Consider the following 144179-nt stretch of genomic DNA (forward strand, 5'->3'; position numbering starts at 1 on the left):
TTCAAACATTCTGACATCACCATTAAACATAGAGCTTGAAGATGAAGTTCGACTTTGAGAACTGTTTTTGCCCATACGCCCACCACCCATCATTTCATATTCAATCTTGATTGAAGAAATTTTGAGGATTTTGGATTCAATCAAAACAAATTAGGGTTTGATGTTCTTAGAATTGGGGAAGAAATAGTTGTTAATTAATGGAAGAAATTTTGGGGATTTTGGACTGTAGACGAGGGATTGAAAAATTAGGGTTCCAATTTTATAGATTTGGGGAAGATTGTATAAAAACCAAGAAGACAACGATTTTCTGCATTTCCATCAAGTTCGTCTTTGAATTTTTTTCCACTTTCAGTCATATTAGTCTATGCTTGTGTGACATACGACATGGCAAGCCATTTGAGTGGTTAATGGTCCACATCAGCACCGTTAAACCCCAACTTGACGGAAAGTCTAAATTGATTGACATTTAAAAAATTCAAAGACTAATTAGCTATTTCGACAAATTAAAGGACAAAATTGATTGATCCTTGGAAATTCAGGGACGAAGTTGACTATTCACTCATAATATATCCCATCTATTGTGTTAATTTTTATCAAAGTTTCAAATGATGTATGTATTGTCAAAAAAATAATAATTATATAGCTTTATGTTTGTACACGTGAGATAAACTAAACACATCCAGTCATATAGTGTAAATAAAAAACATTTCAATTATTTTTGTAATGAATGTGATTAAGAGAATAACAAAGTAAACATTTATGGATTATATGACTAACTTGTTTGAAAAAGTTTAGGGTCCGTTTGAATCGCAAAATGTAAATATTATACAAAACAATGTAAGAAAAGCTTTTAAACTATTGATCAATTTTTTTGTCTTGCATGAGGTTTGATGAATAATGGACATCAAAAATAAAATAATGTGAAGTTTTATTTGTTTTTATGTATAGTAATTAAAATATTAGTGATTAGTAATAGATTGAGTTGATGTGGTTAACATTAAATCTCCAGTAAAACAAAACAAAGACCACTAATCTACCTCGGATAAAACAAAACAAACACCACTAATCCTCTGATGAACAGAAACACTTTAGGTCGGTAAAGTAAGTGACCATCACGCGCTCTGTTCCGCGACTTGTCTTTCAATAATAATATAACTTATTATTATTTCTTCTTCTTCTGTGTACTTTCTTTCTTTTCTTCATTCTCAATTTCCTTTCAAAAAGGAACAAACAACACACACACAACAAAATAAGGTAACAACATTGTACAATTCATTGTTTTTTTTTTTGTTTTTTGAGATTGATCATTGAATATATGAAAAACAATGATGATGTTGTTAAATTTGCAGGGAAATTGTGCGTGTTACTGAATTTGGATTGGATTGATGTGCAATGCATAGATCACGTAAAGCTCTTTTGGAAACAAGAGCTTCTCTTCTTCATAATCATCCTATTGATATTTCTTCTTCTTCTTCTGGGAAAAGTTTTAATTTTTATGAACTTTCTTTGGTTTTTGTTTTGTGGGGTTTACTTATTCTCTTCAGCTTATGGATCAGTTACACAGGTATCTTTTCTTCTTTTCTTGTTTTTGTTTTGAATTATTATGTATGAAACATAAACATTGATATGGACACACACAGACATGTCGACAATGATAATAATTTGAGAAAATGACATAATTCAATGTAATCATACGCGATAGTGCGACACCATGACATGCCTAATCTGATTAGTGTTTGTGTTTCATTGATTATTATATTCATGAGATAATCCTATTTGAGGTACGGTATGATACACTTTTTTTATAGATAGATGGTAGTGGTTGTTTTGTTTGGGGAGGAAGAGTTTCTTGGTTATGAGAGAGATGGAGATTATCTAACACTGATAACTTTAGGCATAAATAGATTATCTAACACTGATTGCGCCTCCCGTTTTAGATAGACTCAAATAGGATCTTGCTTTTGTAAAATGAAAACAATATTTCTTTTACTTTGGTGCAGATGCATATCTCATAGTCTTATATTGGTCAGTTTATTATATTTGTATGTAGATGGATCTGAAGAGCTTTCGGTTGGATTATCAAAATGGAATGAAGTGAACCATGGATTTTGTGAAATCTCTGATACTGCTGATAAATATTTTATTAAAGAAATCGATGCTTGCTTTCCGTCAGAGGCTTTAATATACTCTAAAGCTGGAGATGCCGAGGCTAATGGTTTAGTTAATGAGTCGCACAATGGTAGGGAAAGTGGTGCTTATGCGGTACCTGCTGATATAAATAAAGAAAATACTGATTCTGCTAATAGAGAGGATCATGTAGTTGAGAATTCTGAATATGCAGTCAAACATGAAAATGATGTAAAGAAATCTGATATCTTATCTCGGGCTGTGCCTCTTGGTCTTAATGAATTCAAGAGCAGGGCGATCAGTTCTAAAGTTAAGTCAGGCACTGGTCAATCTCGAAGTGTAATACATAGATTGGAGCCTGGCGGTGCAGAATACAATTATGCTTCGGCATCAAAGGGAGCCAAAGTTTTAGGTTCTAATAAAGAAGGAAAAGGTGCCTCTAATATATTAAGCAGGGATAAAGACAAGTATCTTCGAAATCCGTGTTCTGTGGTGGGGAAATTTGTCATCATGGAACTTTCAGAAGAAACCTTGGTAGATACTATAGAAATAGCTAATTTTGAGCACCACTCTTCCAATTTGAAAGACTTTGAAATCCATGGAAGTCTGAACTTTCCAACAAATGTTTGGGATTTGCTTGGGAATTTTACTGCCTCAAATGTGAGGCATGCTCAAAGGTTTGTTCTTAAAGAGCCAAAATGGGTGAGATACCTGAAGTTGAATCTTCAAAGCCACTATGGTTCTGAATTTTATTGCACACTAAGCGTTGTTGAAGTTTTTGGTGTGGATGCCGTTGAGAGGATGCTGGAGGATTTAATAAATACTCAAGACAATCTACTTGCATCTGGAGAAGGTAATGCTGATAAGACAATATTGCCCCATCCTGATCCTGCTGTGATTGAACATGTTCATAAAAAACCTCTTGAGGGGATCAATTCCGTCCCTGCTTCAGATATCTCTTCTTCCAAACATGAAACGGCAAACATTAAGGTTCCTGATCCAGTTGAAGAAATCCGTCAACAAGTTGGCAGGATGCCTGGGGATACTGTTCTCAAGATCCTAATGCAGAAAGTCCGTACTCTAGATGTAAATTTATTTGTTTTGGAGCGGTATATGGAAGACTTAAACTCTAGATATGTTAATATTTTTAAAGATTACAGCAAAGACACAGGAGAAAAAGATATAGTTCTACAGAAGATCAAAGAAGACATAAAGAATCTCATTGACCATCAGGATGTTATTGTATGTTAATTCTATCACGTATATTATTAGCAATATTTGTACTTGAATTGAATTCATTACCATACTACTACTTTCTAATAATTTTGGAAATAATTTTTGGCTCATGCAGGCAAAAGATGCTAGTGATCTCATTTCTTGGAAGTCTCAAGTTTCTTCGCAGTTGAATCATCTGATTCAAGATAATGCTGTTTTGAGGTGAGAAATTATGCTTTTCATAATTGCTCGTCATATGAACTCACGAGCTAATTCAGATTTAGAATCTTGTGTAAACAGTGAAGATCTTTAAAACAGTGTGTGTCTCCCTGTCTTAGTCTTTTTCTCAGTGTTCTATGGCCAAACCGGACATGTCAGTCTGGCAAAAAATTACTTAATTACTTACAACGGCTAAGAATCAGAATAAACCAGCCAGGTCTGGCACAACAAGTGAACTTTTATTCACATACTGTCATTATCATAAGAATTCAACTATACCTTAAAGTAATCAAGGATGTGTTCGAACTTGGTGTTGGAAATTCAACCTTAATTTTCTACCTACGTGCGGGATTTGGGTTGCCTTCATTACAGAAACTAAAATTTAAAAGGTTCATGTAAATAAATGCTAAATAATTTGTTGTAAAACTAAAAGACACTAATGACTCCACCTTAGGTTCTATTGCTTCTCTGCTCCCCCTGGTATTCCCTCCCTCGAAAAACGCCAGGTTGGACCAATTGATAGATCCTTTATGACTGAGAAAAAAATTCTGAGAGAAAAAGAAGGAAATAAAAATCAGAGAAAACCCAATTGGTTTTGATCTGCCAATGGAGTAATCTTCTAAACGATTCTTCTGAATACTACTCTAACATATATCGAATTACAACTGATACAACCACCTCAGCTAACTAGCTAACTAGCTTTACTCTCTAATCATCCAACTAACTGACTACCTAACGGCCCTTGATCCCTTTTCCTTCTAGAACACACTTCTAATTTCGGGACTTCTAGGTTCCTAATATGACAAGACTCGTAAAATTGCAGTACCTATGTAGATCTTGAAAAGCTTGTTCATGGGAATAAAAATGTATTCTTTAGGAGTCTTACATATGACGATAACACACTTAGGATAGTTGACATTATTTACTGTTTCTGGTCATTGCCCTCCATTTAGTGGTTGCCATGTTCTTATTTGAATATCTTTTAATCACCTGAACTTGTTAAGAAATAGAAAGATTATCTTTGAAATTTTAATTTTTTCTCTTCTTAATAATCCAGGTCCGAGGTTGAAAAGGTCCGGGAGAAGCAGGTCACTTTGGAAAACAAGGGTGTACTTGTGTTTTTATTATGTTGTATATTTTCATTGATTGCTGTGTTATGGCTATCTTTGAATTTCGCTAAGAACGTGTATAGAGCAATAAGTGTTGATAGAACAAATAACTCCAGGAAATTTTGTGCGGGCAGCAGCTCTTCCTGGTTTCTTCTATTATTGAGTTGTATCATTATTATTTTCATATTAATTTTATGATAGTCCATTTTTGAATCTTCCTTCAAAGTTGCAATAACTGAGTTAGCTTTCGTATCGCCGGTGTTTTTAATTTTTAAATATTCATGTGAATTTCCATTTTAAACTTGGTTACATATGTGAAGTTTTGCATGATGGAATCTGTGTTGATAGATAGATAAATATGGTAAGTTCATTCTGAATTATTCTTTGAGAATGGTGAAGTAAAGTCTTTGAATCTTGATAGATATATCTGATTGCTTATGATAAATCTGCTTGTTTAAGATAAATCAGTTTGTAATTGTAAGATGCAACCTAGTTAAAAATAACCCTTCGAGTTTTTTGCTATGCTTCATCAGTACATAGAATACTGATAGTTAATGAGGGATAAGGTGATTTGATGATTCTGGAGTTGAAGAGAGAAAGTGATATTAATTGAGCCTTGAAGAGATAGTGATATTAAAGTGGGATAAGGTGCATATCCAACTGCTAGGATATAACAGGGCTAAAGAAGAAAAATAAACACAATCACTGCTACACAAGAATATAACGTGAAAACGTGAAAACTTCAAAATCGAAGAAAAAAACCACGACCGTTGTCTATACCGACAACTAGAGAATTATTACTATGTGAAATTTTTTAGACTTCTCTCACCCAAATGCTCCAGTACAACCACACTCTCACAAAACAAATATTTAAACTGAGTCAGATATAAACTTAAAGTGCTACTGACTGGTGCATCTAAAAACAAAGAACCTAGGTTCAATATAGCCTTAGTTTTCCCCTTGCTTCACCAATAACTAATGTTTTTTAACCTCATTCTTTATTCAAGAAACTTGACAATCAAACCCAACACCAACAACTAAAATGACTGTTTACTCAAAAGAATACCGATAAGCATTTCAAGAGGCATGGAGTGACTGGTCCAAGATAGTTAAATTCCCCCAAAGTGAGTTGACTTTTTCACCCAAAGTCTCCAACGTAAGATTTTTTTTATATTATGCACATTACGAAATACACGATAGTATAAGCATATATGCTTCATAAATCAGATAAGCACTAAGTGCAAAAAAAAAAATACTCCCTCTGTTTTAAAATATCTGTTGCAATTTTACAATATGCACTATTCACATGGTTTACTTTAACCATATTTTTTTTAACTAATATATAAATAAAAATGTTAGCATGTAAGATGTTTGATTTGTCTCGATGAATATTTTTAAAATATCAAATTTTTATAATTTTTTATTATATATAATTAAATATATTAATGATCAAAGTTGTATATTGACATATGTACAATGGTTGACTACAACATGTATTTTAAAACGGAAGGAGTGATAGAAAAGACGTACACTAACAATGTAAGGATCTTGTATGAAATCTAATATAATTTTGTCTGTTGTAGATATAGTATAATTAAAGTGCGACTACTAAATTACATTAAAAAATGTTTTATTTGCTTAATAATGCCATGTGATAAATCTCCTATTTATAAACCAAGTTTTATAAAGGGTATGAATCATTTCATTATGCAGTGAATAATCCTAGACACAATAATTTATTAAAGGGGTATATTAATATGTGTCCAAATGACACATGTTAAAGATTCCACTAATAATAAATGTTTATTGAATTATTTTTCTTTCGACCATGCTTCGTTCTTTTGGTTTTTAGGCCTTCTACCATAGTCTTTCCTTCCAACGATTCTAGGTGATGATCCATTGATCTATCCATAGAAGAAAAATCACAAATTTTATAAATTTAGATATGGAAATGTTGTCATAAGATTTAGTCGTACGAATTCCTTAAAATGAATCAATAAGAATCTAAATTAAATATTAGTTAATACCAAATTATCTTGCCTAGTGTGAAGCTTGTTCTGTCCTGGATAGAGAGTTGATATTTTCACCCCAAGAGATTTTACTTGGATTTTCCTATGCTTTTCTATGCCCATTATAAATCACATGACAGGATAAGGTTATATGCTTAATAAATCAAACAAGCTTTAATTGCAAAAAATAAAATAAAATGCATAGAACTTAATTTGGTATATACCAATTTTCCCAAAGTGGCTCAAGTGTTTGAGTTGGAACACTTGAAGGAGTTTAAGAATGAGATAAAGGGTTAATTAAGCCCTTTCTACTAACATAAAATATTAAGTAGCAACTAGCATATGTGTATATTGTTAAATGAGAATTCATCTAAACAATATTTCATCACCAACTCAATTTCTGCAGGTATATGACTTGTTACATTATAAAAGTTTAGACCCACATGCATAGGTTGAATACGTTAGACTTTTTGAAATTTAAGAGATTAAAATCGTAGATATAAATGAACTATATATTGATATTCATATTTAGTATCCAACACGACTCGAATAAGATACTCCGTTATATTCAATCTCAAGCTATTAATTTCAGTTTAAAACAAAAAAATTACAAAATAATTCCTTAATAATTCCCAATACCTCATACTTTCATAAGCTAATAGTATCGAAATCCTTAAAAATAAAACAATGATGATGGTAACACTTAAAAAAAGCAAAATATATATTTAAAATAACAATCATCTTCTTTCAACAAGTAGCGATGGTTGATTGCTCTGGAACACATATCATGTTAGGTGCAACGACAACAGCAAGAACGTGATCCTGTCAAACACAATCACAACGAACACCGTCAACTATATGTTTTCTATGCAAGACAGGAGATATATTACACAAGGATATGGTAAGAACATGTCCTAAATTCTTTTTTCAACTCATTCTTGTGTTTCGTATACAAACCTATCATATAAAAAAGCAGTGTAGCAAAACACAAAATGCAACAAATTAGTATGTGAAAATCAAAATGTAATATAGAACCCACAATTGAAAATCAAAACGTGATTTTGAAATAATCCTTTATACCATATATTAATCAATATAATCAAGAGGTTCCATGCTATGTTAATCTTTAAAAAATGCAATAGTAGTACACTACAACAAGGTTTCAGACCAACTCATTCACACTACCTTCGTGATAGGGGGCATATCATATTCGTGTGTAATCACGAGATCATTTTTGTAACTAATCTTTTTGGATCGGTTTTGAATTACATATATCAATGGCTTGGAATAGCTACGACGATGCCTTTTGATGTACCAGGGCATTTTAATCAATTCAGTCTTTTATGTGGTGTCTTTAAGTCGAGGCAATCTATTCTCCGATTTGGTTTGCGAATTTGTGGGAAATTTGGAAGGAAAGGAACACCATAATTTTTAATTCTAAGGATAGCTCTATTATGCAGGTGGTGGATAGGATTAAGTTGTTAACATTCAAGTGGTTGAAGGTGAAGTATGCTACTCTTCCCTTTAACTATCATGGTTGGTGGCTTAGTCCGTTCACTTTAGTAGGCATAGGCTAATTGTTGTGTTGTTCCGGATTGTTTTGTGGTGATGGCTTTAGCCTTGTACGTAATCTTTTAATTTGTTTTGACTTTGAGGTTTTTATTCCTTGGCACGCCTTGTGCTAGGAAAACCTTCGTTGTGGTAATATAATTCATTTTAATCTTAAAAAAAAAAAAAATCATGAAGAGGATCAAATTGAGTAATTTCCCTTTAACCTAGCCAACAACAAAATGATTCTATACTTTATAAAATCAACTTAATTCACAATGAAAGTGGATAACATGGGTTAGATAATATCATCAAATTATCGGAATATTTTAAAAGAGCCTCATGAAAATATCTACGAAAAAAAACATTCTTCAATCTGCATGCATTGCAAGTTCTTCAAAATAGAAATACGGATACATGAAGTAACATAAATTATTCAATGTAGCAACTAAATCCCTATGCCATCAAACAAGATATTCACATAATCTAACATTTTAAACTGACAAGGATTGTAAATTAAGTAGGAAACATACTGATACATGTAGTAACATATATTATAATTAAAAAGTAATATGAGGAAGAGAAACTCACTTTCATCGAGTTGGAACCAAACTTTCAACGTAATCCTTGGCCCATAACCACCATATTTTATTAGTAATTCTAATTTGCTCGCCTCTATTGTCTCTGCAATTATAGATAAATGTTGTGTCGTTTTCATCATTTGCAAATATCAATGTTTCCGCATTCTTAGAAAGGTACAATGGCAATAACTCCATCGTTTCAAATTTCAATAAATATTCGCTTGAATGGAAATTCTCATAACTAATGTTAAGCAACTGAATCCAAGACTCTTGAACTCCAAAATCTGTCATTTTCCATAAAACAAGATGGCTTCCCTTGAAATCATGACAAAAGCAAAGACAATTGATCAAACCCACAAGCGTTGGCTGAACACGAGACACCTTGTCAAAACCCCGGGGAAGCAACAATTCAGTGTATGACTCAGTTGAGAGATCAAGTGAAACAATCCCATATTGCGCAACACTAATATTGCTAACATTACCAATTTCATAATCAGAATAGAAGTAATCGCGAAGGGTCAACCAGTTAATTGTACCATTCAAATACACACCATTGTTCTTTTCACGCTTAAACCAGTAAAGTGGAAGCACGGGGAAACATTGAATGTTTCTCCATGAATTATCCGCCATGTTGAATACTTTCACCACACTTGTTGCATTACCACGCTCTTTATCCAAATCCACACGAAACGCTACCACCTTATATGTTTTACTTGAAATATCATAGCCAAAAGAGAACTTAAAATTACTAGGGAAAGATAATATATTTCTTCTAGATTTAGTTCTTGTAGCTGGGTTCCATAGATAGAGCCAATAATACTCATGAGGCCAATCATTATATCCAAAGCATTGAACATCAATCAAGCACAACAATCCATTGCATGAACCAACAACCCACCATGTGTGGTAATTCTCGTCCAATCGGTAGTAAGGATTGCAGCGAAGGGTAGTATTCTCATATCGTCCAAGCCTTTGTGGTGATCTCAAGTTGGGTCTGGAAAAGTGAAGGTGGGTATACATGTTTTGGAGCAAAAGAGAAATGGGGAATGTTATGACACTGAATTGTTCAAAGGTTCTGGAGTGAAAGTCATGTTTCCACATTAGTGCAAGGTGTGGATTTCGTGATGATTTATTGAGATGCATTTGAACAAAGTCAGGATTGGAGATGCGGGTTTTGAAAAACTTGTTAACACACTTGAATTGCATAAGAGGTTTCACAGGGAGCCAGGTCATGATTTCTATGATAAGTTCGTCGGGGAGGATTTGTTGTGACACTAAATCAGGTTGATATTGTCGCTTCATAGCGTCTTCTTCAATTGAACTGTGCTTCGATGGAAGCCTCCGATTCCAAATGTACACATAAAAGTAAAAATGAAAATGAATTCCAAATGTACCCTGTGGGGTTATACTCTCACTTGATAACCAATTATTCTCCCAAGAAGAAAATACTTGAAGATTGATCTTAGGGGGAAGATTGGTTGCCTCTAGAGTAGAAGAATACACAATACATATCCTTGAAGATTATATTGACTATATGAAAATGCATCATTAATACATCATCTTCATAGTCAAAAAGAAAAAATTATACTCCCCCGATCTCATATGTAAAAAAAGATTCTTTTTTTAGATTTATTGAATAATTAATGTATCTACTTTACAATGAAGACCAGATACATTAATTATTCAATGAACTTACAAAAGGAATATTTTCTTATATACGAGACCGGAGGAAGCACAAAGAAGCATCATTAATACATCATTATCATAGTCAAAGAAAGAAAACCTACTCCATCCGTCCCATATTGTATGACGTTTTGGACATTTCACACATATTAAGAAATGTAATTAATATTGTGTGGGAAAAAGATATTATGAGTTATTTTACAAAATTGTCCTTAATAAATGATATGGGAAAGATAAATGAAAGAATTGAAAGAAGAAAAAGTAATAAATAGTTAAAGATATAATAGGAAAAGTAACATTAATGTTTCATTGATATTGTAAAGTGACATACAATTTGGGACAAATATTTTTTCTAAAGTGACATACAATTTGGGACGGAGGGAGTATAAAAAGAAGAATCATTAATACAACATTATCACAATGAACCAGATACATTAATTATTCAATGAACTTACAAAAGGAATATTTTCTTATATACGAGACCGAAGGAAGTACAAAGAAGCATCATTAATACATCATTATCATAGTCAAAGAAGAAAAAACTATAAAAAGAAGAATCATTAATACAACATTATCACAGTCAAAGAAATAAAAATTAATACATCATCACCGTCCTCCCAAAAGATACCCAGTCAAATAAAATTAATAAGAATACGTCAATAAAGTAAATTTTATTCTATAACTGTGTTAAATATTAATATTTGTTAAATAAAATATATAAAACTAGAGTAAATTACATCCCCTCCCCTCCACTCTTATGTTAAAACCTACACTTTACTCCCTCAATAATTTTTTTTTTATTTCTAATAATCTAACAAAAAAAAAAATCTAACACACTTCAAAATAAAATAGTATTGCAAGTCTATTTTAATATAATCAAAATTTGAATACATATTTTTAGAAATTTTTTATTCACAATTTCACTAACATATAGTTTTATACCTTATTATAAATATGAGACAACCGAAAATAAATATGTGAAAAATTACCAAAGACAATAAATTATGGTTATTTAAAAGTTAATTTATTGCTCTAAATTTTAAAATTAATAACAAAATATTTAAATTTAATTATCATTGACATTTAAATTATAAAGAAATGAATTGTTTTCTTAAACAATGGTTCAAAATTAGTATATATCATAAAAATATTTATTTATATTAAAATAGATTAAAGTGTAGTGTATATTTAATTATCAAGGGAGAGGGTTTTAATTCAAGCATCTTATAGGAGGGGGGAGTATAAATTTTACTTTTCAAGGAAGGGGAGTGTATAAGAGGGGAGAGGAGTGTAATTTACTCATAAGTTAAAAAAAAAAAATGAGAGAGAGAGCGACTTAGAGAGAGAAAGAGGAGGCTGGCCGGCACGTTTCCACAGCCAGTCTCGCCGGCGCTCCTTTTCGCCGGTGGAGAGGTTCTTTGGGAGGGGAAGGGAGCCAAGCAGGGTGCCACCAAAAGGGGGGGACGGGGAGGATTGGCTTGATGCGAGACCGATACGTCGGAAAGCGGTAAGATGGGAGGAACGAGGTCAGGATCGGTGGAGGGAGGACTGGCGGCGCAGGGATCAAATTGATTTTGAAGACCAGCAATTGAGGTTTAGGGATTCGCGGGAAGGACCTGGGGAATTTGAGAACCAGTTTGTTTCTCCTGGAGGTTATCGCTCGCGGTACACAGCTGTGCAGCTTGAGTTTTGCGATGCAGGAAAGGCGCGACGTGGTGGGGGAGCACATGGGAGTTCTGTCCGCAGCGAGCCGGAGTTGTGAGAGGTTCGTTGTGGTGAGCAGGTTGGGCGTGGTGGCGGAGTAGGTATGCAATTTGCCCGGCGTAGAGCTGTAAATGTGAAATGGATTCCGGATTCGTGTGAGTTGAAGCTGCAAAAATCTGTTGTCGCTGAGCAAGTGCAGGAGCAGGATACGGATCAAACGGAAGGTGTATCATTGAAGAGGTTTGTCACTTTTTATTTCACGAATTTTCCTCCACATTTGTCCAATTTCTATCTCCGTAAGGGTTTTGAGGTGTGTGGTATGTTAGAAGATGTGATTGTACCAAGTAAGCGTAATGTTAGTGGTGATAGCTATGGTTTTGTGCGGTTTGCGAATGTCTGTAACATGAGTAAGCTTTTGAAAGCGGTGAATGATGTTTATTTTGGTAATTTCCGCGTTCGTGCAAAGGTAGCAAGGTTTGATAGGTCCGATGCGAAAGTGATGGTGAGGGAGGGGGTGGATGCGAGAGAGAAGGCTGTGGCGGAAGGTAAGAAGGGTCAGTGCGATGGAGAATTATCGGGTGGCTGAGGGAGATTCCGCAGTAAGTGGGAGTTTGGGGAAGGGGAAACTCGTGGAGGTGGATGTCGGTGTTGGTAGGAATCTAACAGGAGAGGTGAGGGTGGGGGGGTGAAGGTACGGTTGGATAGGGGGCAGTTGGTGAATGTTAGGCGGGCTACGAAGCGGAGTGATAAGGAAGATGTATAGGTCCAATGGGGAAGATTTGCAGTGGGCACGTAATGGCTTTTTGGCTTCTGTGATTAACGGTGAGGCAATCCCGGTTGTTCAAACTCGAATCGAAGACGCTGGATTTAAGGATTTAGATGTGATACCTTTGGGGGCAGATAGAGTTTTTATTCGGAGTGCGTTGGATGTTGAGGTTTCAAATATTCTTGAAGGTGCTCGGGATTTTTTTGATCACATATTTAGTAACATTGTGTGGTGGGATAAGCAATTAGTTCCGTTTCAGAGAGGTGCTTGGCTGAGACTGTATGACATTCCGCTGCACACTTGGAATGAAAAATTCTTTAAACTGTGTGTTCTTGAGTGTGGAAGATTTTTACGGTCGGACTCTTGTTCTGTGGACAGGGATCGGTTTGATTACGCTCGGATTTTGATTGTGACGTCTTCTTTGGAGGTTGTTAGCTGTGTTGAGAAGATTGTTGTTGATGGTGTGGTTGTGGAGATTAGAATCATTGAGGAGTTTGGGTTTAATATTGGGGACAATGTTTGTCTTTATGATAATGAGGATGGTACACGATCGTCTAATTCCGATCATGACGATTTTGGACGGGATATGGATGGGGATGCCGAGCTTTTGGTTGAAAACTTGGTGAAGGATATTTCTGAAGCGAGCAAGGAGGCAACTCAGAACGTTGAGGATTTAGGGAAGACGCACGAGGAGGAGGTGGACGACAATGTCGAGCAGCCTCTAGATGTTATTGAGGGTGACGGTGATTCTAGTGTGGTGCCTCCTTTGCCAAGTGTGAATTTGCAGGAAGTTGATGCGGAGGTTCGTGCCTTTAAGGACGTTGAGGAGCATGTCCCCACAGATGGCGTAACAGCAGAAGCAAATGTTAGAGGGAGGAGAGTGCGAGCGTCATCGTGTCCACCTCGAGCAGCGCGCTCAGTTGAATCAGGACAGTGGAGTCTAAAGTGGCTCAATGAACATCATCATGGTGACGCTGGTGTTATTTCTTCGGCAAGAAAGAAGGTTAAGAAAGTGGTGCGGCCTATTGCACAATTGATGAGTCATTTATTGCTTACTTTTATATGCTTTTTAGTTTAGTTTTATTTAGATTTTATTTTATTTTATGTTAGTATTATTTCCTTTTTAGGATAGTTTACTTTAAATTGCATTTTATTTTATTTCAGGAATGAATATTGGATGGATTGAGTCTTGGAGCAAAAGAAAGGGACTTGGAGCCGATTGGATGCAAAAATATGAAGATTGAGAGACAAAAATATGTCTCCCCCATGCCAGAAGCTTGGCACGACCCGTGCTAACCTTGGCACGGCCGTGCCACCCTCCAGTGTCACTTTTGCTGCTTTTGCTTAGATTTTAAGCTACTCTATTTTTAGCCCGAATGTAATAGCTTAGATTTTAAGTCGAACAAATGCTATAAATAGAGTAGCCATCCATCACAAATATTCATCTTTACTTGGAATTCAATAAGTGACAATTGCTTTTCTAATTAAAGTTCCTTTCTTTTCCTTTATTTTCTTGTCATTTACTTTTATGCTTTCTCTCTTCTCCCCCATGTCTACGATGAACATGAGTGAGTAGACTTCTCCTTGTCTTGGGATTGTTGGATAAGTCTAAATGACATAATCCTAATCAAACCAAGCTATAAGCCTTAATCTTATGTAACCCTAATTTCTTATCTAAATTCACTGTTTTAACATGGATCAACCATTATCAAACTGTGGAAACGAAAGTGGAGGGTTTGATAATTGTTTATCCATTATTCCAAATGTCAATTCATAAAACGAAAGTGGAGCTTTGATATTCGAACAAGTGAATTTAGACAAGGATTGCAAAGTCAGCGAAATAGGCTTTGCAATCTTTGAGACATATAGTTTCGATCTTCAAGGGAACTAATAACAATCAAGTTAGAGAAATAGGCTTGGTTGTTAGAGGAACCAAAATCTAATAGTAATCAAGTCAGCAAAATAGGCTTGGTTGCTAGAGGAACATAAGAGAAACTGTCTTGAGAAATTAGGTCTAACATAACATTATAAGCTTATAGTTTTGGTTTGAGAAGGACTTGTTATTTAGATGAAACCAACGATCCCAAGGCTCTTTTTATTATATTAATTTTCAACCGTTTGAAAACCCCCAACTTACAATTCTCTTCTCTTCTAATCATCTCTAAAGGTTAATTGAATTAAACTACTCCCTGTCGGAACGATACTCTTTTAATACTACTTTGGTAAGACCATGCACTTGCGGTTTTATCTCATCAACAATCCAGTACCATTGTTAACAAGAGGAAGAAAGTGAATGGGTTTCTGCGGCACTCGGTGATTAGTTTGAAAAAGGTGGGGCAGCTGCCTAGCAAAGATCAATCCACCGTTTTACACATCTTAAAATCTAAATCGAGAAAATTACAAGGATCAGATCGTCTCAAAAAGGCGGTAAAGGTGGTTTCTTCGGGAGCTTCAGATGGTAGTTCTTCCTCGGGTTCAGATAACAATGATTGGGTTAATTGGGTGGCAGTGCATGGGAATGAGAAGGTTGTAGTTGATGATATTAAAGGAATCGGTGAGGCTATTGGTGTTCAGTTTAATGGGAACAACTGTAATATGTTTAAGGTTCTAGCAAGAAAAGGGAGAAGGAAAAGGGAGGGGCGGCGCGAGGGGAATGAGGGTGGGGATGTGGGTGTTGATGAGTTGTAGTTGGGGGTCAGGGGGTGTGAGGGAGGTGAGGGTGAGGGTGTGGTGATGAAGATAATTTCGTGGAATGTGCGGGGGCTAGGTGGGTTGGAGAAGCAGAAGGAGATCCGAGCTTTGATTCAAGATAAATGCCCTCACATTTTATGTATTCAGGAATCTAAGCTCCAAGTTTGTGATGGTGGTTTTGGTGCAGCTTTGTGGGGTAACCAGTCTGTTGATTTCTCTTTCCGTCTTTCTGTTGGTGCGTCTGGAGGTTTGATAACGGCTTGGGATACGTCGGAGGTGGAGGTGTGGTCTACGGTTTCTTTTGATCATTCTCTTCTTATTAATGGGCAATTTCTTAAATCCAATGAGGAATTTTATTTGTTTAATGTTTATGCTCCTTGTGATGGTAGAGAGAGGACTTTACTTTGGGATTCTTTAACTATCCGTTTACAAACGTTGAATGGGAAGAAGGTGTGTGTCTGTGGGGATTTTAATGCTATTCGAAGTTCGGAGGAAAGACGTTCCGTGGCTGCTGGTCAGGTTTCTTCGGACTTCAGTCACTTTAATGCTTTCATTGATAATAATGTGCTGGTGGACCTCCCGTTGGGGGGCGTAATTTTACGTGGTTCAAGGGAGATGGTAAGTCGATGAGTCGTCTTGATCGGTTCTTGTTATCAGAGGATTGGTGTCTGGTCTGGCTGAATTGTTTGCAGATTGCCCAGATGCGTGGTTTGTCCGATCATTGCCCTATTATTTTGTCTGTTGATGTAGATAACTGGGGTCCGCGGCCGTCCCGTTTGTTGAAGTGTTGGACTGATATTCCTGGTTACAGATAGTTTGTGAGTAACAAGTGGAAGTCTTTTCAGGTTTCTGGTTGGGGTGGCTATGTCTTAAAGAAAAAATTCAAATTAATTAAAATTGCTCTTAAGGAGTGGCATGCCTCTCATTCTCAAAATTTACCTGGGAAGATTTCGGCTCTGAAGGAACGTTTGGCAACCCTAGATGTTAAAGGAGAATCTATGGTGTTGACGGCTGAGGAATGCGCAGAGATTCGTGGGGTTTCGTCGGACATTCTTTCCTTGTCCCGCCTTAACACTAGTATTTGTTGGCAGCAGTCTCGGATTCAGTGGTTGCGTGAAGGAGATGTAATTCTAAGTTCTTTCATTCTGTTATGGCTAGCAGGCGTCGCCGCAATTCGTTATGTACTATTTTGGTGGATGAGGTCTAGGTGGAAGGTGTGTATCCTGTTCGTGAAGCAGTTTTTCAGCACTTTGAGAATCACTTTAGGTCATTTATTGTGGAGCGTCCTAGTTTGGCTAACTTACAGTTTCAATATTTGTCCGTCGAGGAGGGTGTGGGTCTCATTAAACCGTTTTCGATTGATGAAGTTAAGGCGGCTGTCTGGGATTGTGATAGCTTTAAGAGTCCGGGATCGGATGGTTATAACTTTGGTTTTATCAAGGAGTTTTGGCTGGATTTAAAGGATGAGATTTTTTGCTTTGTCTCTGAGTTTCATCGCAATGGGAAATTAGCCAAAGGTATTAACTCTACTTTCATTGCCCTCATTCCTAAGGTTGACAGCCCTCAGCGCCTGAATGATTTTCGCCCTATTTCTTTGGTGGGAAGTTTGTATAAAATTCTAGCCAAATTATTAGCTAATCGTTTGCGTGTAGTTATTGGATCCGTTGTTTCGGATGCTCAGTCAGCGTTTGTTAAAAACAGACAAATTCTGGATGGTATTCTTGTAGCGAATGAGGCTGTGGACGAAGCTAGGAAATTGAAGAAAGATCTTTTGTTGTTTAAGGTGGATTTCGAAAAGGCCTATGACTCTGTCGATTGGGGTTATTTGGATTCTGTTTTGGGTCGTATGTCTTTTCCGGTTTTGTGGAGAAAATGGATTAAAGAGTGTGTTAGTACAACAACAGCTTCGGTGCTTGTGAATGGGAGTCCGACAGACGAGTTCCCGATGCGAAGGGGATTGCGGCAAGGTGGCCCTCTATCACCGTTTCTCTTTTTGCTGGCTGCAGAGGGCCTTAATGTTCTGATGCAATCTTTGGTTCAGGCTCAATTTTTACTGGGTATAGTTTTGGGGTGGTTAATCCTGTAGTGGTATCCCATCTTCAATTTGCTGACGACACATTGCTGCTGGGAACTAAAAATTGGGAAAACGTCCGTGCTCTTAGGGCTGCACTTGTTATTTTTTAGGCCATGTCGGGATTGAAGGTGAATTTTCATAAGAGTAGCTTGGTTGGTGTGAATATCGCTCCTTCTTGGTTAAGTGAGGCAACGTCTGTTTTGAGTTGCAAAGTGGGCAAGGTGCCGTTTGTGTACTTGGGTATGCCTATCGGGGGAAATTCTCGGCGATTGAGTTTCTGGGAACCTTTTGTGAATCGCATTAAAGCAAGGTTGTCTGGTTGGAATAGTCATTTTTTATCTTTTAGCGGTCGCCTGGTTCTTTTAAAGTCTGTTCTGACCTCTCTGTCTGTCTATGCGCTTTCCTTCTTCAAAGCTCCATCAGGTATAATCTCTTCCTTTAATTCTTTATTTACTATTTTTTTTTTTTTTGGGGGGGGGGGGGGGGGGGGGGATCATAGGAAAATATCTTGGATAGGTTGGCATAATGTGTGCCTTCACAGGGAGTTTGGAGGTTTGGGGGTGAGACAGTTGAAAGAATTTAATTTGGCTTTGTTAGGAAAGTGGTGTTGGAGGATGCTAGTAGATAGGAGTGGCTTTTGGTATCGAGTCTTAGTCGCCCGTTATGGCGAAGTAGGTGGGAGGTTGGAGGTTGGGGGCCAGAGTTGTTCTTCTTGGTGGAGGGAGGTAGGGCGGATTAGAGATGGGGGAGATGATTTTGGTGGAGACTGGTTCGGGGAGTGTGTCTAAGAAGTTGGGGGATGGTTCAGACACTTTGTTTTGGTACGATAAGTGGTTAGGTTCGGTTTCTTTTTGTGAGCAGTTTCCTAGGTTGTTTGATCTTTCTGAGAACAAACCCATTACGGTGGCAGGTTTGTTCTCTCTTGGTGTTGAGCAGGGTGGGGAGGCTTGGAAGTGGAGGAGGAGGAATTAGAGGAGTGTAGGGCTTTATTGACTGATGTTTCTCTGCAAGATTTTGTTTTAGACAGGTGGGTGTGGTTGCCAGATCCTATTCAGGGTTACACTGTTCGCGGTTCTTATCACTTGTTGACTTCAAAGGACGTTCCTCTTAGGGATCCTGCAGCTTCTTTGATCTGGCATAAACAGGTGACGTTGAAGGTATCTTTATTTGCTTGGCGGTTGCTTCGTGATAGATTGCCTACAATAGTTAATTTGGTCCATAGACGGGTAATTGACACTGAAGCGGCTATGTGTGTTACGGATTGTGGCATGAGTGAAACGACGTAGCATTTGTTTTTATCGTGTGATGTTTTTTCTTCTTTATGGCCTCTGGTGCGCCATTGGCTGGGTATTGTAGGTGTTGATACCAATGTTCTTCTCGGTAATTTTCTTCAATTTGTGTATTTGTCAGGTGGTGGTAAAGCGGCTCGTGACTTTCTTCAGCTTATTTGGCTTTTGTGTGTTTGGGTTTTATGGAACGAACGCAATAACAGGCTTTTCAAAAATGTTGTAACTTCTATTCCCAGGTTGTTAGATAAAGTTAAATATTTGTCTTTAGCCTGGTTGAAAGCAAAAAAAGTTGTTTTTAGGTTTGGTACAGATAGTTGGTGCTCAAGTCCCTTCCAATACTTGGGCATTGCTTAATGGTTTGTTTTGGTTGTTTGTATGACTCTGTTCTTGTAAGTAATTCTTCTGGCACACCTTATGCTAGGGGAGTTGCTTTTGGTGTTTAATATATATTCCATTTTTGATTGTTCAAAAAAAAATTTACTTATAAAACTATAAGTAGGTGCCAAAAAAAAAAAAAAAAAAACTATATGTGTATTTTATTGCCTATGACTTCCTTAGGAGGCAAACCCCTCATTTAAGATATTCAACACTGTTGTATTTTCAATACTGAAAAATGAACTCATGATGTCTAGTTAAGATGAAAGCAATTCCTTACAATATGTAGTGCTTTTGGGTGACACAACATGGTATGATAAGTTAATTCTCAAACTTATTCTAACTTCTCTCTCAATTTAAATTTACTATCTTATCAAACTTATCATTTTCAGTGTTGATTTTTCTTTTTTATAAAATTTAATTTAAAATATAAAATAAATGAAATCTAATAAAATATAGATCTATACTAATATATAAAGGGAATACACCAATTGTTTAGCCTGCATTTTTATTGGTCATTTTCAACCTCCACTTCTATTAAACAATTGGTTGATTTTTTTTATTTTTGTGGTAGCCGGGGTTTGAACCTCAGACCTTACATATATTATGTATTGTCCATACCAACTGAGCTAAACTCACATAAAACGGAAACCGGTTCTCTTAAAAAAAGGAAGAAAAAAAACATAAAAAGATAATAGATTGAATCTATTCCATAAGAGTAACAATATATAAATGGGATAAGGGATTTTGGACTGAATTTTTCATTATGCAGTTATACCTTTAAACAAATTTGGCTATAACAATACTACATTGTTGGTTGGTATTATTAAAAAAGATAATAATTTATATTAAATTTATTATATTGTTGGTAAAAGATAAACATAATTTATTAAAATTTGAAAGTAATTTTTTTTTGGACAAAATTAAATGACAAAAATCTATACCTAGATTTTTTTTTTTTGATAAGCCAAGAGCAAAGTGACATCCAATAGAATAGAGTCCAACTAAGTTGGTACCCTACTCTAATCTGTTGTCAATTGCTCATATATATTATTAAAAAAAGTAAAAATTACATAAAAAAAAAACTGGGGGGACATAAAACCTAACCCATTCAACAACCCTAACGGAAAAAACAAAAATAATTAGATAAATCACCCTTATCTGGTTGGAAGCTTCCTTGCACTTCAAGTTTTCATCTTTTGTGTTTATGATGTGTTTCTCACGGGTAAAGATCCTCTCCATTTATAAAAATAAATGGAAATTTGTACAACTATTTTGGGATAACTCAATCCCTCTTATTCTCGTTGTGTTCTTATTCTCTCTTCCTCTTTCTTTATTGTTTTTGTCAAATAAGAAGAAAGAAGACGAATGTTTAATTAAAAAGAAAAACTGTCACAAAATTTTGAATATAATTTAAATCAACCGTGATTACAATTTACAATCTCTCAGGGGTTTGCAGTTTTAGGTGTCTGATCTTATTTCTTTATTTTCGTGGGGTTGTGTTTTTTGTAATAGCAATGGAAAGTTAGGGTTATCACTGTGACAAATGTTATGAACAAGGGGACCATATACATGTGAGAAACACAATTAGAAACCCTAATGGAACGCGAGGCCTCGTTACGTATTGGACTAACACTGTGATATATATTTGGATTTGTACTCGAAGAGGGTACAAATTGAAGGAATGCATCCGCCATCATCTTTCCAAGATCAACCTGGGCAGTGCTCGAAAGGTGAAGCCCGTCAGGCTGAAGAGGCAAACCCTTAGCGTCGACAGTTTTCAAATTCAAGAGGTCAATACCCAGTTGAGCTTGTCTCACTATCTCTATGTAAGGGCCTGATCCTGATGCCAAAGCCACCTACAATGCATATATACAAGTGAATATTGTTAATGATACAGACACTTTACTCTCTTGCATTAAGATTTAATTTAAGGTGTCTCTATATCGTAATAATATATTGAGTTTAAGTTGTCTATGTGAAGTAATTCGCAAGGCAATAACAGTACATCAGTTAACAGTTATTAAGCTATGAAATAATCTGAAAGGTAACCAATAGTTATACCATGCTTAATCTAACACTTGTTCCATAGTAATGAAATAACAATATCTATTGAGAAATTGTATCAAACATCTTGTCAAAATGTAAGCTATAGAGATCAGAGAATTTGTCTCAACCCTTTTAATTGGAAGAAAAAAGATAGTTTGTTTGGATGAACCGTAAATAAATCTTATACCTTTGTAGTTATGTATTGACAAAACATGTAAAAAGATAATTTAATAAGACTTTAATTGTTGGAGCAATGTTTTGAAAAAATAACTAAGGTTTTAGCCATGGAAGAAATTTCTAGAACGAGTTGCGTGCTATGTCGTCCTCTTTAAGACTATTTGTGGCACTGTCCAAATAATAAAAGAGTTTAATTTTGTTGGAGCAATGTTTTAAAAAAATTAAATAACGTTTTAGCCTTTGAAGAAATTTCTAGGATAAGTATCGTACTATGTCGACCTTAAGATTATTTGTGCAAGTTTCTAAATTTATGCAAACAAACTATCAACCACATAGCCTCTAGGATAACAACCCAGTCTAAACTATATCGGATTTTTTACCGCACTGTAGGAACCGTTCTAGATATACACCCTGACAGTTAGACCATTTAATATGGTATAATATCAATCAATATGATACAAGACCAGTCTTACTTCTGAAGGGACAAAAAAAGGGACTTTTCCGAAATGAAAGAAAAACCTAAGGGACTTTTTCAAAAGGGACCAAAAATAGAAGAAAAAAAGAATAACTTGTCAACACAAGATGAAGGAGGGAGAAGAAAGAAAACTTGTTGACAACTCAAGAGAACATTTAGTGTAAGTAGTATAGCGAGAGAGAAGCTCTATTTATAAATGATGAGGCAAAGATGAGTAACAAATCCAATGACTAAGATCATTTGACAATTATAAAATCAATGACTTGAACTCGCATCATAAAATTAGCACTCGATGGGAGAGTTGACTTAGGGTGGTGTCTCTGACATGTGTTCAACATGTGCTGGCATGTGCCAAACATATGCTAACGGGTGCAAAATGATTACGTGGCGATGAAGTGTACCGAAACAAAAACAAATGCAATATTGTTTTGGCCTAGGCCCAACAGAACAGTGGCATTGTCGCGTGTGGTAGTCACATTGAGCGTGTCATCACCCGTTATGAAACATAGTAAGTCATACCTCAACTATATAAACACTAGTGTATAATCATGAGTTTTTCAACTTACACATCAATACTCATATTGTTCCAACAAATTTTTATTATTTTTTTGGATAGAAAATTTAATTTATATATACTGTAAAAAAAAAATGAACGAATTAAAAACAAAGAAAATACTAAAGAGTACTCTTAAGATATTGGTTAAGAAGACTAATTTAAAAATGTTGTATTAGGAAATGGTGGAAAGTGATGGATTTGACTTTTTAAAAATTAAAAAATTGTTAAATTCAATACAAACTTATTATTTTTTGTCTCCTCAGCTAATGCCCTAGGTTAGTAAGACCCTTAAAAAAATTCATAAAAGACAGTGCATGTCTTGAGTTAAAAGACATATTAGGAATAAATTTGCACATGGAATTTTAGAAATAATTATGCATTGAATTAGAAAAATACCTGAATTATGGGAAGCAATGGAGACTGCAAATCATCACGAACATCCAAGAAAAACTTATGAACTCTAGTTTGATAAGATTGTGCATCACTTAAACTCACCGTATCAGTTTCCCCTTGAAACCAAAGAAGTGCTTGAATATTTCCACCATCATCAAGCAACGATGCTTTAACCCTCTTCATCATGTTCTTATAAAGCACTTTTCCCCTTTCCCATTCACTAATATTGGTACCACCCGTTGCACATGGAACCAACCCTACCAAACCAAATCCCAAGTTTTTTTCCAACACATGATTTGCAAACACCATTCCTGGTCCAATCCCATTTGTTTTTAGAGTATCTATGTCTTCATGAAGTGGTTCTTGTGCTTCAACCCACTCAAGATGTGCATTGAGCTTTAAAATTGATGGATTTGGTTGACTTTGAGGTGGAACAACACTGTCCCAGGTTGCGACACCGGTTGTCGTGTCATTTACTACTCCTCCTCTTCCTCCCATGTTGCTTTGTCCTGCTAATATAAATATGTTTTTTTGGGCTTCTACCTTCATTGCCCATGCTTGAATAATCACAAAAATTAACAAGAAAAATGAAGACATTTACAATTAATTTGGGTTTGGTTTTGAGATGTAGATAGACCTCTTTTTCCACACTATATTATTTTATACGCCATATCTTTTCCTTTTTTTTTTTTTTTTTAAAGAAAGAAAGGTATATGATATTTTATACGCCATACTTTAAACACGAGAATAAATTATATATATGAAATGCTTCCCTGTCATTGTGTATAATCTAATATAAGTACAATATTTGCCAATTATTGCTTTTCATACACACTGTCTTTATCTCTTCAAACTTTCGGAATGAAAGAATTAAACTTAATCAAATAACAACACGTGAAAAACAAAGTCTTGGTCTACTCTATGTTTTAAATAGAATAATATTGTTGGTCTATACTTTAATTATCTATATATATATTTTTTTTGTGAAAGAGTAGGGGATTGGTCCAAATAATACATCGATGCTTGAATTAAACGTTTATATAAAAAAATATCTTTAAGGAAGCATACCCTCAATAATAATTAGCATTAAGGTAAACACCAACGTTCGTTCCACAGAAAATAGGTTACGTTGAATACAGCATGATTAATTGAATATGTGAATAAAACACTAATTAACTAGAGGAAACACTATCTCTCAAAAAAAAAAAAAAAAAAAAAAACTAGAGGAAACACTACTTTCAAAAGACAGAAAAAAAAACTAGAGGAAACACTTAACAATACTGTTAAAATAAATAGATGACATTTGAGGGAATGTACAAGGTTATGTTCTTATAAATAAGAACATATGGACTCCAACTTCAATTTTTCTATTCTTTTGTGTTATGCACATTTTAAATTTCTTCACAATTTACGTTTCTAAACTTGGTTTATAATTCGATACCAATTTACATTTCGTACTTGAAAATGCGGCAAAGGTATCGAAGAGAATAATTCAAATTCAAAGAGCTGCTTCCTACTTTTGCTACTATTCATTCAACAGAAGACTTAAAGCATTAACACAGTCCAACAAAAATGTCAAACAAGGAATACCTGCATAAGAAATACCATAACACCAAGCATAGCAGAGTTGATAAAGCAATTCACACCCTTCAAAAATATCAAACACACTCAAGCAAGAAAAGATGTATAACTTGAAAGAATAGATAATGTTAAATGACCTTAAAGGTAGACCTTCCTATATAGAAAAGTAACAGTAGCATCAATCTCAGTTTAAAACAAAAAATTACAAAATAATTCCTTAATAAATTCCCAATAACTCATACTTTCATAAGCTTATAGTATCGAAATCCTTTTAAATAAACCTATGATGATGGTAACACTTAAAAAAAGCTAAATCTTTAAAATAACAATCATCTTCTTTCAACAAGTAGCGATGGTTGATTGCTCTGAAACGCATATCATGTTAGGTGCAACGTGATCCTGTCAAACACAATGACAACGAACAGCGTCAACTATATGTTTTCTATGCAAGACAGGAGATAGATTACACAAGGATATGGTAAGAACATGTCCTGAATTCTCTTTTTAACTCATTCTTGTCATATAAAAAACCAGTATAGCAAGATAAAAAATGCAGGAAATTAATATGTGGAAAATCAAAACGTAATACATAACCAACAACTAAAAATAAAAACGTGATTTGGAAATAATCCTTGATACCATATATTAATCAATATAATATAAAGGTTTTCAAAAATGCAATCATAATAGTAGTACACTACAACAAACTTTCAGACCAACTCATTCACGGTGGCGTTTAGGATGAATCCGTATATGTATTGGTCCATACTGGGCCAAAATTTCTAGCCATTATAGATATTCACCACACTGAATCTTATTTCCACCCATCAGATTTTTTTTATTTTTTATCTTCTTTCTCTTTCTTTATTCTCTTCCTCTCTCCAATAAGGAGGTGCCTGAAACCCTTTCCCTCCTCTACATTCTCTCACCTTAGCTGCATAAACACCAATGAGTTCACTTTTTTTAACACCATGGAGTTCACAAATTTGCAGAAAACAGAAGCAATATCATCATATATAAAAAATGCCCACGGTTGGCTTGCAATTTCCTACAAATAGATTTGAGCTCAATTCATCAGCTTCCTTTTTTGGATGACCAAATCTTTGCAAACAAACCCATGAATTATTATTATTTGGACTCAAAGATTCAGCAATTAGTGATTTCCTTTTATTAACTTTTGATTGGTTTGAACTTATTAATTTGTTTGTCAATTAAATCCCAAGCAAAAACAAGGAGTTGGACAACTGAATCCATTGATATGATGTGAGGTTTTCTGCAGCCATGTTTATTATCATCAAGTAGGAGATGAAAAGAAGCGAAGATGAACAAAGGCTAACAAAAGAATGACGATTGTCGCTGGTGGACATGGCGATGATGCATTTCGCTGATTTTTCGATTTACCAGTTCTACTAATACGATGCAATTTTCTTTTTGTTTTCTTTTAAAAACATAAAATAAAAGAGGCACGGCCGAGAGGATGAAAGCAAATGGGGGGAGACAGTGTGTAGATGGTGTAAAGTGTTAATGTGAGGGAGATCAATTCAAAGGTAAAAAAAAATTCATGAAGAGTAGCAAATTAAGTAATTTCCCTTTAATCTAGCCAACAACAAAATGATTCTATACTTTATAAAATCAACTTAATTCACAATGAAAGTGGATAACATGGGTTAGATAATATCATCAAATTATAGGAATATTTTAAAACATTCTTCAATCTGCATGCATTGCAAAGTTCTTCAAAATAGAAATACGGATGCATGAAGTAACATAAATTATTCAATGTAGCAACTAAATATCTAACCATCAAACAAGATATTCACAGAATCTAACATTTTAAACTGACAAGGATTGTAAATTAAGTAGGCAACATACTGATACATGAAGTAACATAAATTCTAATTAAAAAGTAATATGAGGAAGAGAAACTCACTTTCATCGAGTTGGAACCAAACTTTCAACGTAATCCTTGGCCCATAACCACCATATTTTATTAGTAATTCTAATTTGCTCGCCTCTATTGTCTCTGCAATTATAGATAAATGTTGTGTCGTTTTCATCATTTGCAAATATCAATGTTTCCGCATTCTTAGAAAGGTACAATGGCAATAACTCCATCGTTTCAAATTTCAATAAATATTCGCTTGAATGGAAATTCTCATAACTAATTTTAAACAACTGAATCCAAGACTCTTGAACTCCAAAATCTGTCATTTTCCATAAAACAAGATGACTTCCCTTGAAATCATGACAAAAGCAAAGACAGTTGATTAAAACCACAAGCGTTGGTTGAACACAAGACACCTCGTCAAAACCCCGAGGAAGCAACAATTCAGTGTATGACTCAGTTGAGAGATCAAGTGAAACAATCACATATTGCTCAACAGTAATACTACTAACATTACCAATTTCATAATCAGAATAGAAGTAATCGCGAAGGGTCATCCAGTTAATTGTACCACTCAAATACACACCATTGTTCTTTTCACGCTTAAACCAGTAAAGTGGAAGCACGGGGAAACATTGAATGTTTCTCCTTGAATTATCCGCCATGTTGAATACTTTCACCACACTTGTTGCATTACCACGTTCTTTATCCAAATCCACACGAAATGCTACCACCTTATATGTTTTACTTGAAATATCATAGCCAAAAGAGAACTTAAAATTACTAGGGAAAGATAATGAAGTTCTTCTAGATTTAGTTCTTGTAGCTGGGTTCCATAGATAGAGCCAATAATACTCACGAGGCCAATCATTATATCCAGAGCATTGAACATCAATCAAGCACAACAATCCATTGCATGAACCAACAACCCACCATGTGTGGTAATTCTCGTCCAATCGGTAGTAAGGATTGCAGCGAAGGGTAGTATTCTCATCTCGTCCAAGCCATTGCGGTGAATCAAAGTTGGGTCTGAAAAAGTGAAGGCGGGTATACATGTTTTGGAGTAAAAGAGAAATGGGGAATGTTATGACACTGAATTGTTCAAAGGTTCTTGAGTGAAAGTCATGTTTCCACATTAGGGCAAGGTGCGGATTTTGTGACGATTTATTGAGATGCATTTGAACAAAATCAGGATTGGAAATGCGGGTTTTGAAAATCTTGTTAACACACTTGAATTGCATAAGAGGTTTCACAGGGAGCCAGGTCATGATTTCTATGATAAGTTCGTCGGGGAGGATCAGTTGTGACGCTAAATCAGGTTGATATTGCCGCTGCATAGCTTCTTCTTCAATTGAACTGTGCTTCAATGGAAGCCTAATAACCTCTGATTCCAAATGTAAACATAAAAGTACAAATGAAAATTAATTTCAAATGTACCCTGTGGGATTGTGCTCTCACTTGATAACCAATTATTCTGCCAAGAATACAATACTTGAAGATTGATCTTATGGAGAAGATTGGTTGCCACTAGAGTAGAAGAATACACAATACATATCTTTAAAGATCATATTGAGTTGTCAAAAAAAAAATCATATTGACTATATGACAAAACATCATTAATACATCATCTCCATGGTCAAAAAGAAAAAAATTATAGTACAAACAAGCATCATTAATACATCATTATCATAGTCAAAGAAAATATAAACTATACACCCTCTAGGCACTTTTATAAGGGAAAAAACAATATTTTAGATTCATTCATTGAATGATGTATGTGGTCTATAATAAAGATCATATACATCATTAATTGAATAAATCTATAATATAAGTTTTTTACTTATAATAGTGACCGAAGAGTGTACAAAGATACATCATTAATACAACATTATCATAGTCAAAGAAATAAAAATTAATACATCATCTCCGTCCACCCAAAAGATACCTGGTCAAATGAAATTAATGAGGATACGTCAATAAAATAAATTTTATTCTATAATTGTGTTAAATATTAATAGGGTTTTCATAACCTATGCAACATTGCATAGGTAAAGGTGCAATAAATGTACTTCATCCGCTTTAAAATGAATGTCGTTTAAGATTTTTACACACATATTAAAAAAATACATTATTTAAAAGAAAGAGAGATGTTATTTTACCAAATTATCCTAATCAACTATTGATTTGATTTTCATTAATGAAAAAATAATACTTTGGAAGTATTGTATATAGTATTAATTGAAGGGTACAATTGAAAAGAAAAAGTTATTATTGCATTGGAAACTAAAAATGACATTCATTTTGAAACAATTTTTTTTGGTGCTAAAACGACACTCATTTTAAAATAGAGGGAGTACCATTTTAATCAATATAAGGTTTTTTTTTTTAACAAACTAAAATGATATATTTTATAAACAAGGTCGATTTACCGTGCATAAGACTTGCAAAAGGTAAGTCAACTTAATCAATATAAGATGTTTCATTAATTAGCTTTTTCTTGAAAAAACAATTTGTTTCTCTCTCCTATTAAACATTCTATTTATTTTTTGTAAAATATTTGTTCTCTTCCGTTAAAAAAACTTATACGTCATATTATAAGAAATGTTTTTTTTTTTTTCTGTAGTGGTTGGGGTTTGAACCCCAGACTTTATATATTAGATGCATTGTCCAACCAACTGAGTTAAGCTCACGATGACATAAAAAGATATGCTTAATATATGGAATGAAATTATATCACTCAGCCATTAATTTGATCCAATATTTTTTTAAAGGAATTTGATAGGATATTTTCTTCAGCATATAAAATCAATGATATGAAATTGCTTTTTTAGTTGATATATGAGATTGCCTTTAGATTTGATCCTAACATAAATACTAAAAAAAGAAAACTTAGTTGGATTATTCTCTTAGTATTATTTGTTTTTTGAAAGGTTTTATTATAAAGGGTTAAATATGTTTTTAGTTCTTACAAAATCACAAGTTTTCAAATTTAGTTTCTATAAAAATATAATGGCAATTTTAATCCTCCATAATATTGTAGTTTGTAAAAATAGTTCCTATAAAATGGATATTTTTAGTCCTCCAAAATAGTCCCTGTAAAATGCAAATAGGGACTAAAGGTGAATTAATTTTTTTTTAAGAACAAACCTTAAAATGTTATAATTTTGTAAGGACTAAAAACATATTTCACCCTATTATTTTTGGATATCTTTTTTTGACCAACCCTATTATTTTTGGATTTTTTTGACAAACCCTACTTTTTTTTTTGGATTTTCGTTATTATATTGATATAGCACGTTTTATTTATTTACATAGACATAATCATATAACATTGACGGTATGCATGACAACAAAATCTGTGTCCAAGGGTACCCGCCCAAATCAATCCCGATTTGACGGGTTTTCCCCGATTTGACTGGGTTTGAATTTTCCCCGATTTCATAATACAGGTACGGGACGGGTAACGGGGATATATGTACCCGCCCCGAACTCATACCCAAACCCTACCCGAATGTAGAAAGATCATGTTTTTGTTTTTATTTGTGTTGAGGAGGTTGATAATGATATGTCATGTTATTTGGTTTGATAACTATCATGATATAAGAACTTTCGTTGATGGTTAAAGGAGCAACCAAATTATTCGGTAAGGAAATGTTAAAATGAGCACAAATTCTTGGATAATGCATTGCAATATTACCATTGAAGCTTAAAAAAAAAACGCTTTTATTAAAAAAAAAATTGATTCACTGCGGGGATGGGGATGAGGTGGGAATACCCGAATCCATTGGGGACGGAGATGTGATTCAATTTCTCATTCCCGTTGGGTATGGGTGGGGTAACGGGTAAGTATATGGGAGTAGAGGATGGGGATGGGGAAGACAAAACTCGTTCCCATCCCGCCCCATTGCCATGCCTAATTGACGGTAATTATATTTCATTTTTTGAAAGGACAATAATTTTATTTCCTGTATGAAACATACCATTTTCTTAGGAAGAGAACAAAAAATAAATTTTGCAAAAATTAAATGTAATTGTCAATTGGAGAGAGAAAAACATCATTTTTAAAAAAAAAACTAATTAATGAAACAATTTATATTAATTAAAGTGGTACATTTATTGTACCTTAACATATGCAATGTTGTCAGGGCAGTTTATATTAAATATGAGGTACTGTTCTTTTTTTAAATAGGCCCCACTAGAATAAAAATGCAATTTTTTTGTAACTTCACTAAAAATCAAAATTAGAAGAACTTTTTTTTTATTTTTTACCAAAGCAAAGTTAACTATTATCATTAATTAACCAATGTTCAATACAAGAAGGATAAGAATCAAAAATATGGTGACTAGCCCAAAAACAGGCCGCCCTAGCTAAAGCAAATCAGAAGAACTTCTAAACATGAAACGAAATAAAATAAAATAAAGTGAAAAAGAGATGAAATTTACCTGACGGTGTCATTCGGATTGTCACTCCTCCGTCGTGGGAAAGGGGAAAACGAATGGTTTATGCGAAAAAGAAATGATTGTTGTGATTATTTCAATGAAATAACTTTCTAAATTGACTGATTAAGTGATTATACAAGTTGAGGGTGGTTTGATAGCATAAAATTTATGTTAAAAAAGAACTAGAGTTTAGAAAAAACTCATGTACTAAAGTAAGAAAAAGAAGTAATATATATATATATATATATATATATATATATATATATATATATATATTAATTTAAATGGGGTGAATATTAGAATTAATTTTTTTTAGATCCATAAGTTTTGGAGGTCCGGCTTGGTTGAGCACCTTGCACTTTCCCAAGGTCGGGCCTGAATGTTGAATAGGATAGGTTAGAAAAACCCATATTAATATTTGTTAAATAAAATATATAAAACTAGAATAAATTACACTCACCTCCCCTTAAATTACACTCCTCTCCCCTCTTATATTTTTTTTGGTAGTGTCCTCTTATGTTTAAGTCTTGTTAACGAGGACACTCTTTAAGCATTTTAAAATAAGTAATTATTTTTCAAAAAATCAAATATTTTGATTTCCAATGCATTGATTACATGCTCATACAAATGACACTTCTTTTGTAACCAGACTCCATTAAAACCCTCAAAAAACGTTAGTGATCTATGCTTTGATGAATGAAGGCCTAACTTGATCAGGATGTTAGCATAGTTGTTGGAATGTATGAAATGAATAATGTGTTTTGCACAAAGTCGATATTCATGGTCTTATTCCATGTGAATGGTAAACATAAGACTTGTCTATGGAATTCACTTTTGAATCATGCATTATTAATCATTTCTTTCAGAATAGATTGATTCACTAGAAACTTGGGGAATCATTGTTTGCATTCAATCAATTATGTAGGGTAAGTTTGGGGTTGTGATGATGGAGTATCATATGATATTTTAGACTATGTTTTTAGTTATTTTCTTTCCATTTGAAGGAAAATAAGAGATCATTTAGAGAAGTTGTCCATGGTTTGAAGAACATTTTGTATTGTTTTCATTCGAGTCATTGTAATTCACTTTTATTCTAAATTATACAACTTCATAGGTGTTTTGATTCTTTCTAGTGAGAAATTATGTAAATCGGAAAAACAAGACATCATGTGAAGGATCGAGGATATGAAGAATAAAGAACTATGATTTTTAGAAGGTTTTTGAAGGCAACACAAGTTAGGGAAAATTCATTCCAAGTTTTAAGTCATTTCAAGACAGAAAAATGCTAGATAAAAGGACATAAGCTGCAAAATTCGCATTGGCGCTACTGGCCCATGCACTCGTGGGCATGAGGCAACCTTGGATATCGCACCAATCTCCCCAATGTGTCATCCCAAGTACCCTGCACATGGCAGCGGGCAGAAAGTGTTGTTTGCTTGTTTTCCAAGCTGATTTGGTGGGGGGAAAATCCCATTTTTCTTCTCTTAACCCGTAAGTATTTATGCACTATAAATAGAGACCCTTGCACACTATTTGGTTCATTCATAAAGCAAGGGTCAAGCATCAGAGCTTGAAGGAAGAGGATCTCCCTCCTCCTCTTGTCCTCTCTAGGGTATGTTTTTATATTGTTTTGTAATGATGTTTGTTGCCATGTCCAACTAAACCTCTATTGACTAGGGTTCCATGATGAACCTCTTCTTATTTGTTGGATTCAATTTATGAAGTTTTTTATTCAGTTTATGATTCAAGTGTCTGATTTAATTTGTATATGTTTGTTTCTAATACTTTTTCAAACCAACGATGAAACTGATCTCTAGGTGGATTATAGGATTGACGATCCTACTTCCGTCCAAATAAGACATAGGTAAATTGGTTAGTTTCTTACCAAAATTCTTCTAATTGAATCTAAGTATGAATTTAGGGTTTCGACTCAATTTTAAGGAAACGCCGCAATTATAATTGGTTAAATTGCAGTGATATGAAACTAAAACTTCCACTGCTTTATCATAGGGTCATATTCTACTTTCTTAAATCAAAAGACACATAATAAACTAATAACTAACCTCTTTAATTTGAGCAAAGACAAAATAGGGGATTCAAGGATTTTCTAATCGTCGTTACGCTTCTAAATCAATTCCGATAACATTCTATCACATGAGGTGTGTGCCTCTATGCGGTGAGGCGCACATGATCCCTTCTCATGTTGCCCTGAGTGGTTAAGATTGTGGGTTAACATTCTATCACATATTGGGCCAATGAGGTGGGATGATGCCCAGTCTAAAACAATATTAAACAAAACAATAAAAGTACAAGAAGTGCTAAGATTGAAAGGATAGAAAAGATAAAATTAAAAATTAAAAAAAAATAAAGCACCAGAACATAAGTGTGTTGTAACCAAACAAAAATCAAATTTCAAAAGTAGTTACAGCTAATCATCTAAGATATGTTTATTATTTTGGTGTAATTATTTTTCACTGATTAGAACCAAATAAATATTTGTAGAAATATTTTATGAACTTATGTAAAAAAAGTTTACGTAGTGTATACATATAAATTTCTATCTTTATAGACAATGGTGACAAGACAAACACTAAAGTGTTGGTCTTTCCGCATGTATTGACAAGAAAAAATAAAATGATACACATAATTAACTTTAATATAAAATTGAAAGAAAAAATGTTACACCAAAATAAGTTTTTTTAGTGTCCATTAATGCTCCCTCAAAGGATCAATTGGGTCAAAACTCAAAAGCTTTGAGAAGATAAAGAAAAAATTTAAATCAAGTCTAGAGCTTTGCAAGAGACTCAATGGGTTTGTTGAAATCAGAATTGTTGAATAACAAAGGATTTGATTAAGTTACACCTGTAATAGTTTCCATAGTAAATTACTTGGATCTGAAGTAACTGCATCCTCTTCGCTCCGTTTTAACATTTATAGGCCAAATTTTTTACAACTGAACACAACAATCCAACAATTCATATATTTGAAATTTGGAATAAAAAAAAAAGAAGTCTATTTACAAAAGTTTTGCAAGACTTGCATATCTTGTTAATTGGGATGAGATGCTTCATATACTAAAATTAGCCATGACTCGATATATTTATTTTGTTATAAAGATTGAAAATTAGAATATCGTCTTATTAATTCAAAGTATTTGAATACAAGCATGTAATTTATATTGATTGCTCACTATTCTTGAAATATTGGTTATCAAAAACGAACGGAGTTGAATCAAGGTTCAATGTCTTGTTTTGATCAACATCTAGTGGACATTGCTTGTCAAGCTCAGCTTTAAAACCAGGATCAATTGTCGGGTCAGGTTTTTCGCTGCCTCATTGATTGTATAGCCTAGTCATTATCGAAAGACAACGAGCTTTGCCGATAGAGTGAGATCTCGAGAGTGCTACAAGGTCTTTGACAGTTAGGTTGAATCTTTGGAAGAGAGTAATGAGAGTGGTTGCATTTGATGTTGGACTTGGCATGATATTGTCTGAGTCTTCTTGACTTGCTGTTAAGCTGTCTAATCTTCCTAACTTCACCTCCCAATATGGTCCTCCTGTCTGTAATAACATGAAAAAAAATTAGTACATTTGCATATGCAGTCTTAATAAGGATCCCGATTCTCTCCACGCAGTAAATGATCTTAGCCATTAATCTGAGATCGGAAAGCTCATATTACAGAATAACAAAATCAATTTTAAATGATCTCATCCTTTAATTTGAGTTGTGACGGTTGAGATTGAAAACTTCGCAAAATCCATTTCTGTCTCAATAATGCGTCTAAAAAATTCAACCAAAAAAGATGCAAAATTTGACATTTGAGTACACATTAGATCTATAACAGTTTAGCAAATAGTTTCACTAGTAAAAGACAACATTTATTTACCACATGATATGTGTGATAGACTTTCTTCCTTCTCAACCAAAATTCGTTGGAGAAACACAGAAAAGGTTGGTGATGTTTTAGAAATCATAAAATAGACATATCATATAGATATCTTAATAGTGAAATTTTTATTTAAAATGTGAATACAGAAAAATATTGTTTAATGTAAGTAAAGTTTATGTCATGAACAAAGACATGGCATGATGCATGTTTATAAGTTGTTAGGGCTGGCTCATCTCTAAAATATCAACAAATTTTGAATGCAAATATTATATTTTGAAATATACACAACAATTCATCCTTAGAAAGCAGCATGAATAGGATGAATAAGATACTTACTTAGATCATCAGAAATTAATTCTCTTTAAATGATAAAATAAAATAACTCATTCAAACAAAGAAAAATAATTTTCTCTAATGCTTCCTCCTCATCAACAACTTCAAATGATCTAAGTGAATTTATATTTGAAAGGGCCAATTTCTCTCCAAGCATGGTTGGTGTTCACAAATTAAACAACTCATTCAAACAAAGAAAAATAATTTTATAAATAAAAATAAATATATTTTAATTCCTATCATTATTTCATTTATAAAAAAAATTAGCACGCTTTACATATTTTAAATTTTATGTCTGACTCTTGACCAAAAAAAAAAAAAATTTATGTCTGACTAATAATTATTTTAAGGTTAGTTAGTCTCAATTATTTTAAGGTTAAATATGTTTTTGGTCCATACATTTTGCGTGACTTTGAAAAATAGTCCTTACATTTCAATAAATGTTTTTAAAATCCCTTAAATAATAAGGATTATTCTTCAAAGTCACTCAAAATGTAAGGACAAAAAACATATTTAACTCTAAAAAAATTGGGACCCACTATTACAAAAACATATTTAATCTTACTTGGCAGTTTAATATATCTTTGAAATTATAAATATTTCAAAAAGGTCCTATACTAACAAATTTTACTCATATTAGTCCTTTTGACATCATGACCAACTCGACAGTTGAATAGAGTCACAGACCTTGTTGAAATATTCATAATATCATATACCTATTTTGAGTGTAACCTACAAAGTTAGGAACTAATTGTGGTTTACTCAAGAAACAATGTTGTTGCAAAGTTGAATGAGTGAAAGGTAACCTCTCAATAACACAAACACTTGCCGCATCTTCCTTTATGAACAACATTTGAGTAGTTTGTTGTGAGTGAAATATCTTAGTCTATGGTTACGTGAATGAATGAATGTGAAAGCCCCAATTGCCCAAGGTTTCTAAGTGAATTAGCAGAAAATGCATGATGAGTGATGATGATAACAACTTTGAAAGAATTGTGCAAAGCCAGGGTACATGTTTATTGCTTTTCTTGAATGATAAATTGAATGTGAAACTTGTACATTGCACAAAGTCATTGCATCCATTGCTCCACAATAACGCTTTCTGATTTTGAAACTCTTGAACCAACCTAAATGTGAGGAAGCTTTCCATGTTTTAATATATGCAAAGGTGACCGGCAATTATTTGTTTTAACTCGGTCGCTTGCAGTTATTTTGAAATGTATGAAAGCATAAAAAGGATCAAGACATATTTTTTATTTTGAGTACTACTACTAGACCAAATATAGCATACCATGTGAGTAGAGAGTATTTAATAACCCCTCTGTTCCACGATGAAAGAATCTCCGTCGGTTCTATACTACCATATTCGCTAGGCAAGCCTTGTGCGCCTAGCGAACTTGCGTTGTTTTCCAAATTAAGTTCAGAACTGATCCATCAAGCAGATTTTGATATTTTTCTTGAACATGAAACCCTGAACCTTCATCTTTGAATTTAAATTATGTCCCTTGTCTTAGGATATAGGAGCACTAATTTAATTCTATAGTTTTGTTCAAGTTGGAAAGAGAAAGGAGGGTTACATGTAGGTCAAGCAACATGATGAATTTTTAAAATACTATCTTGACAACAATTAGAATAATGAAAAGAAAAAGGAAATAGAATATTGAAAAAGAAAAGAAAAAGAAAAGAAAAGAAAATAAGTTGTCAAAGATAGTTTATTACAAATATTTATATGATAAAGGGATTGTAAAATAGGAGATTTGTGATCGTGATAGTTTTATTTCTTGTAAAATATTAAATGTGTGAATGCGCCTCTATACCAAGACCATTTTGATTCAAATGCTCATACAAATGACACTTCTTTTGTAACCAAGCTCCATTACAACCCTCAAAAGCCTTAGTGATCTATGCTTTAATGCTTTCAAATTAATATGCTTATATGAATGTCTAACTTGATCAGGATGTTAGCATAATTTTTGGATGTGAGCTCAAGTCCACATATGTTCTTCAATTTTATTATTTACTTATAAAAAAAAAGTGTGTTAATTAGTTGTGATTCATTATTAATTATGTTATTAACTTGGAATGTATGAATGAATAATGTGTTTTGGACAAAGTTCACATTCATGGTCTTATTATAGGCTAATGGTAAACATAAGACTTGTTTGTACAATTAACTTTTGAATCATGCATTATTAATCGTTTCTTTTAAAGGTACCGTTTGGTCAGGATTTTTTTCGGTCTAAAAACTACTTTAAAACAAAATTAAAATAAAGCTCTTTAATATTGAATTTATTATTTTTTTTGTGGTGTCTGAGGTTCGAACCCGCGACCTTGCATATATTTATACATTGTCTATATCAACTGAGCTAAGCTAGAGAATTGTTTTTTTTTTTTCTTTCAATTATATTGTATAACAAATTTTGTTATAAGAATATCATATTTTTGGTGTCATTTAAAAATATAAGAATTTATATTATATGGTATTATATTTGTTACATTGTTGGTGTCATTGAAAAAGATATGTTTAGTTTTTTTAATAAGAAAAAGATATGCATAGTTTGATACAATATAAATGTGTAAAATATATAAGTAAAATTTCTTTAGGCATCTATACTTGTACTTTTGATTAAAATCAAAATTTTATAAAAATAATAATTGTGCGCATTACGCAACACAAAAAAAAAAATTATATGCATTAGCGTAACAAAAAAAACAGACATACGGACATAAAATATTACTCTAAACGCTAACGTGTGTGTGTGTGTATTTGTGAGGTTGAAGAAAGGGAATAAAAATATTTGGTGTCATTCAATGACAGCATGAATAAAAATATTTGTGAGGTTGTGATAATTAAACGATATTAAAATTAAATATATAAGTGATAAAAAGATAATAAAATTCGTTCAAAAATAGATAATAAAATTAAATTGATCCTCCTTTAAAAAAATTATATGGACCGGTTAAAAAAAATGGAAGACAAAAACAAATTTAAAAATAATATTAAAAAATAAAATAAAAGAAAAGATTGTCTGCGTGAGTTGAAGAGAGGTGCTTGTGAAATAATTTACGGAGAAGTAGTTTTTTGAAGTAGCATTCAACAACTTTTTGTTAAAGCTCATTCCATTCAATTTTATGCATTCTAAAAAAAGTACTTTTTTTCGAAGGTACTTTATTGATATTGTGTTTGGCCTAGCTTCTCCTTAAAAATGTAGAGAAGCTGAAAAAAAAAAAAAAAAAAAATCGGGCCAAACGGTACCAAGATAGATTGATTCCCTAGAAACCTGGTGAATCATTGTCCTCCTTCAATCAATTATGCAGGGTAAAAATATCTTTTTGAGGACTTTTGTTTGAGGTCACCCAAAATTTTAAGTTGGGGAGAGTTGATAAGTGTCAAATTACTGTATTTTCCATGGTATTTATCGACTTGTTTTGCAAGTAATGCAATGCAAAAAAATACCAATTTTATATAAATATCGTTTATATATGTAAACTATGCCAGAAAGCTATTTCGTTTGTTTCCTATTTCTTTTTATAGGTTTTGACATGACTACACCATTGTGGGGAAAAGTAAGGCAAGCACACGAGCGACGAACCAAGCAGAGCATCACATAGACATCTGATGAAAATCCTGATTCGCTAGGCGAGTTGAGCGAGGTGAAAGTGAGCCAATACAGAGATTTCTAGAAGGAAAAGTTTAAGGTGGTTTGATGGTCGCCTTACAAACTAACGTGGTTCCAGAAAATATCATAAGACAACTGGTTTTTCCCTCCAAAGAAGAAACCTCGATTTGCTAGGAAAGCCTTATTTTGCATAGTGAACTTAACATTTCAAAACCTCTATAAATAAAGGTGTACGTCATTTCGGTGAGATTGAATCACTGTAAGCTGAACCAAAATAGAGAGAGACAGAGGTCAAAGAGTATGAGTCGCCATGTATTGTAGGGGCTAGGAAGCTTGGAATCAAGCTTGGTGATGCTTCTCCAATATCTATCAACTATCTTATGTTAGTTATGCATATCATGGGTATCTAAACTATCTTGTGTGTTGGTGTCTGATTTAAATATCCAGGAACCATGTAGTACTCTTAATCTGGCTGGTTGTATATGATTTTTGCATTCAATGTAATCTTTAGTTTAAATTCGTTCTTAATGTTTTGTCGATGAATCGATGATGTACTATTTTGCAATTGGTCTTTTGATTTAGTTTGAGCCTAGTCAGCCTGACTATCTAAAGGACATGGTTTAAATTATGTATAGGTGTTATCGCATAGAGATAACGGGTAGGTCTATATTCATATATAACTATTTGCACTTATGTCATTAAAACAATTAGTTGTTTTGCCACCACCTCATCAGAAGTCAGTTGGTTCGATAGATCTCGCATCGTTAACCAGAGATATTGGAGGTGTATGCTAAAGGATAGGTGGAGTTATATCTGAGACATAAAAATATACAATTGATTAAGAGGAAACATATGAGTAATAGTTACTAAAATTCAATTTTGAGCACAACTTTATCTATCATGTTTCAGTTTACTTTCATAAAACGTCAACAAAATACTTTTACAATACTTTGTTCATAAATTATGTAGCTACGGGCAAAATTATTGTTATACACATGTTTGTGTATTTAATTTGATATACCTTTGCACAAAATGGTCTAATTTGATCATTGATTTATTTTATCAAATAAACAAAGCCCTAGTTGATTATTCAAATCAATTAGTGTATTGGTTATTTGAATAGCTACTTATTTTTGAAATATTTGCTTTGTATACATCTCATTGGTTTGCGTTGTACAATCGATTCGTTAGCACATAGTTTCAAAAAAGTTTAAAAATTGTGTTTCCGCTACGTTAAAATAAGTCAATCTATTCAACCCCTTCTAGATCACAGATAGCCATACTAACTAACAAGTGGTATCAGAGGCAGTTACGATCATGCACCGGTTATGTTAAAAGACCTCCCAATTTTGAAAACTTTTAACACCCGGATTAGGTTTCAAATTGAAACGAACTCTTTACCGACTCAAACAACCTCCTAGAGCTTGGTATAAAAAAGGTTTAGTCATTTTCTATTAGATAAGGAATAATGAAAATAAAGCTATTTGGAAGCATGACAACTAAAAAAGTTTTGCAAGACTTGCATATCTTATTAATTGGGATGAGATGCTTCATATACTAAAATTCGCAATGACGCGATACATTGAATTTTTCATAGATTTGTTTCAAGAATTGAAAATTAGAATAGCGTCTTATTAATCCAAAGTCTTTGAATAAAACCACGTAATTTATACCGATAGATCGCTATTCTTCATCTTGTCTTCAGACATGATATGAGCAGGACGAGCATTGACAACTCTGCAATTCTTCCTGACTTCACCGGGCTTATCGGACTGCAAATCACCCAATTTCAACATTCCTTCAACAAATGCTTTGAAAAACTCGCTTTGATCTTCGCTAAACAAACTCACAAACCCCTTTGTTTGAGGAAAAGTGAAAAGTGTTTGATCAGAGTTGAGAAATCCTCTTCCACCAACCAAGTCCTTGAAATATTGGTTATCGAAAATCACAGGAGTTGCATCAAGGTTTCCTGTCTTATTTTGATCAACATCTCGAGGACATAGCTTGTCAAGCTCTGCCCTAAATACATGATCAATTGCAGGGTCAGGCTTTCCGCTACCGGATTGATTGTATAGCCGAAACATGATTGAGAAACAACGAGCTTTGCCGATAGAGTGTGATCCTGAGAGTGCTACAAGGTCTTTGACACTGAGGTTGTATTTTTGGAAGAGAGTAATGAGAGCGGTAGCATTAGTTCTTGGACTTGGCATGATATTACTTGAGTTATCTTGACTTGCTGTTAGGCTGTCCAATCTTCCTAACCTCACTTCCCAATCAGGTCCTCCTGTCTGTAATGAAAGTGATAAAAAAAAAAAAAAAAAAAAAATAAAAAAAAAATAAAAAAAAAAAAGAGTAAATTTGAATATGCAGCCTCAATAAGGATCTGGATCGCACAGTAAACAATCTGAGTCATTAATTTGAGATCGGATGGCTCAGATTACACAATAACAAAATAAAATTTAAAAGAACCCGTCTTTTAATTCGAGATCAGACGGTTGAGATTAAAAAATTGATTTTCTAGAAGAGTCATATATATTTATTTTTAAATCAAATCGAGTAAATAAAAAAAACAATAAAAAAAGAGTCAAATTCATTAAGAAGAAGAAAAAAATCATGTTCATTAATCATAAAAGTAAAAGAATTGAAGGATAGAGAGAAATACAAACCAGTGCTACAGCATCTCTAGAAGCCATAATAATGATATCAGCACAAGAAACAACTCCAGGACAAGCTTTCTCTAATGCCTCCTTAACCTCATCAACAACTTCAAATGATCTAAGTGAATTTATATTTGAAAGAGCCAATTTTTCTCCAAGCATAGTTGGTGTATCATCAAGCAACACAGAACCATCACACCCCTTCACAAATTAATCAACTCATTCAACCAAAGAAAAATAATTTTATAAATAATTTTGGGTCAACATATTTTAAATTTTATGTCTAACTAAAAATATTTATTGCAATTATGTGACAAAATATTTGTAGCGATTAAAAAGATATACATAAATCTAAAAAACAACTGATTGAAAATATTGAATTTTGATGGTATAAGAAAGGTAAAGAGAGAACATACATTAACAAAGCAATCATGAAATTGAAATCTCATAACAGAGGCAACACTTCTTGGTTCTTTTTTAAGAGCATTTCTCATAACATCTCTCACAGTTGTTTCAGCTTGTGGACATGTTTTTGAGTAATACCCAGGTCGAAGATCTGTTGATGTTACTATGATTATGTTTATGATGAAGATCAGAAACATAAGCATGGTAATTTTAGTTTTGTCTTGAAACATGTTTGTGTGAGTGGAAAGAAGAGACAGGTAGACTACAAAGTTTGTGGATTTTGTTACTTCCCACTTTGATTCGGTGGATATTTATAGTGGTAGAAGAAGAAAAAGAGAGTGAGTGGCTCGTAACTTTATGGCATATAGTAATAAAAAAAATCTTTTGAGGGGTTATGGAATATAATAATTTTGTTGACTAAAATGTGTCATAATTAATGCTTATTTTCTTAGTCAAAATATAAAATTAAATAATTGGTTACTCCCTATGATTCTTTTTAGTTTTCCATCTAAGGTTACTTGTATATACCAATTAGATCAATAAATTATTTCATTTGAAATACTAAGTTGTTTATGGATGCATTTGATATGTTAAATATAAGACAGAACAACAACGTAAGACAAAATATCAGAACCTTATACAAAATAGCACAGGATAAACTTTTATGGTATGAATAATTTTTTGTTTTATATGATTTTTTGTGGATAAAATGTTATTTTGGATAACTTATACGTGGGACAAATAATTATGATGTGGTTTAATGAAGGACAATAATTTCAGTTTTTGTCTTGTCTCATGCCTTTGGTTTGTCATGTTCTTGAACCAATTTTACAAATCAAACGATGTATAACTGGAGCTTTCATGTTTTGTCGTTCATTTTATAGCAGATCAAATGTATCTTGTATTTTGTTAAGGGTCGCTTGATGTCTATTTCGTCTAAGGATAAAGTTAAATTAATAATTCTATTTTTTAGAAAATAAAGAATTCTATTATATATTTTAGATAAGTCAAATGAGTTTATGATGTATTTCATAATTAAATGACATAAATACCTTTAAAAGAAAATTATATTTAATTATTTAATAATTTAAATTAATTTTCATTTTTTTGACCTTTTGATAATAGTTTTATTTTGAAAGATTCTAATGTCAATAAATTAATAATTAGTATTTTAATTTTATAATATATTTTTAATAATAATTATTTTAAATTTTAAATTTGTTAATTATTTAAATTAATATTCATTTTTAATAAGAAATTTATTTTACATGGATTAAGAAAAACGACAAATAATTGAATAAGTTTACCAATTATATTCTCATCAATTTGTTTAGTAAATTCATTAATCTTGATTTTAAATTAATTGACAATCTTCCCTCAATTCCCTCAAAAAGAAAAACGACAAACTTTTTTTTTAGTTTCATAAATATTAAATTTTCATTTAATTCATTTTTGCTACTTAAATTTCAGAAAGAAAAAAAAAAATTAACCTTACACAATTTCCAAATCTTATTGGTTAAAATGATCTATAGGCCATGTGTAAGGACGAATAATTTTGACCAATAAGATTTTCTTTTGGAATTGAATTCTACTTGACCATAGCATATTTGTCTATGAGCAGTGTACATACTGAAATTACCATTGACTGAATGGACGAATATTTTATTGGGATGACCCCTTAAAAAAAACTTATCGCTTGTGTATGAATATATCACGCTATCCTATCTACTCCCTCCGTCCCTAATTATAACATCCTTTTGAGAATTTTTTTGTCCCTTTTTATAAGACTCCTTTGTTATTTCCAACTACATTAATTATTTCTTTACATACATGCCCCTATTTATTATACATTTTTTTCTTCAATCAACAATAAATAACATGTTGAAAACATAAACTAACCTTCTTTCTTAAAGGATAAAATTGTAAAAACAATAGTGATTACAAACAACTTTAATACAAATATTCACTATCTTAATTCCCGTGATTTTGGCAAAAGGGTCTTATATATAAGGACGGAGGGAGTATAAGTTATGGTTCAACGCTTTCTAGGTCCAATGCATCTAAAGATCCTTTAAGTTTTTTTCGTTATTTTTAAAGTGGTCCTTTAAGTTTCAAAAATCCCAAACAAGTTTTTAAGTTTCAAAAGTCTCAAACAAGTCCTTTTAGTTTTTGAATCGTTTTAAACAAGTCCTTTTAAAGGATGATGGTGATGATTCAGATGATAGCAACAAAGAGCATTATCTGCCATTTACCATGCCTAAAAAGATGACTAGTTTTAAGTGGGTGTTAGGAGCCAGATTTGGTACCAAATATGAGTTCAAGGAAGCAATTACCAACTATGCTATCTACAATACGACTTGTTTGAAACGATCCAAAAATTAAAAGGATTTGTTTGGGACTTTTGAAACTTAAAGGACCACTTTGACAAAAACGAAAAATTTAAAGGACCTTTAGATGCATTTGACATTCTTTTTAAAACAAAAAAAGACAAACAAACAAAAAAACAAAAACATCAAGGTATATTCTCTATATATATATTTTTTTAAAGAAGTTAAATTAGTCCATCTAAATTGACATTGAGGAGAATCAAACTTAATTTAGTAGGCAGACAGCTTCCCGAGGGGTATGGCTTTTCACAAAAATGCATCCTATCCCGTTAGTTGTTAATTATGCTACTTCCAACTGTTTGGAGATGGTTTCCAGCTTGATTCCCAACAGTTTGTTGATCGCAAGCATATTTTATTGAAATGTTTGATTAGCTTGTTGCATACTTATTCGGTTTATTATATCATCAGTTAGGGTTAATAATCATTTTGGACCATGTTTTCAATGAGTACCTTGATTTCTTCCACAGTTTTGATCTTCATTGTTCCTCCGGGTGATGCGTCCAACAACATGGATGTTGTTGGGTTTCAACCTAGTTGTGAAGAATTGTATCATGTCTGAACATTACTGGGTTTGCAGGTTAGAACCCAAGAGATACTTCATCCAAGTTTTCCAGCCTCCCATAGTCTCGTAAAGTGATAGGTGGATTCTCGTCTCTCATTTCTGACTCGTTAGATAAATATTCTTGAATTGGAATGATTTCAGTGTGATTGGTCCTTTCTCTAGCAATTTGAGGAACTTTCATAAGTTCTATTTTCAGTTTTTTTTATGTCGGGATCTAGTAGCATAATACTTGAACGGTATGAAACAAACTAAACAAAGTTTTTAGTATGGCTGAATCACGGTAAATATTTTTGTAATGAAAGGACAAAAATAAAATAACTAAAATAAAAACAAATATAAATAAGTACAACAAATTGCCTCATTGAAAATATAAACACTACCAGCGGCGGTGCCAAAAATTTCTTGAAAAATTTCAGCAACCGTATCAAATCCTTACCAAGTAATAAAGTGATAAGTGAGTGTCGTATCAACAGGGATTGTCGTTCTAACTAGCACTAGTGAAGTAGTAACCTGATTTTGATTGCAGAATGTTAGCAGCGGTTAGGATTCTTTGAATCCCTCTATTCATATGTTGGATTAAAGTAACATATAGTTATTCAGGGATTGGTTAAATGATTCACACTTAAGTGACGAGTTCAAGGGGGGGGGACACCCCTCCAACTGTTGAGTTGCACCGGATCCACACGTGGGTTAAGGTGCTAGAAGAAGAAGAAAAAATCAGCGAAAATTAATCACCGCTAATTAACAACCGTCAGTTAATTTCCGCGGCAGTTAAATGCAGATGTGGCAAATATAGATATGCCACTGCTTCCATCTGTAGGACATACTTTGGCACATAGGCCACACCCTTCCCTTACTAAAAGTGATGTAAACCTGAAATAACATTTGAGTGACACAAGAAGAAGCAATGACAGCTGTTTTTTATTTTAGATGTATCTTGCACTCTAATACAGGTTTCGCTAGCATTTTTTTTTTTTTGGTTACAATTCGCTAGTATATTTTCTTATAGTAGTTAAACATTTAAATATAAGAAATTTCTCTGAAAAATATAATTTTTAAACTTTTTAAGAAATTTTCATTTTTTTACTATTTAGATCTAATTCAACTTCTTTTTTTTATATATAATAAAAAATTAAATTATGGGAGACACACAAAGTGCAAGATGTGAATGATAAGTTCAACTATCGATGTCATGTAAGTTGTAATTGGTGATTTTATTCAACTTCTAACATTGAAAATTAGGGTAAAGTTGTTTGATTATGGTCAAATATAAATTTTTGGACGAATTTCAGTACAAATATATTATTGGGATCATTAAGTTTTTAGTTCCTATAAACATTCACAGTTTTGTTTTTAGTCCCTACAAAATAAAATCACACTTTTAAGTCCTTATAAAATTTTCCATCATCATTTTTAGTCCCTATAAATTTTTCCATCAGCACTTTTAGTCCATGTAAAAAATTTCTATCAGCAATTTTGGTCCCTAAAATGCTTAAGAAAAATGTCACAGGGTCTAAACAATGTGATTTTATTTTGTAGGGACTAAAAACAAAACTGTGAATAATTACAAGGACTAAAAATTTAATTGAACCTATATTATTTTGGATTAATCAATGTTGGTGAACACAATCATACTCCTGAAGTTTGGTTGAATATGAACTTCTCTTTATATTAGTTAATTTAAACTAAATTCAAATGTTAAATAAAATTTACCTACACGTACAGGTATCCAACCAATTTTCAAAGCATCTAAAAATTTACCAATAATGTTTTTAAAAACAGTAAAAAATTAACTCACTTTCAAAAAAAACCTGAAAATTTGTGCAATATAGCATCGACTCTCACATCTAATGTGAGCCATACATACAATTTTGACATTTGCAATTCTTAATTTGACTTTAATATCATATTAATGAGTTTGAATCTCATTCTAAAATGTAATTTAAATGATCAGAGCGCTCGAACACATTTATACATCTAACACTCAACTCTAATAAATTCAACTTATAAGATGATCATTGTCCCTACTTAAAAAACAATGTTGCCTAAATGTGTTTTTTCTTTGTCGTGTTATTGATAGTACATTGTTTACGGGTAAGAGAATCCCTCATTCTCCCATATAACATACTCCCTCCGTCCTAATTTATAAGCAAAAAACAGTAATTCACACTTATTAAGAAAACTAACATTTAGTGATTTGAGGTATAATTTTTTGTGTTCTCCTTGGAATAAGTTTCATGGAAAGATGTAAAAATAATTCTCATTGGTTAAAAATTATGGAAAAAATAAAAAGGAGAACCAATTGAATGCAATTTGCATTTAATTTTACATTGGAAAAGATGATTTGTTTGAAAAAACATAATAATAGCATAAAAATTAGTCTTTTTTCTTATATTTTGAGACAAAAAATATGAGATTTTTTTGCTTATATTTTAGGACGGAGGGAGTAGTTTGCTTCTAAAAATAAAATTATAAAAACATGTTCGAGTCATATCTCATGTCACTTTTAAATTAATAACCAAAAAAAGTAGAAAAGGGCGACGATCAAATATAAGAATAAAATTGAAATCCATTTAGGTTGATCCGGTTGTGTTGGCTTAGGACCTTGAAGCATGCTCCTCGTCAAGGTCAAATTCGATTATCCTCTATACCAATTTGGATGGATTAATTTAATTTTTTCAAAACAAAAAATTAAAAATTGGACCACACAGAGTTTGTTCGATTATGCTCAATTTACTATCTTCCATTTATTAAAACAAAAAATAACAAAAATCTTGGAGTAGCATTTATTCTAGACCAGGATTTGCTGATATAGAAAAACACACAGTTTGGTGCTGTAATAAATCCCAACCGTTGATATCATATCAGACGGTTCAGATTGATAATTCTAATACTAAGCCATAGATCATTAGACACAAATTATAGCATTTAGTATTAATAGAATAGATGTGTACCTGATTTAATTAGTTGGTGGTTGACCATTAAGATCCTGTTAAATAAGCCATTAGAGAAAGGTTAGGGTTGAGAGAGTCTTCTGCCTCCTTGTTGATGATACATTCTTAATGTTTTCAACGTGTCCCAATGGAATAGTTAGATTATATACTCATCAGTGGAGGTAGGGACCACTCATTCAGGTTGACTAATAAGAACGATTCAACCCATCATTTTAATACAGTTTTTGTCGGTTTTGATATGTTACAATCCGGCTATTCCAAGCTAATTTGACTATTTGAGACTTTATGTAACATTATCAGAAAGTACAGTACATACCTAGATAGATATGTTTAGTTTTGTGTCTCCGTCATATGCGGTAACGTCCCTTTTCGACCCACCCAAATGCATTGAACTTGACTACCACATGCATTACTTTACTATTTATTTATTAGTATAAAACTATATAATTTAATTCAATACTTTTATTATTTTATACAACTTGTTCCTGCAACACTATTCGTTTCTTTTCCTGTCTCTTCCTTCAGTTTTCTTCCATTATTCTCTTGCAGATTATATTCATTTCATTTCCATGTAAGTTTCAAGATCACTCTTACCTTTTTTTTATTTTTTTTTAATCTTTTTTTCTATTTTATTTCTAAATTTATTTCACTATTCCACCTCCTCCTTAATTTGTTAATTTTTTTATATTATTTTATTAATTAATTTATACCCATAATTATATTTGATTCATCTATTTTTTTTGCAAATTTGTTTTAATTTTTATGAAGCATGTAATTATAATTAGTAAAGGCTAGAGTATTAGGAAGCTAAATTACATATACTAATTTGGTTCATGAAAGTGTTTAATTTTTAATCTTAATTATTTTCTAAGGTTGGGCAGCTCAAATGTTTTTGATAGCTGTATGAAATTAAGGGTGTTATGATTTTGGGGGGGTTTAGTTAGCAATGGGATAATGCTGCTGGATTTTGAGATTTTGATAATCTGTTTGTTGTTAATAATAGACACTGTTTTGGTTTTATGAGAATTAATTAATAAAAAGGTAAGCTTTTATTTTTATGGTAGTTCTTTGTGGTAATTGGGTGCAGAGGAAGACCATATTTTGAAGATTGTTTGTTTCTTTGACTTTGCTTTCTATGTTCATTTGAGATGAGATGAGATTGTCTTTACTGGTTTTTTAGTTCTATGGTCATGATTGTTTCGAGGGAATTCGTATTGATAATTGCATTAGCCAAGTGGTTAATGAGCTTTAGTAAAGGTCAAATTGATCGGGATTATACGAGTTCCAACTCTAGGTGGAACAATTCTTGATCAGACGTTACTTACATCTTGGTCAAACTCCGGATTACCGGGGGCTATTATTATTGTTTTTTAAGATCCATTTCCTGTGACTGATGCTTAAATTTTACGTCTTTAATGTAGTTATGTGATTACGGCCGAATTGGCTGAGTGGTTCAATTCAATCATGATGGAATCCTGCAATTGTATTGAGCCACAATGGCCAGCAGATGATTTATTGATGAAATACCAATACATATCAGATTTCTTCATTGCCCTTGCTTATTTCTCGATCCCACTCGAGCTTATCTACTTTGTTAAGAAATCTGCAGTATTTCCATATAGATGGGTCCTTGTTCAGTTTGGTGCCTTCATAGTTCTATGTGGAGCAACACATCTAATAAATTTATGGACCTTCACAATTCATACAAGAACCGTAGCAATTGTAATGACCACCGCCAAGGTTTTAACCGCTGTGGTATCGTGTGCCACTGCCCTTATGCTTGTACATATTATTCCCGATCTATTAAGTGTTAAAACTAGAGAATTATTTTTGAAGAACAAGGCTGCAGAGCTCGATAGAGAAATGGGCTTGATTCGTACACAGGAAGAAACTGGTCGACATGTTAGGATGTTGACTCATGAGATTAGAAGCACTCTTGATAGACATACAATACTGAAAACGACTCTTGTTGAACTTGGTAGAACTCTTGGGTTAGAGGAATGTGCGTTATGGATGCCGACACGTACCGGTTTGGAGCTTCAACTTTCTTACACATTGCGACAGCAGAACCCTGTTGGATATACAGTACCTATTAATCTTCCTGTGATCAACCATGTATTTAGTAGCAACCGTGCAGTTAAAATTTCATCGAATTGCCCAGTTGCTAGATTACGACCTCATGCTGCAAAATACATGCCTGGAGCAGTAGTTGCTATTCGGGTTCCTCTCCTAAATCTTTCTAATTTTCAAATATATGATTGGCCTGAGGTTTCAACTAGAAGCTATGCTTTGATGGTTTTGATGCTTCCATCTGATAGTGCTAGACAGTGGCATGTACATGAGTTAGAGCTCGTCGAGGTAGTTGCTGATCAGGTTAGTAATTCGCCATTTTATTCAGTTTCCTTTGTCCCGTATTTCTTTACATGTTGTTTGCTTCACTTTTATTTGACGGAAATTCTTTTACATGGACCTGTTTTTACACCAGGTAGCTGTTGCTCTTTCTCATGCTGCAATCTTAGAAGAGTCGATGAGGGCAAGGGATCAACTTATGGAGCAGAATGTTGCACTTGATATGGCAAGAAGAGAAGCAGAAACTGCGATTCATGCTCGCAATGACTTTTTGGCTGTTATGAATCACGAGATGAGAACTCCGATGCATGCAATTATTGCACTCTCTTCATTGATGCAGGAAACAGATCTGACTGCTGAGCAACGTCTAATGGTGGAAACAATACTGAAAAGCAGCAATTTATTAGCTACACTCGTCAACGATGTTTTGGATCTTTCACGGCTTGAAGATGGCAGTTTTCAACTTGAAATATCAACATTTAACCTTCATTCATTGTTTAGAGAGGTAAAATTTTCGCATAAATCCCGAAAAATTCAACTATATTAGTCTGACTAGTAGCTTATGATCTTTGAGTTTCTTCAAAAGCTTGATGTTGTTAGATTTGTTACTCTGATTGCAGGTCCTTAACTTGATTAAACCTGTTGCATCTGTTAAAAAGCTGTCACTCACTTTACATTTCGCATCAGATTTGCCGGTGCATGCAATTGGTGATGAAAAGCGTCTCATGCAAATTCTTCTCAATGTTGTTGGTAATGCTGTTAAGTTCACAAAAGAAGGCAGCATTTCCATCACCGTGGTTGTTGTAAAGCCTGAATCCTTCCGAGATATTAGATTTCCTGATTTCCTACCAGTACCAAGTGATAGCCACTTTTATTTGCGAGTACAGGTTTGTTTCGTCAAGCTTGATTAATTTTCTTCTGTTTTGGTATATTGTATCCTCTTTTATCTGATTTCGAAGGTGGAATATATATTTTTTTCCACATTATAGGTAAAAGATTCAGGATCAGGAATCAATCCACAAGACATCCCAAAGTTATTCACTAAGTTTGCACAAAACCAAACATTAGGAACAAAAAATCCTGTTGGAAGTGGGCTTGGCCTTGCAATTTGTAAAAGGTATTATATTCTTCTATAGTTACTGATATGAACATATTAATTTGTTTTCTATTCCTTGGGCTATAGTATATTTACAAAATTAGAATTTGCTCTCTTCAATATTGGTATTTATGATTTTCTATTGATTGCGTACGGTATCTTTAAATTGTGAGCAGGTTTGTGAATCTCATGGAAGGGCATATTTGGATTGAAAGTGAAGGTATTGGTAAAGGATGTACAGTCACTTTTATTGTAAAACTTGGAATCGCGGACCGACCAAATGAATTTAAACTACCTTACAAACCTAAAGCTTCAGTAAATCATGGATCTACAAACATTTCTGGTCTCAAAGTTCTCGTCATGGATGATAATGGGTCAGTAACAATATTTTCAGTACCTTCATTTTAGAAATTTGATACTATGTCACCTATTAGTTATTTGAGTATTCTGGTGATTTTATAGAAAAGTAAACATAGGCTGATTTCTTATGCTAAGCCCCTACTTTGGTCCCAATTATGTGCTTGAAAGCATGATATTACAATGCTGGTGTTGCTTGTTATTAGTCCAATGTTAGGTAAGTCTATATACATCAAGGTGTAGCTGCTAAAACTTTTAATTTTCAATCCTTAAAAGCAATGTTTAACAACTGAACTGAACATTGAACCGACAAAACCTCTTAGCCATAGTTCAACTACTTTAAACCGCTCGAACCAGAACAAAACCATGTTCGAATCGCTCAAATTACCAAACCGTAGAGAATGCTGGCTCACAGTTTAACATGTCGAACCGTCCGGTTTGGTTTGCTTTTTAAAACATTGCCTAAAAGTAAACAAGTCTTTAGCATGGTCCTTGATGGGACATTACGGCTTTAGTTTGATCCATGTTTTTGGCCCCACTTAACAAGAAAGGACTTTGTTGTGGTGGTGGTTGTTGGTGTAACAAGCTTTAATACCATAATATCAAGGCATCCGAAAAGAAAGGTCTAGGTCCCAGGTGGAGGTACCTGAATTTATATCTAACAATTTATATGTTCATTGACACTCACTTTATAGCCAGAAAAGAAAATATCAATAATGTTTGCATTCTTCATTCAGTTATTCACCTTCTACTTGCAATCTAAGGAACTCAGAAGTCAAAAATTGTTTAGTGGCTGATCCAATTGCTGTGTTTACTTTTTTTGCTTGCTTTTCTCATAACTGATGATGAAACTTGTAATGCAGGGTGAGCAGGTCAGCGACAAAGGGACTTCTTATCCATTTAGGATGCGATGTCACAACTGTTAGCTCAAGCGAAGAATGCCTGCGTGTTGTTTCTTTGGAACACAAAGTCGTCTTTATGGATGTTTGTGCAGGGTTAGATGGTTATGAATTAGCGGTTCGTATACAAGAGAAGTTCACAAAACGTCAAGATAGACCGCTTATAGTTGCTCTTACCGGAAACACAAACAAGTTGACCAAAGAGAACTGTTTGAGAGCTGGTGTGAATGGCGTAGTTTTAAAACCTGTTTCTGTTGAGAAAATGAACGGTGTTTTAACAGAACTCTTGGAGCGTCGGTTTGTGTTTGAAACAATTTAAACTATATCATAGTTGCCTATTATGAATACTTTTGTTGTACATAGCGAAATCGAATTATAGCAGAGATGCAAATTTATGATGTAACAAAGCACTCACATAAAAAGGTGTAAAGGAGGCTCTAGGCAACTGTTGAGTCTGGATTGTTAAATCCATTTTTGTGAACGAAGTTCATATATAAACATATTCTTCATTTTTGTATCAGTTCAGGCCTTTGATGATTTGAAGTGGTGGTGAAATTTCATTTTTAATGATCCTTATTGTTTTAATAGATTTTTTCATTTAAGACCATGAGGTGGTTTTCACACTGAAAAGGTGTAGGATTAAAATCCACTCAAATATAAACTTGGTGCTGCCAACTGCTTCTTCTACTAGGCAATGCCATCAGAGTTAAGGTGTTGTTAATAATGTAATTACTTTTCAACATTTTGTGAAGACTAAAAAGAGTCGACGGCTTCAAAATATTTAAGGTTGCTACTACTCCAACACAATGTGTAGAATAACTTTCATGTAAAATAACAAAAGAGAAGAATGGTACAGACCAGCATCAAGCTTCAATATTTTGAAAACATAGACAGAAAAATAATTGCTTCTGTATCACTATCATTGACAATCAGCTAGTAATTCAAAGCTGAGTTTCCACATTTACAACATTTGTATAGTCTAAGCAACAAAAATGTGAATAACTCTACAAAATTTACAGGCCAAGTATAAACTCATTGGACATATATCCGGATTACCAATAATCATTGCAAGAGCATGTCCCATCTTTCATGTGATGAAACCGGTTTGCATCTCTCACTACAATCTCTCTTCCAGAGACCATTGATATGTACTTTATTGCTGTATGGCAATCGCCGCAAACACGAAGGTTCTTAAATACTCTTATAGGTTTTGGATTTGGTGTACTAATAAGAGCAAATGCAACTGCAAGTTTCTCGCTGTGTTGAAATAGATATTGTTCCTTTTGTTCATCCTCCACATCATGAAGAACAAAATCTGTGTTTGGGACATAACCCACATTCTTTATTTTTAAAGCCAATTCATCAAGTTTTTCATATATTTGTTGAGCTTTAGGGTGCAAAGTATCTCCTACATGGAATTTATGCACCTGGTTCTCAACTTCAATCCAACTAGAACCTGCTTCTTTTGTTATTTGTTTCTGTTTCATGTTTTTTCTAATTGCTGCTACATCTTCCCACCGTCCTTCTGTTGCATACAAGTTAGACAATAATATATAGGTAGCCGGATCGTGAGGCTCTCGTTCAAGAATCATTTTTGCAGCATGTTCCCCAAGCTTGGTGTTCCGATGAACCCGACAAGAACCAAGAAACGTACGCCACACCAACGCGTCGGCATCAAAAGGCATTGAGTTAATAAATTCAATCGCTTCTGAAAGCAATCCGGATCGACCAAGCAAATCGACCATACATGCATAATGCTCCATCCTTGGAACAATTCCATGGTTATCACGCATGGAAGTGAAATGTTTCCATGCTTCATCAATTAAACCAACATGACTACATGCCGATAAAACTGCAATGTATGTGACATCATTAGGCTTCACACCTGTTTCAAGCATATTATAGAACAATTCTAGTGCTTTTGAAGCAAATCCATGTTTTGCAAAACCATTTATGATAGAGGTCCAAGTTATGACATTGCAATCTTCCATGTCATTAAAGACCTGTAAAGCAGCTTCTTTGTTTCCACACTTGGAATACATAGAGATCAAAGCATTATTAACACTTAAGTCAGTCCGAAATCCAATCTTAACCACCATGGCATGAATTTGTTCACCCTTACCAATTGTACCAATACAAGCAGCACCACTCAAGAGGCTAGCATATGTAAACGAACTAACTCCACTACCAACATATTCAACTTCACGGTCCAAGTCTTGTTCAGAATTCAAATTAAAATCTTTCACATTTGTATCATCAACAACTGTCTCCGAAACCAAATTCTTCTCAAACAAAACATCAAAACACTTGCGAGCAGATTCCATTCTTCCAGACTTTGCATACACACTAACAAGACCATTCCCTACACAATCAATTGCAGAAAGACCTAATTTAATCGTTTGCCCATGAACCTGTTCACCAAAATCAAAATCAGGAAGACTCGCACAAGCCTTAAGAACACCGGAGAACGTAAAGCAGTTCGGCGCAACACCACCCTGAAGCAACATATTACTAAACATTCTCATAGCTTCCCGTTCATATCCACCACCGCCTCGTACATATCCATTAACAAGAGCCGTCCACGACATCACATTATGCTCCCTCATACCATCAAACACTTTCCTAGCCTCTTGCACCAATCCACATTTCGCATACATATCAACCAAACTACACCCAACACACAAATCCAAAACCAAACCCGACCTAATAACCCACGAATGCAACTCCTTCCCAAGCGACAAAAACTGAATCTCAGCACAAACCGATATCAACCCAGTCAACGTAAATCTATCCGGCACATACCCACTACTCACCAACATTTCCAAAAACAAATCAATCGCTTCATCATTATAACCATATTGAGCTAACCTAGTAATCATCAAAGTCCACGTAACAACATTCTTCTCACGCATTTTATCAAACACCTTACGTGCAGACTCTAAATCTGCTAAACTACAACCTTTAACAAACATATCAATCAATTCACAACCAACACAAACATGCGAATCAAAATACCCCGTCTTCAAAACAAATCCAAACAAACACAACCCAGTTTTAAAAAACCCGCCTTTCAAACACGCCCGTATCACAGCAGTAAAACAATACTCATTCGGATAAACCCCGTCTTGTAAAAGCAACTGATCAAACATCTCAACTGCTTTCAAGCAATTTCGATTGTTTGCAAAGCAAGAAATGATTGAACTATATGAAACAACATCGCGTTTGGAATTTTCCATGGATTGGAAAATGGAAAAAGCGGTTATAGGGTCGTTTGATTTGGAGTAGAGGGTAATGAGGGAGTTCAAGAGGAGGGTGTCGAGGGGGAGATTTGAGGTGGTGAGTTTGTGATGAAGGAGTTTGCCGAGGTGGGTGTTTTTGGTTCGGATGCATTGTTTAAGGAGAAGTGAAGAGGTTATGAGTTTGTTGTTATGGGTTGATTCTGTGTCTGTTAGGTTTAAGGTTGTAATGGCTTTGTGGAGTTGTTGTGGGTTGTTGAAATGGTTAAAGTTTTGTTGTGAGTTGAGATTGATGTGAGGAGAAGGAAGAGGAAGAGATAGGCTTAGGCTTGGCATGTTTTAATTCTTACATAGATTTTGGTTCTTTATGGATGTAAAGTGTAAGAGCACGAAAAGTGTCGTGGTGTATACACATAATATAATCCAGTTTTCAGACAACATCGCAGAGAGATATGTGTATTGGATCGAGATTTTAAAAGACTGTTTTGGCAAATAAAATTCTGAAGATTTTTAAATATTATATTGACTTTGTTGGATTTTAAAAGATTTTTTTCAAATTACTTTTTACAATTAGGATTTTAAACACATGATTTTAATGGATTTATAATACAAATTTTTAAGTTTTCAAAAGACTTTATGAGATTTTAAAATTTGATATTATTGTATCAAATTTTAAGAAAAATTCAAAATGACCGGTGGATTAAAAAATATTGTGAATATATAATATTAAATTGACTAATAATAATAATAATGTCTTATCCCATAAATGTAGTTCAGTTGGTAGCTACGAGTAGTGGTGGAGCCACATTGTTATCCGGAGATGCACATGCAGATTTTCTAGCTTTTTCCTATCATGAACCCTCTCAAGTTTCACTGTTGCACCCTTTATGCCAATTCTCTCACGTCTCTTCACTGTGTGCATGCAGATTGTAGTTTAACCACATAATGGAACTGTTATCTTCCTCTAAAAAGAATACTTTTACTTTATAATAATAATAAATTAGGTTGAAATCAAAGTTTCAAACTCAAATATTTTTAGGTGGAAATTGAACATGGTTGAAATGAGACATTATTCTAAAATCTTGCCGCTTAACCAAGGCTCAAACTTTAAATTTCTTCATTCAAGAGCGTATATATAAGACTTAAACTCAAATATTGTATTTGAAAAATGTAGTTGATAAAAAAAATTACAATTGAAAAAATTGTAAAATATTTTGTCGCGAGTGGATATCATAACTATGATCATTTTTTATGTATCTATCTATCATTGATAATATTACTCAATCAAATTTTAATTAGTAATAAATATTATAATTTATTTTTTAAAATTGATACTCAAAGAGGATCAACCCAATTCCGTTTTTAGATTTCATTGTATCCAATATAGTGAGGTTCATATCACGATTCGTAAGTCAGATCAGTAGGTAGCTGATAGGGTTGAGAGGAAAATAGAGAAAATAGAGGAAAATAAGAAGAACACAAAGTAGGGTAAAAACGAACATGAGTAAAGTCGAAACATGATTGAGGTGTCATGGGACGTAGGATTGTAAGATCCTACGAACAAACACTCGAACTTGACTACAATGACTCTATCTATACCTTCTCTCTAACGCTAAACCCTCTCAACCAAAAAATCTCTTATAATCTTCCTCTATCAGAAGTTTGAACCCCCTAATCCAGAATCCTGGCAACGCCACTGGCTACCAGGAATAATTTTTGCAAGGGTCGGGGTTTGAACCCCAGATTCCCCACTTCTCTACACATAATATGTGTGAATATGGCCACTATCTTAAAAGAATATTGAAGAAATTATTTTTCTCCTTCTCTCTCTGAATTGTTTTTATCTTAAACGAATATTGAAGAAATTATTCTAAAATGATACTCCCTCCATTCATATAACTAAGCACCCATTTTACTTTATTTTTGTCCATAAATGTAAACTCCTTTTTAAATTACTAGATGCATTCATTATTTTTTTCCTAAACATACTCTTAATTAATACTACTAATTTGTTTTGAAATATGAAAAGTCAAATTTAATACACAAACAAAAGACAATTTAGTAATATTAACACACAAAATAGACAAATTAATTACACTACCAACTTTTCTTAAAAGAATGTGAAAAAACAAAAGGGACTTACATATAGGGACAAAAGGAGTAGTAGAAAAACCATATTTTTTTAGATCTTCTTCTCTCTTTTGTGGTAGATTAAATTTGGATGTTTAACAATTATTTTCTTTTTAAACTAAATTTCATCATGGGGTGGTTGAGTTTTTTGTGTTTTGTTTTGAAAGTCAATTTTAAAAGAGTGGGTGCTTTGCTTCAAAAAAAAAAAATGTGGTGTTGAAACAATTTTTTCTTCTCTCTTTTCAATGGTCAAGAATAATAGAGGAAGAATGAGATTATGAGAGTGGAAATACAACCGGGGTATGAAAAAAAAAAGTTATTACAAAATTATTGTACATATATAATTTCTCTTTTAAAATCAAACAATGTTTGGGAAAAATGAGTTCAATTGTTTTTTTACTTAAATTCAAAATAATTTTATAATAAAACTCAAAAACCAAAAAAGATAATTATAATTTATGTTTTTGATTTAGCGTCATCACCAATTGCTAACCAACACTATGTTCACCTCTTATTACCATTTTATCCACCTCTAATTTTCAATTTGACCATCGAATTCGATCACCTCTTCATCCACCTTTAGTTACCAATCTGGCCAGCACAACTAACAAGTCACCACTCTGATGACCGCCAACCACCGCTCCAAAACTATTATCACCACTCCATCTAACTCCAATCACTAATTAGACAACCACCAACTACCATTCTCACACCACTTCAACCATCATAAACCACCGTTAATCACCATCATTGATTATCTTTGATCACTAGTCAGACCTTCAAATCCACCACTGATCACCAGAACCAACCACCACTCCGACCATTGACTACCTCCCTAATCATTGCTCGCCACTGTTAGTCACCATCATCGATTATATTTGACCACTAGTCAGATATTCAGAATCCACCACTAGTCACCAAAACCAACCACCACTCCGACCATTGACCACCTCTCTGATCATTGCTCACCACAGTTAGTCACCATTATCGATTATCTTTGATCATTGGTTAGACCTTCAGAATCCACCACTGGTCACCAAAACCAACCACCACTCCGACCTTCATAATCTACCACTGGTCACCAGAACCAACAACCACTCCGACAATTGGCTACCTCTCTGATGATTGCTCACCACTGTTAATCACCATCATCGATTATTTTTTACCACTAGTCAGACCTTCAGAATCCACCATTGGTCACTGTAACGCCCACTTTCGTTTAATCGTTTATTTAATCGAGTTTAGGTGATTATATTATATTTATATAATATATGTATGATTTTGATATGTTTTGATGATTTGTGGTGATTTTGGTGATTTGATTGATGACGTGTTAAGTTATGAGTTTTGGAGGATTTGATAAGATTAGAGAATTTATTTTATTGTTAAATAAAATAAAGATTTGAAAATAATATAAAATATTTAGTTGAGGGCTGTTTTGATATTTTAGATAGTTTTGGGGGAGAAAGTGAGATAAGATAAGTTATTAGAAAGAGGTATAAATAGGAGAAGACCTAATATTTTAGAAACTCATTGTACGTGAAAACTTTTGGAAGAAGGGAGAAAAGCCAAGTCTAGAGGAATCAAGGTAGAGTGCTGCGATTTTCTTCATTCAAGGTAAGGGTGAGACTAGTAATTCAATAGCATTGATTGTTGTAATTCTGATGATTAATTGACAAAGTTAGGATTGATTTAGAAAAGTTTTGGAATTAGGTCAAAACCCTAAAAAATTGATGATCAAACGGTAAAACTTGTTTAGATTGATGTAGAAACCGTCCTTTAACCTTAGAATATGTTTAGGATGAATTCTGGAATCAAAATTAGGCTTTGAACCATGTTGGGTGATGGATTTTTGAGAAAAACCCTAGTCTGCCCGTGCTTCTGTTCATCGCTCGCCACGGCGAGTGATGATCCTCGCCTCGCGAGTGATGAAGTTCATCGCTCGCCACGCGAGCCTTTCCCCTTCGCCTCGCGAGTTGTCTGGTGCAACTCGCCATGGCGAGCAACCTTTCCTCGCCTCGCGAGCTTAGGCAGAGTGCATGTCATATTTCGTGTTTCGACCTTTTTAGTTGAGCCTTGTATGCCTATGAGTGCCTGAACATGCCTAGTATTGATTAGGAATGAATGTAGGATCAGAGGGAACCCATAACAACCTTAGTTTGGGAGTTGAGTGGTACTCGCCATGGCGAGTAAGTACTCTCGCCTCGCGAGTACAACCAGGATGAACTGTTTATGTGTTTATGCGATCTGCGTCGCACTTGTTGATCAAGAGTGAACCCCTAACTGGTAATGAGACCTAGTGATGTCGTTTAATGCAGACTGTAGAGTTGTTTAAGTTATATTAATAATAATTGAATATGAACTATTGTATTGTATATTCATGCAAGATAAGAAGATGTGATAATGATACAAATTATGTGCTTTGATATAATGATATCATCTTGTTATGTGACCTGTTTATGCTGCTTCCGTTATTTAACTAAGTGCATAATTATATGATGAAGTTTAGCTCCAAATTATTGGATGCATGTTGATAAGTGATTACGATGTTTTGTTCATATGTGTCCATGCATAGCATATCATTGAGCTTAGTCCTCACCACGAAAATTAGGAGCTTTGTCCTCCGCACGTTTTATAGGAGCTTTGTCCTCCGCACGATTAAAGTATATTAATACTTATGATGACGATTGGTACCACATGCATATAAGGAGTCTAGGAGCATTGTCACATTGTCATGATTAAGATGCCTTGTTGATGATGAATGGATATGTGATTACGTGATAAGTGTTCATTGATTATGTTATGTTGTTTATAATGATTGGATATATGATTACGTGATAACTGTTTAACATTTATGCAAAGTTAATAATGGAATGATTATGATGTTAATTTATGATTCGCAATTACATTGATTAATGTTATTTTATTATGAAATCTCACCCCTTCTGCTTGAAAATGTTGCCCTTCGTATGGGTAACTTGCAGGTGATCGTGCTTAGTGTGCAGTTGCCGTCGTGAGTGGCCTTGCCTTCACTGTGTCGTCTAGGTCGCTCTGATACGTAACGGGATGGGGTTTAATGCTATAACATGCTTCATTCTTTTACGTGAACTGCCATGATAATTTATGCTTTGATAAACTCTTTTGAGATACTTGTTGGGCCTGCGTGCCAAAACGTTTATGATTTATGTTTATGATTTTCCGCTGCTATGTTAAAGATATTTGTGAAGGTTAAATTATCATTTAACTGTTTTTGGATTACGTTTCTATGTGATATCCCGTTTATGGTTTTTACTCTGATAATTGTTTATGAAATTTGTATATTGGGAAAACGGGGTGTTACAATTGGTATCAGAGCAGGTTGGTCCGTCCGGTCAATTAGAGAGTCGTGTCGAGTCTTAGTAATATTTATATTACTATCTTATGTTGTTGTTGCTACTTTTGTAGAATATCAGAAATGGCTGGAAGGAATGATGCTGCGTTAGCTGCTGCTCTACAAGCTGTTGCCCAAGCTGTGGGACAACAACCTAACGTGAATGCTGGTGCGAATGCTGAAGCTAGGATGTTGGAGACATTCATGAAGAAGAACCCCCGACTTTCAAAGGACGTTATGACCCTGATGGAGCCCAGACGTGGCTTAAGGAGATTGAGAGGATTTTCCGGGTTATGCAGTGCACGGAGGATCAGAAAGTGCGATTTGGTACTCATCAGCTGGCCGAGGAAGCTGATGACTGGTGGGTTGCTCTTCTGCCTACCCTTGGGCAGGAGGGAGCTGTTGTGACTTGGGCTGTTTTCAGGAGAGAGTTCCTGAGAAGATACTTTCCGGAAGATGTTCGCGGGAAGAAGGAGATCGAATTCCTTGAGCTGAAGCAAGGAAACATGTCTGTGACAGAGTATGCTGCCAAGTTCGTGGAGCTGTCAAAGTTCTACCCGCACTACACTGCTGAGAATGCTGAGTTCTCGAGATGCATCAAGTTCGAGAACGGTTTGAGGCCCGACATCAAGAGGGCGATTGGGTACCAACAGCTGAGAGTTTTTCAGGATTTGGTCAATAGCTGCAGGATCTACGAAGAGGATACCAAGGCTCACTACAAGGTAGTGAATGAAAGGAAGGGCAAGGGACAGCAGAGTCGTCCTAAGCCGTACAGTGCCCCTGCTGATAAAGGGAAACAGAAGATGGTCGATGTTAGGCGGCCTAAGAAGAAGGATGCTGCAGAGATTGTGTGCTTCAATTGTGGTGGGAAAGGCCACAAGAGCAACGTCTGCCCTGAGGAAATCAAGAAGTGTGTTCGGTGTGGCAAGAAAGGTCATGCTGTAGCTGATTGCAATCGTACAGACATTGTGTGCTTTAATTGCAATGGAGAGGGTCACATTAGTTCTCAGTGTACTCAGCCTAAGAGGGCGCCGACTACTGGTAGGGTCTTTGCTTTGACTGGGACTCAGACAGAGAACGAGGATCGTTTGATCAGAGGTACTTGCTATATTAATAATACTCCTTTAGTTGCTATTATTGATACTGGTGCTACGCATTGTTTTATTGCTTTCGATTGTGTTTCTGCTTTGGGTCTTGATTTGTCTGATATGAATGGAGAGATGGTTGTCGAAACTCCGGCTAAGGGTTCGGTGACTACTTCTCTCGTATGTTTGAAATGTCCTTTGTCTATGTTTGGTCGTGATTTTGAAATGGATTTAGTTTGTCTACCTTTGAGTGGTATGGATGTGATTTTGGGTATGAACTGGTTAGAGTACAACCACGTTCTTATTAATTGTTTTAGCAAGTCAGTACATTTCTCTTCCGTCGAAGAGGAAAGTGGTGCAGAGTTTTTATCTACTAAGCAGCTGAAGCAACTGGAACGCGACGGTATCTTGATGTTTTCGTTAATGGCTACTATATCTATTGAGAATCAAGCGGTGATTGATAGGTTACCGGTGGTGTGTGAATTTCCTGAAGTTTTTCCAGATGAGATTCCTGATGTGCCTCCAGAGAGAGAAGTTGAGTTTTCTATTGATCTTGTTCCTGGAACGAAGCCGGTCTCGATGGCACCTTACCGTATGTCTGCTTCTGAGTTATCTGAGTTGAAGAAACAGTTGGAAGACTTGCTTGAGAAGAAGTTTGTTAGACCGAGTGTTTCACCTTGGGGAGCGCCGGTTTTGTTAGTAAAGAAGAAAGATGGTAGTATGAGGCTATGTATTGATTATCGACAGTTGAACAAGGTAACTATCAAGAATAGGTATCCACTTCCGAGAATTGATGATTTGATGGATCAGCTAGTGGGTGCACGAGTTTTCAGCAAGATTGATTTGAGGTCAGGTTATCACCAGATTAAGGTAAAGGATGAGGATATGCAGAAGACAGCTTTCAGAACGCGTTATGGTCACTATGAATATAAAGTTATGCCTTTCGGTGTGACCAATGCACCTGGAGTGTTTATGGAGTATATGAATCGCATCTTCCATGCATTTTTGGATCGGTTTGTGGTTGTGTTTATCGACGATATTTTGATTTACTCCAAGACTGAAGAAGAACATGCTGAGCATCTGAAGATTGTTTTGCAAGTGTTGAAAGAGAAGAAACTTTATGCCAAATTGTCTAAGTGTGAATTTTGGTTGAAAGAAGTGAGTTTTCTAGGCCATGTTATTTCTGGTGATGGTATTGCAGTGGATCCGTCTAAAGTTGAAGCGGTATCACAGTGGGAGACTCCAAAGTCCGTTACAGAGATTAGAAGTTTCTTGGGTTTAGCTGGTTACTATAGAAGGTTTATTGAAGGATTTTCTAAGTTAGCTCTTCCGCTAACGCAGTTGACTTGTAAAGGTAAAACTTTTGTGTGGGACGTCCATTGTGAGAAAAGTTTCGGTGAATTGAAGAAGCGTTTGACGACTGCTCTAGTGTTAATTTTGCCGAAGTCAGATGAACCTTTTGTGGTTTATTGTGATGCGTCCAAGTTGGGTTTAGGAGGTGTACTTATGCAAGAAGGTAAAGTGGTAGCTTATGCTTCAAGACAGTTGAGAATTCATGAGAAGAATTATCCTACGCATGATCTCGAGTTGGCAGCTGTAGTCTTTGTATTGAAGATATGGAGACATTACTTGTATGGTTCGAGATTTGAGGTGTTTAGTGATCACAAGAGTTTGAAGTATTTGTTCGATCAGAAGGAATTGAATATGAGACAGCGAAGATGGCTCGAATTGTTGAAAGATTATGACTTTGGTTTGAATTATCATCCAGGTAAAGCTAATGTTGTTGCAGATGCCTTGAGTAGGAAGACATTGCATATGTCCGCCATGATGGTCAGAGAGTTCGAATTGCTTGAACAGTTTAAAGATATGAGTTTGGTTTGCGAATGGTCACCTCAGAGTGTGAAATTGGGTATGCTGAAGATTGATAGTGAATTTCTGAAAAGTATCAAGGAAGCACATAAAGTTGATGTAAAGTTTGTGGACTTGTTGGTTGCTAGAGATCAGACTGAAGACGGTGATTTTAAAATCGATGATCAAGGTGTGTTGAGATTCCGAGGAAGAATTTGTATCCCAGACAATGAAGAGATTAAGAAGATGATTCTTGAAGAGAGTCATAGAAGTAGCTTGAGTATTCATCCGGGAGCTACGAAGATGTATCATGATTTAAAGAAGATTTTCTGGTGGTCTGGTTTGAAACGAGATGTGGCACAGTTTGTGTATTCCTGTTTAGTTTGTCAGAAGTCGAAAGTTGAGCATCAGAAACCTGCTGGAATGATGGTACCTTTAGACGTGCCAGAATGGAAATGGGATAGTATATCGATGGATTTTGTGACGAGTTTGCCGAATACTCCTAGAGGGAACGACGCAATTTGGGTTATTGTTGATAGGTTGACGAAGTCAGCTCATTTTCTACCTATTAATATTAGTTTCCCTGTTGCTCAGTTGGCAGAGATTTATATCAAGGAGATTGTGAAGTTGCATGGTGTTCCTTCGAGCATTGTGTCAGATAGAGATCCAAGATTTACTTCTAGATTTTGGAAAAGTTTGCAAGAGGCCTTGGGTTCGAAGTTGAGATTGAGTTTGACGTATCATCCACAGACAGATGGTCAGTCGGAGAGGACAATTCAGTCGCTAGAGGATTTGTTGAGAATTTGTGTTCTTGAGCAAGGAGGAACTTGGGATAGTCATCTTCCGTTGATCGAGTTCACTTATAATAATAGTTATCATTCTGGTATTGGAATGGCACCGTTCGAGGCCTTGTATGGTCGGAGATGCAGGACTCCGTTGTGTTGGTTTGAATCAGGAGAAAGAGTGGTCTTAGGACCAGAGATTGTTCAGCAAACTACTGAGAAAGTTCAGATGATCCAAGAGAAAATGAAGGCGTCGCAGAGTCGACAAAAGAGTTATCATGATAAGCGTAGAAAAGATCTTGAATTTCAGGAAGGAGACCACGTGTTTTTGAGAGTCACTCCTATGACTGGTGTAGGACGTGCTTTGAAGTCAAAGAAGTTGACCCCGAAGTTCATTGGTTCGTACCAGATATTGGAAAGAGTTGGAACGGTGGCTTACCGAGTGGGTTTACCACCGCATCTTTCGAATTTGCACAACGTTTTCCATGTGTCGCAACTTCGAAAGTATGTTCCGGATCCATCTCATGTGATCCAAAGTGACGATGTGCAAGTTAGAGACAACCTTACGGTAGAAACTTTACCGTTGAGGATTGATGATCGTAAAGTGAAGACGTTGAGAGGCAAGGAGATACCTCTCGTGAGAGTCGTTTGGACGGGAGCGACTGGTGAAAGCTTGACGTGGGAGCTTGAGAGTAAGATGCTGGAGTCTTATCCAGAGTTGTTTACTTAAGGTAAAGTTTCGAGGACGAAAATCTTTTAAGTGGGGGAGAGTTGTAACGCCCACTTTCGTTTAATCGTTTATTTAATCGAGTTTAGGTGATTATATTATATTTATATAATATATGTATGATTTTGATATGTTTTGATGATTTGTGGTGATTTTGGTGATTTGATTGATGACGTGTTAAGTTATGAGTTTTGGAGGATTTGATAAGATTAGAGAATTTATTTTATTGTTAAATAAAATAAAGATTTGAAAATAATATAAAATATTTAGTTGAGGGCTGTTTTGATATTTTAGATAGTTTTGGGGGAGAAAGTGAGATAAGATAAGTTATTAGAAAGAGGTATAAATAGGAGAAGACCTAATATTTTAGAAACTCATTGTACGTGAAAACTTTTGGAAGAAGGGAGAAAAGCCAAGTCTAGAGGAATCAAGGTAGAGTGCTGCGATTTTCTTCATTCAAGGTAAGGGTGAGACTAGTAATTCAATAGCATTGATTGTTGTAATTCTGATGATTAATTGACAAAGTTAGGATTGATTTAGAAAAGTTTTGGAATTAGGTCAAAACCCTAAAAAATTGATGATCAAACGGTAAAACTTGTTTAGATTGATGTAGAAACCGTCCTTTAACCTTAGAATTTGTTTAGGATGAATTCTGGAATCAAAATTAGGCTTTGAACCATGTTGGGTGATGGATTTTTGAGAAAAACCCTAGTCTGCCCGTGCTTCTGTTCATCGCTCGCCACGGCGAGTGATGATCCTCGCCTCGCGAGTGATGAAGTTCATCGCTCGCCACGCGAGCCTTTCCCCTTCGCCTCACGAGTTGTCTGGTGCAACTCGCCATGGCGAGCAACCTTTCCTCGCCTCGCGAGCTTAGGCAGAGTGCATGTCATATTTCGTGTTTCGACCTTTTTAGTTGAGCCTTGTATGCCTATGAGTGCCTGAACATGCCTAGTATTGATTAGGAATGAATGTAGGATCAGAGGGAACCCAGAACAACCTTAGTTTGGGAGTTGAGTGGTACTCGCCATGGCGAGTAAGTACTCTCGCCTCGCGAGTACAACCAGGATGAACTGTTTATGTGTTTATGCGATCTGCGTCGCACTTGTTGATCAAGAGTGAACCCCTAACTGGTAATGAGACCTAGTGATGTCGTTTAATGCAGACTGTAGAGTTGTTTAAGTTATATTAATAATAATTGAATATGAACTATTGTATTGTATATTCATGCAAGATAAGAAGATGTGATAATGATACAAATTATGTGCTTTGATATAATGATATCATCTTGTTATGTGACCTGTTTATGCTGCTTCCGTTATTTAACTAAGTGCATAATTATATGATGAAGTTTAGCTCCAAATTATTGGATGCATGTTGATAAGTGATTACGATGTTTTGTTCATATGTGTCCATGCATAGCATATCATTGAGCTTAGTCCTCACCACGAAAATTAGGAGCTTTGTCCTCCGCACGTTTTATAGGAGCTTTGTCCTCCGCACGATTAAAGTATATTAATACTTATGATGACGATTGGTACCACATGCATATAAGGAGTCTAGGAGCATTGTCACATTGTCATGATTAAGATGCCTTGTTGATGATGAATGGATATGTGATTACGTGATAAGTGTTCATTGATTATGTTATGTTGTTTATAATGATTGGATATATGATTACGTGATAACTGTTTAACATTTATGCAAAGTTAATAATGGAATGATTATGATGTTAATTTATGATTCGCAATTACATTGATTAATGTTATTTTATTATGAAATCTCACCCCTTCTGCTTGAAAATGTTGCCCTTCGTATGGGTAACTTGCAGGTGATCGTGCTTAGTGTGCAGTTGCCGTCGTGAGTGGCCTTGCCTTCACTGTGTCGTCTAGGTCGCTCTGATACGTAACGGGATGGGGTTTAATGCTATAACATGCTTCATTCTTTTACGTGAACTGCCATGATAATTTATGCTTTGATAAACTCTTTTGAGATACTTGTTGGGCCTGCGTGCCAAAACGTTTATGATTTATGTTTATGATTTTCCGCTGCTATGTTAAAGATATTTGTGAAGGTTAAATTATCATTTAACTGTTTTTGGATTACGTTTCTATGTGATATCCCGTTTATGGTTTTTACTCTGATAATTGTTTATGAAATTTGTATATTGGGAAAACGGGGTGTTACAGTCACCAGAACCAACCACCACACCCCGACCATTGACTATCTCTCTGATCATTGCTCCCACCATCAGAAACAACCACTTTGACCACCTGTGGTCTTCACTACCACTCTGCCCACCACCAATCTTACCACCACTCCGACAACCGCCATTTTTAAAATTACTACTAAATAAATACATCATATGTTTGTAATATTTTAATTATTTTACAAATTTAATGGTAAGAATTGCTTAGATTAAGATATTTTTATGATGAATATTTATTTGAATGTTTATGTTTGAAACAAATTTTTTTTGTTTTGGAAAATTTCATAACTCTAAACTAAAACTAATTTTGGTTTTTAAAATTCAACATAAACTGGTTTTAGTTTTTGAAAAATTCAAAACATAAAACAGAAAAATAACACCGAACAGGAAGGAAAAGAATAAAACTGAGCGAAATAAAAGATAAGTATGTTTTTTTTGAAGGAGAAACATAAGTATGTTGAATAGTGGACAAAATGAAATGTTGAAAACTATTTTTAGCTAAGTGGTTTTTGAAATTTATTTCCTTTGTATAAATAGGAAAAAATGGATCAATATTGATATGACCTATTATCTGTGGTCAATCGTAAAACAAATGCATCGTTTTCTTTTTACCAAATTTTTTTAAAATACGCAATGCAACTTCTTTTTAACATATGAATTTGAATTTTAGTGACTCACTTTCAAAGGCTGGTTCATAAAATAAGGTTCCATATCTAACGACTCGAGAATTCTAGTTATGTGAAACTCTAATACAACCTTAAACACGTCCTCATATTTAACTTGATCTTGAGTTCAATTGTCAAATTCTCATCTTTAACACAATTCTAATACCAAATTAAATAGGTGTGAACATTAATGTTTCTCAAAATGATTGTACAAATGTCATTTCACTACTAATAAACCAACCATATACAAGTAGCACATGACCATGGTCTGGACTTTGGATTAAGCTGCAAAGTTCCTAGTGATATTACTAAATTGAAATCATCGATGTTGTTGGATTTATGTGACAATAATCATATTTACATTACGGAGTTTTCACGATGGTGGCGAGTTGGTGGGAATGAACGAATTGACTCCAATTTTAAAACCCTCATTTGCCAAATTTTCATGATGGCATGAAAACTATCTTACTTAATATAAATCAAAGATGGTCTGATTACTCCAAATCCCTAACCCAAGTTGCAGCCCTAACACCCAAAATGACAAGTTTATCCCTGAATATCAAGTCATTTCCCTCCAATTTGTTGCTTTCCTGCATTAGTCTTGAACCACTCAAACTCTAGCCCACTCACACGTTTTTCATTGGTCTTGAGCCACTCAATGAATAAATGTTTGCTATAAACGATATATGTAGTTATTCAAGAACTCAATAACCAAGACTTAGGTCAACTATTAACCACTTCATTAAGTAGATCACTTCCATTCTCTTGCTATTTAACATTGTGGTTGGAATGAGAGAGATATGAGGGAGAGAGATATGAGCGAGAGAGATAGGATAGAAAGTCACAATTGGAATTTAGGAAACATTGGAATTTGATGATACATTGCTCATCTTATACTACCGGTTCATAATAAATCTATCTATAGATATAACATGCAAAATTATGCTTCATTACCTTTAGATTCATATGTAAATAATGAAATCTTTATTGATCGTAAAAAAATATAATGATATTCATTTATAACATACCCGTGCGATAGCACGGGGCAAAAGTCTAGTTATTTATTTACACCCTCCGGTCTGATATAAAAAAAAATTATTCTTTTATTAAGTTCATTATATAATTAATGTATTTGGTTTTTAATATAGATTAGATACATTAATTAATTAATCAATGAATCTAAAATAAGAATATTTTCTTATATATGAAATCAGAGGGAGCATGTCCATGTGAGCTTAGCGCAATTGGTATGAACAATGAATAACATATGCAAGGTTCAAGGTTCAAACCCTGGCAAAAAAAAAAAAAAACAGAGGGAGTATTTTTTACATGAAAGCTATTATTGTTTTTAGGCTTAAACGCACATTTTGCCCTCTAAGTTTGCAAAAGTTGCAATTTTGGCCCCCTGTTAAAAAAATGGCAAAAGTGACCCCATGTCTACCCCTTTTGCAAAACATCAATTTTGACTAAGTCAAAGCCTGCGTGGCAGCTCACTTGACTGTGTGGCATGCCACGTCTGTAATTACTAATTTAATAAAATAAAAAAATGCCACATAATCAATTAATCATTTATAAAATTAAATAAATGAAAAAAAATTACAAAACCCATAAAATTCATAAATCTTCATCTTCTACACAAGCCGAGAAAATCATCTTCAACATCCACAAACTCATCTTCAAACAAACCCAAAAAATCATCTTCAACCACAAACAAAGCACTCTGGTTGAATTGAACAACAATGATTTCATCCAAACCTAATGAATAAAATCATAAACAACAATAATAACATAAACACAAAACCAAATCGGAACAAATATAAAAAACGGAACAATAGCAGCTAAAACATGTTGACTCCCACAAGCTACAGTCCCAACCTTAATCTGCATAACTTCACTAGAGCAAGCATAAGAAACCCACACCCTAAAACAGATCCAATCCTAGAAACAAGCATCCCAACTCTCAAAGAGTATTGAACAGCGACGACGAGGTTTTCGACGATGTCGGTGGTGGGGATGCAAGACGGGTTTGTGTTGAGAGTGTTGAAGGGGTCGTTTGGGTTGAAGGAAAGGTCGATGAATATGCTGAGAGTGAAGAGGGAGTTTACGTTTGTGATTATGGCTTTTATGTGCACATGATATTCCCTCTTCTTCTTCAACCCCTCGTCTTAATTCATTCGTTGTCTTTCCATTAACACGTTAATTTTTCAATCCTTAATTAAACCAATGGGTGCAGCTTCAATGATTTGTGATTTGGTTGTGGGTTTGCAGCAGTTTCTGATGCCTAGTTTAATGAGGAAAGAAGGATTGGGAGAGAATAAGGGTGTGATATGTTTTGAGTTTGATAGAGGATGAAGTAGAGAGAGGAATTTAAGTGTTTGATTTGTAAGGGCTTAGAGGGCTTCTGGTTTTGATGCCTTATGAAGATGATGATGATAATCCTCGCACGTGCCTGCCCGTTTTTTTTTTTTTTTGTTTGCCAATTTTTGTTTTTTTTTAATTAGTTAATTATACGCGTGGAAAAAAAATAATTTTTTTAATAAATACACGGGTGGCGTGCCACATATGGTTGACTTAGTCAAAATTGACGTTTTGCAAAAGGGGGTAGACATGGGAGGTCACTTTTGCCATTTTTTTTAATAGGGGGTCAAAATTGCAACTTTTGCAAATTTAGGGGGTAGAAAGTGTGTTTAAGCCTTGTTTCTAATACCTTTCTTCTTAATAATTAGTACTAAATTAAAGAGATTAGTCCTTATTATTTGCAATCTTTCTCAAGCAAACAACCCTTCACATTTTCCATCTGAAATTAAGGATGCTGGAATTAAAAAAAGTTGTTTGCTAAAAGAGAGCTCACAAATAATAAAACTCACTCTCAGTTTATGCTTCAATGATGTGTTACGGATCAACGCTTTTGATTTATAGATAAACCCTCTCTCCATTTTATTCAAACTTTTGATGTCTGACTACATTTAACACCTTTAGCAACATTTCATGTAACATTTATTAAAATATGATTTAAATGTGTCATTGGTCCCTGCACTTTCATCAGATTTTGGCATTGGTCTCTGCACGTTTTTTTGTTCCCTGTACTTTATAAAAATATTGGTATTGGTCCCTCTGTTAAAATCTAATGAAAGTGCAGGGACTAAAGACATATTTAAGCCTTAAAATATTAACCATTAAATATAGTAAACTGCCTGTGATAACATTTTTTTGTTGGAAGCAAAACGTTGCATATCAGGATTTCAAAGAACAAAATTGTCCGTTTTTATAATTTTGAGGGCATTGAATTATTTACTCAACGCAGATATAAATATCAGAAATGATATTCATAGTGACACATCAACATCAATAATAATGTAAGAAAATGAAAAAACAGAATGTACATTTGTCAGTGTCGATTACAAACATACCTCGGACACTGAACATACATTTGATCACAAATGTCGATGCTATGGAGCCTATAAAATCTTTATATTTAATTTTATTTAAATTTTACTTTTTTCTCATTGGTTGTATTGTAGATCAGTCCATGATCTACATCAATTTAGACATTTCATTCACCATACAGGAACATATTCTCAATATAGTGATCCCAAATGCTTATTACTTGAGTTTTGTCTCCCCTGTTGTAGATGTTCTTATATTTTAGAACTTTCTGTTGTTAGGTAGCATAGCTGCCCACAGCTGCCAAGCAAAAAGGTAGCACACAGAAAACCCCTTACCTATTGAGAAGAAAATGTGAAACACCATTTTTCACAACAAAAAAAAGTAGTTAAAAGTATCATTAAGTCCCACTTTACTTGCTAATAATGCTTATGTCATCTTACAATGTTTATTTTCCCTCTCACTGTCAGTGTAATCAAATAAAAGGAGAAAAGTTTTAATTTTCTTTCTTTCCACTTTCTCCTACCAAACAATTGAAGAAAAAAAACTTATTTTCCACTCTATCTTTCCTCCATCTTTCTTTCCAAAGCCAAACACATGTTGCAAGAGAATGACATAGTGATGAAATCCTGTGTTAAATGATTTTACGTCTGTAAAATTCCTTCATATCAGCCATGCATACTAATTGAACATTTTCTTTAACATATCTTCCTTTGTGCTACTCTATCTCTTGTTTCCTGTAAATATGAAATGCACGTAAAATACCAGTGAGTTGAATTATCAACAGATGTAACAAACATATAAAATAGGCCATGCTTTAATCCTTATTAAGTTTTAGAAAATTTAATAACCCAAATAAAGCATCATACCATCCAAAATCATAGGTTAATAACCTCAAGCTTCCTCTCAAGTTAATTTGACTCTTAATGTGCAACTAACTTCAATTTAGTTCGGTTGAGATCACAATGCAAATTAAACATAATGAATGGGGTACATCCTAACTATCAAACTTTAGAAACAAGGGAAATTGGCAGACTTGCAATAAGATTGGAAATGTTGAAAGTCAACAAGATTTGATGCCAACAAGATTGGAAATGTTGGATGTTTCGAGGGATGTATTTTGGATGAACGAAACAAGATTGGAAATGTGCAAACATGTGGAAGTGTTCAAAATTATTTCAATTTTTTTAGAGTTGCAGAACTAGGAGTGTGGTGTGTACTGTAGGCATTGGATAAGCATACATTACAGATATAGTTGAGGGCGTGTGCGTTGTACACTTTATATGACATCGAAAACTAACTTCTACATGAATGAGTACGAGAACTAGTTACTGTCTGAATCAATCTCAGTTCTCAAGTCAAACTAAGTTGTTTAAAAAAACTCCAGACAACACTCCAAGTTAATTTGATATGTACAATAAATGTCTTCTCCATTACATAATACTATCAAACTAATTAAGGAACATTCATAGTATACAACGGTAAGGATCAGTTTCATTCATAAATCAAGAAGGTATATAAACTCACCTTTGATTGTTTTCACTTAGCAGAGCAAGGGGCAAGGGCTACAGCAACTTTAGCCCCAATAAGGGCATTGTTCTTCACAAGAGCAATGTCTAAATATGGTTAAGATATGCTTCAACACTAGATAAAACGTTCAATTTGGTATGGTTTGAAATCATATTAACAAATAATAGTTTTATGTTAAATTAAAATATGATTTAAAATGCACACTGTTAAATTATGATATAATAATGTATTTGTTGAAAAACTTCAAAAGAGGATACTTGAAGCAAGTGAGGCACCTCCGGTGAGTGCATTTACTCTATCAAGCAAGAAAGGAGTCTGAGCATTTCCTGATATATTCTTTTCCCTACAGGTGAAAATGTTAAATTTATTTTAAATTTTTAATGAAATCATTACTAAATACATCGATATCATTAAAACATTAGTATGAACCAGTTAATAAGCAATGTTAATGTAAAAAATATCATAAAAAAGTAGAAAGAAAGTGAGAGAACAAAAAGTTCACCTTGCTTCTTCAAGGGCTTTTTTGATGGCAGATTCAATTATGTGTCCAGAAGCCGACTGTTCTTGAGGAATAGGAACTCCTATCAAAATTCCACTGCCGACCTTGAGTTTGATGTTTGCTTCTGCCAGAAGAATAAAAATTAGAACGAATCACATAGGCGCTTCTTTTTTTTTACTCACATAGGTCATGCTGAAACATGATTTTACACTGAAAATGAATAAGAATGTTTCCCTTGCCTATTAAGGAAGCACACTCTTCAGGGGTATCTACCCGACATGGAACCTGGAAATTAAGCCATGACCAAACAATAGATTGTCAACAAACTCGTTTTAGTACATCATACAGTCATACTGCTGCTTACATTCCAATCCCATGCGTCAAATTTTAAAATGCTACCGTAATACTGATAAGCGAAACATGTTTGAGAAACCACAGGTTGGATGAATTTCCCAAATCATAAGGCCTATTTTGAAACCAGTGAATTGAAATAAATTGTGAATCATTAATTGCTAAAAATAACACGAAATGCATTTTTCACATAATGGAACACTTACAAATATTTAGATATTTACGTTATGAAGTAAAATAATTCATTATATAATCAACAGGGGTACCACCCAGAAAAACAAGTTTTTTCTACTGCGTTATTCAAGATCCGCCATGGGTTGAGGGTGCACTCAACTGTGCAGGAATTGTCTTGCATCAGATGTGGATCCAAAAAGGAATTCCATCACAATCTGTATCAGTTCCATGATGGATCAACTAAAATCCCATGAAAGGAATCGTGATTCATGTTTTATTCCAACTACAATAAAAAATTACTATCATTTCATGTTTGAACCATCACTTTTGAGAGGTTTTCCAAGTTAGTGAATTATGAGTGCTATAAGCCAATAACCATTTCAACTATATTGTGAGTTTGTCCACTAGATAATAAACCATGACTAAAACATTTTTTCGTGTTACTTTATGTATAAAGCAAGGATGATAAACCATTCGGTAAACCAAAATTTGAAGTACCTTGCAGCCACTTGATGCTGTGAAAAAGGCAGGAAACTCATTCGTCTTGTAAGCAGCAACACAAACTCCTTGTGTTTCCTATTCAAGATAAAAACAATGAAATATAAGCTCACTCTATAAAACATGCAGAATTATTTCAGTAACATTATCACAAAAGTAATTTCATACCAGATATTCAAGGGTCCGGGGAATATCCAATATTGACTTTACACCAGCACATATAACTGCTACTGGTGTTCTTCCAAGCTCGGTGATATCGGAAGATATGTCCATAGCTGCCCAAAGAAAAATGAAAATGATATCCATATGCTCAATCAAAATACTAGTAATATTCCTGGAAAGCCCAATAAAAAATAAAAACAAAAAAACATTTTCAGTTCTTAAGTTTCAAGAAGGTAATCCAGTCAAAAAAATGTTTCTAGATGGCAACAACAAACAATCTTTTTGAACAATGCAACTCAACAGTTCAATTTATAACTTAATTATTCCCACACTACACAGAAATTCCCACTACGTATTGGTTCCTATATAACTTTCACCTTTATTTACCAGAGAATACCTTAAACTTAATTAAAGGACCAAATAATATTTCTTTATAGGTGTGGTTAATTTGCATAATAGTAAGTTACAGTAAGCCACGGCAAGTATTTTTGGACTACACAAAAATGTCTCTTTTGTGAAAGGCCAAACTTGGCTGAAGCAATATTTCCCTTTTCATTATTTATCTTGCAAATTGTTGTCCCGCCAAGGCAAAAATAAAAAGTAAAATACATAAAGGTAGATTCGTTTGGTCCCAAGATTTAGACCAGAACATCTTGCATCTTACTATATTTGTCGACATTCATTATGAAAACTGATTGATTCTATCATTAAGATAAAGGAGGTGAACATACTATATTCCCCATGCCTGTGAACTCCCCCAATCCCACCAGTCACAAAGACGTGAATACCAACCTGCAGAAAATTTTAAAGTTTATAGACAGTGAAACCAAAATGACATGATACAGGGACTGATATGAGACAGATCCCATTAAGAAACTGTGGAAACAGTGTTTGAGAAAATTACCATAGAAGCCAAAAACATTGTTGCAGAAACAGTAGTAGCACCATTTCCACCTCTAGCCACCTAAAAGCAACATAGATAGATTAGTATTAGTATGTAAAATCATAGTGAAAAGATGAAAACCATGATGGTGCAGTGTTTATAAGTAAGGGAAAGTTTTCAAATTTTTCTGCCAATATTGTATTTACATGGAAACTTCACTTATGAAGGTTACTTTGATGTTTAACATAGATCATTTAAAAAAACTGAAAATGCATATACAAAACATCAAATTAGACAACCTGTCATGCAAAATTTAGCTCATGAAAAGTATAACTTTATAGCATCCAATTTTAATATCTTATACCATTAGTTTACTCAAGATTCAAGAAAGCAATCTCAAATGCTTATAAGAATCTACAAAGACTTCTAAGTTCTATCATTATCAACAGTAAAGTTTGCATCGTTGAAGGCATAAGTGAGTATGTGCAAGCAAATAAATTACTTATCTCATGCCAGAATGAACTTATGACTATTTACATTATTCTTTTAAATGTAAGTTATGTAACCTATTTGATGAGCTTTATTTTGGCAATAATCAGGTCCATATACAATGAAAATGTAGTGTGAATATCTTCAGTCATCTTTTTTTTTTTTAGATAAATGTGGTCTATGGTGATACCAAAAGCACTCACAACATATGCAATATCCCTTCGAGCTGTTTTCTGAGCTCTGGGTCCCAAAGTAGCTAACCTTTCAAGTTCTTCCCCACTTAGACCTATTCAAACAAAAGAGCAGGCAACAGAAAATTTCTCAAATTCAAATTCAAAAAAAATTAAAATACAACAAAATTTGCAATCATTGCAGCAGCAAAGTCAACATGGGATGGACAATTCTTGAGTCTGTCTTTTAGACTTTGTGGACAAGTGGCATGTATGTATGTATGTATGTATGTATGTATGTTTGTATAGCTTCTTTACCAGTTAATTTGCACGATCATAGAAGCAACCATTTCAAATCCAACATCAATACGTTGGAATGAAGAGAACAATTAGAATAGAAACGGGTATCAAAATCATACTTTATATCCACAAAAATAACACGAGTAGGAAATTCACAAGTAGTTAAGTGCAAGCACTTCATCATTCTTCTTGGATCAAATGACTTGTGCTTATAATTATTAATGGGAAAAATATTACACAGTAATTGAATGAACAGACTGGAGGTAGACAATAAATACCTACGATAGGCACGCCATCTAAAATGGCAATAGTTGCAGGAACTGCACCGTTCTTTTTGACAATTCCTTCAACCTCTTTCGCAGTTTGCAAGTTTTGAGGATATGGCATCCCTAGAAACATGAACATAATCCAAAAACTAAGTTGCGGGTACTGAAAAGAACAATACAAAAAAAAAATACGAAAAGATATATAATACCATGTGAAATGATGGTAGATTCCAGAGCAACAACTGCACGTCCTAGTGATAACGCTTCAGAAACCTCTGAAGCTACCTTCACATTGATTGACGAAGCTCCAGCAGCATTAACTTCGGTAGGCTGCATATCAAACCCATGTTACATTCTGTTTATAAAGTATGTATCAAACTTTCACTATAGTTAGACACAAATGAATGTGAGAACTTTCGAAAGGGAACACCGTAACTTATAAGTAAACAAAAAGATTTGCAACAAATGTTAATGATTGTTATGTGAGAAATTCATATTTCGTACCTTGTTGACTGTGTTATCCGAATCAAAGTGTCGTCGAATATTGTTTATCCGCAAAGCTGCTGAAGATGTCATAACTACCTGCTTAATATTCAAGGATTTAGCTTTCTAACAGCTCAAGGTTTTTATTGCTCCGTTTGGATTGAGCTTATGAAAAATAGTTTATGCAAATAAAAATTGTATCTTCATAAACTATTTTTCATAAACCACCTTAACGAGCTTTTAAATAATACATAAAAACTTATTTATTTACACAAGCTGTTTTGCATAAGCTCTAAAATAAGTCAATTCAAACGGACCCTATATAGGAATTTAGTTGACGTATTGGATTGAAATACGATATAGAATATCATAGGCAAAAAACTATGATCATAAACGTAGCAATCACATAATTTTAACTATCTAGTTTAAAAAAAGCATTCCCCTTGAAATTTCAACTGAATTTCATTTCACACACGTGGTTGCATTACATTCAATTGATCCCATTTTCTTAAATAAATTAGTAGCGGTGTAACGTGTGAGTGTATGATTATATCCAAGAATTATAAGGATGAGAGGAAATTTAAAATTGGGAGGCGAGACTTACAAATAGAGGTGAGAGTGCGGACTTTGGGTTGGCTGCAGGCGACGGAACGGAAGAGAATGAATTGATTTGTCAGTTCGGCGAGAGGATTTTACTACATTTAAGAATTTTAATAAAAACATATTGTTAATTACACTTTTGATCCCCGCATTTTGTTTTAGGTAGTTTTAGACCTACCCGCTATACTCAACCATGAAATAATCAAGGAATAAAGTATGTGGTATAAGGAATCCACTTTATTAAACACAATAACCAAAAGAACATTAATTTCTAAGATATGTTTCAAATTAAGGTTTTTTTTGTTAGTGTGCTGAACAAAGTGGATTCATTGCACCCACATGCTTTATTATTTGTTTATTTCATGCTTGAGCATAGGGGGTAGGTCTAAAACTGCCTAAAACTGTCATTTCTCTGGGAGTTGAAAATAAAAGATATGACTAAAACTGAAAAAAAGTTTAGAGACGATTTTGTTCGATTTGAAAGAGAGAGGACCAATTTCGTGAGCTGTTCAAAATGCGGGGATCAAAAGTGTAATTAACAATATGTTTTTATTAAAATTCTTAAATGTAGTAAAATCCTCTCGCCGAACTGACAAATCAATTCATTCTCTTCCGTTTCGTCGCCTGCAGCCAACCCACAGTCCGCACTCTCAGCTCTATATGTAAGCCTTGCCTCCCAATTTTAAATTCCCTCTCATTCTTATAATTCTTGGATATATTCATACACTCACACGTTACACCGCTACTAATTTATTTAAGAAAATTGGAGCAATTGAATTCATTCTTATAATTCTTGGATATATTCATACACTCACACGTTACACCGCTACTAATTTATTTAAGAAAATTGGAGCAATTGAATGCAATGCAACCACGTGTGTGAAATGAAATTCAGTTGAAATTTCAAGGGGAATGCTTTTTTTAAACTAGATAGTTAAAATTATGTGATTGCTACGTTTATGATCATAGTTTTTTGCCTATGATATTCTATATCGTATTTCAATCCAATACGTCAACAAAATTCCTATATAGGGTCCGTTTGAATTGGCTTATTTTAGAGCTTATGCAAAACAACTTGTGTAAATAAATAAGTTTTTATGTATTATTTAAAAGCTCGTTAAGATGGTTTATGAAAAATAGTTTATGAAGATACAATTTTTATTTGCATAAACTATTTTTCATAAGCTCAATTCAAACGGAGCAATAAAAAACCTTGAGCTGTTAGAAAGCTAAATCCTTGAATATTAGCTGTTGAGATATAGCTATGTTGGAGCTTTTAAGAAACTATATCAGAAACTTTTAAGGGACTGAATAATGAATTGAAAACTGTTGAGAAATTAGATGTAAACACTGCACACGACATAACTTTCAAATTTCTTTTGATAAACAGGAGGCAATTACAGCATATAGAAAACACAATCAGTGACAAAATAATAGCATATAGAAATTAAATATTTATATAATTATAATAACTATGTGTGTTCGGGAGAGTAAAGAAACTAAACGAAGACAAGAGGTATTATTGAAGATTAGAGGTATCAGTGAAAACTTTGTGCAGGTTGTGTTCTAGTAGCCTACAGAGTGTGAAAAACTAGTAGTAGCACCAATAATACCTAATCATTCTAATAAATGTATTCTTTGGCTTTAATTTGTTAAACAAATATAGACAATTTAAACAAATTTGTATTAAGTTTATAAGAATTGTTATAAGATATAGACAATTTACTATCTGATATATTGGAAAGCTTCTAATGTTATAACAAATACACCTGTATTAAAAGTAATTGCAGGGAGAGAAATTAAGGCGTGAAAAACTAATCTCTTCGTTAGATATTACTGCAGATGCTTAAAAAAACCCATTAAGTCTTTCAATTTCTACACTTGATCAAACACACGGAATGGTTTCAACTCAGAATGAAAAATATAGACATTACTTAAAGTTGGTTGGAAGTCCTAAACCTGCAAACTACAACTAGAGATGAAAACATGATAGGTCTATATACGCTTTACAAGTCCTAAACCTGCAAACCTGAACATAAATTGACAATACATAAATAGAAAACTTTACCATGTATTCAGCATTTACAGCAACAACAATCGCTTTTTTATACAGAACTTATATTCATCAATCGTTAAACCTGAACATAAACCTGAACCTAATTTCTTCTATGGTAACTCTTTCTTATATTAATCAAACTCGTTTTTTTTATACAGAACTTGTACTCAGCAGTATTACAGCAACAACAACAGAACGTGTATCTCAAAATCCAACCCTCGCAACCCCAAATGAAATTGATTAAATTACTGGAAACCCATATCATGAATCATCATTTACATCAATAAAAATCGATCCTTTTCATCATTTACATTAATAAAAATCGCATTAAAGGGAGATTTGTAGAAAAGATTTCGAAAATAGAGAAAGATTTATAGAAGAGAGAAAACATGAGATCAAGGAGTTACATACCTTATGAACGGCGGCGGCGGTTTACAGTGAAGGAAGGAAGGAAGGAAGGAAGGCGGCGGCGGCGGTTTTCTTGAGAGATTGAAAAGAGGCGTGCGGCGGCGGTTTCTAATGTTGGGAGATTGAGAAGAAGTTTATGCGTGAATGAAGGAAGGAAGAGGAAAAAATGAAACTTTCTAGGGTTTGAATAGAAATGGCAAAACTACCCTTGTTTTATTTTTAAAACCAAGGACCATCTTGTATTTTCACTAACGATACAAAGTGGTTCTAAAACTAACTACTATGAAAATAATGTCATTACAATTAGAACAATATAAAGCTAAGTCAACAATACACTAATTATAATAATACAACAATATATTAATTATAATTCGAAAACACTTTCATGGACTTGATCCCCTTCAATATTGGGCTCTTCCAAACCAACATCATCCTCGTCATTTTCATCTTCATTAGGAGTTAACAAAACAGCAGGATCGACATGATCCCCTTCAACTTGTGCATCACGCCAACCTGTAACCGCCTCAACTTCAATTAACTCGTTAACATTTGAAATTTCATCAATTTGCTCAACTTCATCAGTTGGTTCTTCGGTCTCAATGCGACCCCTTGGTTTTGTTTTGATTGCAACCGACCACCCTCGTTTGTGTGGTTGCGTTGGGGGATAAGGAACATTGTACACTTGCCTAACATTATGTGCCATGATAAACGGATCATACACATTATACTTTTTGTCCACTCGAATGTCGACATTGTGGCTTATTTTGTTCATTTTTGTCCACCTAGGCGAGGGATCAAACCAATCACAATAAAATAACACCACTTTATCCTGATTGTAAAATAACTCGTAAACGTGTTTGATCACGCCATAGAAGTCATCTGTATCTCCTTCCGTAACTCCTTTTACATATACACCACTGTTATATGTCTTCTTCCCCTCACTCCATGATTGGGTATGAAACTTATATCCATTTACGAAGTATGTATGATATTCAGTGGCACATTGTAAAGGACCTTGAGCTAAACCTCTTAAACGAAGGATTTCATCCGTTGGTTCGGCATCGAATACTTTTTGCTTAAACCAACCAGGAAAATATTCGTGTATGTAACCAGACGAATCATCATCAAATTCTTCATAAAAGGTATTAAATTCCCTATATCAAAATTATAATTAAAGTTAGACGTGTTTTAACTTAATAAATAATATAATGGGAAAAATGTCTAATAGTTTTGTTTTATACTCACTCGAGGTATGGTCTAACCTCCATGCAATTAATTAAGACATGAACATGAGCTGATCGATACTCTTTCGCATCTACCATCCAATGTTGTCTCGCCTTGCCAGCGTGGCGACCAAGTAGATTGAAAACTGATAAGGTCAACGGGTCTCTTTCAGTCTGAACATAAACTTCATTTCGTGTAGTGGTTGGAACAAGCACACGGTCGATGAAGTAATGACCGAGAAAGTATGAGGTTTCCTTATGAACGTAAACAGCACAGATTGATCCTTCTATTCTTGCCCTATTTTGAATAGATCGTTTTGAATCTCTCATGAATCTTTCAAAAGGGTACATCCACCTATATTGAACAGGCCCACCAAGCTTAGCCTCATATGCTAGATGCACCGCAAGATGTTCCATAGAGTCAAAAAAACCTGGGGTAAAAATTTGCTCAAGCTGACATAGTATGATTGAAATTAACTTGTCTAATTTCTCAAGTTCATCGACTCTCAAAGTTGAAGCACAAATGTTTTTAAAAAATTGACTGATCTCAGTGAGTGGATTTAACACATGGGAGGGCAGTGAACTAAACGCACTTGGGAGTAAGTGCTCCATGAAAACATGATTATCATGACTTTTCATTCCAATTACCCTTCCAGTTTTAACATCGGCACACCTGCCCAAGTTAGAACAATGTCCGTCAGGCATTCTCAAATCTTTTAACCATTGACAAATTGCCTTAGCTTCTTCAGAAGTTAGAGTGTATATTGCCTTGGGTTTCAACAACTTTCCATTCGGTTGAGGTTGTAACTCCAAGTCCCTTCTTTTACAATACACTTCTAAGTCTTTTCTGGCTTTCTCGTTATCTTTTGTCTTCCCTTTAACATCCATCACTATGTTAAATATGTTGTCAAAAAAATTCTTCTCAACGTGCATTACATCAAGATTATGTCTGAGCAAGTTATCTTTCCAATATGGGAGGTCCCAAAATATACTCTTTTTTGTCAAGTGGTGGTCAACTCCGTATCCTGGTATTGGGACAGTTGTGCCAAAATCAGTGACTTTAGGATAATCACTAACTCTTGTGCAGACCTCTTCTGATGTGATTTTAGGGGGCGGGCCAACTACTACTCTCTGATCCTTCTGGAAGCCATTCTTACTTTTTCTAAACGGGTGATCACGAGGCAAAAAACAACGATGATCAAACCACGAACTCTTCCCTCCATTTTCCAAAGTAAACGCCTTCCTATTTTCCATACAATGTGGACAAGCCATTTTCCCATGAGTGCCCCAACCAGACAACATGCCATACGCTGGAAAATCATTAATTGTCCACATCAAAGATGCTCTCATTAGAAAATTTCGTTTGGTTGAAATATCGTATGTCAATTCTCCAATCCACAACCTCCTCAAATCATCAATTAAAGGTTCTAGAAACACATCTATGCCTGCTTTAGGGTTATCTGGCCCTGGAACAACACACGCCAAATACATGTACGGCTTTGTCATGCACATCTCAGGAGGGAGATTGTAGGGGGTTACAATGATCGGCTAACAAGAATAGGGTTTCCCTGATGCCTGGATATGTGGAGTGAAACCATCAGAGCACAATCCAAGTCTTAAATTACGCGGATCTGCTGCAAAATCAGGATATACTTCATCAAAGTGTTTCCAAGCTTCACCATCGGATGGATGTCGCATGACTCCAAGAATTTTGTTTGAATGATGCCACGTCATATGGCTAGCAGTTTTCATCGATGCAAACAATCTTTGTAGTCTTGGTATTATTGGCAAGTAAAACATTGTCTTATTCGGAATCCTCCCACTCTTGGTTAGACGATACCGTGGACTCTGACAAAATTTGCATTCCACCAATGCTCCGTCATTTTTTCCAAATTCATTGTCATAAAACAACATGCAACCGTTTATGCAACAATCAATCTTATCAACTTTTAATCCCAACTTCATGACCAACCTCTCAGCGTCATAATAAGTTGCTGGCAAATTATCTTTAAAAGGAGTCACATCCAACAACATCTCCGTAATTGGATCCACACCTTTATCAGCAACACCATGATTTGCCTTATGAGCTAAAAGTCTGACACACATTGATAACTTTGATTGCGTACACCCTTCAAACAGCGGGACATTACATTCACTCAACAACTGGTAAAATCTTTGGGCTTGCTCATTTGGGGGTTCTTCACCTTGTTCATCTTCAACATCATTATTGGAAGACAATTCCACACCTAAAGCATCAACGACCATATCATTCATCATGTTGAATTGCTCATTATCATCCACATTTATTCCACTACTTGAAGCTTGTGCATTGACTTTCGCCCCAAAATTTTGAAACTGTTCACCGTTATAAATCCAAACCCAATAATCAAGCATAAATCCAACTTTTTCCAAGTGTTTCTTCACTTCATTGGGGTCAGTCTTTATATATCTACACACACATTTAAGGCACGGACATCTTATCCCTCCCTCATTTTGACGAACTTGTTGTTCCCATGCCCATGAAATAAATCCGTGAACTCCTTCCACAAAATGGGGTTTTAATCCTCTTCTTCCCGGAAACGTTCTGTCATACATCCAACTACGATAATGCTGATAATACTCCATCTTTGTCACGTTCAACTATAACATTCACATATTTAAAGATTAGTAATTAAACTATAACGTTCACATATTAAAATATTACTTAATGTTGTTTTTGTACTAACTAACATAAATTTCACTAAATTTCTTTACGCGCAAATCATATTATTAACTAAATTATTATTTTTACTAACTAACCTAAATTGCGCTAAATTTCTTTACGCGGTAATTTTTTTAACGCGGAATTGATTTTAATAAATTTATATACTTAAGAAATAGTTTGTACTTAAAAATTATTTCTTTGCACAATTTTTTTTTCTTAATTTTAACTGCTTATTTACCTTAGAAATTTTTTCTTTAAAAATTTTATTACAGAAAAATTGAAATTTATTTGAAAAAAAAACTTGAACATGAAAAAATTATAACATCATCCATATCAATAATATTTATAATTAAGTAGAAAAACTACTAACTTGTTGAAGCTTGATGATAGAACAGCTCCAAACAGCAACAAGGATGGCAAGGGAACAACAAGAGGCAATAAACACTGCTGCAAATTAAATAAATGGAAAAAAATAAGTAAATAAACAATCAAAAAATATAAACATGAAATTATAACAAGTGAAAAGAATTATACCTAATGAAATAAGTTTAATTAAGATGGGAAAGAACAAGAAAAATTTCTAAGGTTGAGAGCATTTTTTTCTTCACTGTAAAAATTGCAAGATTACATCAATGAATGAATGGAACGGTGCTGTTATTGGAAAATTATAGATCTGCAATTTGCCAGGAGCCATGCCAGGAGCTACCCCTGGCAAAGCTCGGTCTCCAACACTCAAAAAGCTGTCAGCAATTTGCCACAAGATTGTGCAATTTGCCAGGGGTTGAGCCCCTGGCATTTCAGCTTTTCAGAATTTTCTGCATGATGCAGAGATTCCCTTGACTTTAGGGGCTCAAATTTGAATCAAAATTTCCCGCCTAAAATTTGCTAGGGGTTACTACAATTTGCCACGGCTTTGCTCCTGGCAAATGGTTCAGTTTGTAATTGCAATTTGCCAGGAGTGTCCCTGGCATTACTCCTGACAAATTTGCCAGGAGCTGATGCTCCCGACATTATTCCCTGGCAAAACGCAACTTTTCTTGTAGTGATATATAGATATGTAGGAGTCTTTAATTTTTTGGATATAAAATGATATATCTTTTGTGGCGATCACCAATTTTTTACTTAGTGATAATTATATCATTATTGAATCACTAATACGTTCATATATTTTTATATAAATATGGCTTAATTGATCTGCCGATCCCTTAACTTATTTCTTTTATTCAATTTGGTCCCATAAATTTTAACTTTCTCAAACACGTCCCTTAACTTATTTCTTTTATTCAATTTGGTCCAATTTTGATAATTTTAATACCCTAAAAAAAGAGACCGTTGGATTACGGAGGTTTATCAGATTTTATATTGTATCACCAACACCGAATTTATTTACTTTCTTCTTCCCTCATCTTCATCTTCATCTACATTCATCCTTCATCAATATTCATCAATAAAACCCAGGAAAAAAAATTAATCCTACTGTTTAATCACTACATCACCATCATTGTCATCTTCATCTATCTTCACTCCACCCTCCTTCCATCTTCATATAACCTTCATCATCTTCATAATTTTTTTTCTTTCAAAAGTTCATCACTAACCTCCTTGATTTCCTCAATAAGTTCGTTAGCATCATCAACCTTCGAAACACCAAAACTTCCATTCACAACCTTCTTCATCGTAGTAATATTCAAAACCCAACCTTTCCAGATGCAACCTCCAAAGCCGAATCAACCCTAAATCCCCTTTTCTTCATATCAGCAAACAACCCCTTCACCTCTTCTAGATTCCCTTCCCTACAAAACCCACTAATCAAACGATAATAACTAACCGAACTCGGTTTCCTATCTCTCGTAACCATTCCTTGAATGGAATGATGGATTCAAGTGTTTTTTTGTATCTGTATTTTTTGTCATGTTTCGATGGTTATCCATTTGATACAATGATAGAATAGAATGAATTTGTGGCTTAAATTTTAATCTTGTTCTGTTCTATTATTATTATTGCAAGCGTTTATGCCTCGCTTTTCTTATTTAAGAAATTGAGATTAAGAAAGTAATTTTGAGATTAAGGGTCAATCAGAGAGTATAGATATTTAGGTCTAATGATTCGGTTCTAATGTTGTCGTTTGTGTTATCTCAGCGTATAGTGCAGAATTTAGTGTGGTAGAGGCAGCCACTGTGTACGGGAAAGGGAAGCAACGATATGATGAATTTAGTGAAGATGAATTTTTGAAATGAAAAAAAAAAACAGTTTTTTACGAAAAATAAATAAATTATGAAGATGATGAGGAGCACGAAAATCTGCATGATGAAGAATTTTTGAACGAAAATCTTCATTAAGCTTTTTCAGATTTCATCTTTATTTTATGAAGATGAAGATGAGAGAAGAAGATGAAGAAAGTAAATAAATTAGGCGTTGATGATACACTGTAAAATCTGATAGACCTCCGTAATCCAACGGTCTTTTTTTTTAGTGGATTAAAATTATCAAAATTGAACCAAATTGAATAAAAGAAATAAGTTAAGGAACTTATTTAAGAAAGTTAAAACTTATAGGACCAAATTGAATAAAAGAAATAAGTTAAGGGACCGGCAGATCAATTAAGCCTATAAATATTTATAGTAGTAGAGTATGCTCCAGTTAATTAAAATTTCTGAATTGCATGGCCCTCTAATTTTGAGAGGGTTCAACAAGCAAGTTTTACCGGATGGAACCAACAGTGTTGTAGTATCGTTATCTCTCTTTTGCAATTGAAAATTAAAACCCCCACAAATTTCATTAAATACGACAACAATAAACATGGTTGTCTCAACGATTAGGCCATTAAAGTCTTTGCTTTAGGCATGTGCGCATGTGTGCGTGCGAGAAGAGAGGATGACCAGCAACACTAGCTAGTAATGAGATACACACAAAATACATGCAAGATCATCGTTAAGACCATCATACTCTCCGACCATCAATGAATTAGTCGGATTAACCAATCAAAGTTAGCCTCAGTCATTATATATTGAACATAACCAAAAGCTTCTGTAACGGTCAGACGATAATTCATAGTCCATAAGTACACATGCTTTTCGAAAAGCTTGGACTGATGTTTGCAATAGAGACAGGTTTGCAACACTTCTGATTCCAGCCAGTAAAACATTTTTGCTGAACCATGTCACATTTAGCAGCCCATGCAACTCCTCTGAAGTTCATTTTCAAGTAATATTTAAAGAGCATTTTAAAAATTATTTATCGTATTATTTTTGTAAGGAATTGAATTGAACCACAAGTGAAATTAATGGAAGCCTTAATAATCCATATTATTTGTTTGAACTATAATTTTGTAGAAATTTGGTCTTTCTTCTTTTACTTATATTAAAGTTTCATAACTCATAATTTGATTATTCAAAAGCATGAAGGAAACATTGTTGCGCCAAGTAGGAGGGAAGCATGGAAGGGTCATGAGATATCGTTGACTTTTTTTTTTAACTTTGCGATTTTCTTAAAAGTATTCATATTTTTAATCACAATTAACATTAATAAAATTTTATCTAAGATGGACAATGTCTCAACAAAAACTACATGATGATTTGACTTTATTATCTATTGAAAAATAATTGTTAAATAAAATTGATTATGATAATTTAATCAGCAATCTTGCACTGTAATTTTTGTTTTAAAAAAATATTAAATTTATCAACATTGATTTTCTTAAATTGTTTTTGAATTAAATTTTTTCAACACTAAAAGGTAGTAAATTATTAATTAGAGATATTTTTGTAGGAATATAATTAACACATTAATTTTGAAATGGCTTATGTTACTTGACAAATTCTCCCTTTAAATAGGAATTTTATTCTTAAGGACAAAGGCAGTAATAATATTTTTTTTATGTAGTTAAGTTATTTGAATATCAAAATAGATACACCGTGAAATTACATATGTTTTATCTTCTGTATTTTTATCACTTACATTTAGAAATTACACACACAACACATAGAACATCTTATTTGATTATAATTTTTTATTTTTTTATGTTAAATAGTCATTTCTCAATTATTGAAGTAAGAAACTCCCTAGATTATTAATATTCAAATGGGTAAGGTGGTGCATGTTTAAATATTAAAGAAGGAAACTGGAGACACTAAAGAGTTTTGGCATAATTTTTTCTCTTTTAATCTCAGTAATGATGCAATAACCAATCACACTAAAGCCTATGTATAAGAGATTAAGCTGCAGATTTCTCTCTTCAGTGTTTAAATGTAACTTATCCTATTTTAGAATTGTTGGTTGATGTTCATAAAAGGGGAGTATGTGCTTGTCAAATATGAATGCATGTCAAAAGATGTATCGCTGGAAAATTGTCACAAAATGAGGGGGAAACATATTTTTAAGCAAAATATTTATTCTGTAGAAACAAACTTTTGAAAGAAAAAGTGCATTCCAAAAGGTAATTCTCATAACACAATAATATCTTAATATTTCAAACATATTCTTGTTCCAAAAATTAATTTTGAGATAGATATTTATACAGTCAAAAAGTATACCTCCAAAAAAAGTGTATTATGAGACAAACAAAATAACAGAAATGGTAGGGTGCAAATAGCAACTCCCTTTAAAAAAATTGACTTAGTCAATTTTCAAAGAAAATAAATAAATGGTGTGAACCTAATATAGACTAGATCATAGACCTTTGTCGAGTAATCTGACCTATCTTCACCCCTAAATCTGAGTATAGACTATTTTTACTCTATCCACCGTGCTCCCTAACAGACTGCAACTCTTCCATAATGCTCGCGCCTGCTGTTAGTGAATGTTAGTCGATATTCCTCAAACCTCCCATCTTGGATTGCTTCTCTTATCACACGAAAGAACCTCAAATAGTGGTGCGCATTATGGCTGCAAAATTAAGCAAATCAACATAAATGCGCACGTGTTAAAAATAATAATACGAATATGTTTGTTACTGATTGCAGCCTTCACAAATCACAATTCCTATAAAATAGTAGGGGGGGGGGGGGGGGGGGGGGAGGAATAGAGTGAACAACAATTCACTGGTTGTTTGTTTATGATTGAATTTAGTCAGAATTGAATAGCCTAGCAAAGAAATTACAATTCCTAATAATAGCTTATGAAAAAGAGCATGCCCATTTTCAGGGTATTTGAGAAACCTAGATCTCTCCTCAACACTACTAATCCTCACAAAAAAAAAAAACCGTTCTCCTTCTAAACCTTCGATATTATTTTTAAGCAGTATGTGCCTCATTTATGTCTGTAAACTATCTCAACCTAACAAACCAAGCATCTTATGAAGCATCAACACTCCTGGGTTTTAGGCCTGTCCACCCATCTGACACATATTGAACACCGACATGTGTTAGATACCTCACACAAGTGTTTGACACACACATTTGATAATTGTTGGACACTCCTCTGTTGTATTTACTCCAATCTTCATCTCCCTTTTCTAAGTTCTTTTATCAGGTTTTCCTTTTCCGGTCTCCTATTTCATTTGTTATGATTTTCTTCTTCATTCCGTCTTGGTGATTATTTGGTCTCACGTTGATTATCAATTTAGATCTTTTATGAATTATGGTCATAATTAATTGTGTAACTGCTATATATGACAATCAAGAGTAGCATTGAAGATTTGAAGCAAAAATATTCATACATTTCAAGAAGAGTCTGTGCCAGCATTTCATGAACATTGTATAGGTGATTGATGTATGCCTTCGTATAATTCTGGCATGTATGGCAGCTGCAGCCATCTACAATGGGGGACATGTCTAACCTGCATAGAAACACAACCAGAGGAATTAGTAAATAAGGTGCTTGTCACTAAGTTTATTTTCAGTTTTCATCTTCAGTTCATTTATTTGCAACAAAAAAACACACTGCTTTAATCGTGTTTTCTTTTGACAACGTTTTGTCAAAGAAATGATGGAAATAAGATAAAATTGTTTCTGTATTACTCTAGTAAAACAATTAATACTTATATTTATAACCACACATTCATAAAACTTTAGTATTCACACATATGTAGTCATTAGCCATGTTTTAAAAATCACCCTTAAGGTTAAATGACCATTTTCTGAGACAAGTTTAATAAAATCAGCCACCAACCCTACATTTCAACCTACTATTCATACAATCGAATTCAAGAAAGTGCAAAAAGCAGTTAAAATGATAACGTTACCTATATTCTGTTGCTCGCAAATTGATTTTTGTTGAGTCACTTCCTCTCTGACTAAGCTTAAAATTATCTTGATTCCCATTCTTGTCGAGTGAAAAGGTTAGCGCAAATCCTCCAAGTGTGAGTGTATAGATGTATCTGAGTTATCACAAAACAATCTAAATTTTCCGTGACACGATGCACCAAGGTGAATAGGGGTATATATTGAACAAATGAAAATTGAAATTAGCTATACTTACGATGAATCAAAAAGATCAACTCCAGCAGCAATTCCCTGCAAGATCTCCTCTGCAAAATTATAATAAGTTTTTATGTGCAACAAATTTGTACTAATGTCTAATATTAAAACTTAATCAAGAAATAATCAATTTTAAGATCAAAAGTGAGTTTAATAGTGTTTGAGATATTATATCCAAAGCATTCATGTATCTTTGCCAATTAGCCTAAGCTTTGACACAGATAGTGCAAGATATGATGTCAGAGCCTCTATGACCAAATGGTCGTGAGTTCATAATTTAAAACCATACATGTCTCTTCAACTAAATATTAGCTTGTGGAATAGATTATTAGCGTGAAAGAGCTGACAAAAGACGATAATTGTTTAGTTTTACTAACTAAATTCCTGGTCTATAAAATCAGATATATCATTTAACCATCTTAAGGACTGCGTGTTATTAATCATGTATGTGTAACTCTTGTTACTTTCATTAGGTGGTTCGTGGCATGTGAGAAATCCATAATCAATCAATCATCAGCAAAAGTAACTCGAGAGAATAAAATGATTAGGAAGAGAGAGAAAGAAGTACATGAGAAGAAGATAACCATATAACACGAAAAGAATAAACATATTCATTAAGCAAAGTAGGACACTGAACATGAATTGCATAATTGTGTACCTGGGAGTCCAAGACCACAGATCATGCGTGGCTTTTCATCTTGCAAAACATCCTGATAATAAGGTAACTTTGTTATATCAAAAGTTATAACGTATGTTGAGGACCAACTCTTCTAAAAGCATAAACTTATAGGTAAACGTTCATTAAAGTTTTATAACTAATTTGCAGTTATAGGATTTAGTTTTTATTTCCGTCATTCTGTTGTGGAACAGAACTATAAAGAAGAGGTTTGTTTTTAGTTGTATTATGATTTCAGCATCTATCACGCATTAAATTAAATCCAATTTGAATACTGTCTTAATGACGTGAACAAGTAAAACAAATTGCACTTACGACAATAGCACGTAGAAGAGCAGGTCGCTCATCAATGGCCTCACCAAGACCAAATCCTCCAATCCAATAACCTACATGAATTACCATAGTTTAGTTATCATATCTTCACAAATATAGGCATCTGTAGGGGTCACAAATGTATCACCTAACATAAGGAGAAAACAACAACAAGAGCAACAACTAAAGCCTATTCCCACTAGGTGGGATCGGCTACAAGGATTAATCAACACCACAATATCTGGAAATAAATCATGTCTAATGATATTCCATTTAAATCCAAATCCTTCTTAATGAATTACCTATAGTTTTCCTTGATCATCCTCTAAATCCAACTATTTGGATCATCCTCCATCTAATCAGACTCTCATTTTTCACCAGCCCAAATCACATATGGTGAGACACTACTATTTTTCCAAAATAAGTGCAACTCTGTCTTTTTGTTTGATGATCTCAGTCATAATCCTATCTTTTTTAATGTGTCTAGTCGTCCATCTTAACATTCTCCTTTTTGCAATATTGAGTTCACTTTCGTTGTCTTTATACACAACATTAAATCATATACAACATTGCATGTCCTATAGATATGCAGTAAAACTTTCCCTCACTTGAGTGACTCTCTTCTATCACAAATTACACTTAAAACGTTCCTCCCCACCTTGCTTGGAATTCTATGGTTTCCATCACGCTTTATTTCCCCGTCAATCTGTATGATGAACCTAGGTACTTAAATTGTGGGACTTGTAGTATGAATTTTTCTAATTTTTATCTCTACCCTAAGCTAGAATGAAAGCCATGTGCCTCCAAAATTTGTCTCCACAAATGGTAAAATAAATAGTAGTTCATTTGAATCATATGGATGAAATACAAGTAAAATATTCTTGTTTTCAGTTTGTCATCAAGGTTGTATTCTGCTGGCTTGGACAAAATAATAGAAATAGATATACAAAAAGCAAAACAATTAAACGTATAATTACCCGCTGAAAAATCATATAAGGAAGATATCGCAGTGTTGACTTCATCAGTATAAATTTACATCACAATTGTTAGAAAAACTGGTAAATATCTGTTATTATCTTTACTATATCTTAGACTAGTTTTGAGTATCCTATATGATCTGTTAGGATTCATTATTATATAATATCTTATGCAGGATTGGTTTCCTACAGTATTTTTCCCTTTGGTCCATCCATGCACCGCTGCCTAAGTAGTGCATAGGGTAACTCACCTAATATACATTGTAGAGATTTGCACAGACAAACTATACGAGTCTGTCTAAGTTCCTACTTATGAACCGTTATAGTAAATAACTTGGCAGAAAATTGGCTTATTAGGATGGACGGTCATAAATATTTAATAATATGTGCAGATGGTTTGCAGAAAAACAACTAAAGAAATAGAAACCTGCTACATTTCGCTTGGCTACCTCCTCTGCACATCGCTTCCTTTCATCCAAATTTGTGCCTCCAACGATGGCACCAAAGACTGATCCAACAGCCTAAGGTTTGAGAGACCAAATTACAATGAATTAGTTAATAGTGCTCGATGAAAGAAAGGATATTATATTAAATACAACGCAAAAAAATTGAATGAGAACAGAACTAAATATCCAATATGAAGCTGATACTACAATATTAAGCTTAGAGTTTAATGACACAACACTGGCATGAATAAGAGTGGTGATTTTTACACATATCTTTCCTTACACAATTTTTTCGATAATAAAACAAGAAATATTATTTCAATCCACGTTATCCTTTCTGCCCACAATTCTAATCAGTGACCTAACACCAACACTCTCAATACCTATTATTTCTCATAGATCCTTTAATATATTTCAAAATAAGGTTATCAACAACATCCAATGACCGTCATGGTGAGCTTAAAAACTGACAATCCACGTTATTCAAAAACACATGTCTGGATTTGAATGGATAGCTGAAGCAGTTTAGCGTCCGACCAATCTTCTTTAACTTCCCTTAATTTGATTGATGTTTAGCATTAGGATCAAAAGGAATATAAAATCTGCATTCAACAAATTTTCTCCATGAATGCACATAGCATACTTCTTATATGAGATAACTACATCATCTTTGGATTGTGTCACTTGACATATAAATAATCTATCAATCCAATCCAAGGCATGCCAAACAGTCTAGACACGAGAGTACTTCTTGAATACCACGATAGAAAGTCAAGAAGCTTATGATGACAACATTTTCAAAATCATTACTATATTTACTGCAGCTCGAAGTCTTGCCAACAAACATGAATTAAAACCACATGCATTTCAGCTATTAAAATTAGAATGAATTCATAAAGAATGCAAATCATATCACTAGAGAAGAAAAACATAAGTGTCCTTTACCGGATTCAATGCAAGGCAATCATCAAGCCATCTCAGTGTTCTATCCACCGAGGTTCTGTTTCTCTTATCAGTCACCCAAGCAGGTACTTCATCAGCCAAAGTAGCCCATATATTTGGCCTCATGCAAGATATCATTTCAACATAATCTTTGGGTTTAATCTGGCCATGTCAAAGAATTAGAAGAAATACATTAAATCTCGTCCATCGTTATTTAAAAGTAAAAACTAAAGAATGTGGATAGCATGTTGATGCACTGAAGTATCTTTGGATAAATTCTTAAGAAATTGCACTTTCTCGTGTAAGTTAAAATTTGCTTCTTTTCTGTCTTAATGTTCTCAGAAGCTCTCTTGTTTAATTTCTCATTAAAGTCTGTTAGGATAAACTCCTCAAGAAACACTAATACAACAAAAAATTATCAAGATAACCTTACAATAACTGAGTTTTTCAAATTGCAGCTTCTTGTCTAAATTAAAAAATTAGTTCATGTGCATCTTAAAAGTTTTTCAGAAGTTATCTTCTTTAACTTCTCATCTTACCTATTCGTAAGGGATGAAGAAGCATACACTTATTACTTATTTCCGTATGTGAGATCTGTCTAAACTCATCTCATAACTTGAATTGGACTCAACTCAACCTCAAAATTAACTTGTAAGATGAAGGATACCTCTCACTTACAAACAGTTTTTCCAAGTCATATCTCAGTTGCATTTAGATTGACTGATGAACAGCTTATTATGAGTCATCTACGACCATAAGCACTGCATAATAGCTTATAGCTTACAGAAACAACTTATGCCTGTTCACAAGTTGTTTTTAGCTAATTTCAGTAAGCTCTACATAATGGCTTATATGAAATCAGTTTGACCATATTTTTCTTAGACTGTTGAAATAGCTCATGGCCCTGTTTGGATAAACAACTTAGTAAAGTTCTTATAGCATAAGTATTTATCATAAAAGTGTCTATGTGTAAGCTATCTCTATAACAAAAGATAAAAAAAAAAAAAAAGTCAAATTGTTTTCATATAACTTATAAGTAGTTTTCATAAGCTAGTGTGTACTGTTTTTGGAAATAAGCTGAAAACAGTTCATGTACATGACAAAAGTTGTTTCCATAAGCTCTCTCAAATTGTAAATGACAATAGATAAACTCAAATAAGTCTTTCCAAACAAGTCCTATATATAAGTGTGTATATTATAAGCACTCAACTAAGCTATTTATCGAAAATAAACCCCTCATATAATGTGAAACTCTGAAAACTTACCAACAGCCTACCACACGGAGTCTCGAAACTCGCACCAAGCTTGGATGCACCCTTACATTCCGGAAGCGAATGAACATTATCCCTGGGAACAGCAACAACACCATAATCACCCAAACCAATCAACTTATGAATCCCACCAATCTTCCCTATCGTCGCCGGAGAAATCCCTTCCAAACTAAAACACAAAAAACAACCAGTGACAATGCATGCAATATGCAGGGGCCGAGGTTCAAACTCAGAAACCTTAACTAGCAGGTGTAACTAATTAATGGATAGATTAAAAAAAGAAGAAGTTACATACAAATGGAGAGGAGAGACTTGAAGGAGATGAGAATCAGGAGAAGGGAGAGAAGGAAGAAGATCAGGGGGTGTGAAATAAGGGAGGCCTTTGCGGGTTGAGATGAGAAGAGCAGGTGTGTTTATGGATACTCCTGGGCAGTTTGCCAGTTCTATTGCTCCTATTCTTGCGCCGCTGCTCAATGCTTTTTGAACCGATGATGATTTCATCTTTTCTTTCTGTGTAACATAAACCCTTGTTGTTGTTGTTGTTGGTTTATTTGAATAATAAACCCCTTTTTGGATTTAGAATACTTTTGGAGGGTATCTACAGTCAAATCTATAAATATGAAAAATAAATCCTCAATAAGTAAAATACGATGTTTGTTTTTTTTTTTTTTTTTTTTTTTTACACAAGTACGATGTTTGTTTGTGCAAATTTGCATATGAAAATCAACAATTATTTTTAAATAAGGGTTTTTCTATCATGTGCAGATTTGCATATGATAATAAGTTTAAAGTAGTAACTTTGACTTAAAATTTGTGTTTTTTAAATTAAAATATGTAACTTTTAACAAATAATTGTTGGTTTTCAATAAAAAGTTATTACTTTTAGTTGCCTTAACATATGCAATATTGCATGGGAACTTGTGCAGTCAACTCGTAAAAAATCTAAAAACATTTAATTACGATTATTGTACTTTTAGCAAGTACATAAATATATTCAATTTAATATACTTACACGTATATGATATTCGTGCACATAAACTTATGTAATATCTAATCCGGACAACGCCGAGTCTCTAAACTAATTACATTCAATATACGACTCTTAATAGATTTTTTCACGCTTAAGATTGAACATCTTAAGCGTGGTTAGAGTGGCTTGATAGAGGAAATTCTATAGCATGTGACTCAACCAGTCTTTGATATGTTTTGATGTCATAATTAGATGTTGTGGTTAACTGGTTACAGATGTTTGCGGTGCGGTTTTACTCGATTTTGGGTAGAAAAAACTCATCTAATTCAATGGTAAAATTATGCTTGGTTTGATTATGAATGACTAGTTTGAAAAATTCAATATGATCCAGTTTAATTTAGATCGATTTTTGAATTTTCAAATTACAAAATTGCAAAATTTTATTAATATTGTAAAGAGACGGTAAAATTAGAGTTTGATGCAAATAGAACATATAATATATTGTCATACCCTAAATTTTGACCTAAGGTTCCACTAACGCGCGGCGTTTGACTCTGATTGATCTCTGATTTTCTTTTTTCAGTGAAAATTCGGCAGGGAGGTATTTTAAAATACCTCATTTTTTATTCCGAGTCAGACCCTCTTCCCTCTTTATTTTCTTTTTATTTTAGTATTTAATTTCTATCTTTTATTAGTTTTAATTTTAGTTTTGATTTTTAAATTGGTTACTTTTTTTTTATATATATTTAAATAGTTTATTTTCTGCTGTTTTGTCCAATAATCTCAATGGATCCGAAAAAAGTCAGGCAGGGTCCGAAAAACTTTTTTTTCACACGCCTCATTATTCAGGCAGATTGTCAAATTTTTGTTTCCAAATTAAGTTAGCAGTTGCTGTTTCTGCAAGTTGTTTCCTTTTTTTTTTTCCTTCAACCCTAATACTATAAAAACAAGCCTGCAAAAAGAAAAGGAAGACACAAAAAAAACCCTAGCCGCAAACAGATCAGAAAACCCTAGCCGCAAACCTGTAGACAAAAAAATCAGAAACCTGCATCAACAATTTCCCACACAAGCCAACACCATAAACCACCAATTTCAATACGAAACTCAATCAATCAAAACCCTTCCTCGAAACCCTTAACCACACACAACACAACCGATCGGACAAAAAATACGTCCAAATACATAGTGCAAACAACATCAACACAAATCCGCAACTAGAAAACAGACAAATCGGACCCAGCAACACCGTCGACGAGCTCAGACCGAACACAACAGGACTGTTTCCGAGCCACCATCGCGTCGAACCCATCAGAGACAAACGGACCAGAATCATAACCACCTCGTCGCAGATCGAAGAGAAAGGAAAGGTATAATTTCGTGTCTTTTAGATCTAGGACTGTTGGGTAGGTATTTGATTTTTTTAGTGTTAAAAACGGACAGAGGTGAAAGAACCGAGTAGGAACAACAAAAAAATTAAATAAAACTGTTTTGGAGCGGCGGCGCCGCCGTCGATGACGGCCAACCGCCGCGCCGGAGCCACCTCCGACCACCATCTCTCCTATCGGAGAAGATGAAGAAGTGAAGAGAGAGAACAGAGAGGAAATGAGTGAAGAGAGAGAAATCCATGTTTGAAATAAAAAAAACCAGTCCACAGCCTATATATACTGTTAGGCCGAACCGGTTCAGCGCTTGAACCGAATCGGACCTAAAACCGGTTCCCTTTAAGCCCAACGCCCCATCTGTTTTCCAAAGGCCCAGTTTCAATTCCTCTTTATATACTGCACACCCCATAATACTGCTGCACCCCCCCACCTTGTGATTGGAACCTCATTTTTTTTTTATTATTTCTTTCATGCCTTTTATTTTTTATTTTTTTGTTTTTTTTAGCATCGTATTCATTATTTTATACTCTCTCATGCATGTTTTATTTATTTATGTCATTTATGTTAGAATGTAAACTAGGCTTAATGTAAATAATTTATTTTTCTTGTCATTTATTTTCCGCAGACTTTAGAATGTATCATAGGCTTTTATGTAATAGTCGTAGGTGCATGTGTGCGTGCGTGTGTATGCCTCTCTTTATGCTTTATAATTTAGGTTAAAGGTCTTTATGGTGATCCAACGTCACCATGAAGTACCTACGTTTTATTTTTATGCTCCGTTAGTTTAATTTTAGTCCAATATTCAAAAACCACAAAAAATCAAATATGTCAAAACTTCAAAAATATTTTTTAATAAACCTTGGTTTGTAACCCAAGTGTTTTCCTTTTATTTTCTTAATCAAATGCTTAATTGAATTAACATTCATAATAGATTTGATTTCTTGTAATTAAAATTTGACCAACCTCACCTTATTTTATCTCATGCCTTGCCTCCTCTTTCCCTTCTAAAAACCCATTTTCAAAAATATCTTAAAATCAACCTAACCCACCAAAAAGAAACTTTTTAGGTGAACTACATTTGTTTTGACCCTTTTCTTTAAGGGTATGTAGGCATAGGATTTTTATCCTTCCAAATCAAATAAAAATAACCAAAAACATACTTCTTCTCCCCCCATTCTTTCACTTAGATTTTTTTAGGTAATAATTTTCAAATAAGCAATCAATTTAGCACAAGATAATTTAGGTAAGAGGTTCCTATGGAATACCATAGACGCTTAGGATGCTAGCACCTTCCCTTCGCGTAACCAACCCCCGAATCCAAAGTCTCGATAAGGGTTTTTACTCATTTTTTTCCCTTCCCACGAATAAAAATCGAGAGTTCAAAGATTAACGATTCAAATCAATTAATGGTTTGATATCCGAAAATCACGAGCACATATATTAAGAAATTTTTTATAGAATGACAATGATCAATTATGTTTAAACATATGAAACCTACTAACAATATATAAAAATCGAAGTCTGTTATCGCGATTTTAGGGTGTCAAGTCATAAATTTGGCTTGAACCTTTCAATCTTTGATATTCTCTATTTTTTTTTGGGAAGGGCAAAATTGAGAAAAAAAACCCTTAGATTCTAAGTTCGGGGGTCGTTTTCGCTACGGGAAGGTGTTAGGCACCCGGAGCGATTATGGTATTCCATAAGAACTGTTCTCCTAAGTTTATTTCTACGCTTTATTTTTATTGCCTACTTGTAAAAAATGAAGGTGTGATTAGTGAAGAATGGGGGTGAGAAGAAGTAGAATTTGATTTTATTTCGGCTTGGAGGGGTTAAAGTCCCTTGCCTACGTACCGTTTTACGGGATCAAAACCGGCGTAGTTCTTGCTAAAAAGACTTGTTGTTTTTTGTTTTAATTGTTTGATTTTAAATTTTGAAAATGATTTTGAAGAAGGGGATTGAGAGGCTTCATGAGCATTAGAGTATGAAAAAGTGGAGATTTGTTTAGTGACTTTGCAAAAAAAGTCTAAATGATTAGATTTAGTTGAGAATTTTATTAAGAAAATAAAAGGTGAAAAATTGTTGGAGTTTTGACTCCATTTTTTATGAAAAATATTTGAAGCGAATTTGTTTGCATATTTTTTTGGAAAAAGTGGGATTTTCTCTAAGTGTTTAAACCTAAGCATTCATCTAACCATGCAATCCTAGCCATACATCTACACATACAATCCTAGGCATACATCTAGGGTGAGTGTGTGCGTGCCGGTGCGTCATAGTGTCCATAGTCCATATTACAAAAATTGCCTAAATACATTCTATGGCCTCTTTGCCAAGCTACAAATCAATGATAACAAATTACATCACCGAATGAATTAAAATTTGCAAAAATAAATGCTAAGCTAAAGAAAGTGGAGGAGATAGTGAAATGCTATGAGTGAGGTCACATGAGGAACAAAATGTTAGTGAAACAAGGAAAAATATAATGGGAATGATGAAAGATGCACCAAATGAATATGCAATAAAAAGGGGTAAAAACATGAGAATTTGTCAAGCACAATGTGTAACAAAGTCAAGATTTAAGGAATCAATCCAAAACAGCAAGATCAACATATGATTATAGGCATAAACATCTCACATCAACATATCAAAAGACTTTTATCACACACTAACACATTAATGATAAAAATATGATGAAAAACTCATGGCAAATAATCCAAAAGGAATTAAAGTGCTATGGATTAATCATGCAATATTTTTATCAAGCTCAACATGCAAAAATGTCATAGAAACAATGAGAAATCAACAAAAAGTATGCCTAAAATTTCTAGAAATTTTTATCAAAGTTTTGGTCAAGGCACAGGTTCAAATAGCACAAAAAATGGTGTAAGTAGCACAAAAAAGCAAAAAAAACGTACAGAACCCTAGGCCCAAACCCAAAGCCCACACTCAAAAGATACGGATCTCACAGGGACGCTCAGGGATCGTTGGATTGATCCAAGATCCCAAACCCTAGATCTAAAGGCTCACAACGCAGGGGATTGGACCGGTCTTGAACCGGTCCGGTCTAGCGCTCTATATAAAAGCCTAATGCGCCGGTTTATTCATTTGCACCAAATCTTTCTCTCTCTAAACTCCTCTTCTCTCGCCTCTCTCTCGCCTCTCTCTAAAACTCACCGCCGGTGAGGATGAAGCAACGGCGGAGACCTTGAAGGTCCGCCGGAAACTTCATCTTCTCCGGCGAGACTAAGCACTTTCCGGTGACCTAATTTTCCAGAATTCAAAAAATTCACATCAATCGATTCGTCTCCTTATTCTAAGCATGATTTTGGCACTGGTTTTTACAAACAAATCTTGAAACGACGTAGATCGGAAAAAACTTCGTACGGTTTTGAAACTAATTTTTGATCTTTTTTTTTGAAAGAGCATGTTTATATCTTTAAGGATCTACATCGTTTCGTCGTTTATTACTTCTCTGGTGCTTGTTCTCGCTTACAAATCCTGGATCCTTATGGATCTATGTTTTGGTGCTTACGGTTATGATTTTATCTTTATGATTCTGGAAATTTTTAGATCTTGTTTGCAGGTTTAACGGTGATAAATACTTTTTGAGAGAGAAAATGAGTTTTACCTGAATTTTTGTGGAGATTCTGTTGAGTTTCTTCGGAAACACTTGGATTTGTTCTTGATGATTTTTGATTCTTCTGCTTGTTCTTTGGACCGAAAATAAATCGGTGATTCACTGGTTCTGTTTCTTCATCTTCTCCGATTCTTTCTCTGTGATTATACGCTTGAACTTGCTTTCCCTCTTCTGATCTTCTCTCTGTGATCAACGCTTGAGCTTGCTTCAATGCGAGCTCGCGCTTGGAATTGCAGAGAAATGATCAATTCAGTGATGAAGATTCCACAGAATCTCTGAGAATTGATCCAAAAATTGTTGATTCTGATGAACTTTTGGATTTCTGGAAACGGTTAGGGTTTTGTGTTCTTGGTGTCCTTGAGAAGTTCTGAGAAATTTTCTGTTTTGATTCAATTGCTGAGAGAGAAAAAATTGGATTTGTGTTTATGAGTTGGCGTGTGATTAATGGATTGAAATCTGACTCAATGTATTTATAGCTGACATGTGTACACTTGAGCCAATAGAATTGTGACATCTGGACCTGCGCAGTACTTGATTCAAGGACCTTCCTGCAAAAAAGGAAACTAAAAGGACTAAACTGCAATAATAGAAAAGAAGGACTGAAATGGAATTTTCAAATATTTTGGACTAAAATGCAATTAAAAAAAAAAAGTTCTGGACTGAAAAGCAATTTTGGACCTCTTTGAGGACCAAAATGCAAAATAAAAATAAAATTGAAATAAAATTGGTAACCTGACAAAACGTAAAGTGAAACCTAAAATAAAATCAACAAAAGGACTAAAACGAACCAAACACTGACATGAGGTATTTCAAAATACCTCCCTGTCAAAATTTTGACAGGAAAAGACCAAAATGCCCCTAAGGACTAAACTGACTCAGACTGACTCAGATGCAATTTTTTGAAATGATTTTTAAACAAAGACTCAACAATGATTTGTACAGACAAATTGAAAAGACTCAGAGGCAAACACAGGGACTAAAATGGGTTCCACTGCAGGAAATGACCAAAATACCCTTTTTGCATGGTTTTTGAAATAAAATGCAAGAAAAGTAATGCGACGTTTCAGAAAGTTCTTAAATGACTTGTAATGCAAGAAAAGACAGACAGAGGCAGTAAAATACGTTTAAAAGAGAGTAAAGATTCAGAGTAAAATAACAGAGAATTGACAAATATCAGTGTTAGAAAAGAAATTTGAACGAGTATTTTTAGGTCCAAAATCAGGGTATAACAAAGTCCAACAAAATTTCATAATCGTCCCTATTAAAACTCATGATCTTCTTAATTTTTTTTGCACAATGTCATTTTCCAAAAGTACCAGCAAAACTTCAACACTTTCTATAGCTTTGTTTTCACAATGCTCTCCCTATTAATGCCCGTCGGCATCATTGCAACATGGTAGCTTCTCCAAGTTGCACACATTGCTCTTCACCCATAGAGGATATTCTTCATTGTTTACTTATTGCCCGCACTCTAAAGAGCTTTGCCTCCGCTTAAATATAGGGTGTTATAATAATTTTTTCTCTGAATTTGATGTCAAGGTTTGACTTCATGAGATGACAAAGGGTACTTCCTCTATTTTGTGCACAATGTGTCATATTGCAAAAAGTGATCCGATCTAAAAAATAAAATATGTGCGGTTCGGGTCGGGTTATGCTTAAAAAAATATCCAAACCGAACCAATCCAATTTAACGCGGTTTAATTTGGATCGATTTTCGGTTATCCAAATTGTAAATAAGTGATAATAACGCTCGTATTAAAAATAATTTTTATAGTAGATTTTTCTTAACTGCACACATAGATAATATGCAAGTACGATTTCATGGATTGCAGTATTTCTTTTTTCTTTCATATGCTATAGGTTGCAACAAATTCTTTCGTATACTAGGCTATAGCCTGTAGCAGTTTATGCAGAATGTGTCATATTGCAATATAATTTCTATAGCCATGTAACTATTAAGGAACAAAGGCCTTATCATTTTGATCATAAAAGACAAATAATCAGTCAACAAAACAAACAACATAACAACACAAAATCAGCAAGCAAATTTAACAAGTATTATGCATAATTTCTAACACTCTATAATCCCCTCCTAAACATACATCATAACTTATGTTTCTCTTCGGTGAAAATATCCACACAATCTTTAGCAGCTGAAATCCTAGAAGGAATGGGGAATCTAGGCTGCACAACACTCACGAAATAAACTTTAAAGGCAACTAATCAACAATTATCATCCTAGCTAACGAAGGTGAAGGTTCCAATGATAAACAAACATTAACTCTTCAACAATTGAAAAAAGATGGGAAAGGAACTGGTAGTACTCTTTCCGGTGTCCATTTTGATGTTAGTGAAATTCCTTCCCCTCGATAAACTTATTTAAAGGCAACTCATCAACAATTATCATCCTATAGCTAACGCTTTCCTACATGCTTCAACATCAAAATGGACACCGGAAAGAGTACTACCAGTTCCTTTTCCATCTTTTTTCAATTGTTGAAGAGTTAGTGTTTGTTTATCATTGGAACCTTCACCTTCGTTCAGGTTCAGCAGTAGAGTTCACAAATTCAACATTCCCAGCTATTCTACTCTCATTAGTTTGAGTGTTTACAGCCTGCTAAATATTCATATACAACTCAACAAATAATTCTATGACAAACTAGATTCCAAACATACATTCTTATATGACGAAAAAAAAAACAATCAACAATTGTCATTACCAAACAACATTTTTATATGAAGAAAAAAATACCCAAGCATATTTCCATACAAATAGAACATAACTGATAAAAAATAATAGCACATTCAGAGAAGAAGTGATTCAAAGAAGTTATATCAAATAAGTGATGAAAACAAAAATCAATCGACATTTTTTATACACAGAAGAAAGTGATTCAAAGAACCCATTCTTTTAAATCTATTTAATTCAACAATTGATCCTGGATTTTCACAAGCTAATTAAAAAAATAAGACCCCAAAGTGATTCAAAGGGGAAAAAGTGATTCAAAGAGTTTTTACAAAGAATAAAACTTTACTAGTAGCACACTCTGATCATGGATTTTCACAAACTGGACCAATAACCCATTCTTTATAATCTAATTCATTCAGCGATTAAAGAGAAGGAGAAGTAGTAGTGAGTATACAAGAAAATGTTACCTGATGATCCATAAAGTGTCGGAGCCAATGAGAGGATTGATGGTGGTGCTTGATGAGTCTTTTATTATCTATTTTAATATGTTATTTAGTTTCGTTTTTAATTAGATTTAAGTTTATTTTATATTTATATTATTTCCTTTTTGAACTATTTTACTTTAATTCCATATTGTTATATTTTAGGAACGAATATTTGATGGATTGAGTCTTGGAGCAAAAGAAAGGGATTTGGAGTTGATTCGGTACGAAAATACGAAGATTTGGAGACAAAATATATCTCCCCAGAAGTCAGAAGCTTGGCACGGCCCGTGCTAGGCTTGGCACGGCCGTGCCACACTCCAGAACTACTTTTGCTGCTTTTGCTTAGATTTTAAGCTACTCTGTTTTAGTTTACTTGTGGAACATTCTAGTGATTGCTTAGATTTTAAGTCGAATGTAAACTATAAATAGAGTAGCTAGCCATCACAAATATTCATCTTTTCTTGGAATGCAATATGTGACAATTGTCTTTCTAATAAAAGTTCATTTACTTTCTTGTTATTTATCTTTATGCTTTCTCTCTTCTTCTCCTTGTCTACGATGAACGTCAGTGAGTAGACTTCTCTTGTCTTGGGATTGTTGGATAAGTCTAATGACATAATCCTAATCAAACCAAGCTTTAAACCTTAATTTTATGTAACCCTAATTTCTTATCTAAATTCACCGCTTTAACATGGATCAACCATTATCAAACTGTGGAAACGAAAGTGGAGGGTTTGATAATTGTTTATCCATCATCTCAAATATCAATTCATAAAACGAAAGTGGAGCTTTGATATTCGAACAAGTGAATTTAGACAAGGATTGCAAAGGCATCGAAATAGTCTTTGCAATCTTTGAGACATATAGTTTCGATCTTCAAGGGAACTAATAATGATCAAGTCAGCGAAATAGGCTTGGTTGTTAGAGGAACCAAAATCTAATAGTAATCAAGTCAGCGAAATAGGCTTGGTTGCTAGAGGAACAAAAGAGAAACTGTCTTGAGAAATTAGGTCTAACATAAGGTTATAAGTTTAATAGTTTGGTTTGTGAAGGACTTGTCATTAGGATGAACCAATAATTCCAAGGCTTTTATCTTATTTATTTTCTTGTAATTAAAAATCCAACTTTTTATCTAAAACTCTTTCGTCTAATCATCATTAAAGGTTAATTGGATTCATAACTCCCTGTCGGAACGATACTCTTATTTTACTACTTCGATAGAACCGTGCACTTGCGGTTTTATCTCATCAAGTTTTTGGCGCCGCTGCCGGGGAGTTATTGCAATTTGATTAATTTTTTTTAACGATTAGACTGAGAAAAAAAAAATCTTTATCTTTATTTTTATTCTTTCTTCCTTTTTTTATTTCTTAGTTTTTACCGTTAACTTCTTGGGTTCTCATTCTTTTATGCGAAGAAACAAAAGTCTTGGTGAATTCGTTTCCGAGATCGAAAGATTCTTACATAAAAGAAGATGACAAACACATAATAATAACGATATGGTTGAGGAACGTGCTCTCAAAGAGTATGCAATCACATCTTCTGATGAGCCATACGATGCTATTGTGTACCCAACGGTTGAGGGTAAATTTTGAAATAAAACCTGCACTTATTTCGTTAGTGCAGCAAAATCAATTTTTCGGATCACCCAATGAGGATCCGAATTTTCATATTTCAACTTTTCTAAGACTCAGTGGAACTTTGAAGGCAAACCAAGAGGCCGTAAGGCTGCACCTCTTTCCTTTTTTCTTAAGGGATAGAGCTAGTGCTTGGTTTCATTCATTGACAATTGGTTCTATCACTTCATGGGACCAAATGAGGCGAGCTTTCCTTGCCCAATTCTTTCCCGTTTCTCAAACCGTTCAATTAAGGGCGAGGCTTTTTCAATACACTCAAAAAGATGGTGAATCTCTTTACGATGCGTGGGAGCGTTTCAAAGAAATGCTTAGGCTTTGCCCCCATCATGGTTTAGAGAAGTGGCTTATTATCCACACCTTTTATAATGGTCTTTCGTATACCATATGATTTGATCGAGGGCATGGCACAAAACCACTATCAGTGGACAAGTGAGAGAGTCATCACTGCTTCTTCACCCTCTAAAAAAGAGGCAGGTATGTACAAAATTTCCTCCCTTGATCATCTAACTGCTAAGGTTGACACACTGACACAAAAATTTGATACAATGAATACTAGTGTTGTCACACCTGCTCCTGTATCACCTCCTTGTGAAGTTTGTGGTGTATTTGGCCATATTGGCATTGATTGCCAACTAAGTAGTGTTGTTAGAGGTCCTGAGCAAGTAAACTATGCTCAATATAATCGAGGGTTTAGAAACAACCAATTTTTTTTATCAAACCCCTCAAAATCTTTTTGGACAACAAACAACACCACCCAGTTATGCAAACAACCAAAGAGTCCCTCAAAAATCCAGCTTGGAACTTTTAATGGACAATTATGTTATAAATCAATCCAAGCAACTCCAAGAGCTTAAAAACCAAACTGGATTTTTGAATGACTCTCTTGCCAAAATCACATCCAAGGTAGACTCCATAGCAACTCACAATAAGATACTTGAAACCCAAATCTCTCAAGTGGCCCAACACGTGACTGCTTCCTCTCAAACCACCGGGATCTTTCCAGGTCAAACTAAAACCAACCCCAAAGGCCATATAAGTTCTATTACTCTTAGGGATGGTAACCAATTAGAGGACCCCGTTGTGAAAATTAAAAACAATGAGGGAGAGATAGGGAGTGATGAGCCTCAAAGTGAGAAAACTATAGGAGAGAATGAAAAGCCATTTGTTTCACCACCTCATGAGCCTAAAAATCAATTAACACAAGGTTTTGTCAAATCCAAGTTAGATGACCAATTTAAATTTTTTATTGAAATACTTCCACACAAATTGCCATCTAAACTTAAGAATCCAGAAAGTTTTCCCATAACTTGTGTCATAGGATCCGAAAGCATTGAGAAAGCCATGTGTGATTTGGGAGAGAATGCCAGGTTGACGTCGTTATCCCTTTGGGAAAGATTGGGTATCGGGTAGAGAAACCTCTTGATTGTCAAGCTAATGACTTTAAACGAGCGCTTCGTGGGAGGCAACCCACGAGTTTAATTGCTTTTATTTTTGTTTTGTGTTGTTTTAATTTTTTTTGTAGGTATTTGTCCAAATATGATGCGAAAAATGAAGAAAATTGAGCCTTGCACGTCCAGAAGCTTGGCACGGCCGTGCCTGTGACCTAGCCAACATCCACCAACTTCCAGAGAGTTGGCACGACCCGTGCCTATGGTGGCACGGCCGTGCCATGGTCCCAGACCCTCTTTTACCATTTTTTTTTCACTTTTCTCCTTCTTCCTTCATTCTCAAACACAAACTTCCCTCATCCTTCAACTTCTCTCTCTCAACCTCCATAACATCAATCTTCAAACCTCCATATCTCTCTGAAGGGATTTTAAGAGGGGTTTTTCAAAATTTTAATCCTCTTTGCGGAAGAAATCCCATTGAAACAGATCTTGATTAAATCATTAATCACAAATCAAACAGAAACTTAAACACTTTAAGATTCATGTGTTTACCTCTTGAAGAGCAGAACCTCTGTAGCAGAAATCTTTCTGATCACGAGCAAAGCAAAGCAGCGATGCCTCTATTCAGTCCACACGAACAGAACTTCTCCGATGACCGGTGCTAGCCAATTCCAACAGAGATTCAGAGAGAACAAGGTTTAGAGAGCGACGGCTAGGGTTTCACAACTTTTGTGAATTAGGTCAAGCACTCACAAAAAGTCAGTAATGCTTCAACACAAGGGTTCTATTTATAGAATCACTTGTGTGGTCAGCAAGACAACACTTAAATACACCGTACCTTACGGTGGACCGCGTTTCTCTATTTTTCGTAAATTAAATAATGAAGTCATATTTAATTATTTAATTAATAATAAGTCTCACTTATTATTTTATAAATAAGTCTCACTTATTATTTTATAAATAAGTCTTACTTATTTATTTCTCTCATCTATCTGTCCTTTGTGTGTGACCCTATAGGTTCCCGTAACGTTGACAATAATATTAAATCACATATTTAATATTATAAACAGTGAGCGGTAACTAGCAACACATCACTGCTACCCAAGTGACGAGAATGTCATGTGATCTGACGAAACCTTTCTGTGATAATGATCATGTGTATAATTACCCTTTTGCCCTCATGTCTATATTGAACATAAGGCATAGACCGTGTCATCCTTGTCTAGTTCAATATTGGGCCCGTAGACATTTCTCCTGTTATGTAGGAGGGGCAAATTCCATCTAGGTCACTCATGTCCCTCAACATGATTCATGGAGTACCCATCAACCAACTTTATAGTCATCCTGTTACGGACAAAGTTTGAATGGTGACAAAGCACTCGACTCCAACATCTAGGGTACATAGTGGTTTCAGGTCGAAGGGTGGAAAACACCACTATCACTATGAGAATATCTTATGACACTTTTCATAACTTTTACTATGTAGTATTCTCATGGCGGATCAATCCAATATAAATATTACTCCTAAAATTTATATCTATGTGAAGACTTGATAACTCTTTATCCATGATCTGTGAGATGTGATCATCAGTCTACCTACATAATAGTCTCTATGCTTTAATGATATCCCACTTCTCAATAAAGCTTGACTACAGATACTTTGAGAATAGTTTCCTTATGTTTAATGGGCTCTCACAATTAAGTTATACTTAATGTTCCATTAAACGGACTAACTATTCCAGGGACTTTATTATTTTGAAACAAAACAAAATCAATAAAGAAATGCCTTGTTATTATATATTCACAATATATATTTATATCAATATCATGATACAAAGCCAAAACCAATCAATATAGATTGGCTATTAGGGCTTATTCCAACAATCTCCCACTAGCACTAAAAGCCAATCAAATATTAACTCAATATCTATTTGTCAAGTGTTAGCATCAAGCACACTCTTGACAAGATACTATACTAGCAGATAAGGAACTTTTTCCTATGTTGGTAGGTTATACTTCTTTCAATTTTCATTTTCGATCTTCTATAGAAAAGAAATTGAATTGTCAAAATATACATTTGGATCATTGGTGAGATCAAGTTTTCATTGCTCGCAAGATTTAAACCAGTTTTACCTCATACGAGATCAATGGAATCCGCAACGCAAGAAACACATGTGTTCACTCAGTTATGAGCTAAACAATCCAAATCATATATATTTGACATCTGTAATAGAAACAACAACTATTTGAAGCTTGTACTTTTACAAATTTCATAGTTGATATCCTAGCATAACATTTATTCCAAATTACGATCTGGATATACTGTACACTGATATGAAAGTCAACATCATTGTAACTCATTTACAATGTTTCTTTCATCTGTGTTCAAGAAACAATCTATAGTCTTTTAAGACATCCAAGGATATTCTTGAAGGTATTATAGTGTCGAACACTATAATCAATTTTGGTACGTATTGAAAATAATTTTGTAACCATGTCTTACATGTGTAGATAAATTATTTTGGTGACTAGTATGTCATCTACATACTCCACCAAACTAATTTCAATGCTCTCACTAATCTCCTTATGTGCACAAGATTTCTTTATTAATCAAAGTTTTCATAAAACTTTGTTAATAAAATAAAAAATTTAACTTCGAGAAGATTTCTCTAATAAATAAATTTTGTAATACATTTACCTTTCTAGTATCCTTTGGATTAACGAAACCCTACATATATGTCAAATACATATATAAGGTCATTATAATTAAAGAATGCAACATCGTTATCCATCTCCTAGAATTCGTATTATACAACAATGACAAATTGGGATCGTTAGATTTAAGTATTACGATGATGTAATAGTTTCGTCATGATTTGCATCATGAGTTGCATGAAACTTTCTACAATCAATCACATCTTAAAGGTATTCATAATACCATCCATGTCAGTTTTCTACAAGAAAACTCACATTCATCTTATGAGTCATACTCATTTGGATGATATAACCAATATCCATATATGGTTTGTGTACATGGATTCTTTATAAGATCCTATGGCAACTAGCCACTTCTCAAAAATCAGGTCATTTGCGAACTTCTAGTAAGTCAGGTGCTCATCTTCCATGAGCATCATATCACCTTGTTGAGTTATGACAAAATCATGTTTCTCATCCTAGTGTTATGACATATCAGACTCATCTAGATCATGTGCTACTCGAACTACCGATTTACCAACAATCCTTTGTTGAATCAGTTCATGTTCCATTCTTAGAGAAACATGTATTTTGTGGTATTTGACTTAATTCAAGTTCTACATCACTCCCACTAGCTCTTGCAAAGTTATACTCCTTGAAAAGGAATACTCCAGTACTAGCGACAAACAACTTTTGTCAAGGAAGAAGATGTAGAAATAGTATCCTTTAGTTTCCTAAGGGAACCTCCACAAGTATACATTCATTTAATTTGAAGTTTAGTTTATCTAGTAAACCATATAACCTCAAATTATCATAAAATCAAAAATAGGTACTCTTACCTCCATATCTAATATGGTGCATTTATGATTACTCAATTAGAACTTGTTGTGGTTGAAGAATAACTGTAATTTAATTAATTTCAAGAGTCTTTGAGTTATAATCAAACTATTTTAGATCGAGTCATGTCAAAAATGAAACGATATAAATAATCATTATACTCATTAATCAAGCATTTACCATCACGACTTACTCGTATAGTCTTTATACTTTTCAAACTTATTCCTTTTACTTCATTGTTGAAATCTTTGAACAATTTCAAAGTTTTCATGAATAGTGTCAAATACACTTTTCTTATCTACTAAATGATTTAGTATTGTTAGATGAAGTAATAGAAACAATATCTAGCAAATATGTTTAGTTCTCCATATACATCTCATATGCATATAATCTCAAATAAATTACGTGTCCTTTCACCTTTGTTGGTGACCGGTATACTAATCTATTTTGAAAGGTGGGACTCACATCCTTCAAATGATATATAATCAAATGAGTCCAATAGTCCATATCCATGGATTTTGGAAATGTGAATCACACTTGTTTGTACTAAACAGTGATGCCAATGATATACAAAAGGTTCTAAACTCATTTGATCCTTTTCTCATAAGTTATAGACCAACTTATCAAGATCATGGAACTCAATTCCATTACTTGATTAGCACACTTGTATAGAAAACATTATTTGGATAATAGGACAACATTTGTCTTTTTATTCAACTATACAATCATTCTCTTGTCAATACAAGATTTATGATTTAATGCTTCTATTTTATATGGAATTTAATAACAATTATTTTGTTCCATATTAAGTTAAATTTAAGTCCAAGCAATAGCTCCTATGTCAATGAAATAATTTGTCTCATTCTAGACGTAAGTGGACTTCGCTTATAGTTAATGTCCCGCTTCTTTAAAACTCTCTATATTTCAACAAATATGAGATTAACCATCAAGTATCATATACTTATGATGCAGAAGTAGAAACTTAACTTTCTATAACTATATGGGCAAATAAGAAGTCTTACTTCTATTTTGACTCTTACATAACATTAACAGTTTTTCTCATTCTTAAGAATAATTCTTAATTTTGTACCAATTCAGAAACTTCTTTATGAAGATTTTGTTCTTCATAAGAACATTTAACAGTATAATAAAAAATGTATGTGCCGAAGAAATTTCAAATACAAAAATAAATAAAATTATATCATGATATAAAAACATAATTAATTAGGTCTTTAATTAAATATGCTCCCACTATTTTACTCAAAGCAAATGACCTTCAACATTTGAATCGGAAAATCTCATTGGAAGATTTTCTAGTGGATTGAAATCCATATTTCACCTTGCTTTAAGTCAACGGTGACTGTACTCAAAACTCGGTTATTTAGGTAGGAACTCCTTCCAATTGTATCTCATACAACTTTCAAATCATTTGAGTGAATAACTCTTTACTCTAATCTATCATATAGATGTTCCCAAACATTGCTTCTAAATTTATTTAATCATATTAAAATAATTTAGTTAAGTTGGACCCAAAGAATAACAGTCGGGTAAATGGAATTACCGCACCGCAACTTACTAGTATAGAAAGTGCACTTCACGGAGGCGAAACCTACACATTTTGATATTAGTCTTGAAGGGTGTCATCCTTTGGAAAGCAATGAACTTAATATTCTTTTGAAGTAAATATATATATATATATATATATATATATATATATATATATATATATATATATTTTAATCTTATTAAAATAATTACGTTAAGTTAGATCCAAAATAACAATCGGTAAATAGAATTACCGCACCACAACTTACTAGTATAGAAAGTGCACATCGCGGAGGCGAAACCTACACATTTCGATATTAGTCTTGAAGTGTGTTATACTTTGGAAAATAATTTACTTCATATTCTATTTGAAGGATTTTAATTAAGTTGATCTCAGTGACATGTGTACCTTATACACACATCTAATATTATACATGACATTCATGTTTATAGATAGCAAGTATATATAAAATATTTAAAATATACATGCACTAATCTAAACACACATTTCATGCATCACATATATAAAATAATAAACTAGGTAGTATGGTTATGACCTCTTAACGCGTAAGAATTAAATAAACTACTTTATTACAATTCTTTGACCCACGAGCAAGCGTCAAAAATTTCTCCATCGAAATCATCTTTTGGCGTTGTCTTTTCTTCAACTTGAGCATTTACATTATTTAACATTTAAATAAAATAAATAAAAGCAAATCACGACACACAGGTCGTATTTAAATAAAATAAATCACGACAAGCAGGCCGTATTTAAATAAAATAAACCATGACACGCAGGTCATATTTAAATACATATACATACGCCAAAAACTAAGGTCATAACCATATACCATAAAATAAATAATAATAACTATTTATAATTATTTAAACAATTTTAGAATTAGTCAAAATTTGGAAATAATATTTTGACCGAGATATACGTCATATAAAATTGATTCATATATATGTATATATATTCCTTTTGAAACTATTTTCAAAATCAATCGGGTCATAAATAAAATTAAAATATGCAAATATTAGGATCAAATCCAAAAGATCATATATGATATTGAAACTTTTTCAAAATCATGATCCTTTTAAATTAGAAACAAATTAGGATCATTTATTACCTTTTCAAACTACTTTTGAAAGACAATCCAAAAGGTAGAATTTTTTTATTTACTTAATTATAGTAATATTGACACTCAACAATTATTATAATTAAATCTGCTTTATTTAGACAACCAATTTGTTTCCAAAACAAATTATAGTGCTAAAATTAAGCAAATAATTTATTACCAAATTCAAAAAGTCACATTTGATGTTGAAACTCTTTCAAAATCATGATCTTTTAAATTTACTACCTTTCTCCAATTAAATAAATTAATTAAACATAAATAGTTTCAAGGATTGTTTGTTTAGCATGAACAACCGGATCTTTGATGCTTCATCAGATTCGGATATCGAAGCTCAATCTCACGAATTGTTCAAAGTCACAACAGTCTTCTTGAAAACAATTGATCAACCATAATAATATAACTCTTGTATAGTTAGGTACCCTAATACGACAATCAAACATCAATAGTCTTAACAATTGTTTGTTCAGTATGGACAACCGGATCTTTGATGCTTAACCAGAATCAGATATTCGGATATCGAAGCTCAATCTCACGAGTTGTCTACAAATTCACAATCAATTTCATAAAACATATTGAACGAATGACATCATCAATATATCACATATACTGATGTCGTATCAGAATCATATATCACATATATGATGTTGATCAATCAATTTTAATTAATTCTTATTATTTAAATAATAAAATATTAACACTTAATATTATTATCATTAGGATTTGTATTCTACGTTAATTAAAAATAAAGGAAATCAGATTTCCTAAAGCTATGTCATACACATGCATAGTACATCACATGTAACATTTGGTCCTCAATATAATTCGCATATTTCGATTTCGGTTTCGTTTTCGGTTTCCGATCAAAACTCACAACAATGAATTGACGTAAATTAAAATAGGCTTTTGCCAATTCAAGAATCAAATGAAAGAGAACATGTATTTCAATGAATCAAATTCACCTACTCCAACTCTTGAAGCGTGAAACCAATAATTATCGTTCAAGCATATATGAAAACAACACTATTAGCATACAAATTATCACTCTTCTATAATTTCAAACAATTTGAAACCATACAATCGTTGATTATGCTGCGTTGAGACTTGAAACAAAAACAAATTGCAGCGGAAAGAAGAACGAACGCATATCATATTTACAAATTGAATCGTATTCATAAATTGCAATATTAATATCGATAGAATCATATTTGCAGTTCGATAAAATAAAATGACAAATCATTCAATCATGTTTAGGCAAACAACATATTCGAATTCAATGATTTAATCATAACCGAAGCTCTGATACCACTGAAGGGATTTTAAGAGGGGTTTTTCAAAATTTTAATCCTTTTGCGTAAGAAATGATTAAATCATTAATCACAAATCAAACAGAAAACTTAAACACTTTCATGTGTTTACCTCTTGAAGAGCAGAACCTCTGTAGCAGAAATCTTTCTGATCACGAGCAAAGCAAAGCAGCGATGCCTCTATTCAGTCCACACGAACAGAACTTCTCCGATGACCGGTGCTAGCCAATTCCAATGGAGATTCAGAGAGAACAAGGTTTAGAGAGCGACGGCTAGGGTTTCACAACTTTTGTGAATTAGGTCAAGCACTCACAAAAAGTCAGTAATGCTTCAACACAAGGGTTCTATTTATAGAATCACTTGTGTGGTCAGCAAGACAACACTTAAATACACCGTACCTTACGGTGGACCGCGTTTCTCTATTTTTCGTAAATTAAATAATGAAGTCATATTTAATTATTTAATTAATAATAAGTCTCACTTATTATTTTATAAATAAGTCTCACTTATTATTTTATAAATAAGTCTTACTTATTTATTTCTCTCATCTATCTGTCCTTTGTGTGTGACCCTATAGGTTCCCGTAACGTTGACAATAATATTACACATATTTAATATTATAAACAGTGAGCGGTATCTAGCAACACATCACTGCTACCCAAGTGACGAGAATGTCATGTGATCTGACGAAACCTTTCTGTGATAATGATCATGTGTATAATTACCCTTTTGCCCTCATGTCTATATTGAACATAAGGCATAGACCGTGTCATCCTTGTCTAGTTCAATATTGGGCCCGTAGACATTTCTCCTGTTATGTAGGAGGGGCAAATTCCATCTAGGTCACTCATGTCCCTTAACATGATTCATGGAGTACCCATCAACCAACTTTATAGTCATCCTGTTACGGACAAAGTTTGAATGGTGACAAAGCACTCGACTCCAACATCTAGGGTACATAGTGGTTTCAGGTCGAAGGGTGGAAAACACCATTATCACTATGAGAATATCTTATGACACTTTTCATAACTTTTACTATGTAGTATTCTCATGGCGGATCAATCCAATATAAATATTACTCCTAATATTTATATCTATGTGAAGACTTGATAACTCTTTATCCATGATCTGTGAGATGTGATCATCAGTCTACCTACATAATAGTCTCTATGCTTTAATAATATCCCACTTCTCAATAAAGCTTGACTACAGATACTTTGAGAATAGTTTCCTTATGTTTAATGGGCTCTCACAATTAAGTTATACTTAATGTTCCATTAAACGGACTAACTATTCCAGGGACTTTATTATTTTGAAACAAAACAAAATCAATAAAGAAATGCCTTGTTATTATATATTCACAATATATATTTATATCAATATCATGATACAAAGTCAAAACCAATCAATATAGATTGGCTATTAGGGCTTATTCCAACACTCTCCCCATTCACCATTCCAAAAAAATTCTTCACCAATCTCCACCATTCAACTCATAAACCTCACTAAAACCAAAACCCATCACTAAACCAACCCTTCCCACATAAACCTTGTCCAAGCCTAACCTCCACCCACACCCAAACCAAGCTAAGGTCAATGGCATCAAAAACGAAAGGTGAGGATATTGAAGCCTCCGGAAGAGGTGCAAGCAAGAAGCAATCAACAGCCCGCAATCATGGGATCCAATTCAAGGATTCCGAGCAAAGAAATAGGTATAATTCTCTAATCTCTAGAACTATCTCTCCTTGCAGGTACCCTGATGTTAATGCTTTGAATAGACTAGAAATAGATGAACATGTGATCAGGCTGTTGAATAAATTAACAACCCTGTGCTTAGGTACCTTCACACGGTTATTGCTTGCACCTTATGGGGTAGAAAAAAGATAGGAATGATGAGGACTATTGAGTTGTTTATGTTGTAGGCTATACTTTATAACCACCATGTTAACATTTGCTATTATTTGATTTATTATCTTGTTTCAATTGCTAGAAAGAAACCGGATATAAAGGTGATATAGTGGTAGGTGGAATCATCACTTTCACTTGTTCGAAAATTTGAGGTAAATGTGAACAAAGGGATAAATAGGATTGAGGGAAACTACTATCTATACTTAGAAACCCTCACTACCATGTTTTTTTTAGAATCCATGGCCCTTCTCACAATTCCCAATATGAGTGGAGAGTCAATAATGCTAATTTCTTGATTATTCTACCTAATTCAGATATTACTAATCCGAAGGCGGTAGAAAACTTTTATGTTGGCACTAACCCACAGGTACACAATGATGGTGATGATGGTGGTGATGAAGAGGAGGTAGGTGCAAACTTGCACCATTAACAAGTAGCCGGTGGAAACTATAATGATGAACGGTGGGCATGGATGCAAACCGAAGTTCAAAGAACATGCACTGAGCAACAAAGACAAGGTGTTGAAATGATCGGGCTAAGAAACGGTGTCCTAAGGGGCACTCAAATAAATGAATAAAACAATCAAATGTTCCGATACATGATGCAACACCTTCACCTCCAAGGTCTACCTTATGGACTTCAATAAAATTGTGAGCTCTCCTCTTCCTCTCCTCTTCTCTACTTCTCTTCTTTCTTCATCATCTTCTTCTTTTTTTTCTTCTTCTTTTAAATCATTGAGGACAATGCTTCTCCTAAGTGTGGGGGGAGCCTAATAAAGTGTCTTTAGTCATAGTGTTTCCAAACTCCCTTGAACTTTATTATTTTGTTCTGTTTTATTGTGAAAGACATGGTTAAGTAGCTTGTTTTTATTGAAAAACATCATGACATAAATTTTTTATTGTCTCCTCTTAATTGGTTATTTCTTGTACATGAAAGTGAACTCTTGTATTTTAAGTTTTCTTGATATACCCACATCTTGCTTCAAAGTGAATACAATTCTCCAATGAGAAAAACATAAGTTGCTTCCCTTGAGTAAGTGTATGAATAGGTATTTTAAGGAAATATGTTTTAATTTTAGTGGTACGTTGACCTTTAAAAACTCTCAAAGTAAAAGTAGTATAAGTTAGTATAAAGGAGTTTATAAAAAGCCAAATAGCCAAAATAATTTCAAGGTTGCATTATTGAATCTAGATTGGGGAAGGAGGTAGGCCCTCCGACTTCCTACGTGAAGGTAATGTTATCTTGAAAAACTTTAAAAAGCATCATTGAATCTAGATTGGGGAAGGGGGTAGGCCCTCCGACTTCCTACGTGAAGATGATGTTTTAAGGGGCACCACTGAATCTAGATTGGGGAAGGGGGTAGGCCCTCCGACTTCCTACGTGAAGGTGTTGTTTCTTAAATGAAGTATGTTGAAATTCCAAAAATGTGCAAATGGCAAAGATCAAAAAGATTGCAAATACTCCCATCTCTCTTATATGAAATGAAGAAAGAGTTTTTCTTGGTTGGTTTAGTACTAGGATTAGAACATGTTTCCTCATAATATCTATCTTATACAGGAGCAAGAAAAGGGTTGGACTACACACACACTCACTTGAAACTTGATTGTTGGGTTGAATAAGGTTTACAAGAAATGCTTGAGTTTGTGATTAGTGTACGCTTGAAATTTAAGCCCTTGAGGAGACATGTGCTTTAATTAAATTGTCATATGATAATATGTCTTGTGCTACCATGTTTATGCCTTTTGCTTGAGGACAAGCAAAGATTCAAGTGTGGGGGAGTTTGATGAGTCTTTTATTATCTATTTTAATATGTTATTTAGTTTCGTTTTTAATTAGATTTAAGTTTATTTTATATTTATATTATTTTCTTTTTCAACTATTTTACTTTAATTCCATATTGTTATATTTTAGGAACGAATATTTGATGGATTGAGTCTTGGAGCAAAAGAAAGGGATTTGGAGTTGATTCGGTACGAAAATACGAAGATTTGGAGACAAAATATATCTCCCCCAAAGTCAGAAGCTTGGCACAGCCCGTGCTAGGCTTGGCACGGCCGTGCCACACTCCAGAACTACTTTTGCTGCTTTTGCTTAGATTTTAAGCTACTCTGTTTTAGTTTACTTGTGGAACATTCTAGTGATTGCTTAGATTTTAAGTCGAATGTAAACTATAAATAGAGTAGCTAGCCATCACAAATATTCATCTTTTCTTGAAATGCAATATGTGACAATTGTCTTTCTAATAAAAGTTCATTTACTTTCTTGTTATTTATCTTTATGCTTTCTCTCTTCTTCTCCTTGTCTATGATGAACGTCAGTGAGTAGACTTCTCTTGTCTTGGGATTGTTGGATAAGTCTAATGACATAATCCTAATCAAACCAAGCTTTAAACCTTAATTTTATGTAACCCTAATTTCTTATCTAAATTCACCGCTTTAACATGGATCAACCATTATCAAACTGTGGAAACGAAAGTGGAGGGTTTGATAATTGTTTATCCATCATCTCAAATATCAATTCATAAAACGAAAGTGGAGCTTTGATATTCGAACAAGTGAATTTAGACAAGGATTGCAAAGGCATCGAAATAGTCTTTGCAATCTTTGAGACATATAGTTTCGATCTTCAAGGGAACTAATAATGATCAAGTCAGCGAAATAGGCTTGGTTGTTAGAGGAACCAAAATCTAATAGTAATCAAGTCAGCAAAATAGGCTTGGTTGCTAGAGGAACAAAAGAGAAACTGTCTTGAGAAATTAGGTCTAACATAAGGTTATAAGTTTAATAGTTTGGTTTGTGAAGGACTTGTCATTAGGATGAACCAATAATTCCAAGGCTTTTATCTTATTTATTTTCTTGTAATTAAAAATCCAACTTTTTATCTAAAACTCTTTTGTCTAATCATCATTAAAGGTTAATTGGATTCATAACTCCCTGTCGGAACGATACTCTTATTTTACTACTTCGATAGAACCGTGCACTTGCGGTTTTATCTCATCAGTGCTTGCCGAAGAGGATGACAGAATCGGCGGCGGCGGCATTGGTTGCCGAAGAGAGAGGAGATAACCTAACATATGAATGAAAATAAAATATGATTTATACGAAAACTTTACATTTTTAATTTTGATCACATGTATTATTTTTTGTAAATTGTGACATTTATGATTATATAATATTGAATAGTAATCAATGTTTTTTTTTCAAGTATTTTACATGCATATAAATTTTCATATAAATATTTTGTTAACGTATGTTAGCCGTATCACAATACGATACGGGTATGCGGATACGCGGAAATTTTTAAATTAGGATACGATACGTATCCGTATCCGTACTACGTATTCAGGCTTCATATATAAATAGTCATAAACAATCATAAATCAAAATAAAAGAGGTATGTCATTTTGTCAACAAAAGTATTTTTTTTGTTTTTGGTTACAACAATATTACAATTTGAAATAAGAGAGATGAAATATAAGCTACCAATAGTGTGCAAAATAAAATTAGGAGGTAAATGATATTTCCGAGACTTCTTTGCGGTGAAAATGTTCGAATAACATTAACATCATCAAGTGACTTTTGTTGTGCGCGTGTGAAAAATATTTGAGTTTGCCCAATTTTTTATTTTTTTAAGTGGGTTAATGGGTTATTGGGTTGGACCTAACATAAAAAAGGTATCGACTGAGCCCGGACGAGTGCCTTGACTAGCTGGGTGGTGTCTCTGCCTATGATTAGAAGTTATCTTGTATGAGATAAAAGAGAGTAGAAAAATAATACACCATCCAAAATTATCTTCCCATAATTTAGGTCTTAACAACAACGTAGAGGGCAAAAAGAGGCAAGCAATTACACTAACGTGTGTTTGGATGGGGGAATGTTTTGAGGGAATGTAATGTTATGAGGGAATTCAAATACTTTGAGGTGAATTTCATTGTTTGGATGGGGAATGTAATGTAATGTTGAGGAAATGTAATATTATGAGGGAATTCAAATACTTTGAGGTAAATTGCCTAGAATTTTAAATTCTTTAAAATTTCCAAATTACCTCATCCAAACACACTCTAATTTTCACGAACAGGCTGGGCCAATGATATGAAACCATTCAGCACAAATCAATTTAAATAGATTTTGTTTTAGAAGGAAACACTCTAAAACAAAACCCTAACGAGTTTCATCGGTTTTCACTTCTCCGCAATTTTTACTTCAAATCATCGTCTAGATTCATCTTTCATCTTTTCCTTCTCCACAAAACCCTAACTCATCACCGGAAGGTTTTCCGCTGCCAACGCCGGAAGCACTCACACCATTCATTGCGTGTGATCCAATGAAAAGGAACAAAACTTCTTCTCTCAAATCTCCACAACAGTCTATGGTTTCGGATTCAACAGGTTCATATTTACCCGATGAGTGTTGAGAATGCATCTTAAAATCCTTCGTCAAGGACGACAGACGTCGCTACTTAAATTCTCTATCCCTCGTCAACAAACAGTTACTCTGTCACAGAAAGTTTCCAATTCTCCCTCACAATCTATGATGAAACACCCCCGTTCCTTGGTTGTCTCTTCAAAAGGTTCACCAACCTCACATCCCTAGAATTCTCGGATTACAGATGTGACCTCGATGCTCTTCTCATTCAAATCTATTGTTTTCCATCATTGAACATCACATCCCTCAAACTCCCCGACCAATGTACCATTCCTGCATATGCGTTGCGAGCTTTATCCCAAAACAATACATCTCTGGTCTCTCTGACCTGTTCCAAAATTTTTATTGATGAGTATGTACTGGTACTCATTGCCGATTGTTTCCCTTTGCTCAAAGAACTCTCTTGGTCACCCTTTGATCAAGAGGCCCTCTAATTTCTTTTATGGAATTCACTCTCTCTTATTTAAGTGTCTATAAACCTTAGTGAATGTATGTTTCTCATCGAGTTATCGTTTTTTTACCTAGTTAGAAACTGTCCTTCACTTAGTGAGATCAAAATGGAATGCACGTCTATTGGGAAAAAGAATTTCGAGAATTCTAATTCTTTGAGGGATTTTGTTGGAAGACCTCAACTTAAGTCTCTTTGTTTGGCTCACTGTGAGCTGTTGGGAGATGAACACATCATGTTGTTTACTTCCATTTTTCCCAACTTGGACGTGCTGGATTTGAGTTATTGTAAGTTGTTGTTTTGAAATTTAAGTAACTGAGAAATTACTTTTTTTTTTTTAAGGAAGTAACTGAGAAATTACTTGTCAACCTAGAAATATGCATTTACTATTTTATTATAACTTCTATATATGGATGTTATGCGTGAATCAACTGATCATATAATTTATATAATTCATATTGTCTCCTAAAATTTATTGACTTTTTCTTGGTTTTTGCAGGAGGAATTCAAATGGTAGAAGAATATTTATTTGTTGAAGGAAGACAAAGAAGTCAATATGATCCTCTTTTTGTAGTTACTAATGAACTGGTGTTACTGAAAATATTGATCTTGCATACATTCTGAAGTATGGAATCTACCCTTATTATCCCAAAACCATGTTCTTGAAAATCCAATTGAAAGTTATTCAAGAAATAGGAACCCAATAAGTTATGTTGAAGAAAGCCAATGTTTGAGCATTAAAATCCTCTAATGTATTATCTTTGAATTGAGTTCTCACACAAGCAGCCATCAACACAAAGTGTCTTAATAGTCATCAGAAAAATATTTTACCAGTATGTTACAAAAGATATTGATCTAACAAGTAGAAAGAAACAATAACCCTGGCAAAACAAGTTTAGAACAATGAAGCAAGGACACAACACTGACACGGGCACGTCGATACTGATAAAATTTTGAAAAAATGACATAATTCAATGTTATCACAAAATATCGATGTTGTCTCGGTGTCAGACATGATACGTGTCGGACACCCGGACAACTCTTCAATCAGAAGAGTTCGTGCAACAGAGAGAACAACCAAAAGTTATTAAGATGTATGTGATCAAATATGTAGAGTCTTTTTGTCAAAAAAGAAAAATGCAAGGGCCTAATGATTCCTCAACTATCAACAATTTTTTTTTTCTTTCTAAGCAATGAGTAAGGATCAGGACGAAACACCGACATTCCAATTAGGTTGCATCCCGAGAAATTTCTATCCTATGTCGCCAAACTCTGGAATATTATTCAAACCGCACAAAAAAAAAAAAAATTGTGACGGATAGTTCACAAATTAATCAAAACTGAACTTGGTTGAATTTATTAACTATATCATTCACAATCCAGTTTTTGTCACAATCCTATTTATAGTTATTCAATTGCTCAAATGTCAAGCTAGGGTTTCCAACCATCTAATTTAACTTCGACATGAGTTTTACGGCAAGTGCTACGCTGCACAACTGAAATATGTGTTGTGCCACTCACAGATTTGTTTCAAGTTTCAACCATTGGAACAATGTCTCTGGATTATTGATTCATTGTGGAACAAAAAAGTGTATGGCACATCACTATTTAAATTTTAATTGGCATCATAGAATTAGCTTAATTTTACATATAAAAGATTTGTTTTCTACTTTGTAAATGATTTTTACCGTAATTGGTAGGGAAGTAACCAATCAATGTTGAATGCAGGTAAACCAAGATTTTCAAGTGTGGAATCAATTCACTTTGACACATTTCATATGAATATACTTCTTATGAGGGAAGTCCAAATCATCACTGTTTGAGTTATTACAGAATGATATTGATGATAGTAATATCACATGAATTGTTATTACTTGCTGGACAAGTAACTTTACTTAGGATATTGATACTCTATAGTTAGATCATTATAGCTTACCATACTATTAGTTATTAGTATATATACTTGTTGTAAGCTCTATTCTTAGTAATGAGAATTCATTTCATTCCTTTTCTTTTGATTTCTGATATGGTATCAGAAGCTCTTTCCAAAGAGGAAGAGTTTGTTACGATCCATAACGGTTTGTAACCGTTTTTCCGCTGCATCTTCTTCTTCAATTGATCTTCGTTTGATCAATTTTTCTGGTTTTTGTGTGATAAATCTTCACGATTTCACACCTTGATTCTTCTTTCTTGTTCTCGTTTTCTTGTTTTGATTGATTTTCTTCAATCATTGTTATACTCTGTTCTTGATCTTCTCGTATTGCATCCATGGCGCCAAGAAATGTTGTTCAACCTGATACTGAATCAGTGTTCTTCGTTCATCCCAGTGAAGGTCCCAATTCTCTTTCTATTACTCCTAAATTCAACGGTTCCAATTATATTGCTTGGAGTCGCACTGTTGAACGCTCGTTGGGAACGAAGAATAAGCTTGGTTTCATCAATGGTTCCATTCCTATGCCTGATGACGATGATTTGAACCGCACAGCATGGGAACGATGCAATCATTTGGTTCAATCTTGGCTTATCAACTCAGATTCTGAGTCCATTGCTCAAACTATTGTTTTTTGTGATTCTGCACTTGAGGTTTGGCTTGATTTGAAAGAAAAATTCTCCAAAATTGATCGTATTCGCATTGCAAATTTACGTTCTAACATCAATAATTTGAAACAAGGATCAAAATCTGTTTTGGATTATTTCACTGAAATGAAGTCCTTATGGGAGGAATTATCTTCACATAGACCTATCCCTAATTGTTCTTGTGTTCATCCTTGTCGTTGTGCTGCATCTAGAGTTGCTAAGATTCATAGAAATGAGGATCAGATTATGCAATTTCTTACAGGATTGAATGACCAATTTTCTGTTGTTAGAACTCAAGTTCTTCTCCTTGATCCTCTTCCTTCTATGAACAAAGTTTATTCTTTAGTTGTTCAGGAAGAAAGTAATCATGCTTCTATTACTTCTTTGAGTGTATCTACTGATACCTCAATTCAAATCAATGCCACTGATAACAGAAAACCTCAAGGTCGTGGTAAAAGCTTCTCTTCAAATAAGCCTACTAGACTCTGTACTTTCTGTAATCGTACAAATCATACTGTGGATTTTTGTTACATGAAACATGGTTATCCTAATGTTAACAAATCTTCACCAAGTGTGAATTGATGAGTCATTTATTGACTATTTATATATGCTTTTTTGTTTAGTTTTAATTAGATTTTAATTTATTTTATATTAGCATTATTTCCTTTTTAGGATAGTTTACTACAAATTGCATTTTATTTTATTTCAGGAATGAATATTGGATGGATTGAGTCTTGGAGCAAAAGAAAGGGACTTGGAGCCGATTGGATGCAAAAATATAAAGATTGAGAGACAAAATATGTCTCCCCACAGTCAGAAGCTTGGCACGGCCCGTGCTAGCCTTGGCACGGCCGTGCCACCATCCAGAGTGCCTTTTGCTGATTTTGCTTAGATTTTAAGCTACTATATTTTTGGCCCGAATGTAATAGCTTAGATTTTAAGTCGAATGAATGCTATAAATAGAGTAGCCATCCATCACAAATATTCATCTTTACTTGGAATTCAATAAGTGACAATTGCTTTTCTAATTAAAGTTCTTTTCTTTTCCTTTATTTTCTTGTCATTTACTTTTATGCTTTCTCTCTTCTTCCCCATGTCTACGATGAACATGAGTGAGTAGACTTCTCCTTGTCTTGGGATTGTTGGATAAGTCTAAATGACATAATCCTAATCAAACCAAGCTCTAAGCCTTAATCTTATGTAACCCTAATTTCTTATCTAAATTCACCGCTTTAACATGGATCAACCGTTATCAAACTGTGGAAACGAAAGTGGAGGGTTTGATAATTGTTTATCCATTACTCCAAATATCAATTCATAAAACGAAAGTGGAGCTTTGATATTCGAACAAGTGAATTTAGACAAGGATTGCAAAGTCAGCGAAATAGGCTTTGCAATCTTTGAGACATATAGTTTCGATCTTCAAGGGAACTAATAACAATCAAGTCAGCGAAATAGGCTTGGTTGTTAGAGGAACCAAAATCTGATAGTAATCAAGTCAGCGAAATAGGCTTGGTTGCTAGAAGAACATAAGAGAAACTGTCTTGAGAAATTAGGTCTAACATAACATTATAAGCTTATAGTTTTGGTTTGAGAAGGACTTGTTATTTAGTTGAAACCAACGATCCCAAGGCTCTTTTTATATTATTAATTTTCAATCGTTTGAAAACCCCAACTTACAATTCTCTTCTTCTCTAATTGTCATACCCCAAATTTTGACCACTTTTCTCTATTTTTACCCATTTTATTCGTATTTTAAAGTCGGGAATTTTTAAAGAGAGGTTACTTTGAAGTACCTCATTTTTTATTCCGAGTCGGACCCTCTCCTCTCTTTATTTTCTTTTTATTTCAGTATTTAATTTCCATCTTTTATTAGTTTTAATTTTAGTTTTGATTTTAAAATTAGTTACTCTTTTTATATATTTAATAGTTTATTTTCTATTTTTGTGCTATAATGTCAATGAGTCCGAGAAATCCCAGCAAGGGTCCAAAAAAATATTTTTTTTCACACGCCTCAGATTGTCAAACTTTTGTTTCCAAATCCAGGATGTTGTTTCCTTTTTCCCTTCAACCCTAATGCTATAAAATCAAATCTGTCAAAAAAAGAAAAAAACCTAGCCGCAAACCGAGAAACCACAGAACCACCAACCAGTAGCCGCAATCATCAAACCCTAATTTTCTTTCTCTTTCCCAAATTTCAAAATCAAACACCCAAATCATAAAAACTGATTTTAACCAACCTTTTTCATGATTCAACCGAATCCGTACATCAACACTTCAAGTAAACTAAATTTCGTACTTAAACATCACTTTTTCTTTTGAATCCGTCACTTACAAGCTCGAATCCGAACCCACAACGACAAGAATAACGGATCCGATCCAAACAAAGGCTCAATCGCGCCGTTTCAACAAGTATCAGAACCGAGTTTAATGAATAGAAGCGGACTCAAAGATTAGAGAGGAACCTTGAAGTTTTCCGTCGCAATCTAACCGTCTCCGATCTAAATAGGTAATCGGTTGTTTCGTTGTTATTTTGTGAATTTGTGTGTGGAATGAGTTTCTAATTGAAAAGGTAAAAAAATAATAATAAAAGAGTTTGAATCCGAATCTTAAAATGTAGATCTAGGGAGTTTTACTTTGATTTTGAAAAAAGTAAGTTCGGATTCGTGTTTAAAACCAAAAAGGATATCTAAATATGTAAAAAGATTTGAAAACGGAGAAGTTTCGTTTTCCGGTGTGGCGGCGCCGCCCTGTTGGGCCGGCAAACCACCGCACCGGAGCGGCGAAACCCGCTGGAGAAGATGAAGATCATCTTCTGCTCTTTTCCAGAATTTTTAGAGAGAAGGGAGAGTTTTTTGGTTTAGAGAGAGAAAGGTTGAGAGAAATGAAGGTTGATGAACCGAATTTGCTTATATACTTGCTGTTGAACCGGTTTTTATTTCATTTGAACCGTTTTTATAAAATCAAACCGGATTTCATTTTAACCGTTGGATCTCAGATCCTGTGGCTGTGATGATATTTCCTGTGATTAGATCTAGACCTTCTAATTCATCAGACGGTCAAGATCTATCCAGTCTGAGCCCAATTGTTTTTTTAATTTCACTACAGTTTTATTAATTACACCTCTGTTTTTACTTTCTGCACCTCTTTGCTAAAAAAAAATTATCTAAAAAACTTACAAAAATATTGTGTTTGTTTTAATTTTTATTTACTGTTTTAATTTTATAATTGCTACTTTTTTATTTAGAATCATCTCATGCATATTTTAATTTCTTGTCATTTTATTGTCATTAATTTTTTAGTGTGTATAATTAGGAAATTGATGTAATTTATTTTGCACATTTTTTTATTTCTTGTTATTATATCTCTCTTGAGACCATAGAATGTATCTAGGAGGGTATGTAATAGTGTAGTAACACACGCACCGACACTATGCCACTTTATTTACCGCTTATTTTATTTTTACGCCGTTACGTTAGTTTAGAAAAATCATTTTTCCCAAAAAATCAAATATGCAAAACTTAAAAAATATTTTCTTAATAAACCTTGGCTTGTAACCCAAGTGTTTTTTTTTCTTTTATTTTCTTAATCAAATGCTTAATTGAATTAATATTCATAATAGACTTGATTTTCTTGTAATTAAAATTTGACCAACCTCACCTTATTTTATCTCATGCCTTGAGGCCTCTTATCCCTTCTTAAAACCATTTTCTAAAATCTAAAGTCAACCAACCCACCAAAAAGAAACTTTTTAGGTGAACTACATTGGTTTTGATCCCTTTTCTTTAAGGGTATGTAGGCATAGGATTTTTATCCTTCCAAATCAAATAAAAATAACCAAAAACATACTTCTTCTCCCTCCATTCTTTCACTTAGACTTTTAAGTAATAATTTTCAAATAAGCAATGAATGTAGCACAAGATAAATTAGGTAAGAGGTTCCTACGGAATACCGTAGACGCTTAGGGTGCTAGCACCTTCCCTTCGCGTAACCAACCCCCGAATCCAAAGTCTCGATAAGGGTTTTTACTCATTTTTTCCCTTCCCACGAATAAAAATCGAGAGTTCAAAGATTGACGATTCAAATCAATTAATGGTTGGATATCCGAAAATCACGAGCACACTAATCATTTCTAAAGGTTAATTAAATTGAACTACTCCTTGTCGGAACGATACTCTTTTATACTACTTCGGTAAGACCGTGCACTTGCGGTTTTATCTCACCAAGTTTTTGGCGCCGCTGCCAGGGAGTAAACTAATTTGATTAACTCTTTCTTTGTGAGTAGAACTCTTTTCTCTCCCCCTCTTCTTCCCTTCTTCTCTCTACACCTAACTTCTTGGGTAGCATAAAGATAATAGATAACATGGCTGAGGAACGCACTCTTAAGGAGTATTCGATCCCTTCTTCGGATGAGCCATGCACTATTATAGTTTACCCAACGGTTCAAGGTAGCGACTTCAAAATAAAACCTGCACTACTAATTTTGGTGCAACAAAACCAGTTTTCTGGATCACCTTCTGAAGATCCAAATTTACATATCTCAACCTTTTGGAGACTTAGTGTAACTTGCAAAGACGACCAAGAAACCGTTAGGCTACATCTCTTCCCTTTTTCTCTAAAAGATAGGGCCAGCAATTGGTTCAACTCTTTAAAGCCCAGTTCCATCACCTCATGGGACCAACTGAGGCGAGAATTCCTTTGCCGTTTCTTTCCCCCCATCAAAAACCGCCCAACTTAGGGGAAAGCTTTACCAATTTACTCAGAAAAACGGGGAATCTCTTTTTGATGTGTGGGAGCGTTTTAAAGAAATATTTAGACGTTGTCCCCATCACGGTCTAGAGAAATGGTTAATCATCCACACCTTTTATAATGGTCTAACATCTAACACTAAATTGACTGTTGATGCAGCTGCAGGTGGTGCCCTAATGAACAAGGATTTCACGACACCTTATGCGTTGATTGAGGACATGGCTCTAAACCTTTTTCAATGGACGGAAGAAAAAGCAATCATCAATCCTTCACCCTCTAAAAAAGAGGCAGGTATGGACGAAACCTCTTCCATTGACTATCTATCTACCAGGGTGAATGCATTATCTCAAAGACTTGATCGCATGAGTACTTGTGTTATCACACCTACCTTCTCACCTCCATGTGAAGCATGTGGCCTATCTAGTCATTCTAGCATCAATTGCAAACTAAGTAGTATTGAGCAGTTAAACTTTGTTCAGAATGGCCAAAGAGTTGTTCAAAAATCTCACATTGAACTTTTAATGGAAAACTATTTTCTTAAACAATCCGAACAGCTCCAAGATGTAACACTCCTATTTCTATTAAAGCAATTAAACATGCGAATAATACATTTATTCAAGAAATAGAGGCTACGCCACATTCAAAATTCAAAAACCAATAAACATGTATATAAACCTCAACAGTCGCAGCGGAATATAAACCAGAGTAAATTCAAATATACATGTTATGAATAAATAAATTACATCAACATAGATGCATCTCAAAAATCCCAACAAACGGGTAATCTCCAAACATAACAAAATCCAAAGATAACATAATCTAGACCGACACAACGAAGCCTAGATCAGAGCCGATTAATTCTAAACACCGATATCGGAGAAAGCTCCCGATATCCACCAAGCACAAGAACTCACCAAGCAACTAAACTTGCACAACGTCTACCCATCCATACAGATAGGCAGGTGGTCCATCACAGATCCACTAGGGGTAAGTATTACATTATCATAATCCAAATAACAGATAACATGAATATTTCAACATAAACCTCATGCATTTGATCAATAATAATCACACATTAATACTTACATCACATCCCAATATCTCACATCAATAATCATCAATCACATGAACAGTTATCACTTCACAAATATTCATTCACAATCTCCAATCACAAATATTCATGAATAGTCATTAATTACATTTCACGAACAATCACCAATCACATTTATCAAACAAGACTCATGTCATGATATGCACTTATTGACACATAAATGCATGTGGTACCAAATCTCCAAAAGGTCGTCACCCAAATCCAGATCTCAAAAGATCTCTGCCAGGCCGAAGCCCTATAACGAATAAAACATCGTATCCAGATCTCAAAAGATCTCTGCTAGACCGAAGTCCAAAACTAGATCTCAAAATATCTCTGCCAGGCCGAAGCCCTATGAAGAATAAAACATCGTCTCTCAACACGACTATGATGCATGGACATGTATAAGGACTCGATAATGCGACAACAATCCACAATTTCAACCTCAATATATAGGACAACACCCAATTATATTGATTATCTCCACAACATTGCATTATCAAGAAAACATGCCCATACACAATTAAATCATAGCATTCATCATCATCACATCAACATGATCATCAATAATCAACAATGTTATTCAACATCAACTATCACATATAGTTCCACCATTCAAGCATTCCTTACATTCTAAGTAAGATAGCATACATATCTCATGATAAACATCATATCCAAAATATAACGATTCAACATCTTCACTTAGTTATATAAACATAGTCACCACAATTCTTAGGACAATTGGTTCAAGAAACGTTTTCCACTAAATACCATGTCTAGTGGCTACCGGCCAACATTAACAAATCCCAAGATAAAAGACAAGTTGAAAACCTTCAAACAATCTTAATTGACAACATAATCATGAAGTTAAGTCGCCTCTGGGTCATTAACGTTAACCCAAGCACAACTTAGTTCATATGAAAATCCCATTTTCACAACCTTTCACTTTCCCACCCGAAATATCACTTTCTACATGATTAAGATGTTTGACCACTCTTGCAAGTATTACCTAAGCCTATATGAACTGTAGGTTCAACTTGCAAGCTTCATTAGTTTACAAAAGTTATTTTTCGACAAAGTTGAATTCCCAAATTTGATTCCCAAATCCCAAAATTATATCTCAAACCATCAACACATTCACATTCCCCAATACGTAAATGCATACTCAATTATTCACTCTAAGTGCTTCATTAAACACAATATCAAGTTTGGAAAAGTTCCACGGCTCATAGAGAAAGTTATGATAAGTTTTCACAAAAATCCACATGACCCATGTGTAGTAATTTAATCATATCTCAAGTTCTAAAAATCATTTGGATGTCAAACCAAAACCATTAGAAAGCTAACATAATTATCTACAACTTTCATGTTTACACCAAAGTCCAATTCAAAACAGAAATAGGTGAAAAAGATGCAAGAACGCGAAACAGGGGATGCTAAAACTGGGCATTTTCGCCTGGCGGAATGTTTGCTCGCCATGGCGAGCGAAGGCAGTAGCTGCTCGCCACTAGCACGCCATTAGCTCGCCCGGCGGAATCGCGCAGTTCAGAAAAATTTAGTTTTACGGGAAAAATCCATTTTTCACCCCAAAATCCCAATTTTTGATCCCTCAATGCCCAAATGTGTTTCCAGAACATGTTTATAGGTCAATACGACTAAAAAGACTTACAAAGACACAATCAAACTTGAAAACACTTGACATTTGAGCTAACTCTTCATTTTCACCAAAACACCAACACAATTCAAATTCTCATCATCAATCCATGAATATGCAAACCCAAGCAATTATTCATCAATCATAATATCAAATAACATTCATAACATCAATTGAACATGAATCACATCTCAAATCAACAACAACTTAGGAGAAATTCACCAATTTAGCACAATACTCATAACTTAACATTTTTACATATTTGAACATGTAATTTCACTAACAATCATACAATTATCATCAATTCATGCATACAAACATAACATCACAGCAAGAGCACGAATTTGACATGAATTGTTCATCAACCCATTTTCATACAACATGAGCAAATGCAAAATTACATGATTGTGATAATAACTAACCCCCTTACCTTTGAAGTTGATTATCCTTAATCCTAACTTCACTTCAGCTCCTAGATCACCCACTTGATTCCTCAAGCTTCCCCTCCAACACTCTTGTTCTTCTCTTCACTCTTTCTCTCTCTACCTCTCCTTATCTCTAGGAAAATGTTTTGTAGTGAATGAATACAATTCTAAGACAACCCTAGTGTTATCCCCCTTAATGGGCTTAACTCAAAATGCTAATGGGCCTAACCCATTCTAACACAATTCAAAAGTTTCTATACACTCAACGGTAATTACTAACAACGGTAAAATATAACCAACGGTCACTAACGGTAAAAACTAATCACTACACTAGTAACTTAGTAAAATAAGGGTTCTCACTAATCATTAAAATAATCCCCACCAAAATTACCATTTTACCCTTACCCGCCAAATGACCAAAATACCCTTCTAATACGGTAATCCATTTAAATGCACCCGATGACAATAAAATACACACAATCACAATTAATCACATACAATCACACAATAAAAGTAATTAAAATAAAACTAGCTAAAAATCGGGCTGTTACACAAGAGCTCAAGGACCAAACTAGACTTTTGAGCAACTCTCTTGCTACTCTCACAACAAAGATAGATTCCATCTCCTCTCACAACAAAACTTCTGAAACTCAGCTCTCCCAAGTAGTTCATAAGGTTGACTACCCCAACAAACTGAATGTTGTTACACTTAGGAGTGGTAAGCCACTCGAAGACCCCATAAGGAGAACCAAATCCAATGACAGTGAGAAAGAGATCTGCGAACCACCATCTAGGGAAACCAGGGCAGAAAGAGAAGAACCACGAGTCGAGGAAAACACCCCACCTCCCTTTAAGCCAAAAATTCCCTTCCCATAAAGGTTTGTCAAATCTAAGCTAGATGAGCAATTTAAAAAGTTCATAGAAATGATGAACAAAATATATATTGATGTGCCTTTCAAACCGAAGTCTTAACCCAAATGCCTACCTATGCTAAATTTTTGAAAGAAATCCTTTCTAAAAAGAGAAAAATTGAGGAAGGTGTGACGGTTAACCTTACGGAAGAATGTAGTGCCATCATCCAAAATAAATTTCCACCAAAGCTTAAAGACCCAGGCAGTTTTTCCATACCTTGTGTCATAGGGTCAGAAGTAGTGAAGAAAGCTATGTGTGATCTAGGAGCCAGTGTCAGCCTAATGCCTTTATCCCTTTACGAGAGGTTGGGAATAGGGGAACTTAAATCGACAAGGATGACCCTACAAGTAGCGGACCGTTCTGTTAAGTATCCAGCTGGAATCATAGAAGATGTCCCCGTTAAGGTAGGAGAGGTGTACATCCCCGCTGATTTTGTTGTAATGGAGATGGAGGAAGACAACCAAGTACCAATTCTTTTAGGAAGACCTTTTCTTGCTACTGCAAGAGCCATCATTGATGTAAAAAAGGGTAAGCTTGCTTTTAATGTCGGTAAAGAGACTGTTGAATTTGAACTTGCTAAACTAATGAAAAGTCCTTCCATTAAGGACTCTTGTTGCATGATAGATATAATCGACCATTGCGTGAAAGAGTGCTCTTTAGCATCAACTACACATGATGGTTTGGAAGTATGCTTGGTAAACAATGCAGGTACAAAACTGGAAGGGGAGGCAAAAGCTTATGAAGAACTGTTGAATAGAACTCCTCCAATGGAAGGTCTAAGTGTGGAGGAGTTAGTAAAAGAAGAACCAGCACTTCTACCCAAGGAAGCACCGAAAGTAGAGCTTAAACCACTTCCATCAAATCTAAGGTATGAATTCTTAGGCCCTAACTCTACCTACCCTGTTATTGTAAATGCAAGCCTCGATGAAGTAGAAACTGAAAAGTTACTTTATGTCCTCAAGAAGTATCCTAAAGCTATAGGGTACACCATTGACGACATTAAGGGAATAAATCCTTCATTATGCATGCATAGGATACTTCTTGAAGAAGACTATAAACCCTCCATTGAACATCAAAGAAGGCTAAATCCTAATATGAAAGAAGTTGTGAAAAAAGAAGTTTTAAAACTCCTAGATGCAGGTGTTATTTATCCAATTTCTGATTCCAAATGGGTTAGCCCCGTGCAAGTTGTACCTAAAAAAGGTGGTCTCACAGTTATTAAAAATGATAAAAATGAATCCATTGCCACTAGGACCGTCACCGGTTGGAGAATGTGTATTGATTATAGGAAGCTTAATAAAGCAACCCGTAAAGATCACTTCCCCCTCCCTTTTATAGATCAAATGTTGGAAAGGTTAGCTAAGAATTCACATTTTTGCTACTTAGATGGTTATTCTGGATTTTTCCAAATACTCATTCACCCTAATGACCAAGAAAAGACAACTTTTACATGCCCCTTTGGGACCTTTGCCTATAGAAGGATGCATTTTGGTCTTTGCAATGCCCCTGCTACTTTTCAAAGATGCTTGATGTCTATTTTTTCTGACTTTGTTGAAAAGATAATGGAAGTCTTTATGGATGATTTTTCTGTGCATGGATCTAGTTTTGATGATTGTTTGACTAACCTTGAAAAAGTTTTGGAAAGATGTGAACAGGTGAACCTAGTCTTAAATTGGGAGAAATGTCACTTCATGGTAAGAGAAAGAATTGTCCTAGGACACTTGGTCTCCGACAGAGGTATAGAGGTAGACAAAGCAAAAATCGAAATTATTGAAAAAATGCTACCTCCCACCTCAGTCAAAGAGATTAGGATTTTCCTAGGACATGCAGGGTTCTACCGCCGTTTCATTAAAGATTTTTCATCAATCACTAAACCACTAACGAGTCTGCTTCTTAAGGATGCGGACTTTGTCTTTGATGACGCTTGTTTGCAGGCATTTTGCAGGTTGAAAGAGGCACTAATCACTGCCCCAATCATACAACCACCAGATTGGAGCTTGCCTTTTGAAATAATGTGTGACGCAAGCGACTATGCGGTTGGGGCGATATTAGGTCAAAGAAAGGAAAAAAAGATGCATGCCATATACTACGCCAGTAAGACCCTAGATGGGGCACAGGTAAATTATGCCACAACAGAAAAAGAGTTGCTAGCATTTGTCTACGCCATTGACAAATTTCGGCAATACTTGGTGGGATAAAAAATCATTGTTTACATAGACCACTCGGCCATAAAATATTTGTTAAACAAAAAAGATGCCAAACCAAGGTTGATCCGATGGATTTTGCTCCTCCAAGAATTTGACCTTGAAATAAAAGATAAAAAGGGGGTCGAAAATGTTGTCACTGACCACTTGTCCCGACTTCGGGGGACCAATGAGGATGAGTTTCCCTGGGATGATTCCTTCCCGGATGACCAACTCTTTTTGTTGGCACAAACTGACGCGCCTTGGTATGCAGATTTTGTTAATTTTCTTGCAGCAGGAGTGCTACCACCTGAGTTGAGCTACCAACAAAAGAAGAAGTTTTTCAATGATCTCAAGCACTACTATTGGGATGAGCCCTACCTCTTTAGAAGAGGCTCAGATGGGATTTTTAGGAGATGCATTCCTGAAAACGAGGTAAGTAGTATTCTAACTCATTGCCACTCCTCTTCTTATGGTGGCCACGCCAGTACACAAAAGACTTCTTTCAAAATTCTTCATTCTGGTTTCTGGTGGCCATCACTTTTCAAAGATGTGCATCTCTTTATTTCTAAATGTGACAAATGTCAACTCACCGGTAGTATTACTAAAAGAAATGAAATGCCTTTGAACAACATACTTGAAGTCGAAATTTTTGATGTTTGGGGTATTGACTTTATGGGACCATTCCCCTCCTCTTTTGGGAATCAATACATATTGGTAGCGGTTGACTATGTGTCCAAATGGGTTGAGGCCATTGCTTCCCCCACCAATGATGCACAAGTTGTTATAAAACTATTTAAAAAAGTCATCTTTCCTAGGTTCGGAGTGCCAAGGGTTGTGATAAGCGATGGAGGGTCTCACTTCATTTCAAGACATTTTGAAAAACTTTTGCAAAAACTTGGAGTGAGGCACAAAATTGCGACACCCTATCACCCCCAAACTAGCGGACAAGTGGAGGTCTCAAATAGACAAATCAAAGCTATCCTTGAAAAAACTGTTTCAACCTCTAGGAAAGATTGGTCAAGTAAGCTTGACGGTGCCCTTTGGGCCTATTGCACGGCTTATAAAACTCCCATTGGAATGACCCCTTTTAAACTTGTCTATGGGAAATCTTGTCACCTTCTCGTTGAGCTCGAGCATAAGGCCTATTGGGCAATTAGAAACCTCAACTTAGACCCCAATTTAGCCGGTGAAAAAAGAAAGCTTTAATTAAGCGAGCTAGAAGAACTTAGGATAGATGCCTACGAGAATGCCCGCATTTATAAGGAAAGAACTAAGAATTGGCATGACAAGAAAATCGTCAAGAAGCACTTCAAAAGCGGTGACCTTGTGCTGCTTTTTAATTCTAGGCTAAAGCTCTTTCCCAGTAAACTAAGGTCACGATGGTCCGGTCCTTTTCAAGTTCGCACGGTCTACCCTTATGGGGCGATTGAAATATTTTCTGAAGAAACAGGATCCTTCACGGTTAATGGGCAAAGGCTTAAAATCTATAATACCGGAGAAGTAAATGAAGTAGTGGCTGATTTCACTCTGAGTGACCCACCTTAAGGATTTTTATCCTTATTTTTGTCAAGCTAGTGACGATAAAAGAGCGCTTCGTGGGAGGCAACCCACTAATTTAATTGCTTTCTTTGTTTTCTGTTATTTTTTCTTTGTTTTGTAGGTAAATGTCCGAGATTGATTAGGAACGCAAGAAAAATCAAAGTTCCAAGAACCAGAAAGGTGGCACGGCCCGTGCTTGAGTTGGCACGGCCGTGCCAGGAATCACAACACCACCTCAACTAAAATTGGCAGCATGATGGCATGGCCCGTGCTACAGCTAGCACGGCCGTGCCAACCTAACAGGCCTCCGGGGTTCAAAATTTTCAGCAAATTGTGAGCTTTCCGCATCCTTTCTCACTTTTTCCTTGTTTCTTTCGTTTTTTATCTTAACTCATTGAGGACAATGCTTCTCCTAAGTGTGGGGGGAGCCTAATAAAGTGTCATTAGTCATAGTGTTTCCAAACTCCCTTGAACTTTATTCTTTTATTGTGTTTTATTGTAAAAAGGCATGAATAAGCAGCTTGTTTTTATTATTTTATTATGACATAATTTTTGTTGTCTCCTCAATGGTTGTTTCTTGTACATGAAAGTGATTTCTTGTGTTATAAGTATTCTTACTACACCCACATCAAGTTTTATTGTGAAAATTCTCCAATGAGAAAAGCACCTAGTTGCAATCCTTGAGTAAGTGTATGAGTAGGTATTTTAAGGAACACGTTCTAGCTTTAATGTTAACTTGGACCCTTAAAAATCTTCAGAGTAAAAGTAGTATAAGTTTGTGTGGGAATAATTCTAATGTGATGAAATGTGAAAACCGAAATGGGGCGGAAGGATATCACCACACGTGGAGGAAAGGATACCCTCTCACTGACTTCCTAAATGTGGTGATGACTTCTCAAACAAATTGTGCTTGAATTAAACCCTCCAAAAAGAGGAATTTCCTAAGTGAAGTAAACAAGTTGTAGCACTACTTAGGGTGATCATAGAAACTTGGAGGAAAGGATACCCCCTCACGGACTTCCAATGTGAAATGATAGCCCCTAGGCATCTACAAGCCCCCAAATGTATAAATTCATAAAATCTATCTTAACTCTCCCACTTCTCTTATATGAAATGAAGGAAAGATTTTTCTCGGTCATTTTAGTGTTATGGTTAGAACCTGTTCCTCATAATATCTATCTTATACAGGAGCAAGAAAAGGGTTGGACTACACACACATACACTCACTTAAGATTTGTTGTTGGGTTGAATAAGTTTACAAAGAATACTTGAAGTTGTGATTAGTGTACGTTGAAATGAAACCTCGAGGGAGACATAAGCTTTTATTTAAAGTGTCATATATTAATCCTTTTGTTGCTGCCATGTCTATGCCTTTTGCTTGAGGACAAGCAAAGATTCAAGTATGGGGGAGTTTGATGAGTCATTTATTGACTATTTTTATATGCTTTTTAGTTTAGTTATAATTAGATTTTAATTTATTTTATATTAGCATTATTTCCTTTTTAGGATAGTTTACTACAAATACCATTTTATTTTATTTTAGGAATGAATGTTGGATGGATTGAGTCTTGGAGCAAAAGAAAGGGACTTGGAGCCGATTGGATTAAAAAATATGAAGATTGAGAGACAAAATATGTCTCCCCACAGTTAGAAACTTGGCACGGCCCGTGCTAGCCTTAGCACGGCCGTGCCACCATCCAGAGTGCCTTTTGCTGCTTTTGCTTAGATTTTAAGCTACTCTATTTTTGGCCCGAATGTAATAGCTTAGATTTTAAGTCGAATGAACGCTATAAATAGAGTAGCCATCCATCACAAATATTCATCTTTACTTGGAATTCAATAAGTGACAATTGCTTTTCTAATCAAAGTTCTTTTCTTTTCCTTTATTTTCTTGTCATTTACTTTTATGCTTTCTCTCTTCTCCCCCATGTCTACGATGAACATGAGTGAGTAGACTTCTCCTTGTCTTGGGATTGTTGGATAAGTCTAAATGACATAATCCTAATCAAACCAAGCTCTAAGCCTTAATCTTATGTAACCCTAATTTCTTATCTAAATTCACCGCTTTAACATGGATCAACCGTTATCAAACTGTGGAAACGAAAGTGGAGGGTTTGATAATTGTTTATCCATTACTCCAAATATCAATTCATAAAACGAAAGTGGAGCTTTGATATTCGAACAAGTGAATTTAGACAAGGTTTGCAAAGTCAGCAAAATAGGCTTTGCAATCTTTGAGACATATAGTTTCGATCTTCAAGGGAACTAATAACAATCAAGTCAGCGAAATAGGCTTGGTTGTTAGAGGAACCAAAATCTGATAGTAATCAAGTCAGCGAAATAGGCTTGGTTGCTAGAAGAACATAAGAGAAACTGTCTTGAGAAATTAGGTCTAACATAACATTATAAGCTTATAGTTTTCCTTTGAGAAGGACTTGTTATTTAGATGAAACAACGATCCCAAGGCTCTTTTTATATTATTAATTTTCAATCGTTTGAAAACCCTAACTTTCAATTCTCTTCTTCTCTAATCATTTCTAAAGGTTAATTAAATTGAACTACTCCCTGTCGGAACAATACTCTTTTATACGACCTCGGTAAGACCGTGCACTTGCGGTTTTATCTCATCATGAATGCTACTTCTCAAGAAGATTCTGAAAATGTTGCAATGTCTTCTTCTGGTTTGGGTACTTCTGCAAGCTCTCCTTCTACTGGTTTTTCTCAAGAGCAATTAGCTCAACTTGTGTCCATGTTACAACAATCAAATTTGGTTGTTTCAGCACCTTCTCCTTCACAAGCTACCTCCAATCACATTGCATTTGCCAGCATTTCCACTCCAGATTCTTCTAAAGGTATACTTGCTTCTGTTTCTTCTTTAACAAGTAAACCTCCCTTTTGGCTTATTGATTCTGGTGCTAATGAACATATATGTTGTGAAATTGCTTCATTTAGTTCCTTTTATAGAATAAAACCTGTTTATGTTTCCTTACCAAATGGTAACTCTGTGTTAGCTCATTTTGCTGGTAATGTCTCTTTCAATTCCAAGTTTCATTTGAGTCATGTTCTTTATTCACCTTATTTTACTCTCAATCTTATCTCTGTAGCAAAATGTTGTGATTCATTAACTTGTTTCTTTCATTTTTCTCTTGAAAAATGTCTTATACAGGACCAACAATCTTTGAAGATGATTGGTTTGGCTAAACAGAAAGATGGTTTATACAAGTTCTATCCATCATGCAAATTTTCTAATTTTGAGTTTTCTGCTTTATCTCAAAGTACTTAAGTAATGTTGTTTCTATTCCCAATTGTAATAAGAATAGTTAATATGTACCTGATAATGCCTTATGGCACTTTAGACTTGGTCATTTGTCTCATCAAAGACTTCATATGATGTCTAACTTGTATCCTGCTATTACTCTTAATAATAATAAAGATTCTTGTGATCTTTGCCATTTTGCCAAGCACAAACATTTACCTTTCAATTCTAGTTCTTCATATGCTGTTACTAATTTTGAACTTCTCCATTTAGACATTTGGGGTCCTCTTTCAGTTGCTTCAATTCATGGTCATAGATATTTTCTCACCATTTTAGATGATCACAGCAGATTTCTCTGGGTCATTCTTCTTAAAACCAAAGCTGAAGTGTCTTTACATGTTAAGAATTTTATTACTATGATTCAGAATCATTTTCACACCACCCCTAAATTCATCAGAACTGATAATGGCCCTGAATTCATGTTACCTTCTTTTTATGCTTCACATGGCATTATTCACCAGAAATCTTGTGTAGAAACTCCCCAACAAAATGGTAGAGTTGAAAGAAAACATCAACACATTTTAAATGTTGGTAGAGCTTTGCTTTATCAGTCTAAACTTCCTCCTTCATTTTGGTCTTATGCTATCCATCATGCTGTTTTCCTCATAAATAGAGTTCCTACACCATTACTTCATAACCAATCACCTTACTTCCTTATTCATCATAAACTCCCTGATATTGCACTTTTCAAAGTTTTTGGTTGTTTATGTTATGCTTCCACTTTACATTCTCATAGAACCAAACTGTAACCTAGAGCTAGAAAGTCTCTATTCTTAGGTTACAAGTCTGGTTATAAGGGTTTTACTCTCTATGATCTTCAATCTAGAGAGATTTTTGTGTCAAGACATGTTACTTTTCATGAAAACCATCTCCCATACCCTCATTCCCCATCCTCTACTTCTCATGATTGGGAATATTTTTCTCATTTTCCCTCTTTATCTGATACTGATACTTCTATCCCTTCCTGTCAACCTCCAATCATTGATGATATTACCACTTCTTCTTCATCAATTTTACCTCATACTCCTCCTTCTTCACCTGTTCCTCCTATTATTCCCAGACATTCTACCAGAAACACCACTACTCCATCTTACCTCCAAGATTATATTTGTAACAATCTTCAAGCTTCCACATATCCCATTTCTCATTTTATTTCCCATAATAATATTTCTAACAATCATTCTTCTTTTGTTATGTCTTTACATTCACAACCTAAGCCTAAATCCTATGCTGAAGCAAGTAAACATGAGTGTTGGAAGCATGCTATGCAAGTTGAACTTCAAGCTCTTGAGAAAACTGGTACTTGGAAACTTGTGGATTTACCACCAAATGTTAAGCCTATTGGATGTAGATGGATTTACAAAGTCAAGTTTCATGCTGATGGCACTATTGAGAGATATAAAGCAAGATTGGTTGCCAAAGGTTACAATCAAATTGAGGGCTTAGATTATTTTGATACATATTCTCCAGTTGCTAAACTCACAACTGTCAGACTTGTGATTGCTTTATCTTCCATTCATAATTGGCATTTACATCAACTTGATGTAAATAATGCCTTTCTTCATGGTGAACTTCAGGAAGATGTGTACATGTTGATTCCTCCTGGCATCAAACCAATCAAACAAAATCAAGTTTGCAAGCTTCAAAAGTCTCTATATGGACTTAAACAGGCTAGTAGAAAGTGGTATGAGAGATTGACTTCTACTCTTTTGGCTCAAGGCTATTTACAAGCTGCATCTGATCATTCCTTGTTTGTCAAGAAAACTGACTCATCATTCACAGTTCTTCTGGTGTATGTTGATGATATCATCGTTGCAGGGGATTCTATAAGTGAATTTGATCATATCAAGTCCATTTTGGATTCTCTATTCAAAATCAAAGACTTAGGTCAATTGAAATACTTCTTAGGTATTGAGGTTGCTCATTCCAAATTGGAGATTTCTTTGTGTCAAAGGAAATACTGTCTAGATTTGCTACTTGATTCAGGCACTGTAGGTTCCAAACCAGTTTCTACTCCATCTGATTTCTCCATAAAGTTACATCATGATTCAAGTCCTCCTTTTGAAGATGTTGCTGCATACAGAAGACTTGTGGGTAGACTTCTTTACCTAAACACTACCAGACCTGATATCACTTTCATCACTCAGCAACTGAGTCAATTCTTGTCTAAACCTACACAGACTCATCACCATGCTGCCTTAAGAGTTTTGAAGTACCTCAAAGGTTGTCCAGGAAGAGGCTTATTTTTTCCACGAAATTCTTCTCTCACTTTACAAGGATTTTCAGATGCTGACTAGGCTGGTTGTCTAGATACTAGAAAATCTGTTTCAGGTCAATGTTTCTTCCTAGGTAACTCTATGATTTCTTGGAGAACAAAGAAACAAATCACAGTTTCTAGATCTTCCTCTGAAGCTGAATATAGGGCATTGGCTTCAGCTACCTGTGAACTACAATGGATTCTATACCTTCTCAGAGATTTACATGTTTCATGCTCCAAGTTGCCTGTTTTATACTGTGATAATCAAAGTGCAATACACATTGCTTCTAACCCTGTCTTTCATGAGCGCACTAAACACTTGGAAATTGACTGTCACTTAATCAGAGAAAAGTTACAAAGTGGGATTCTCAAGTTGCTTCCTGTTTCTTCTCAAGATCAAGTAGCTGATTTTTTTACCAAGGCTTTGCTTCCTAAGACCTTTAATATTCTTCTATCCAAGTTGGGTTTGATAAACATTTATCAATCTCCACCTTGTGGGGGGATATTACAGAATGATATTGATGATAGTAATATCACATGAATTGTTATTACTTGCTGGACAAGTAACTTTACTTAGGATATTGATACTCTATAGTTAGATCATTATAGCTTACCATACTACTAGTTATTAGTATATATACTTATTGTAAGCTCTATTCTTAGTAATGAGAATTCATTTCATTCCTTTTCTTTTGATTTCTGATATGAGTCTTGTACATTATATATTAGCCCCTTCTTCTTTTCATGCAGCATTTAAATGCCTACGTGAAATTATAGTAAATGATTATTCACTCAACAATTAACATTCTGCTGGTGTTTGTGTATAGGGAGTACTACCTACTCATATCTATGACTTTTCAAATCAAAACTAAATAAACAATCTTCCTCAGATTGGCGAGACATGTATTATCTATACTATATACAAAAAGAATAGGAGAATTTTGAATAGATTCTGGACTGCTTTTTGCTTTTTCTGTTGTTCCACTACTAGAAAAAGTTGATATACCGACGGAATTTAGAGACGGAAACACTTTGTCTTTAGCAGACACACGGAAATTGAGACGGAAATTTGTAATTTGGAGACGGATTATGATGAGACAGATTTTAGAGACGAAACTTTCTGTCGCTGGTCGCTTTCCGTCTCTAATGAGCTACTTTGCCAGGTGAGCGCCAACAAAAGTTGTTCAGAGACGGAATTTAGAGACGAAAAAGCTGTTGCCCGTCTCAAATTCCTTCTATGATAACATTGGTCCCTACATCCGTCTCCAAA

The 144179-nt window shown here is 34.3% G+C and overlaps 11 protein-coding genes, 1 non-coding gene and 1 pseudogene across 13 annotated transcripts; 2 read left to right on the forward strand and 11 right to left on the reverse strand.

The window, feature by feature from the left end:
* Window positions 1-1183: 1183 nt before the first annotated feature.
* On the forward strand, window positions 1184-4888 carry LOC11425714 (SUN domain-containing protein 4). Its single transcript, XM_003605355.4, has 5 exons — window positions 1184-1254; window positions 1350-1564; window positions 2051-3369; window positions 3479-3564; window positions 4619-4888. The coding sequence occupies exons 2-5, from the start codon at window positions 1393-1395 to the stop codon at window positions 4866-4868; spliced, it is 1827 nt and encodes a 608-aa protein (XP_003605403.4). The 5' UTR covers window positions 1184-1254; window positions 1350-1392; the 3' UTR covers window positions 4869-4888.
* Window positions 4889-8820: 3932 nt separating this feature from the next.
* LOC11435161 (F-box/kelch-repeat protein At3g23880) lies at window positions 8821-10110 on the reverse strand. The gene has a single exon (XM_003605358.2). The coding sequence runs from the start codon at window positions 10108-10110 to the stop codon at window positions 8821-8823; it is 1290 nt and encodes a 429-aa protein (XP_003605406.2).
* Window positions 10111-20780: 10670 nt separating this feature from the next.
* Window positions 20781-23677, reverse strand: LOC11435162 (probable carbohydrate esterase At4g34215). Its single transcript, XM_003605359.3, has 2 exons — window positions 23044-23677; window positions 20781-21249 (listed from the first exon to the last, which is right to left on the reverse strand). The coding sequence occupies exons 1-2, from the start codon at window positions 23635-23637 to the stop codon at window positions 20866-20868; spliced, it is 978 nt and encodes a 325-aa protein (XP_003605407.2). The 5' UTR covers window positions 23638-23677; the 3' UTR covers window positions 20781-20865.
* A 2876-nt stretch (window positions 23678-26553) lies between these two features.
* LOC11421415 (F-box/kelch-repeat protein At3g23880) lies at window positions 26554-27774 on the reverse strand. The gene has a single exon (XM_003605360.2). It carries the CDS (start codon window positions 27772-27774, stop codon window positions 26554-26556), a length of 1221 nt encoding a protein of 406 aa, XP_003605408.2.
* A 12540-nt stretch (window positions 27775-40314) lies between these two features.
* LOC11425716 (peroxidase 17) lies at window positions 40315-42142 on the reverse strand. Its single transcript, XM_003605372.4, has 3 exons — window positions 41862-42142; window positions 41455-41646; window positions 40315-41076 (listed from the first exon to the last, which is right to left on the reverse strand). Exons 1-3 carry the CDS (start codon window positions 42078-42080, stop codon window positions 40456-40458), a joined length of 1032 nt encoding a protein of 343 aa, XP_003605420.2. The 5' UTR covers window positions 42081-42142; the 3' UTR covers window positions 40315-40455.
* Window positions 42143-48170: 6028 nt separating this feature from the next.
* On the forward strand, window positions 48171-53021 carry LOC11434695 (ethylene receptor). The gene is made up of 7 exons (XM_024782852.2): window positions 48171-48324; window positions 49175-50126; window positions 50239-50607; window positions 50723-50989; window positions 51092-51219; window positions 51375-51572; window positions 52419-53021. The coding sequence occupies exons 2-7, from the start codon at window positions 49218-49220 to the stop codon at window positions 52771-52773; spliced, it is 2226 nt and encodes a 741-aa protein (XP_024638620.1). The 5' UTR covers window positions 48171-48324; window positions 49175-49217; the 3' UTR covers window positions 52774-53021.
* Window positions 53022-53241: 220 nt separating this feature from the next.
* LOC11435163 (pentatricopeptide repeat-containing protein At3g49170, chloroplastic) lies at window positions 53242-56081 on the reverse strand. The gene has a single exon (XM_003605374.4). It carries the CDS (start codon window positions 56024-56026, stop codon window positions 53507-53509), a length of 2520 nt encoding a protein of 839 aa, XP_003605422.1. The 5' UTR covers window positions 56027-56081; the 3' UTR covers window positions 53242-53506.
* A 16171-nt stretch (window positions 56082-72252) lies between these two features.
* On the reverse strand, window positions 72253-80912 carry LOC11424519 (pseudouridine-5'-phosphate glycosidase). 2 transcript variants are annotated; one of them, XM_024781325.2, is made up of 14 exons: window positions 80760-80912; window positions 77714-77791; window positions 77419-77539; window positions 77222-77332; window positions 76677-76759; window positions 76006-76065; window positions 75833-75893; window positions 75108-75214; window positions 74940-75017; window positions 74156-74201; window positions 73920-74040; window positions 73675-73760; window positions 73415-73503; window positions 72253-72624 (listed from the first exon to the last, which is right to left on the reverse strand). In XM_024781325.2, exons 2-13 carry the CDS (start codon window positions 77783-77785, stop codon window positions 73427-73429), a joined length of 1023 nt encoding a protein of 340 aa, XP_024637093.2. In that variant the 5' UTR covers window positions 77786-77791; window positions 80760-80912; the 3' UTR covers window positions 72253-72624; window positions 73415-73426. The 2 variants fall into 2 exon arrangements, with proteins under 2 accessions (XP_024637093.2, XP_024637094.2); XM_024781326.2 differs by lacking the exon at window positions 80760-80912 and adding an exon at window positions 78297-78387.
* Window positions 80913-81120: 208 nt separating this feature from the next.
* LOC112420766 (uncharacterized) lies at window positions 81121-83470 on the reverse strand. The gene is made up of 2 exons (XM_024780439.2): window positions 82002-83470; window positions 81121-81910 (listed from the first exon to the last, which is right to left on the reverse strand). The coding sequence occupies exons 1-2, from the start codon at window positions 83468-83470 to the stop codon at window positions 81121-81123; spliced, it is 2259 nt and encodes a 752-aa protein (XP_024636207.2).
* A 57-nt stretch (window positions 83471-83527) lies between these two features.
* LOC120579881 (uncharacterized) lies at window positions 83528-85479 on the reverse strand. The gene is made up of 3 exons (XM_039832615.1): window positions 85368-85479; window positions 85054-85130; window positions 83528-84619 (listed from the first exon to the last, which is right to left on the reverse strand). Exons 1-3 carry the CDS (start codon window positions 85477-85479, stop codon window positions 83528-83530), a joined length of 1281 nt encoding a protein of 426 aa, XP_039688549.1.
* Window positions 85480-89143: 3664 nt separating this feature from the next.
* On the reverse strand, window positions 89144-96270 carry LOC11421417 (queuine tRNA-ribosyltransferase accessory subunit 2). The gene is made up of 10 exons (XM_003605376.4): window positions 96019-96270; window positions 95718-95892; window positions 94456-94614; window positions 93492-93585; window positions 92091-92161; window positions 91758-91809; window positions 91101-91149; window positions 90865-90999; window positions 90340-90459; window positions 89144-89567 (listed from the first exon to the last, which is right to left on the reverse strand). The coding sequence occupies exons 1-10, from the start codon at window positions 96222-96224 to the stop codon at window positions 89435-89437; spliced, it is 1194 nt and encodes a 397-aa protein (XP_003605424.2). The 5' UTR covers window positions 96225-96270; the 3' UTR covers window positions 89144-89434.
* Window positions 96271-106768: 10498 nt separating this feature from the next.
* LOC120580392 (uncharacterized) lies at window positions 106769-106850 on the reverse strand (annotated as a pseudogene).
* Window positions 106851-129511: 22661 nt separating this feature from the next.
* On the reverse strand, window positions 129512-129618 carry LOC112421484 (small nucleolar RNA R71). The gene has a single exon (XR_003011810.1). It is a non-coding gene; the product is annotated as a small nucleolar RNA R71 (small nucleolar RNA).
* Between the last annotated feature and the right edge of the window lie 14561 nt (window positions 129619-144179).

The sequence above is a fragment of the Medicago truncatula genome, chromosome 4, assembly GCF_003473485.1.
Source record: "Medicago truncatula cultivar Jemalong A17 chromosome 4, MtrunA17r5.0-ANR, whole genome shotgun sequence".
Lineage (NCBI taxonomy): Eukaryota > Viridiplantae > Streptophyta > Magnoliopsida > Fabales > Fabaceae > Medicago > Medicago truncatula.

Coding starts and splice junctions, on each gene's coding strand:
- LOC112420766 (XM_024780439.2), bottom strand. CDS start 83,470: ATGTATTTGGCGTGTGTTGTTCCAGGGCCAGATAACCCTAAAGCAGGC. Junction 81,911..82,001: donor GAGGTTAGACCATACCTCGA/GTGAGTATAAAA, acceptor ATTTTGATATAG/GGAATTTAATACCTTTTATG.
- LOC11425716 (XM_003605372.4), bottom strand. CDS start 42,080: ATGTTTCAAGACAAAACTAAAATTACCATGCTTATGTTTCTGATCTTC. Junction 41,647..41,861: donor TTCATGATTGCTTTGTTAAT/GTATGTTCTCTC, acceptor TAATTTGTGAAG/GGGTGTGATGGTTCTGTGTT. Junction 41,077..41,454: donor CTAGAGATGCTGTAGCACTG/GTTTGTATTTCT, acceptor CTTTCATTACAG/ACAGGAGGACCTGATTGGGA.
- LOC11435163 (XM_003605374.4), bottom strand. CDS start 56,026: ATGCCAAGCCTAAGCCTATCTCTTCCTCTTCCTTCTCCTCACATCAAT.
- LOC11435162 (XM_003605359.3), bottom strand. CDS start 23,637: ATGTCTTCATTTTTCTTGTTAATTTTTGTGATTATTCAAGCATGGGCA. Junction 21,250..23,043: donor CATTGCTTCCCATAATTCAG/GTATTTTTCTAA, acceptor TATGCATTGTAG/GTGGCTTTGGCATCAGGATC.
- LOC11425714 (XM_003605355.4), top strand. CDS start 1,393: ATGCATAGATCACGTAAAGCTCTTTTGGAAACAAGAGCTTCTCTTCTT. Junction 3,370..3,478: donor TTGACCATCAGGATGTTATT/GTATGTTAATTC, acceptor TGGCTCATGCAG/GCAAAAGATGCTAGTGATCT. Junction 3,565..4,618: donor CAAGATAATGCTGTTTTGAG/GTGAGAAATTAT, acceptor TTAATAATCCAG/GTCCGAGGTTGAAAAGGTCC.
- LOC11424519 (XM_024781325.2), bottom strand. CDS start 77,785: ATGACATCTTCAGCAGCTTTGCGGATAAACAATATTCGACGACACTTT. Junction 77,540..77,713: donor CGGATAACACAGTCAACAAG/GTACGAAATATG, acceptor TTTGATATGCAG/CCTACCGAAGTTAATGCTGC. Junction 76,066..76,676: donor GAAGGGATATTGCATATGTT/GTGAGTGCTTTT, acceptor TGTTGCTTTTAG/GTGGCTAGAGGTGGAAATGG.
- LOC120579881 (XM_039832615.1), bottom strand. CDS start 85,479: ATGCCAGGGGCTCAACCCCTGGCAAATTGCACAATCTTGTGGCAAATT. Junction 85,131..85,367: donor AGCTCCTGGCATGGCTCCTG/GCAAATTGCAGA, acceptor TTTAATTTGCAG/CAGTGTTTATTGCCTCTTGT. Junction 84,620..85,053: donor CTATCATCAAGCTTCAACAA/GTTAGTAGTTTT, acceptor TGAATGTTATAG/TTGAACGTGACAAAGATGGA.
- LOC11435161 (XM_003605358.2), bottom strand. CDS start 10,110: ATGAAGCGACAATATCAACCTGATTTAGTGTCACAACAAATCCTCCCC.
- LOC11421417 (XM_003605376.4), bottom strand. CDS start 96,224: ATGAAATCATCATCGGTTCAAAAAGCATTGAGCAGCGGCGCAAGAATA. Junction 91,810..92,090: donor CTCTTCTACGTGCTATTGTC/GTAAGTGCAATT, acceptor CCTTATTATCAG/GATGTTTTGCAAGATGAAAA. Junction 91,000..91,100: donor GTTGATCTTTTTGATTCATC/GTAAGTATAGCT, acceptor GTGATAACTCAG/ATACATCTATACACTCACAC.
- LOC11434695 (XM_024782852.2), top strand. CDS start 49,218: ATGATGGAATCCTGCAATTGTATTGAGCCACAATGGCCAGCAGATGAT. Junction 50,127..50,238: donor TCGAGGTAGTTGCTGATCAG/GTTAGTAATTCG, acceptor TTTTTACACCAG/GTAGCTGTTGCTCTTTCTCA. Junction 50,608..50,722: donor TTCATTCATTGTTTAGAGAG/GTAAAATTTTCG, acceptor CTCTGATTGCAG/GTCCTTAACTTGATTAAACC.
- LOC11421415 (XM_003605360.2), bottom strand. CDS start 27,774: ATGACCTGGCTCCCTGTGAAACCTCTTATGCAATTCAAGTGTGTTAAC.